This window comes from Martes martes (genome assembly GCF_963455335.1).
Source record: "Martes martes genome assembly, chromosome: 4".
Classification (NCBI taxonomy): Eukaryota; Metazoa; Chordata; class Mammalia; order Carnivora; family Mustelidae; genus Martes; species Martes martes.
In genome coordinates, this window is record NC_137891.1 from 114,370,105 (window position 1) to 114,514,283 (window position 144,179).

At 38.1% G+C, this 144,179-nt stretch overlaps 2 protein-coding genes across 2 annotated transcripts in view; both read right to left on the bottom strand.

Moving 5' to 3' along the window:
* The window catches only part of EPHX4 (epoxide hydrolase 4), a gene marked incomplete at its 5' end in the record, with an annotated part of 48,171 nt that extends 40,630 nt beyond the window's left edge, over positions 1–7,541 (bottom strand). The window contains 2 exons of the mRNA XM_080802182.1: positions 4,997–5,082; positions 7,311–7,541. Of these exons, the coding sequence (XP_080658308.1) occupies positions 4,997–5,082; positions 7,311–7,541 (317 nt within the window). The remainder of the gene's footprint in view (positions 1–4,996; positions 5,083–7,310) is intronic.
* A 24,934-nt stretch (positions 7,542–32,475) lies between these two features.
* On the bottom strand, positions 32,476–95,109 carry BRDT (bromodomain testis associated; the record flags this gene model as incomplete). Its single annotated transcript, XM_080799912.1, has 17 exons — positions 32,476–32,544; positions 41,112–41,286; positions 41,890–42,095; positions 58,698–58,798; positions 65,411–65,582; positions 68,736–68,794; positions 76,973–77,110; positions 77,236–77,349; positions 77,433–77,725; positions 77,804–77,973; positions 78,778–78,966; positions 81,707–81,835; positions 85,792–86,145; positions 86,677–86,849; positions 92,142–92,256; positions 93,624–93,761; positions 94,921–95,109. The coding sequence occupies 17 exons, from the start codon at positions 95,107–95,109 to the stop codon at positions 32,476–32,478; spliced, it is 2,784 nt and encodes a 927-aa protein (XP_080656038.1).
* Positions 95,110–144,179: the final 49,070 nt, after the last annotated feature.

Genomic DNA, 144,179 nt, shown 5'->3' on the forward strand with positions numbered 1-144,179 from the left:
TAGCAAAGAGCAGGGCGGGGATTCACACCCAGGTATTCTGTCCTGAGTCCCAGGTACACTGCCCCTGCAGCAGGAAGTCCCCTGTAGCGATCCAATGGCTGTATTGTCTTTGACTTTGTTCCTATGATGTCTTCTGTGTGCAACAACGTTCTTCGCCATTTCCCTGCTCCCCATAATCCCTGCCCTTCCCCTTCACTGAACTCCTCACTCTGAGCATCTCCACTTCCAGGAGAACCCACAGGCCCCCACCTTTCTCGGTGGGTTGGGTGGGACCCTTCTTACTCTCCCATTTGCACATACACTCTTCAGGGGACTGGGCATGAGCTTTACAATGATCTGCTGCGTCTGGTGCTTCCACTCAATCGGGAGCTCCTTCAACTGTCTGGTAAAATATTTAGACTGTGTAGGTGCTCAGTAAAAATGTGTTGCATAAGTGAAACAAACAAATGGAAGGACTGAGTCTTGACAGTGCTAGAAGGACCAGCTGCTCAATAAAATTCTGCCCCAGTTCAAATCATGAGGCAAAGATGACTAAAGTTCCCAAGTTCCTGTTGGGGAATTTATAGTCAACGTCTGTGAAATTTGACTCAAAGGAATGTGTAGAATCCTGCAATATTTTACATTTAAAATTGCATTAGAGATTATACAAACATAATACATGCATATTTCATTCTCTTATTAATAATTTAAATTGGCTTACAAATAAATTCAACTATTGCTGTCATCCATAGAGGAGCCAAACAATATCTTCAGCATTTCTAAGAAATAGGGCAGCTGCTATTTTAATAAATTGCAAAAACAATCTTAAATGTAACCTTCCCAGAATTCACAAAACATATTTCATTCACCCTTTAAGCTGAAAAAGAAATCACCCCAGAGATAGACGGATGGGCATTTCATTCATATGATAGTAAACAAAATTGAGCCCCTTGACTCAGAAATGAAACATATTATAAAATCAGTAACTCAGGGGCACCTGGCTGGCTCAGTCCACAGAGCCAGAGCATGTGAGGCTTGATCTCAGGGTCACGGGTTCAAACCCCACACTGGGCAAGGAGCCTACTTAAAAAAAAATCAGTAATTCCTAAAAATATTACAAAGAAACACAGCTAGCTATTTTCATCCACATTTTTTTTTTCTGGTACCTTCAGGTATTAGCAGATGATACTTCTAAAAAAGCAGCCCCCTTCCTAGTGATTACTCTTGACATAAGAGGACTTCTGGTTTACCAGGATAGCCACATTCAGATGTAGAATATCCTTTTCCCCTTCACAACAGAGAAAAGGCCATAGTCATCAGCCTCTGGGCTCAGCTGTGTGTACCAAGAGCCCTCCCTTGCCTCAGCACTTGAGTAATGACGAATGCACTCCATACAGCTGGTGATGAAGACAACTCAAAGAAACTGCCTGCATCAGCTCCAAATATTTTTAAAAGCGATGCAAATTGAGGTGGAGAGAGAGTGGGAGAAGAACCATCTCCTGACAAACAACTTTATTTTGGGATAATTTAGCTAACAGTCTCCAAGATGCAGATCCTGTTTGATGTTTCCTTTAGATTTTAAGAAAGAAGACCCAGAATTTTTATTGTTTTCATGTAACATCTTACATTAAATGTCATCAATTCTCAACAGCTATTCTTAGGTAATGATGATAAATGCAGAAAATATTTTGCATGTGTACAGTGCTTTTCTGTTTAAAATCATTTTTACACACATCGCCAATTTATGAATATTTTGTTTTCACTGTATCAGATATTCTGACCTACTTGATCTACAAATAAGCTTATAGTTTCATATGTATTTAGGCAAAACTTGACTAATAGAGGAATAATATTTATACTTATTATGCAATTTAAGCTGATTTGAAATGTCAGAGTTTCTTGCTTTGTTTTTGGCTTTTAAAGAAGATAGAAACGCAAGAGAAGGGGCTTTTGAAAAAAGAGAGGAAGACCAAGAGAGAGACTTGAAGTGGTTTAATCAAAACAGTTTTTTTCTTAATTTATTTAACCTTTTTCTGAATGGAGCATCTGAATGGAATCGACTAGACTCCTAGTAGGTAATAGTGGCAGTTTGACCAGAAGGAAATACAAAGTTCAACACAGAGGTCTTCGTTTATGGTATGACATAGTCTAGCAGAGGTTTCTGATTATCAGCAATCCCCACGTAGTTGCTTTTAGACTTTCCCTAAACAACCGGGTAGCTTTCAGATTAAGGGGCAGCAAAGCTTAGTAAATTCAATATGCTGTTTGAGTAACTGAGCTATGGGGGTTCATTGTTTTTTGTTTTGTTTTTAAAGTCATAGCAAGGGAGTTCCCGGAGTAACACATCCAAGACTTGACTTTGCCAGAGCAAATTGGACTGATGTCCAGGGACCAGTGCTGGGCCTCTCCCAGGCTGTCCTGTCCACTGAAGATTAGAAGACACGTACAAGAACCACCAGGCATTTCTATTTTGCAAGGGAGCTCTTATGAAGAGTAAATAATGGGACAGTGCTGTGAAAAATGTACAAAAGTATCATTCTGAAATATGAGAGACAGCATCAACTGTCCTCTATCAAAAGGATATCATTGCTACTTGCTGTTTCTGCGCAACAATTACCAAGTTGCTGAAGAAGTTGTAGATTTATTTATGTTTATTTTCATTGTAACAACCTCACGTGTAAAGAAAGTGAAGTTTCCGGAGAGAAAAGAGCATGGATGAGTACTGGGGTTGGTATGAGGTGGAGAGACAGAAGAGCTTTTAAGTCTTTTCTTTCTACGAAGTTAAATATCAACCGCCCCCCCAACAGATCACGAATTTTATTTAGAACAATGATCCAAAATGTTAGAGGGAGGTGTTCTTGCGTGGTTAGCTAACTTTTAACACCCTCTTGAATGTTTCTATAAGGCGTGAAATTTGAGGGGTGAAAATCTCTGCCTGATGTCCGATGATTATCATTCCTACATCTTGAAGACCCAGGAGAGGTCGGCTCTGATGGTCAAAGATAGGATATGCCTTATGCTCTGACCCTGCTGATTTCAGAAGGCTAGCTGTGAGGTTTAAATGAGAGGTAAGTAAAATACTTAGAAGAGTGCTTGGCACATAGTAAACAGTCCGTAAATGTTAACTAGCAGCAGCAGCTGCAGTCAGGAAATTATTTTTGCACAGGTCTGGGACGATGGCCTATCTCCAAATGTCTTCATTACTCTTGCTCTTCAAACTAGAATTCCACTATTACGTATACTTCACCTCCTTTAGAGTTTTAAAGATTTTGTATCACCTAAAGTCCTGAGTTAAAATGCAGCTAGCTCTCAAACAAGTATGATCTCAGCGCACTTTAGTTAATAGTTTCTTAGGGAGAGGGGCCCTATTAATAAATGCCTGGCGGATGCTAGCCCTGCCCCGTGGCTCTCTGCACTGGGCAAACGGGAATGAAGGAAGAAAATGAACATTTGCTGAGTATTCACTGGGGCTCTGTGAAAGGCCTTCTGCATATTTTGACTCTCTTTATCTTCCCAACAACTCGGTAAGATTATTGCAGATGATTGTGCGGGATCCTGCAGAGTAAGTGATTAAGCCAGAATTCACCGCCTATGTTACTTTATGCAGATTTGACTAATGCTTCCGACTTAAATTTTATTGTGAGCCAATCATGTCAAGCACGCCACTAACCGAGTCGACATACATACACTGAATTGCACTGGGCTGTTTACCACCTAATTAAGTTGTCTCCAGATGGAAGCACAGATAAAAGTTTAACATGAAAGCGACTTATGTTTATTCATGTAGGCGAATACAGAGGGGAGAAAAATCTTCATGAGGGGGAAAATCTCAGAAAAAAAATATCTATAGGCTTTTTGCTCTGGAAAAATGATGAGGTACATGGAGTTTTGCCACACTCCATTCTTTTCTTCAATACCTAATACTTCCTCATGCACTAGTGTTCTCAGTGTATTTATTAATGAAGTCTCTTTCACCGATAATGTATTAATTAAAGTGTATTAGGGTCAGATCTCTGAGAGCTAGATGCATTTTAAATCAGGACTTTGGATAAGACAAAATCTTTAAAACTGTGAAGGAGGTGCACAATACGTAATGGTGAAATTCTAGGTGTTAAGAGTGCTAATAAGGGAAAAATTTGGTGACAGGGCATCAATCCAGACCTTTCAAAAGATATAACATATTCTGCCTTTCAGTCGGCTCAGAGGATATGGTTATTTTTCGTCCATTTCTTCGCATTTAGCTTGTGAATTATCTTGAGATCATAGCCCTGTTGTCAAAAGGCCTGGTTGTCTTTTTACCACCATATGTAGCATCTTTTAAAGAGATATTCATATTTTTAAAGTTTAATCATATGTTGCCATCATCTGTACTTATTTGGCTCTGGGACGTTCAAAGGAGAACAGAACATTTTCTTCTAGGTAACTAGCAACTGTATATTTTTGGTTATAGGCTTCTTCCTAATGCGAAATATTTAGGTCCTTAATTTATCCTGCATTCATGAGTTTGTTGTTACATGCATAGGAAATAGTTCGTCTTCAGTTTCTAAGAGTCCTCTTCTTTCTCCATCTTCCCCTCACCTGAGGCTTCTTGTAGACCTTCCAGATAACAGGCACTCTATACCTTTGATTTCTTTTCAATCTCCTTTCCCTGCCCAACGTGGCATATGGTCCACAGTAGACACTATGAAAACTGTTTAGTAACTAGTTCAGAAATTTGAAACACTAAAAAATACTTCTTTTAATTTTTCACCAAAGAGAGAGAGAGAAGAAGGGAGGAAGGAAGAAAGAAAGGAACGGTGGGAGGGAGGCAGGGAGGAAGGAAGAAACAAAATTAGGCTGGTACCATGCACATTTCATGAGAATAGAAGGAAAACCATCCCTGTTATTCAGGAGCATTCAGGAAGGATAACTGGGTAAGAGACCATAAAGTAAGGTCGATTAAAAGTCATAACAAGAAAATGACACTGTGATTAGCCAAGGCCTTAATGCAAAAGAAAAAGTTGGTTGGTAAGTTTACCAGAATTCTGGAAATCCATGAAGCAGCAGCATAAGTGGTTTGCCTCTTTCACCAGCAGCAACATAATGAAATCTTAACCCCGAATCCTGTAGTACAAAATAGAGGGCATGGGATTTTAGTGATATTTTGCCAAAAGTAGTGCATTCAGTATTTTCATTTCATTAGAAAAAAAGCTCACTTGCATTATTTTTAATATCAAGAAATAAAGTAAATATCATTCAATTTCAAAAAGAAAAAACCTCCATGATTTGTTAGTAGAGTAAATTAAATTTACTTTTGTTGACATTTCCTTTATAGTACTTTCCCTTCTTGTTCTATTTACAAGGTCAATTTCTATGTTACAAGCTTCTGGAACAATGTCACAATTTGTGACTTTCATCTTACTGATGTGTCACATTTCATCTCATTCAAATTCCACAGGACATGTAAATAATTCTGATCTGAATTTATATTCCTGCCATGTTTACCTCCTAGTCATGTACTTTTCTCAGCTTGCCCGTCAAGAGCTCTGCCATCAGTTATATAATTCACACCTCCTTTCCTTATTTTTAGTTCTCTCCTTCCCACATTATTATTTTAAGTTGAGAGTTGCATGTACAGCTCCCTTTGCTTCCTGCTCCTCATGTCACGTCAATGTATTTCTAACAGCAGAACTCTGAGTGCCCAAGACTTCTCTCTGCATGTGGGAGACAAGGCTGCCCAAGGAAAATAAAAGGCATGGGGGTGAGACAGGAATATAGCAAATACAAAGCAAACTGAAAAGAAGAAAATTGGGAGGGGGGGAGCAAGAAAGGAAAACAAAAATTCAGAAAAAAGTGAAGAAAGAAACCAAGAACCAAGAGATGAGCACAGAGACTGAGTTTTATATCAGGTAACCCAAGCAAGAGGGTTTCCAGATGTAAGAAAATCTTAAAAGGTTAATTCAACCCCATCATTTTTACAGATTTGGAAACTAAAGTCCAAAGATATTCATATGGGTCATAAAGGTGCTTGGGAGCAGGGCTGTGACCAGAACCCCATTCTGTCCCACCTTACAGGACAATGTTCTTTCCACTCCATGGTTCTGTCTCTGGGGAAACTCTTTAGGTGGCCAGACTAGGAGGAAAAGCAGTATGAGGAATTCCAGAGGAGTCTTTTTCACTGCTTCCCCACCCCAGGTTGGACCAAGATAACAAAATTGACTTTGCCCTCAACTGCAGAATGCCTTTCTAGAAGTTTAGTAACTTCTTTTTTTGGTGATGAGTCTTGTCCACTTGACTGGATTTAGTGAACAAATATTTTGTTACACTTCCTATGTACTAGGCACTGTTCTAAGTTTTTGTTTATTTGGGGTTTTGTTTGTTTGTTTTACAGATATCAATTCATTTCATCCTCACACCTACCCCAGGCTGATAAGGGTAAGAAAAATGTGCCCTTCGTCTTTTGAACTCTAGCCGCTGGACAGTGTAACTCCTAATAGGACTCCCCTCCTGTGAGGCTAGTTTGACAGGCCTGTGAGTCAGACTGCAGGGGGCATCCAGAAGGGCCTTATCGCTTCACCACCTGGAGCCTCAGGAAATGGAATATCCATGGGCTGCCGGGAGGCTTGGGACAAGCATGAACAGTTCCAGTCTGAATGCATGGTTGACATTTACTTTTTACTCCATTCTTTTGGTCTCTGACTTCGTAAGTCAGCTTCCTTGCTCACAAACATACATCATTTATTTATCGTTTCATGCTGGTCAGGTCATCTGTGAATGCTTCCTTCTGCTACTCTAAATAACGTCCTATTTCCTTATTCTATTTACTCTTTCAATCTCTAATATTTGGGCAAGGACAGCCTCATGAGACAGTAGGGCACGACCAGGAACAATTCCCTACAGCTGATCTGAGCTCTAAAGGGCAAAAAGGTGACAGGAGAGACAGCCTTCCCTTACAGAACGCAGAATTATTCTGGGTTGTTGTGGTGGACCAAGAGGGGACAGTATTATATATAGGACCTGATGAGAAAACCCCCTTATAACCTATTCTCATTCTCTCAGTCTCTCTCTGTCTCTGTCTGTCTCTCTGTCTCTCTGTGTCTCTCTCTCTCTCTCTCTCACACACACACACACACACACACACACACACACACGGTCTCGACCCCTCTCCCGCCACACCTCGCCCCCCCTTGCCTTGCCTCCCCCTGGCATCTTCCCTGTCCCCGCTGCACGCTCTTTCGAGCCCCGGGAACACTAGGGGACGCTGGGCGTCATGGAAGGAGCAGCCCAGCGCGCTCTGCTCTCACGGCCGTCACGTTCCCTCCCGATACCGCCGGGCCCGCGCCGGCCTTCACCTTGATCCGCACGTAGCAGTGGGTACCCAAAGAGGGGTCGTTCAAACACGCGGGAGGGTGTTCCCGGGCGACCCTCCGGAAGGTCTGCGCGGGTCCCTTGCCGATGCTCCACAAAAGTTTGAGCAGGTAGACGGAGGCGCAGAGCCCGCAGTAGCAGTAGACCAGGGACCAGAAGAGCAGGGACCGGATCGTGACCGTCAGGCGGAGCAGGCAATCCCGCAGCCTCGCCATCGGGCAGGGCCGGCGGCGGGGCCCGCTGCCCCTCGGGGACGCGGGAGCAGCCGCGCTCGCTCGGGCTCCGGAGCGAAACAGTCAGCGCCGCGCGCGCCAGGCCCGCCAGCCAGTCCGCGGGAGCCGGCTCCGCGCGCGCCTCCCCGCGGGCCCCCGGGGCGGCTGCGCTCGGCCGGAGTCCCGTGGCCCAGCCGCGGGCTCCCGCACTCGCGGTGCGCGCTCCGGGGCCGCTGCGCCCAGGCCGGGAGCGCCGCCAGGCAGACCCCTGCGCTGCGGGTTCCGCCCCGGACTGGGCGAGGCTGGGGACCGGCCTTCCTCCGCGGAGTGAGATCCCAGTTCTGAACTGCTCGACTTCGGGGAAGATGAAGAGGAGACTTTCCCAGATCATCCTGGGAACCGCAGAAGGCAGCGCCGCTCGTACTTGGACCAGTGTTCAAGCCCTCTCCCTGCCCAGTTAACCGTTGGAATTTCATTAGGCCTTTTTTCTGGATCATAGAATTATGGGGCGCGGGGAATAGAGGCAGTGAACGATTCTCACACTGCATGACAGATATTATTACTTTACTCATTCCTAACATTCCTCTGACGATGTTGATATTGCCCAGGAAGGTTCAGAGTGGCTATCCGCCCAGCCAGGCCTCTCTGGTTCTAAAGGCAAGCCTCTGGAAAGCCCTGGTCTGTTTTCTATCCCTGTGAGTTTTTCCTTTGCAAGACTCTTACATAAATGCAATCATATAATAGGTAACCTTTTATTTGTGGCTTCTTTTCATTTAGCGAAATGCATCTGAGATTCAGCTATGCTGTTACGTATATTGTTTCTTTTTTATTGCTTGTTAGTTTTCAATGAATGGATGTGGCATATTGTTTATTCATTCCTGAGTTAAAGGGTATTTGAGTTTCCCCCAGTTTTTTGTTATGAATAAAGCCACTATAAACACTCGTGGGAAGTTTTTGTGTGAACGTTAAGTTTTCCTTTCACTTGAGTCAGTACTTAGAAGTGGGATTGTTTGGCCTGGTGGTAGTGTGCATTTCACTTTATGAGAAACTGCCAAACTGACTTCCAAAATGGCTGTACAATTTGAATTCATACCAGCTAGGTGTGAGAGTTACGGTCAGGTTAGATTCTTGCAAGAACTTGGTATTGTCAAGAAAAATTTTTTAATTTTGGCAATTCCAAGAGGTGTGCAGTATCTCGTTGAGATTTTAATTTACATTTCCCTAGTGACTAATAATGTGTGGGCATCTTTATGTACTTGAATGCCATCAAATATATTCTTCTTTGGCAAAGTGTCTGTTAAAAACTTTTACACATTTTTAAAAAATTGTGTTGTTTTCCTACTATTTAAATATTTTATTTATTAATTTGAGAGAGAGCAAGAGAGAGCACAAGCAGGGTGAAGGGCAGAGGGAGAAGCCTCTGGGAGATATCCCAATGTGGGGTTTGAACTCATAACTCCTAGATCAAGAGTTACATGCTCTACCCACTGAACCAGGTGGTCCCCAAGTGTTTCTTAATTTTGATGATATGGATGGTACTTTTGGTCTTTAATATAAGAAATCTTTGCATAACTCCAGGTCAGCAGGATTTTTTCCCCCTGTTTTCTTCTAGACGTTTTATGTTTTTATTTTTTATATCTAGGTCTACCGGCCATTTTTCTTCAACTTACTCCAAGTTTTATTTTATTTATTATTTTGAAAATTTTAATTCCAGTATAGTTAACATACAGTTTTATATTAGTTTCGGCTGTACAATATAGTGATTCAACAATTCTGTACATTACTCAGTGCTCATGACAACCGGTGTACTCTTAATCCCTATCACCTATTTCACCCATCCCCCACCCACCTCCCCTCTGGTAACCATTAGTTTGTTCTCTACGGCTAAGAGTCTCTTTTTTTATTTGTTCATTTGTTTTTTGTTTTTGTTTTTAAGATTTTATTTATTTATTTGACAGAGAGAGAGATCACAAGTAGGCAGAGAGGCAGGCAAAGAGAGAGGGGGAAGCAGGCTCCCTGCTGAGCAGAAAGCCTGATTCGGGGCTCAATCCCAGGACCCCGAGATCATGACCTGAGCTGAAGGCAGAGGCTTAACCCACTGAGCCACCCGGGCACCCCTATTTGTTCATTTGTTTTGTTTCTTAAATTCCACATGTGAGTGGAATCATACAGTATCTGTCTGTCTCTGACTAAATTATTTGCTTAGCATTATACCCTCTAGATCCATCCCTGTTGTTGCAAATGCTAAAATTTCATTCTATTTTATGGCTGAGTAATATTTTGTGCGTGTGTGTGTGTGTGTGTATCACATCTTTATCCATTCATCTATGGAAGGACATTTGGACTGTTTCCATAATTTGGCTATTGTAAATAATGTTGCAATAAGCATAGGGGTGCATATATCTTTTTGAATTAGTGTTTTTTTATTCTCTGGGTAAATACTTGGTAATGGAATTACTGGATCATATGGAAATTCTTTTTTTAATTTTTTTAGGAACAAAGTCTATGATCCATTTTAAGTTAATTTTTGTATAGGGTACAAAGTATGGGCTAACATTTATGTTTTGCCTGTGGACATATAATTGTTTTGGCACCGTTTGTTGAAAGCAATATTCTTTCTTTCTTGAATTGCCTTTGTAGCTTTGCTGAAAATCACTTGACATGTGGGACTATTTCTAAGCCTCTAGTCTGTTTCATTGATCTGTATGACTACATTTTCTTCAACACAACACTTGTCATGACTTTGGAAAGTAGTATACTACATCTAGAATTCAGATAGTATGAATCCTTAAACTTTGTTCTTCCTTTTTTTTTTTTTTCAAATTTATTTATTTGACGGACAGAGATCACAAGTAGGCAGAGAGGCAGACAGAGAGAAGGGGAAGCAGGTTCCCCACCGAGCAGAGAGCCTGATGTGGGGCTCGATTCCAGGACCCTAGGATCATGACCTGAGCCGAAGGCAGAGGCTTTAACCCACTGAGCCACCCAGGTGCCCCTAAACTTTGTTCTTCTTTATAAAAATTGTTTTAGCTATTCTCCTTACTTGCATTTTCAAAAAAAATTACCATTAGTTTGTCATCTTAGGCAAAAATTAATCATTTTGGAGAAAACTGATGTTTTAACAATATTGTGTTCAACCCATGAACATGATATATCACTCCATTTATTTAGCTCTTCTTTAATTACTTTCATTAGTTTTTTATTGCTTAAAACATACAAATATTGCATATATTTTATAAAATTTAGGCTTAAGTATTTCTTTTTTATATGTTATTATAGATACTACTTTTTAAAATTTCCAGTTGCTTATTACTGGTACAAAGAAACATGATTTTTGTTTTTTTGTCTTGGATACTGAGACATTGATAAGCTCACTAATTATTTCTAGTAGCTTTTTGAAAGAGTCTTTGGGATTTTTTATATGGATAAAACTATGTCATCTGTGAATAGAGACAGTTTTATTCTTCCTTCCTACATATTTTCCTTTTATATTTTTAATCTTTTTTAAAATTTATTTTATTTTATTTTATTTTATAAACATATAATGTATTTTTAGCCCCAGGGGTACAGGTCTGTGAGTTGGCAGGTTTACATACTTCACAGCACTCACCATAGCACATACCCTCCCCAATGTCCATAACCCCACTTCTCTCTCCTGACCCCCTTCCCCCCAGCAACCCTCAGTTTGTTTTGTGAGATTAAGAGTCTCTGATGGTTTGTCTCCCTCCTGATCCCATCTTGTTTCATTTATTCTTTTCCTACCCCCTAAACCCCCCACGTTGCTTCTCCACTTCCTCATATCAGGGAGATCATATGATAGTTGTCTTTCTCTGATTGACTTATTTCGCTAAGCATAATACACTCTAGTTCCATCCACATCATCGCAAATGGCAAGATTTCATGTCTTTTGATGGCTGCATAATATTCCATTGTATATATATACAAACTCTTCTTTATCCATTCATCTGTTGATGGACATCTAGGGTCTTTCCATAGTTTGGCTATTGTGGACATTGCTGCTATAAACTTTCGGGTGCATGTGCCCCTTCAGATCACTCCATTTGTATCTTTAGGGTAAATACCCAGTAGTGCAATTGCTGGGTCATAGGGTAGCTCTATTTTCAACTTTTTGAGGAACCTCCATGCTGTTTTCCAGAGTGGTTGCACCAGCTTGCATTCCCACCAACAGTGTAGGAGGGTTCCCCTTTCTCCACATCCTCACCAGCATCTGTCATTTCCTGACTTGTTAATTTTAGCCATTCTGACTGGTGTGAGGTGGTATCTCATTGTGGTTTTGATTTGTATTTCCCTGATGCCGAGTGAAATGGAGCACTTTTTCATGTGTCTTTTGGTTATCTGGATGTCTTCTTTGCAGAAATGTCTGTTCGTGTCCTCTGCCCATTTCTTGATTGGATTATTTGTTCTTTGGGTGTTGAGTTTGCTAAGCTCTTTATAGATTTTGGATACTAGCCCTTTATTTGATATGTCATTTGCAAATATCTTCTCCCATTCTGTCAGTTGTCTTTTGGTTATGTTAACTGTTTCCTTTGCTGTGCAAAAGCTTTTGATCTTGATGAAATCCCAATAGTTCATTTTTGCCCTTGCTTCTGTTGCCTTTGGCGATGTTCCTAGGAAGAAGTTGCTGCGGTTGAGGTCAAAGAGGTTGCTGCCTGCATTCTCCTCAAGGATTTTGATAGATTCCTTTCTCACATTGAGGTCCTTCATCCATTTTGAGTCTATTTTCGTGTGTGGTGTAAGGAAATAGTCCAATTTCATTTTTCTGCATGTGGCTGTCCAATTTTCCCAGCACCATTTGTTGAAGAGGCTGTCTTTTTTCCATTGGATATTCTTTCCTGCTTTGTCGAAGATTAGTTGACCATAGAGTTGAGGCTCTGTTTCTGGGCTCTCTATTCTGTTCCATTGATCTATATGTCTGTTTTTGGGCCAGTACCATACTGTCTTGATGATGACAGCTTTGTAATAGAGCTTGAAGTCTGGAATTGTGATGCCACCGACTTTGGCTTTCTTTTTCAATATTCCTTTGGCTATTCAAGGTCTTTTCTGGTTCCATATAAATTTTAGAATTATTTGTTCTATTTCTTTAAAAAAAAATGGATGGGATTTTGATAGGGATTGCATTGAACGTGTAGATTGCTTTAGGTAGAATAGACATTTTCACAATATTTGTTCTTCCAATCCAGGAGCACAGAACATTTTTCCATTTCTTTGTGTCTTCCTCAATTTCTTTAATGAGTACTTTATAGTTTTCTGAGTATAGATTCTTTGCCTCTTTGGTTAGATTTATTCCTAGGTATCTTATGGTTTTGGGTGCAATTGTAAATGGGATGGACTCCTTAATTTCTCTTTTTTCTGTCTTGTTGGTGGTGTAGAGAAATGTAACTGATTTCTGTGCATTGATTATATATCCTGACACTTTACTGAATTCCTGTACAAGTCCTAGCAGTTTTGGAGTGGAGTCTTTTGGGTTTTCCACATATAGTATCATATCATCTGCAAAGAGTGATAGTTTGACTTCTTCTTTGCCTATTTGGATGCCTTTAATTTCTTTTTGTTGCCTGATTGCTGAGTCTAGGACTTCTAATACTATGTTGAATAACAGTGGTGATAATGGACATCCCTGCCATGTTCCTGACCTTAGCGGAAAAAGCTTTCAGTTTTTCTCCATTGAGAATGATATTTGCGGTGGGTTTTTCATAGATGGCTTTGATAATATTGAGGTATGTGCCCTCTATCCCTATACTTTGAAGAGTTTTGATCAGGAAGTTTTGCTGTACTTTGTCAAATGCTTTTTCAGCATCTATTGAGAATATCATAGTTCTTATTCTTTCTTTTATTAATGTATTGTATCACATTGATTGATTTGCGGATGTTGAACCAAACTTGCAGCCCTGGAATAAATCCCATTTGGTCGTGGTGAATAATCCTTTTAATGAACTGTTGGATCCTATTGGTGAGAATTTTCACATCTGTGTTCATCAAGGATATTGGTCTGTAATTCTCTTTTTTGATGGGATCCTTGTCTGGTTTTGGGATCAAGGTGATGCTGGCCTCATAAAATGAGTTTGGAAGTTTTCCTTCCGTTCTATTTTTTGGAACAGTTTCAGGGCAATAGGAATTAATTCTTCTTTGAATGTTTGGTAGAATTCCCCTGGGAAGCCATCTGGCCCTGGGCTTTTGTTTTTTTGGAGATTTTTGATGGCTTTTTCAATCTCCTTACTGGTTATGGGTCGTTCAGGTTTTCTGTTTCTTCCTGGTTCAGTTGTGGTAGTTTATATGTCTCTAGGAATGCACCCATTTCTTCAAGATTCTCAAATTTGTTGACATAGAGTTGCTCATAGTATGTTCTTGTAATTGTTTGTATTTCTTTGGTGTTGGTTGTGATATCTCCTCTTTCATTCATGATTTTAGTAATTTGGGTCCTTTCTCTTTTCTTTTTGATAAGTCCGGCCAGGGGTTTATCAATCTTATTAATTCTTTCAAAGAGCCAGCTCCTAGTTTTGTTGATTTGTTCTATTGTTTTTTTGGTTTCTATTTCATTGATTTCTGCTCTGATCTTTATGATTTCTCTTCTCCTGCTGGGTTTAGGCTTTCTTTGTTGTTCTTTCTCCAGCTCCTTTAGGTATAGGGTTAGGTTGTGTATTTGAGACCTTTCTTGTTTCTTGAGAAAGGCTTGTATCGCTGTATATTTTCCTCTCAGGACTGCCTTTGCTGTGTCCCACAGATTTTGAACCACTGTGTTTTCATTATCATTTGTTTCCATTAATTTTTTCAATGCTTCTTTAATTTCCTGGTTGACCCATTCATTCTTTAGAAGGATGCTGTTTAGTCTCTATGTATTTGGGTTCTTTCCAAATTTCCTCTTGTGATTTAGTTCTAGCTTCAGAGCATTGTGGTCTGAAAATATGGAGGGAATGATCCCAATCTTTTGATACCAGTTGAGACCTGATTTATGACCCAGGATGTGATCTATTCTGGAGAATGTTCCATGTGCACTAGAGAAGAATGTGTATTCTGTTGCTTTGGGATGGCATGTTCTGAAAATATCTGTGATGTCCATCTGGTCCAGTGTGTCATTTAAGGCCTTTATTTCCTTGTTGATCTTTTGCTTGGATGATCTGTCCATTTCAGTGAGGGGAGTGTTAAAGTCCCCTGCTATTATTGTATTACTGTCAATGTATTTCTTTGATTTGTTATTAATTGGTTTATATAGTTGGCTGCTCCCATGTTAGGGGCATAGATATTTAAGACTGTTAGGTCTTCTTGTTGGACAGACCCTTTGAGTATGATATAGTGTCCTTCCTCATCTCTTATTATAGTCTTTGGCTTAAAATCTAATTGATCTGATAGAAGGATTGCCACCCCAGCTTTCTTCTGATGTCCATTAGCATGGTACATTGTTTTCCACCCCCTCACTTTAAATCTGAAGGTGTCTTCGGGTCTAAAATGAGTTTCTTGTAGGCAGCATATTGATGGGTTTTGTTTTTTTATCCATTCGGATACCCTTTGTCTTTTGATTGGGGCATTTAGCCCATTTACATTCAGGGTAACTATTGAGAGCTATGAATTTAGTGCCATTGTATTGCCTGTAAGGTGACTGTTCCTGTATATTGTCTCTGTTCCTTTCTGATTACTATTTTTAGGCTCTCTCTTTGCTTAGAGGACCCCTTTCAATATTTCCTGTAGAGCTGGTTTGGTGTTTGCAAATTCTTTCAGCTTTTGTTTGTCCTGGAAGCTTTTTTTTTTTTTTTTAAGATTTTATTTATTTGACAGATGGAGATCACAAATAGGCAGAGAAGCAGGCAGAGAGAGAGGAGGAAGCAGGCTCCCCGCTGAGCAGAGAGCCCGATGCGGGGCTCGATCCCAGGACCCTGGGATCATGACCTGAGCAGAAGGCAGGGGCTTTAACCCACTGAGCCACCCAGGTGCCCTGTCCTGGAAGCTTTTTATCTCTCCTTCTATTTTCAATGATAGCCTAGCTGGATATTGTATTCTTGGCTGCATGTTTTTCTCGTTTAGTGCTCTGAATATATCATGCCAGTTCTTTCTGGCCTGCCAGGTCTCTATTGTATGTTACAGACTTCTTGTCCCGGGCTGCTTTCAGGATTTTCTCTTTGTCGCTAAGACTTGTAAATTTTACTATTAGGTGATGGGGTGTGGACCTATTCTTATTGATTTTGAGGGGGGTTCTTTGCACCGCCTGGATTTTTATGCTTGTTCCCTTTGCCACATTAGAGAAATTCTCTACAATAATTCTCTCCAATATACCTTTTGCTCCCCTCTCTCTTTCTTCTTCTTCTGGAATCCCAATTATTCTAATGTTGTTTCATCTTATGGTGTCACTTATCTCTCGAATTCTCCCCTCGTGGTCCAGTATTTGTTTGTCTCTCTTTTGCTCAGCTTCTTTATTCTCTGTCATTTGGTCTTCTATATCACTAGTTCTTTCTTCTGCTTCATTTATCCTAGCAGTAAGAGCCTCCATTTTTTATTGCACCTCATTAATAGCTTTTTAAATTTCAACTTGGTTAGATTTTAGTTCTTTTATTTCTCCAGAAAGAGCTTTTATCTCTCCGGAGAGGTTTTCTCTAATATCTTCCATGCCTTTTTTGCACCCAGCTAGAACCTTGAGAATCATCATTCTGAACTCTAGATCTCACATATTACCAATGTCCATATTGATTAGGTCCCTAGCCTTTGGTACTGCCTCTTGTTCTTTTTTTTTTTGTGGTGAGTTTTTCCGCCTTGTCATTTTGTCCAGATAAGAATATATGAAGGAACAAATAAAATACTAAAAGGGTGGCAAAGACCCCAGGAAAATGTGCTTTAACCAAATCAGAAGAGACCCCAAATCATGGAGGGGAGAAAGGGGATAAAAAGAAGTTCAGAAAAAAAAAATTAAAAAAAGAAAACAAATAAAGAAAAACATAAAAAAGAAAAAAATATATATATATATTAGACTGGTGACTAGGACAGGGTCACCCACTTAATTTGGGGAGTATTTTGGTCTCTTAGAAGAAACTACCTCCCAAAATTTTAAAGAACGAAAAACACATATAAGGGTAAACACAATGAAGGGATGGAATATGCCTATAAAGATGAAAAAAAATTTTTTTTAATTTCTGAAAAAGGGAGTAGATAAAGTAAGTTGGTTGGGAAAATAAAGAAAAAGAAAGTGGAGAGAATTTGCTCTGGCTGGAGACTAGAACAAACCCAGAGCTAGATTTAGGGTATATTTTGATCTATTAGAAGAAGTTGTACCCCAAATTTTTTAGAAGAAAAAACCCTATGTGTATATAAAAAATAAAGTTAGATACAATGAAGGATAAAATATGACTATAATAAAGAAGGTTGAAAAAAGATTTTTTTTTTAAGGATTTCATTTATTTATTTGACAGACAGAGATCACAAGTAGGCAGAGAGGCAGGCAGAGAGAGGGGGGAAGCAGGCTCCCCGCTGAGCAGAGAGACCAATGCGGGGCTCAATCTCAGGACCCTGAGATCATGACCTGAGCCAAAGGCAGAGGCTTAACCCACTGAGCCACCCAGGTGCCCCAAGATTTTTTTTTTTTTAATGAAAGCTATTGTTAATATAAACTAGTTAAAAAATGTTTAAAGAGGAAAGGATAAAAGTTAAAAAAAATTAGCAGAAGAAGAAAAAAATAAAATTTAAAAAAAATTAACTGCAAGACTAAAGAATCATGGGGAGAAAGCCATGAATTCCATGCTTTGCTTTCTCCACCTCTGGAATTCCACTGTTCTCCTTGGTAAGTGAACTTGGTCTTGGCTGGATTTCTTGTTGACCTTCTGGGGGAGGGGCCTGTTGTAGTGATTCTCAAGTGTCTTTGTCCAAGGCGGAATTGCATCACCTTTACCAGGGGCCAGGCTAAGTAATCCGCTCGGGTTCACTTTCGGGAGCTTTTGTTCTCTGAATGCTTTCCGTAGAGTTCCGGAGGTCAGGAATGAAAATGGCGGCCTCCCAATCTCTGGCCCAAAGGAGCCAAGACCTCAGGGCCCCACTCCTCAGTGCACCCTCAGAGAAAAGCCCTCATTCACTCCTATCTCCCTGGCCTCCGGCCGTGCTCTGAGCTCACCCAGCCTGTGACAGGTTCAAGGTAACCCCGAGTTGAGAGCTTACTCCTCAGCTCTGTCTCTGTAGCCAGCTTCCCTGCTCTAATGCCTGCAAGCTCTGTGACACTCAGACACCCCCAATCCTTGTGTGACCCTGTGGGACCTTGGGCCACGCTGACCCCGCGTGGGTTTCACCCCGGTTTAGCCTCTGGAGCAATGTCTCTCAGTGAAGCAGACTTTTAAAAGTCCTGATTTTGTGCCCCATTGTTCCGCCGCTTGCTGGGAGCTGGCCCCTCCCCCGCAGTCTATCTTCCCGTCGCTTTGGATTCACTTCTCTGCAGGTCCTATCTTTCAGAAAGTGGTCGATTTTCTGTTTCTAGAATTGTTGCTCTTTTTTTTTTTTTTAAGATTTTATTTATTTATTTGTCAGAGAGAGAGAGAGAGAGAGAGTGAGCACAGGCAGACAGAGTGGCAGAGGGAGAAGCAGGCTCCCTGCGGAGCAAGGAGCCCGATGTGGGACTCGATCCCAGGACGCTGGGATCATGACCTGAGCCGAAGGCAGCCACTTAACCAACTGAGCCACCCAGGCGTCCCAAGAATTGTTGCTCTTCTTCTCTTTAATCTCCTGTTGGATTTGTAGGTGTTTGCAATGGTTTGATAAGCTATCTGGCTGATCTCCTGCTACCTGATGTCATCTCAGCCTGCTACTTCTCCGCCATCTTGACTCTGGCCTTTTCCTTTTATTTCTTTTTCTTGCTGTATTGCACTGGCTAGGACCTCCAGTACAATAATGAATAGGAGTAGTGAGAATGGACATCTTTACCTTATTCCTGATCTTCAGGGGAAGGCATTCAGTTTTTCAACATTAAGCATAATATTAGCTAAATATGCCATTTATCATGTTGAGGAAGTTATTTTCTATTTCTAGTTTCTGAGATTTTTTTTTTCATTAATTGAGGTTGAATTTTATCAAAGGTCATTTGTTTTTCTTGAGATAATCAGTTTTTCCTCTTTAACTTTTTAAGATAGCTAATTACATATAAACTGTTCAAATTTTTTATTTAAATTCAATTTAATTAACATATAGTGTATTATTATTTAGAGGTAGAATTTAGTGATTCATCAGTTGGATATAATACCCAGTGTTCATTACATCAAGTGTCCTCCTTAATGTCCACCACCCAGTTACCCCATTCCCCCACCAACCTCCCCTCCGGCAACCTTCGATTTGTTTCCTATATTTAAGAGTCTCTACATATGAAGTTTTTTGGATGTTGAACCAACATTCCATTCCCAGATTAAACCCTACTTGGTCATGAAGTACTATATATATATATTTTAAAGATTTTATTTTATTTATTTGACACAGAGAGAGATCACAAGTAGGCAGAGAGGCAGGCAGATAGAGAGGGGGAAGCAGGCTCCCCGCTGAGCAGAGAGCCCAATGCGGGGCTCCATCCCAGGACCCTGAGATCATGACCTGAGCTGCGGGGCAGAGGCTTTAACCCACTAAGCCACCCAGGTGCCCCATGAAGTACTATATTTTTTTTATATATTGCTGAAATCAAATTGTTAATATTTGGTTGATGATTTTTGCATCTGTATTTATCTTCTTATATATTTTGGAGGAATTTATATAAAATTGATATTATTTCTTCCTTAAATGTTTGGTAGAATTCTTAAAAAAAAAAAAAGAGCCATTTAGGTCTCAAGTTGTTTTTTTAATTCTTTTTTTTTTTTTTTTTTTTTTGAGGTTTTAAAATATAATTCAGTCAGGGAACCTGGGTGGCTCAGCAGGTTAAATGGCTGCCTTTAGCTCAGGTGATGATCCCATCGTCCTGGGATCAAGTCAGTATTGGGCTCCTTGCTCAGCGGGAAGCCTCTTTTCCCTCTGCCTGCCTCTCCCCCTGCTTGTGCATACTCTCGTTCTCTCTCTGACAAGTAATAAATAAAATATTTAAAAAAAAGATGTAATATAATTCAATCTATTTACAAATTATAGGACTATTCAGGTGATCTTTTGCCAGTTTGTTGTGTCTCTTAAGAATTTTATGCATTTCATTTAAGTCATTGAATTTATAGCTTAATTTCCAAATATTTTGGACAATCTTACAGGTACATTTTTGTTGTTAGTTTCTAGCTTAAATATGGTATGTTCCAAGAGTTTACCTTTAAAATTACCTGTTCTTTTAAATTTATCAAGATTTGCTCGGTGTCTCTGAATATGATCTATTTTGGTGAATGTTCCAACTGCATTTGAAAAGTTGTTATCTGGAGTGCAGTATAAATATTAATTAATAAACTTGTTGGCAATGCTGTTCAGGATTGTTAGGAACCTTACTGATTTTCTGTCTACTTGTTCTATCAACTGCTGAGAGAAGAATGTTAAAATCTGTAATGATGGATTTCTCTTTCTTTGTCTTTCTTTCTGTCTTTCTTTCAGATCTATCAATGCTATTTTTGCTTGAGACACTTATATTTTGGGGCATTTATAAATAAGATAAAATGAATTTGATATTAACTCCAGTTACACCATTCTCAGTGTTCTTCATTCATTATGTAGGTACACGTCTCTGTCTGGTGTCATATTTCTTTTACCAGAGAACTTCCTTTAAGCTTCTTTTAGAATAGGTCTGCTGACAATAAATTCTTTCCAGCTTTTGTTTGTTTTGCTACATGCTCATCTTTAAGTCTTCATTTATGCTTAGTGATAAGTAATACAGAGATGGTCTCTCTCCATGCTTTTGCTATTCTGATAGCAGTAGACTGCTTTCATTACTGAATGCTTATTACCCTGGAGGTAGGAAGGGCAGGGGGTAGAGGGGCATTCTCTGGTGTCCTGATTCAGCCTCGCAGACAGGGACTAAGGATATCAGGATATTGGGGTATCTTGGATATCAGGGTGGGATCTTCCCAATGATCTTTTCCTGTACCCAGTGACAGGGACTCTCCAATGGTCTGGATCCATGATGTATTTCCTGCCCCTGTCCTAGATTAGAGGATTTATTTCTGATTCCTCTGCCCACCCACTCTCCCCTCCACCCACCAGGTGCAATAGGTCTTCATCAGTGCCCTAGATGGGTGACCGGGTTTGCTCTAACTCAACCAGAAAGCTTCGGGCTTATATTCCTTAAGGAAGACAGGGAAGAAGGATCTGGAGAAGCCTTTGTGCTTTTCCTATATCTGGTGCTATTCTCTTCCAGGCCTGCATCAGGAGGCTAGCTTTCTCAGAACCCCATCTTCTTGTAAGTCCTAATGAGCTCTGCAGAGAAGAAGAATCTGCACATTGCTGCAAATTGCTCTTGTGCTGTCAGGGGTTCCATATTCTCAACTAGTCCATAGCCAGTCTTTAGGAATTTGTTACTTTTAGATAATTTTGTTTGTTTGTTTTTGTTGCTGGATTATATAGCATTTGGAGACATCTGCCTCAGGTAAGCCAGTACTTATGTCCTGTCTCTCCTTTGATGCATTCATCTTTCTTTAAATTTCAGGTTTTGGTTACCCTGCAATCTCAGCCCTCAGATTAAGAAATGTTGTGAATTTAAAGACTTTCTGGCTTTTGTGTTTGTTGTAGTGGTGGGAGAAATGCTTTCCCAGCTTTCTAAATCCCAAGTGGAAGCCCAAATTTCCTGATTTTTAAAAACTGGATGTAATTAACATATATCATTGTATTAGTTTTAGGTGTATGACATAATGATTTGATATATGTATATATATTGTGGAATGATTACCAAAATAAATTTTGTGCATTTAAAAAAATTTTTGAGTATTCCCATTTTCAAATTGAAATTTTAAATGAGATGATCGGAAATTTATACGCAGGCATAAGAAATAGAGAAACTGTGTACACTTTAAACAGTGTCCATCACACTTTATAATTTTGTTATATATGTAGCTTTGTGTACCCACCACCAAAGTCAAGTATACAGAACAGTTCCATAACCACAGGGATGTCTTATGTAGTCCTTTTATAACCACAGTCACATCTTGTCCCTCACCTCTGGTACCACTAATTTGTTCTTCATTTCCAAAATTTTGTCACTTCAAAAATGTTATATAAATGAGACCATAAAATAGGTAACGTTTTGGACTTAGTTTTTTTCACACAGCATAATTCCCTAGAAATTCAAGTTATTGCAAGTATCAACAGTTCATTCATTTTTGCTCACTAGTATTTCAAATTATGTATATGCTACAATTTGTTAACCATTCACCTATTGAATGACATCTAGGTTGTTTCCAGTTTTTGGCTAGTAAAAATAAAGTTGCTATGAACAATTGTGTACAGGTTTTTGTGTAATCGTTAAGTTTTCATTTATCTGGGATAAATGTCCAGTAGTACAATTACTGGGTCATATGGCTTCATTTTTTTTATTTTTTATTTTAATTTCTTAAAAGATTTTATTTCCTTATTTGAGAGAGAGCAAGAGCAAGTGAAAGAGTGGAGGGGGAGTAGCAGAGGCAGAGGGAGAAGCAGACTCCTTGCTAAGCAAGGAGCCCGATGCAAGGCTTGATCCCAGGACCCCAGGATCATGACCTAAGCCGAAGGCAGACTTTTTTTTTTTTTTTTTTCCGAAGGCAGACATGTAATCAACTGAGCCACCCAGGCACGCCTGGGTCATATGGCTTTGTATGTTTTGTTTATAAGAAGTGACAGCTGATTTCTTATGTGGCTATATACCATTTCACATTCTCACAGGAAATGTATGAATGATCCAGTTTCTCTGCACCCTTGCCAGCATTTTGTGGAGTCACTATTTTTTACTTTAAACCTTCCTGATAGGTGTGTACTGATATCTCATTGTGGTTTAAATTTATGTTACTGATGGCTACTAGCAATAGTGAACATGTTTGTATATGTGTGTCTGCCATATGTATATCCTCTTTGGTATTCATATTTTTGCCAATTCTAACTAAATTGTTTGTTTCTTTGACTGTTGAGTTTTGAGAGTTTTTAATATAGTCTCATATGCTCTTTCTTGTCAGATATGTGGTTGGCAAGTATTTTCCTAATCTGTAGCTTACCTTTTCGCAGAGCAAAAGTCTTAATTTTAATGAGGTCCAACTTAACAGTCTTTTCATTTTTGGATCAAACTCTTGGTATCAAGTCTAAAGCCTTTCTGCCTAATCACACAACCTAAAGATTTTTCTCTTTTTTTCTAAAAGTTTTATAGTTTTGTATGTTACTTCTAAACCCATGACCCTTTAAAAAAATAAATAAATAAACCCATGACCTATTTTGAGTTAATTTTTGGATAAGATGTAAGATTTGAGGTTTTTTTTGTTTTGTTTTGTTTTTTGTTTTTTGTTTTTTGTTTTGCTTATGGATGCTCTAGCACCATTTGTCAAACAGGCTGTCCTTTCTCCACCGAACTGCACCTTTGTCAAAAATCACATCAGCTATTTGTGGGGGTCTTTCTCTGAGTTCTTTATTCTGGGGTCTACTGCTTCACGAATACATTTTCTTGATTATTGTAGCTTTACAGTAAGTCTTATTGCCATACAGAATGATTCTTCTCACTTTGTTTTTTGTCAGTATTGTTTATTCTAACGCCTTTGCCATTCAGTCTAAGTTTTAGAATAAGCCTGTTTGTGAAAATTTTTGCTGGGATTTTGATAGGATGTGCATTAAACCAGATCAGTTTGAGGAGAACTGAATCTTTCCTATGTTGAGTCCTCCAATCTATGCATGCAATATGCCTATGTCAGTCTTTCTTCTCTACCTCTTCCATAGGCATTTTATAATTTTCAGCATATAGATCCTGTACATATGAACATCTGTTCAACATATACCTAAGTATTTCATATTCTTTGAAATGATTATATATGTAATCTTCTAAGTTGCCATAGGCTCATTAGTAATAGAGATCAGAAAAGAGATCAGGTTGATTTTTGTATGTTGATACTGTATCCTCTGACCTTGCCTAAATCATTTATTAGTTGTAAGGGTTGGTTTTTTTTTTTATTTTTTTGTAGATTCCTTGGGATTTTCTATGTAGAAAATCATGTGCAAAAATTCAGCAGCTATTCCTTAAAGCTAAATTGATTCAGAAACTGCTTAAAAATTAGTTTTTAAAAAAAAAAGGCCATACCTTATGGTGAAATCCAGTTGTCATTTATTTATTTATTTATTTACTTACTTAATATTTTATTAATTTATTTGATAGAACACGTGCGAGAGAGCACAAGTGGGGTGAATGGCAGAGGGAGAGAGAAAAGAGTTTCCTCATTGATCTGGGAGCCCCATTCAGGACTCCATCCCAGGATTGTGGGATCATGATCTGAGTGGAAGACAGATACTTAACTGACTGAGCCACCCAGGCGCCCAATTTTATTTTTTTTTTTTAGAGAGGGAGAGAGATAGAGAGGTGGGGGAAGAGTGGGGAGAGAATCTAAAGCAGGCTCTGCGCCCAGAACAGAGCCCAACCCAGGGCTTGATCTCACAATCCTGAGATCATGACCTGATTTAAAATCAAGAGTCAGACACTTAACCCACTGAGCCACACAGGGGCGTTGGGTGGAATTTCTAGTATTATGTTGAGTGAGAATGGTGAGAGTGGATATCCTTACCATGTTCCTAAATGTAGGATGCTCCATATCAAATTGAAGTAATTTCCCTGAAAAACTTACTGAGGTGTTTTATTTTTTAATCATGAATGTGAGTTGAATTTTGAATTACACTGATTAATTTTCAAATGTTGAAACAGCTTTGGATACTTGGAATAAATCACTTAGTCATAGTATATAACTAATTTCATACACTGTGGGATTTAGTTTGCTACTATTTGTTGAAGATTTTTGTGTCTAAATTCATTAGAAGATACTGGCCTGCAGTTTTTGTTTTTTTTTTATTTCTTTGGTTCTAGTTATCAGGGTAATACTGGCCTTATAAAATGAGTTGGGAAGTGTTCCTTCTTCCTACTGATAAAATTTGTCCTGTTGTAGGGTGGCTGGCCAGCTCAGTCAGTAGAGCATATAACTCTTGATCTTGAGGTTGCAAGTTCAAGCCCCACATTGGGTGTAGAGATTACTTGAAAATAAAATCTTTTTAAAAATGTTCTGTTGACAAAAATTATAGGATAGACCAATTTCTGGAACACAAAATAGATTTTCTGGAAGAGACTGTCTTAAATTAGTGTTAATCCTTTGAATGTTTGGTATTATCCTTCAGTGAAATCATATGGGCTTGGGTTTCTTTTTCAGGAGCTTCTAAATTATGAATTATAATTTTTTATTAACATATAAGGTATTATTTGTTTCAGGGGTACAGGTCTGTGATTCATCAGTCTTACACAATTCACAGCGCTCACCGAAGCACATACCCTCCCCAGTATCCATCACCCAGTCACCCCATCCCTCACACCCCCACCCCCCCTCCAGCAACCTTGTTTCCTGAAATTAGAGTCTTTTATGGTTGTCTCCCTTGAATTACAATTTATAATTTAAATTATTTAAATTTATAAATAAAACTTAAAAGCAAAAAAACAAAGACAAAAAAACTCAATGACTACGTTTCCTCCCTCAACCACCAGATTTTTGTTTCATCGATTTTCTCTTTTTGAATTTGATTAATCTCTGCTCTTGTCCTGTTTTGGATGTGCTTTTTTAGGTTGTTTAGTTACGAACTAAGATTACTGATTTGACTTTTTGTTGTTTCTAATGCAAGCACTTGACACTTCCGAATTTCTCTTTCAGTACTCTTTTAGCAGCATTCCACACATTTCAGTATGTTGTATGTTGATAAGTCATTCGTTTCTGTGTTTAATTTTCTTATATGATTTCCTATTGATCCATCAATTATTAAGTATATTAATTTTGTTTAGTGATTTTCCTATTGTCTATTATTGATTTATGATCTGATACTATTAATGACTAAAAACATACTCTATATAATTTCAATTATTTTAAATTAGTTTCATGACCCAGATATATGGTATTTTGGTGAATGTTCCATAGGTGCTTAAAAAAAAAAAGAAAAAAGTGCATTCTATTGTTAGTTATAAACTGGTAGTATCTACTTACACTCCCTTATGAGTTCCCATTGATCCTCTTCAATAATGGATAATGCTAGAGACATCATTTGTGCTAATTTGTTGGGTAAAAATTGGTATTTTCTATGGCCTCATATTTTCATCTGTCCCACAAGGTTGAGCATCGTTTTATATTTATTAGCTATATGAATTTCCTCTTAAGTGAAATGCCTGTGTATGGTGGAGAATTACCAATATTCATGTGCTGCTCTGAATTTTTCCAGACCTGCAGTCAGGCGTATGAAAAAGTGGGTTCTGGCCAGAGGGATATGAGTGCAAGAAGTTTAAGTCTCTCCCAAGTCTGGCCCTTAATGGCATCCAGTGTCATCCTATCTTCTGTGCTCCATCAGTTTTAGAGACTATGTGTTCCAGGTGGCATAATTACTAGAAGGAATAGGGCCTCTCAAATTACCATACTACCAAATGGAATACCCCTTATACATTTCCTTTAGGGGAGAATATTTTGTGCTAAACTTTCATTTATTTCATCCTCATTTTAATAATTTTATAATATATTTTAATTATTAATACTAATAAATTATTAGTCTTATAATAATTTAATAATTCTGGGTACAGAATTCCAATCTGATAATTTTATTTAATCAAAGACTAGTGGATAAACATAAGCTCAGTACAATTACCTCAGATCACTCTTCATATTGTATACATACAAGCCAATGAATGTAATCTGAAAGAAATCTGCAACCAGCAGTGAAATGTATAGCTTTTCCTTCCCTCGCAAAAGAAAAATTTAACCACATTTAGAATTTCATCAACACATGCTCTCCTGTGACAAACAAGTCAGACATAGAGAATACAAAAAACTAGATGCTAACATTATGAACATTTTTTTGTTAAAAAAAAAGCAGCAGCAGCCATACATTGTTATTGACAACTATGCCCAAAAAGGCATTATCAAGAGATATTATGCTGCAGAAAAAAGCTATATATACATACACAGTAAGAAAATAAACTTCACCATTAACACATGCATGTTTAATACTGGAGGAATCATAGCCCTCCAAAATTTCTCCACATTTCAAGCCAACGGTTATTTTTCTGTCAAAATTTTGAAGATTTAATTCCACTCTTTCTGGTGGTCACTGCTGCTGGTTAACTCTTTTAAATTTATTTGGTGATAAAACTCCATTTCTCTGACTGCAAAATCTTCTTTGCTTATGGTATTGTTCAGGCCACTGAAAAATGTCTTAGGTATGGATTTCTTTTTATCTTACTTAATAAGTTGTACTTAAGTTGTACTCATTTTACATAATTTTAAGAAAACCACAATCATGGTCTCCTCTTTGTTGTTTCCAAGGACTATGATTAGATTTCATCTCATCCTGTAGGTCAGGGATTGACACACTTCGTAAGAGATCACAGAGTAGATATTTTAGGCTTTGAGGGCCACACAGACTGTTATACCTACTGAACTCTGCCATTATAGCACCTAAACAGCCATAGACAGTATATAAGAACACACGTCTGTCTTCCAATAAATAATTTAAAAACAAGCAAGCTGGATTTGACCTGTGGGGTATATTCTGCAAATCCCTGCTCTCAATCTCTTTTCCTTCTCCTTGTCTGTGCAATGTCCTGGTAGTTATTTGTAGATGTTATATAGCTCATTGATTTTCTCTTTACCTGTGTTTGTTTTAATCCATTGAGTTTTTTAGTGTAACACTTTCCCTCCTGAAGTCTCACTTTTTCCAAATCTGCTCATTTTCCTCCAAAAGTCTTATTTAAACACTTTACAAATAGCTAGTCTACTTCAGTCCTGTGAAGAGGGTGATAAAAGAGTAACTTCTATGTGTTGTTCATTGTTTATGCTAATCTCACTCACTGCAGCTTTTTTCCTATCATTCATCTTTGCTAGCTGATTTCTTGACCTTAATTTGTGGTGATCCTGCTTATGCCTCTAGCCAACCTGGGGCCACTTCAGCCTCTTGAAGACCTTCTTCAACACTGGTCCATGGCACAATTAGCATAACACTGGTCCTAGCATCTGAGCTCAAGAAAGCCCCAACATCTGTTGCTTACTGCTCTCCTCCCAACTAAATGTGTGTGCATGTGTGTGGAGGGGGCATGGGAGAGATGTTCCCGAGAGAGCTGCTTCTGCCTGCAAGCATGGCAATGCCTCAAAAAATGGGTCCCATGCAGGTTTTACTTGTGATACTAGAAACAAAATTGACAGGTCTCTAAATTTAATTCTAATCTAATCCCAATCAAAATTCTAATGTTTAATTTCACTCAATTTTTAAATATTGAATAAAGTGATCATGAATTTCTCACAGAATGACAACTACTGCAATTCAGAGGAGCAGTAAGTAAATTGTAGCAGCATGACTGAGAGTTCATTTATTAAAAAAAAATCTGGTTCCCTATCTCTTACTGTATATAAAAATGTCTTGAATCCATCTGGAATCTTAGTGTAAAAATTAATTATCTGGATCTTAAGTGCAAAATAAAGACTGCTTTATCATCTTGACATGGGGGATACAATCCAAAACAAGGTAGAACAGCCAGATACTATAAAGGAAAATCCAGACATACGACTACATAAAATTCAAAATTTTAATGGAGAAAAGGCAATAAATCTCAAAAGACAAACAGTAGATTGTGAAAAAATGTTTCCAAACCATCTAAAAAAGGGGTTTTGTACAAACTTATAAACCAAAAGAATTTCTAAAGGATATTGGTTCTTAGGCAAGTCACATGGCTAACAGATAAAAGATCAACCCCACTTGAAGTCCGGTAGATAAAAAGCAAAAAAACTGATTATAATCTTTTCATTTAGATTAACAAAGAAAATGAAGGCAGTAATATCCAATGCTGGTGAGGATAATGGGAAAGTGGTACTTTCAGACTCCTAGGAATGTGACCTGCTCTAATGTTTTTTGGAAAAGTCATTTGGTACCTCCTATTAAAATAAAAACTACTCCTTTTGACTGTAACTTCTGACCCAGCAACCCCATTTGAGGAGCTCTACTCTTTAGAAATAGCACAATTATGTAAGGCTATATACACGGCATATTTACTGCAGTATTGTTCAGTAGAGAAAGACTGGAATTAACTGAATCAACAGGGGATTATATAAATCATGATATATGTCTGTTCTAAGGAATGATGTTTAGCCTTTTAAAAAAGAACGAATCATGTAATGAGCACTGGGTATTACATAAAACTGATGAATCACTGACCTCTACCTCTGAAACCAATAATACATTATATATTAGTTAACTGAACTTAAATTTTAAAAAATGCAAAAAAAAAAGAAAAAAATGAGTGAATCCATCTATATCCATCTAAAGACCTAGACAGTGCTCCTGATGCATTAAGAAAAACTCAATTGCCAAGTAACATGTATAAAGGATCATGTTTTTGTAAAAACAACCCCTTCAAAGTCCTGACACGTCAATATTTGGATGAGCATGAAGAGATGCAAAATAGGGGCACCTGGATGGCTCAGTTGGTTAAGAGTCTGCCTTCAGATCAGGTCGTGACCCCAGGGTCCTGGGATGGAGCCCTGCATCAGGCTCCAATGCTAACCGGGGAGCCTGCTTCTCCCTCTGTCTGTCTCTCATGAATAAGTAAATAAAATCCTTTAAAAAGGAGACTGAAAACTATACAAGTTTTGATCTCTCAATAGTTGGGATAGGAAGGAGAGAAACTATTTCCTACTACCTCTACCTTGGTAGATAAGCTTTCTGGGCAGCATTACAGCTAACTTGAGTTTATGCTCATGAATTTGAAGTGAGGCTGGTTATCATGGTTGCACGTGTTTCTGTAACCACAAACAGCTTCATGGGTGCAGAGCAGGCAGGCAGATTTAATAAGGATTTGAGTTTTGCCAAGTGAATACAACAAAGAAAGGAACAATGGGATTGAGGGTCTATGTAAGGGAGTGGTTATGAATAATAAGGCACAACAAACCTGCGTAAGGAAAGAAGTAAAACCATGAAGGGAGAGGTACTGTGAAAAGTACTAGGATTGATGGACTGTAAGGTCACAGTGAAGTCTAATGATTGTTGGAGTCAAAGCCGTATCTGGAGAAAGCTAGAAAAAGATAGGAAGTAGTAAGAGCTTGCCTGAAATCGAGACTAAGGAAAAATTTAAATTATTGGCAATGACAAAGGAATGGCTAAAGTTGATTAGCTATTAAGATCATTAGCAGAGTTCAAGGGACTGAGGTGTCAATTAGAAACAGTGAGAGACTAAAATCTTTGGGGAATAAGGAGTGAACCAGGGATGGTAAATGACTAAGGGTGGTATAGTCTTATGATCATGAAAAACCCTAAGCTGGGGGTTTTTAGGGAAGAAGGTAGGGGGTAGAGGAGAGGATAGTCTGCAAGTGGCACCCCAAAGGTTAAGAAAAACACTAGTGAGAAGAAACAGGCACTAAATGAGAGCCCTACAGCAGAGAGCCCAGGTTCCATTAGAGTAGTGGTTCTCAAATTTTAAGTGTGTGTTAGAATCACCTGGAAGGAGTATTCGACTAAAAAGACTGCTGAACCCTATACCAGAGTTTCTGATTAAGTAATTCTGAAGTTTGAGAATTTGCATTTCTAAACATTCTCAGAGGATGCTGATGAAGCTGCTCCAGGGACCACACTTCCAGAACAACTCAAGTACAAAGAAAAAGGGAGGGGGGAAACAAACAGTAAGTTTGGTCATATAGGGAATGTTTCTGATGACTGATCAAGAAATCAAGAAAACACTATGAAAAAGTTTTAGAAGTTGGAGAGAAGTGAGAGATGTGGACAGAAAAGGGGTCCTCATAAAACCAGGCTTGAGTTGAAGGCCAGTAAGTTACATGCAGTATTTCATGCATAAAATTAACAGAAGTAAACTCCATAAGAAGTTCTGAAAAGCCAAAAAACAAAACAAAACAAAAAAACATCCCTTGATATAGGAATTAAGCATAATATAAGGAACAAAAGCATATTATAGGAAGGATGAGTTATATAAACAGATATTTTCTCTGCTAAACTGACTTCAACCAACCTATGAAAAGTCTGTTGACTGAGCGAAGGTTAAAGTGTTAAGCTGGTTAAACAAAACAGCGATAACCATAACACAGCTCTCTATCAGGGCTCCTCCAATGTTACTAGGAAAACCTTAAGTAAGTCGTTATTCTTTAATATAAGAAGATATTAATAAAACTGAATTTTCTTTTTTCAGATGTAGCCAAAGCTCATTGGTTCATCAGTTTTATTAGTTGTTTAAAGGCAGCTATTGAAAGATTTAATGTATATTCGACAGAAGTAAATCCTTACTATTTTCATTCTCTCTTCAAAATGCAAAATTTCCCACAGATCTTAAAGTATTACATAATATTAAAAACAACCAGAAAACACTGAAATGTCTTAAGTGAAAAACACAAACACCCTGTAATTCCATCACCTAGAGCTAACCACTATGTACATCTGATGTATCATCCTAAAATATATATATATACACATATATATGTATATATATGCTAGAATATACAGAGATAGATCTAATCTATGATGATCTTTTAGAAAAATAACAATGCAAACTACTTAGTATATGCATACTAATTCCTTGCTTAAAAACATCTACAGGCGAAGGGTACCTGGGTGGCTCAGTCTATTATCATCTGCCTTCAGGTCAGGTCATGCTCCCAGGGTCCTGGGATCGAGCCCCATATAGGGCTTCCTGCTCAGTGGGGAGCCTACTTCTCCCTCTGTCTCACCCCCTGGCTTGTGTTCTCTCTCTCTCTCTCAAATAAATAAATAAAATCTTTTTAAAAAAATTAGCTATACTTGAATGGGTATGATTACCACTTTAATTCTAGCTATATTTCATGAAGGTGTCACCACCATTTTAGCCACAAGTGATGATATTTTTTAAATGGCTGTAGTTTAGATATTTCAAAAAATTATACCGATTATAAAAACAAATGGGCTATAGTTTAGATATTTCAAAAAATTATACTGATTATAAAAACAAATGAAGTCAAGGAAACTTTTTCTCTTTCTCTCTATAATACACACATTCTGAATTTTTACTTTAGATGGTATCATAATGGGGCCTGAATCATGTTACACTTCAAGAGTCTAAAACGTTAAAATATATGAAGTGGATACACATGATTTATACATAATTGCAACTGGCGAATGATGAAACAAAAATAATTTACACATTTAAAGACTACATAGTTAAGTAAAAATGTAAACATTCATTGATATCACATATGCATATAAGAATTGTATAAGTTCCTATAGAAACTTACATCATAATATTGCTATTATTTTGCTCAAATTTAACATTATCCAAACCATAGGTAACATTCTCTTTAGACCAAATTTCAATATAACTTTCACATAAATCAGCAGAGAATTTTATGTAGCCTGATGGTCAAAAAAACCAAATATTATTTGTTAGAGGTCCTAAATATTTTAAGGCAGAGAGACATTTGTTTTAAAAGTTAAAAACTCAACAGGGGCTGTTTTTATTACACTTTTATATATTTTTCATTTTTAAACAAGAAGGAGCTATTTCTTTTAGATCTTCACTGCTTACAAAGGGCCTATAATACATAGCAGACAATTATCTATAACATGAGTAACATCTGGGAATTTATTCAATTTTTAGGGATCCAAAATATAATTCCCTGAAAATTATACCATTTAGAAAATGAACATATAGCTATTAAAAATATATGTGAAAACTGTTTAATCATTTTAGAGCAGTCAAAATACAATATAAGATTGGTATCTTGTGTTTGAAATCAATCATTTTACCATATGCATTTTCATCTTTTGTATCATTCATTTTAAGTTGATGGTTAAATAAGTTTTAATCAAAGTTGTTTTCAAACATTGTCATAATGTCACTTTGAAGAGTCATATCAATGGTACCAGCCATCTGTAGAAAGAAGGAAGAAAATTCATTATTACTTTAAAAAAACTTATGCCTTTGTTAGAACTATATAAAAATGATTACACAACATTTAGAACAGATTATACAACATGAACACTATTTAACATAATGAGTTTATGTAATTTTCTATTTCTGTTCAAATACTGACTTTTGTTAAACTCTTGTTCATGTGATAAATAAAACTTACAAGAACACTAAGAACAAGTTTAACTTCTCCATATAAGAGATAAAACTCTCAGTGTTGACAGAATATTAACAAGGACATGAACTGAGATTATATTGTTTCATTTATCTCTACAACCAACATAGCGCTAGACACATAAAATTATTTTCTGAATGGACCAGTATCTCGAACTATTTGAGAAAAATATAATATGTAACATTAAACTACAGGCTTTCCTGGATTCTGCCACTTACTGTGTAACCTAGAGCAAATTATTTAACCAAGTTTATTTAATATATAGATATTTATGAAAATCAAACCAAAATGCATATATAACACTCAGTACAATGGTGTTCATTAAATGTTAAAAAGCTTCATTAAAAATAAGCTAAAGTAAACAAAAGTCTAAGACAAAGGAAATAGGGGTGCCTGGGTGGTTCAGTTGGTTAAGCATCTGCCTTTGGCTCAGGTCATGATCTCAGGGTCCTGGGATTGAGCCCCATGTCGGGCACCCTGCTCAGTGAGGTGTCTGCTTCTCCCTTTCTGCCCTTCTTGCTCCCCTGCTCGCTCTCTCTTATTCTCTCAGATAAATAAATAAAATCTAAAATAAATAAATGAGGCAAAGGAAATAAATGTTTCTTATATTCTCAAGCCTTCTCTCAAAGGTTCATGTGATGGCATCCAAAATGACACCAACTATGAAATTTTAAAAAATGTTTTTTGGGGCACCTGAGTGGTGCACAGTTGGTTAAGCATCTGACTCTTGGTTTAGCCTCAGGTCATGATCTCAGGGTTATGAGACTGAGCCCTGCTTTGGGTTCCATGCTGAGTATGGAGTTGGCTTGGAATTCTCTCTCCATCTCCCTCTCTGCCCACTCCCCCCCACCCAATTAAGCAAGTAAATCTTTAAAAAAAATGTTTGCTTCTTGGGGCACCTGGGTGGCTCAGTCAGTTAAGCCTCTGTTTTTGGCTCAGGTCATGACCTCAGGGTCTTAGGATCCAGCCCCGTATCAGGCTCTCTGCTCAGCGGAGAGTCTGCCTCTCCTTCTCTGATCTTTCTTGCTCTCACTCTCAAATAAACAAATAAAATCTCTTAAAAAAAGATGTTTTTTGTTTTTTCATCAGTAAATATAACAGCCTAGAGTGTAGGTAAATGTGTCAGTCTGCAACTAACTGGTTGACTTCCTGGATGAGAAATACTCCCATTGGCTATGTGGGAGATGATTTGAAATTATGGCTTATATACCAAAGGGTTATTAAAAAGTTACATGTGACTCTTATAAACTATAAATATTGCTTTTAAAATGTCACAGAAACAAAAGGATAAACTATTAAATCATAACCCAGGCTACTTTGCTAATGCCAACTCCTAGGATGCCATATGTCTGTCCTAGAGAGTTCCCCAAAGATCTATTTTAACCCTCCAATATGAGAGTTGGATACATTGTCCTCATCTAAATATTATGTGATATTCCTGTTAAGTAACCAGACATACTGCAAAATTATAAAAATATGTAATGAAACTTGTTTTTACTTTAAAAGTACTTTATTTCAGACTATCTTCCATCTTGACTAAATCTGCAGTGTGAAATAATTACTGATATGGAACTATTATTCTCTATACCAGCTAACCTCTGATACCATGATTTACCTAACTAACACTCTGCAGCTATCATCATAACCTAACATATACACCTCAACCATTCAGATTTAAAATCAAACACTTGGTCAAGGGAACTGGGATGAGGTGAATTCATGAACTCTGCTAGGTGTCAAGTTACTTTATCTTTTTTCGAGTACATATCTGTAAATTAGCAGCAACATAAGAGTTTGGGTTGTCAAAAATAATAGTAGGTAGATCCAAGATCCTGATTGTTAGTTATCAAATCTGTCAGATGTGGTGTTAGTTACACTTCAGCGGCTTCCAGATCTAGACAAGTTCCAGAAAAGTGCTTAGGATATTAGAAATTATATTAGGTTACTTCACTGGGTTGTTAGGTAGCAAGTAAGTTGCCAAGAAATCACATATGGGTACCTGAAGTTCAGCCCTTATGAGAACCAACAGGAAAAATTCATAAGTCATTAGAGAAAACAGTCCTAGCTAAGTACTAATGAAAAATTATGTGCTCCTAAAAAAAACCACAAAAAAGTTAAATGTTTAAGTTAAGTTACTGAAACCTTAAATTCATTTAAATTAAACAAAATTTAAAATTTAGTTTTTAAATGGGATTGGCCACATTTCAAGTGCTCAAGAGCCGTATGTGGCTAGCTGCTATTATATTTAATTTCACAGATAAAGAATATTTCATAGTGTAAAGTTCTGTAAGACCACATTGTTGTAAACACCACATGTTTCAACACTGCCAAATCCAGTTTATTTCTACCTTAGTATTATAGAATAAGAAGCTGACAAAACTTTTGTACATTATTCCTTAGTAAATTCATTTGTATTATAATCAACATATAGCCAAAGTCAATGGCTTTTTTCTTCTCAAACTACGTTCCTGAATGTCCTATGAATACCTGCATCTTTCCCAGGATCACAAAAATATCCAGCACCCAACAAGTTAAAACTCAACATCTGGCATCAATGATTACCATATAAAGAAGCAGAAAAACATTTCCATAAAGAGACCAATCAATCAACTGAAACCAACCTGGAGCTGACACTCAAAATTATTCAGAAGCCCACTGAAATAGGTTATGATAATTGCATTTCGTTTGTTCAAAACTTAATAAAAATACAAAAATATTTTTAAAAGACTCAAATTCAACTTCCAGAGATGACACTTACAAGGTCTTAGATGAAAAATACACTGGATAGAATTAATAGCAGATAGACATTTAAGATTAGTGAACTGAAGCAAAATGAAATGCAGAAAGAAATTGTTTTATTTAGTTATTTGAGAGAGAAAGCAAGCATGAGTGAGAAGAGGGAGGGGGAGAAGGAGAGAGAGAATCCCAAGCAGACTCCTTGCCCACTGCAGAGCCCAACACAGGGCTTAATCCTACAACCCGTGAGATCATGACCTGAGCAGAAATCATGAGCTGGACACCTAACCAACTGAGTCACCCAGGAAACCCGAAGGAAAAGAAAAAAACTGGTTTAAATTAAAAGAGCATCAGTGTGGGACAACTTCAAGTGGCCTAGTAAGTGCTCAAAGGAGGAAAAGAGGAAAAAGAAAAAAATATGAAGAAATAATGGCCAAAATTTTCCAAGCTTGATGGACACTATAAACACACATTTCTAATAAGCCCAATAAAGTATAAAAGCAATAGAAAAAAACCCCAGTGATGAATAAAACTGTTAAAAGCAGCCAGAGGAAAGGCATGTTATACAAAGATACCAAATTTCTCACTGGAAACAAAGCAAGCAAGAAGCTAGTGAAGGAACATCTGTAAAGTACTGAAAGAAAAAACATTAACAATCTAGAATTCTATATCCAGCAAAAAAAAATTTTTTTTAAATAAAGGCAAATTTAAAACACAAAAGCCTGCACACGTGTGTTTATAGCAGCTCACTGTAATTGCTGTAAGCTATAAGCAACCAAGATGTCTATCAACAGGTGAATGGATAAACAGTCATACAGCCACATACTGGGAGTATTTATTCAGCCAAAAAGAAATGAACTATCAAACTACAAAAAGACATAGAGGACCTTAAATGCATATTATTAAAGTGAAAGAAACCAGTTTGAAACAGCTATATATTGTATGATTCCAACTATATGACATTCTGGAAAAGGCAAAACTATGGAGATAATAAACAGATGAGTGGTTGGAAGGGATGAGTAGGAGATATACAGGGGACTTTTAAAAAAGGGTAATTATTCTGATGGTACTGTAATGATTGATCTATGTCATTACATATTTGTCAAACCCATAAAAAGCAAAACACAAAGAGTGAACCCTAAAGTAAGCTATGGATTTTTCTTGATAGAAACTAAGGTTGACAGTGATGTGTCAATGTAGTGCAATACTGGTTCACGGATCGTGGGATGCTGATAGTGTGGAAGGTTATGTGTTGATAGGGGCAGGGGAGGAATATGTGGGAACTGTATTTTGGGCTCAATTTTGCTTTGAATCTAAAATGTTCTAAAAGATAAAGTTTATTATTGATATAAAAGGGCCAAATAGAGGTATTTTCAGATATACAAAACTTGAAAGAATTTATCATCAACTAACCCACACCACTAGAAATGTTAAGTCCTTTAGGAGAAAGGAAAATTAATACAGTTTGGAAATCTGGATCTAAATGAATGAATAGCACTGGAAATGATTAACTACATAGGTAAGTATACAATTTCAATTTATTTAAAACTTCTTTAAAAAGATTTTATTTGGGGGCGCCTGGGTGGCTCAGTGGGTTAAAGCCTCTGCCTTCAGCTCAGGTCATGATCCCAGGGTCCTGGGATTGAGCCCCTCATTGGGCTCCTTGCTCATCGGGGAGCCTGCTTCCTCCTCTCTCTCTCTGCCTACTTGTGATCTCTGTCTGTCAAATAAATAAACAAAATCTTAAAAAAAAAAAAGATTTTATTTATTTGGGGGGGGTGAGAGCACAGTAGGGGGGAAGGGCAGAGGAAGAGAGAGCAGCCAGCAGACTCCCCACTGAGTAGGGTGCTTAATGCAGGGCTCAATCCCAAGACCCTACGATCATGACCTGAAGGCAGATGCTTAACCAACTGAGCCACCCAGGTATCCCTAAAATTTTTAAAAAGATAATATGACGTGATTATCTGTTTTTTGAGTGTTGAGTTTGAGGAGTTCTTTATAGATCTTGGATCTATATATAGATCTTGAATATCAGCCCTTTGTCTGTAATGTCATCTTCTCCCATTCCGTGGGTTGCTTCTTTGTTTTGTTGACTGTTTCCTTTGCTGTGTAGAAGCTCTTGATCTTGATGAAGTCCCAAGAGTTCATTTTCACTTTTGTTTCTTTGCTTTTGGAGACATGTCTTGAAAGAAGTTGCTGTGGCCAATGTCGAAGAGGTTACTGCCAATGTTCTCCTCTAGGATTTTGATAGATTCCTGCCTCACGTTGAGGTGTTTTATCCATTTCAAGTTTATCTTTGTGTATGGTGTAAGAGCATGGTCTAGCTTCATTCTTCTATACATAGCTGTCCAATTTTCCCAGCACCATTTATTGAAGAGACTGTCTTTTTACCACTCTATATTTTTTCCTGCTTTGTCAAAGATTATTTGACCATAGAGTTGTGGGTCTGTATCTGGGCTCTCTACTCTGTTCCACTGGTTTATGTTTTTGTGTCAGTACCATGCTGTCTTGGTGATCACAGCTTTGTAGTAAAGCATGAAATCAGGCAACATGATGCCCCCAGTTTTGTTTTTTTTAACATGAACATGAACAGACACTTCTCCAAAGAAGACACACAAATGGCTAACAGACACATGAAAAAATGTTCATCATCACTAGCCATCAGGAGATTCAAATCAAAACCACATTGAGATACCACCTTATACCAGTTAGAATGGCCAAAATCAACAAGACAGTTAACAACAAGTGTTAGAGAGAATATGGAGACAGGGGAACCCTCTTACACTGTTGGTGGGAATGCAAGTTGGTGCAGCCACTTTGGAAAACAGTGTGGAGATTCCTTAAGAAATTAAAAACAGAGATTCCCTATGACCCTTCAATTGCACTACTGGGTATTTACCCCAAAGATACAGATGTAATGAGAAGAAGGGCCATCTGTACCCCAATGTTCATAGCACTAGTGGCCACGGTCGCCAAGCTGTGGAAAGAGCCAAGATGCCCTTCAAGAGACAAGTGGATAAAAAAGATGTGGATACTATGGAGTATTATGCCTCTGTCAGAAAGGATGAATACCCAACTTCTGTATAAACATTGATGGGACTGAAGGAGATTATGCTGACTGAAGTAAGTCGAGCAGAAAAAGTCAATTATCGTATGGTTTCACTTACTTGTGGAGCATAAGGAATAACGTGGAGGACATTGGGAGAAGAAGAGAAGAAGGGTGTTGGGAGAAATCTGAGAGGGAGATGAACCATGAGAAACTGTGGACTCTGAGAAACAAGCTGAGGGTTTTGGAGGGGAGGGGAATGGGTGGTTGGGTGAGCCTGGTGGTGGGTATTAAGGAGGGCACGTATTGCATGGAGCACTGGGTGTGATGCACAAACAATGAATCTTGGAACAGTGAAAAAATAAAGTTAAAAAAAAAAGATAATTTGACTAATTAAACATTAGCATATAATCTGGGAGAGGAGAAATGGAAGTACATCACTGTAAGGTTATTCTACCAAATGTGAAGCGGTATAGAATTACTCATAGGAACACTGTGTTAAGCTAAAGTATATACTAAAAACTCTAGAGCAACTATCAAGTAACAGAATGTTACTGATAATAAGCCAAGGAAACAAATAACACAGAACCATAAAAACATGATTAGAAGAATGTAGGGGAAAAAAGAGCTAACAAGAACAGACAAACAAAAGAAATAACAAGATGTTGCACTCAAACTTAACCTTATCAATAATCATATTGAATGTGGTCTATCTAAACACTTGTATAAAAGGCAGAGATTGGATTAAAAAAAAAAGCAAGACCTCACTACATGTTGCCTACATGAAATTCACTTTTTTAAAAAAAGATTTCATTTATTCATTTGACAGATGGAGATCACAAGTAGGCAGAGAAGCAGGCAGAGAGAGAGAAGGAAGCAGGCTCCCCGCTGAGCAGAGAGCCCTATGCGGGGCTCCATCCTAGAACTCTGGGATCATGACTTGAGCCGAAGGCAGAGGCTTTAACCCACTGAGCCACCCAGGTGCCCCTGAAATTCACTTTAAATATTAAAATACAAGGGTGCCTGGTTAAGCCTCTGCCTTCTGCTCAGGTCATGATCTCAGGATCCTGGGATCAAGCCTGCATCAGGCTCTCTGCCTACTTGTGGTCTGTCTCTGTCTCTCTCTCTCTCTCTCTGTCAAATAAATAAATAAATAAATCTTTAAAACACAGGTTAAAAGTAAAAGGACAAAAACATTTTTTACGCCATACCAACATAAGTCATACAAAAGGTGAAGTGGATATGTTTCCAGGTAAATTTCTGAGTAAATAGTATCATCAAGAATCAAGATCATTTCGTAATGAAAAGGGGATTAATTAATCAAGAGGACATAAAAATCCTAAATGTTCAGGTATCTAACAACACAGCTTCAAAATACATGACATAAAACGGAGTTACAAGGATAAAAAGACAATTCTACAACTATTTAATCATAGATGGCAATGCCCCCTTTCAGTACTTGCTAGAGTAAGCCAGCAGAACATCGGCAAGAATATAGGCAGGAGTCTTGAACAACACTATCAACCAACTTAGCCTGTTTAATACTTTACTCAACAGCAGAATTCACTTTCTCCTCATGTGCACAGAGAATATTCACCAAGGTAGACCATAATGTGGACCATTAAAAAAGTCTTAATGAATTTAAGATGTTATATATTCTCGGACTACAGTGGAACTGAAATCACTAACAAAAATTACTAGCCAGAAAATTTCCAAATATTTGGAAACTATATACTTCTAAATAATCCATGGATGAAATAAGGAATTAATTCTAGTTTTTAAACATTATTTCCTGTTTATTAAGACTCTTAAACATGTCAGGTTTTTTTTTTTTTCTTTCCAATTTTATTAAGGTATAACTGACTTAAGGGCACCTGGGTAGCTCAGTTGGTTAAGTGTCTGCCTTTGGCTCAGGTCATGATCCCAGATCGAGCCCCACATTGGGCTCCCTGCTCAACTGGAAGCCTACTTCTTTCTCTGCCCCTCTTCCCAACTCGTGCTCTTTCTCTCTGTCTGAACTAAATAAATAAAATTTTAAAAAAGAGATATAACTGACTTATAATGCAAGTCAACTTCTTCTAGTGTTCAACTAGAACACTGACCTGGGATATATGGCATAACTTTTGGCCACAATTCATCAATAGTTTATGGATTTTTCAAGAATTAATAACAGTAAGTGATAAACCACTCTATCTCTATGCCAGGAATGTTCCTATGTGTTTATTACTACAGGTAAATTCATTCTGTCTTCACAACAGGTATTATTCCCACTTTACAGACAAGGAAATTGAGGCACAGAGAGGTTAAATAAACTGCCAAAGCCCACAAATCTAGGAAATGGCAGAACTAGTAGTTGAACCTACATAGTCTAGTAGCTCCATGACCATACTCTATGATTACACTCTGACTATAAAATTTTTATTTTAGGCTCTGATTTTAGAACTTGATCCTCACTAAAGATGTAAATTCACTGTCTTTGAGAACCACTCTGAATTTGTCTTTGAATCTGTAGAAGATACTGCTCTGTTAAATCATTCCTTAGTTAGATTTAGTAAACTAATATTTACTTACTGCTTCTCTCCTCCTTCGTTCCTGCTCTTTCTCCCTTGCTAAATTACGGTCTTTGAGGAGCCAGAGTTTGTATTTATCTTGAGCTTCTGAAGACTGCTGATGTTCTTTCTGTTCTTCTCCAAGGTACTGGTTTTGCGTCTTATTTGAAAAAGATTCTTGAGTGAAGCCGAGGTCCCTTAAAGAAAAAGTATAGCTCAAAGTAGGTTTCAAGCTCCTTAAAAGTCTTCATTACAAAAGATATATTAATTAAATTATAAATATAAAGTAGTGTTTTAGATCCCCTTTTCATATGTTATGATGTCATTTTTAAGTTTGACTTTTGATGTCAAATTTTGCAAAGGCAATCTATATTAACAAAGAGAAAGTTATGGAAACTAGCTAAGGTGTACTACTATGTTCTTTCACACAGAATGGAAAAAGATATTTCTGAAAAATAATATCATTATGATTTAGCTATATTAGTATCTTGTTATTAATAGCTTAATCACTTGATAATTTCTATCCTCCTCAAAGTAGATACTACTTGTCAGTTAAAAAAATCAATAAAATTGTACTTTCTGCAATTCTAATTTGCTTTGTGTTCTACCAAATAGATAAATCATGATCACTTGACAAAAGAGATATATTTAAAATTACATGTCTACCGTAAGGGATGGAGACTGCTACACATAGTCAATGCAAGCAGACATGAATGAATATTTAATAAATAAAAGGAAATAGATAAATGAAAAAAAAAAAGACTATCTCCCAGCCTCCTTTAATACAGTAAATTACAGACCTCTGATTTTCTTGAAATATTTTTGTTTCCTTTGTATTCTGTTCCAGATGTTTCCGTATTAGTTCCTGTGTTCGAGCTTTTACTTCTTTTTCTATTGCTGCTTTTCTAAACTGGTTGAAGAGCTCATCTGAGGATTTCAGTACACCGGATGTTTTGACTGGTTTGCCTAAACTTTTCCAAGAGTCTGCATTCTTGATCTTTATATCCTAAAACAAATATTTGATTTAGTTTGTGTCTACAGATGTCAACCACATTATGGAAGGAAAACAGTATTCTTTGATATAGTAATAGATCAAATTAAGATTCCAAAGGTCTTCATGTAATTTTATCAAATTATAAAAAATACTGAAAATGCATCAGATAAGCTAAACTCATTAATCTAAGACAAAATTAAAATAGCATGCTTACCAATTATTTCAATTTAATGTACATACACAGTTGACTGTTGAACAACATGAGGATTTGCGGTGCTGACACTTACATAGTCAAAAGTCCATGTATAACTTCTGACTCCCTGAAAAAACTACTAATAGCCTCCTGTTGACTGGAGGCCTTAACCAATAACATCAGCAGTCAATTAACACATATTTTCTATATTATAAGTATTAATATACTGTATTCTTACAATAAATTAAGCTAGAGAAGAGAAAATGTTACTGAGAAAATCGTAGTGAAGAGAAAATATATTTACAGTACTATACTGTATTGGAAAAGCTAGCTTATTATAAGTGGACCCAACAGTTTAAACGAGAATCTACAAGGAATATAAAACTAAGTAAACACTAAGTCAGTCATGTGAAAAAAAGATATTTATGGTCCCATACAAAAATAAACCAAATATACAAATTATTAATAAGACACAAAGAAAGATGATGCCATAAGAGTGGCACGGTATTTGCTGGGAACCCTCTGACATACTTTTTTCTTTCCTTTCTTAAAAAATTAACTGGCTGTGACCATTGTTCTTAAATGAGTTCTATCATGATCTAGATCCATGCAACCCAAGAAAAGTGTAGTTTAAAATTTTCCAGTACAGGGGTGCCTGCATGGCTTGGTTGGTTGAGTGTCCAGCTCTTGATTTCAGCTCAGGTCATGATCTCAGGGTTGTGGGAGTGAGTCCTGAGCTGGGCTCCATGCTCAGCAGGGAGTCTGCTTGAGGGAGTCTCTCTACCTGTGCCCTACACCCCCTGCTCATGTGCACACTGCTCTCTCTCAAATAAATAGATAAATCTAAAAAAATAAAATAAAATTAACAAAAAATAAAAATTTCCAGTACAGGGATTATATCTGGAAGAAGGCAGAGTAGGAGAATCCTAAACTTACCTTGCCCCATGGATACAAATAGATAACACACATATCGGTGTAAATAACCCAGAAAATGACCCAAGACTGGCAGAACAAATTCTACATAGCTAAATATAGAGAAGAGGCAGGGTAGAAAGGGCCAAGAGGTGGTGGGAAGCTAAACAGACCCACTGCACTTCCTGTGGGACTGTCTATGGGAGGGAGGGATACTGAGCATGGGCATGAGGATGAAACAGACACCCAACGCACCAGGAAGATGAACCACCATAATATTTGGCTTTCGAACCAGAGAAGCAGAATCTCCTAAGTTCTTACAATCAGCAGGTCTTTAACACTTGAAACATTAAAACTCAGAGGGCTCTGTGGGAGAACTGGGAGGGTAGAGTCTAAGTCCTTAAAGAGAGCACAACAAACAGCACTGTGGAGATCAGCAATAGAAGCACCAATATGAAAACATCTGGGGTGTGTGCATATATATATATATATATAAAAGAGGGAGATTTGTTTACTTATCTCAGAGTGTACAGAGGACAGGAGTTATAGGGGCAGAAATCAATGATAGACTTCTCCAGGAACAAAGGAGTTGGTCGGTACCATTTGCCTCCCCTCACCCCCAGCTTAGGCACTTGGAACCAGCATGATCACAACACTCTCCACATAACTTGCTAACACCACTTGCTCTGCTCCCATGCTTCTGCAAACCTGGACCCTAAAACCCAGCTTACCTTGATCCCAGTCCAGTGAACTGAGGTGGCTCTTGCTGGCACCATGCCCTACCCTGCATTCTCCTGTGTACCTATACCCTCCAATATGCCCTTAAGACCATCCAGAGTGATGCCACAAGCCTGGCAGTGTGCAAGCAGCCCTGACAGAGACTAGTAACACTCCAAAGTGACCACTACTCTGGGGAGAGGGGAAGATAAACATATACAGCAGTCCAACTGCAGCCCCAGCCACGGGCTGGGGCCAGACATCTAATTTAGTTAGCTGCAGGACCCAACCACCAATGAAAGCTCGTCAGGACAAAACAGAGGGAAAGCACTCAGCCGTTCTATGCTATTGCCTCTGTGGCAAATGCCTGGTCTGACTCAACTTAAACCCAAAGCAACTGAAGACTGGCTCACTAACAAAACTGGAACCGAATCTTGCCTACAACAGGCAATGGGCCATTGCACATAAGTAGGCTGAAGGCAAAAGTGGCTTAGCCACAACAGTAGGGCACACGTGACATACACAGAAGACATGTCTGAAGTGCCGGGTTCTGTTAAACAGGGGACACTGCACTGCAGGAAGGGTACTACATGACCTCTTTTTCAAAAGCCCACTATTTTCAAGTGTAGATGTAACTGACTTTTGTAACACAAAGAAATAGACACAGAGAATTAGACAAAATGAGAAGAGGAATATGTCCCAAATGAAAGAACAGGACAAAGTCATAGCCAGAGACCTAAAATGAAACAGATAAATAGTATGACTAGAAGAGAATTTTAAGTGTTGGTCATAAAGATACTCACTGGATTTCAGACAAGAGTGAAAGACCTCAGTGAAACCATTAAAAAAGAGATGGAAAACACACACACACACACACACACACACACACACACACACACGAACAAACCAGAGAACAGGAACTCAGGAAGTGAAATTAAAAATAACCAGATGGAATAAATAGTAGGCTAGGGGAAGCACAAGAACAGATCAGCAACCTGGAGGGTACAGTAATGGAAAACAATCAAGCTGAAAAGGAGAGAAACTAGTAGTAGTAGTAGTAGTAGTAGTAATAAAAGATGAAACAAGACTTAAGGAACTCAGCAACACCATCAAGCATAATAAAATTCACATTATAGGAATCCCAGAAAGAAGAGAGACAGAAAAGGGGAGAGAAAATTTATTTGAAGAAATAATAACTGTAAACTTCCCAAATCTGGGAAAGGAACCAGAAATCCAGATCCAGGAGGCATAGAGAAGCCCCTAGCAAAATCGATCCAAGGAGGTCCACACCAAGACACATAGTAATTATTTTATTTTTGAGAAGATTTTATTTATTAATTATTTATTATTTTCAGAAACTGAGAGAGAGAGAGAGTGTGACAGAGTGAGAGAGGGAACACAAGCAGGGGGAGTGGGAGAGGGAGAAGCAGGCTTCCTGTGGAGCAGGGAGCCTGACACCAGGCTTGATCCCAGGACCCTGGGATCACAACCTGAGCTGAAGGCAGATGCTTAAGGACTGAGCCATTCAGACACCCCGACACATAGTCATTAAAATTGCAAACTATAGTTTTAAAAGCTTCAGAAGAAAAGAAAACATTTAAGGGAAAGCACCATAAGGCTATCAGCTAATTTTTCAGCAGAAACTGTATAGTCAAGAAAAAAGTGGCATGATATATTCAACATGCTGAAAGAAAAAAAGAATCTGTAATCAAGAATACTCTATCAAGAAAGCCTATCATTCAATAAAGGAGATAGAGAGTTTCCCAAAGAAAAGTTAAAAGAATTCATTACCACTAAACCAGCCCTGTGAGAAATATTAAAGAGGACTCTCTGAGTGGAAGAAAGACCGTAATTAGGAGTAAGAAAAATAGGAAGCAAAAAAGCAGTAAAATTAAGTATAGTTACAAAAATTAGTCAAGGGATTCACAAAATAAAAGAATGTAAGGTGTGATACCATATACCTAAAACTTGGTGGGGGTAGGGTGGACAGTAGTAAGGAATAGGTCCAACCTAAAGGACCATCAAGTTAATATAGACTGCTATATGCATAAGTTATTACATACATACATACATACATACATACATACAAACCTAATAGTAACCAAAAATTAAAAACCAGTAATAGATATGCAAAAAAAAAGAGAAGAGAAGAGAATCCAAGTCTATCACTAAATAAAGCCAACAAACTGTGTGAGAAGAGAACAGGAAAAAATCAGGAACAGGGAAGACCTACAAAAATAACCATAAAACAATCAACAAAATGGCAGTAAGTCCATACCTATCAATAATTACTTTGAACGGAAATGGACTAAACACTCCAATCAAAAGACAAACGGTGATGGAATGGATAAAGGAGAAAGGCTCACCAATATGCTGTCTCCAAGAGACTCATTTCATACTAACGACACATGCAGATTCAAAGTGAATGGATGGAAAAACATTTACCATGTGAATGGAAGAGAAAGGATAACCTTGAGAGCAATACTTGTATTGGACAAAACAGACTTTATTCTTTTTAATTTAATTTTTTTAAACTTAGTGTGGTGTATTTACTTCAATAGATTCCTATACAGAAGTGGTTCTCAAAATGTGATCCATGGATCTTTGAAGGTCCTCAGACATTTGTAGGGAGTTCACAAGATCAAAACTCTTTCCATAATAATACTGAAACATTATTCACACCGTTTTCCCTATGTTGACATTTGCCCCCAAGGTACAAAAGTAATGGTTGGTAAAACTGTTGGTCAGGGGCACCTGGGTGGCTCAGTGGGTTAAAGCCTCTGCTTTTAGGCTCAGGTCATGATCTCAGGTCCTGGGACCAAGCCCTGCATCAGACTCTCTGCTCCGTGGGAAGCCTGCTTCCTCCTCTCTCTCTCTGCCTGCCTCTCTGCCTACTTGTGATCTCTCTGTCAAATAAATAAATAAAATCTAAAAAAAAAAAAAAAAAACACCCATTGGTCATGAAAACATAGCAATTAGTGACCTCAAACTATATAGTCATTAGTCATTGTATTCTTTACTGCCACACTTTTCAGTGTGAAAAAAATCCATTGTACTAAAGAACATTCCTGTTAAAGCTACAATTATTTCATTAAATGTCTACCCTGTAATGCCCCTCTTTTTTAGTTTTTAATTTTTTTTTAAATTAACGTATAATGTATTCTTTGTTTCAGGGGTACAGGTCTGTGATTCATAAGTCCTTCATAATACACAGCACTCACCAACAGATACCGCTCCCTCAACATATATCATTCAGCCACCCCAACCCTCCCACCCCCCTCCACTCCAGCAGCCTTCAGTTTGTTTCCTGAGACCAAGCATCTCTTACAGGTTTGTCTCCTTCTCTGGTTTCGTCTTATTTCATTTTTCCTCTTTTCTCCTCTCTTCCCGTATGCTCCTCTGTCTTGTTTCTCAAATTTCAAATATCAGTGATATCCTATGATAACAGTCTTTCTCTGATTGAATTATTTTGCTTATTTAGCATAATACCGTCTCATTCCAACCATGTTGTTGCAATTGGTAAGATTTCATTTTTTGATGGCTATGTAATATTCCTCGGTGTGTGTGTGTGTGTTTACCACATCTTCTTCATCTATTTATCTGTTGATGGATCTACATTCTGTCCATAGTTTGGCTATTGTGGACATTGCTGCTATAAACATTCGGGGGCATGTGCCCCTTTGGATCACTACATTTGTATTTTTAGGGTAGAAATACCCCATAGAATGATTGCTGGGTTGTAGGGTAGTTCTATTTTCAAAAATTTGAGGAACCTCCATACTGTTTTCCAGAGTGGCTGTACCAGCTTGCATACCCATCAACAGTGTAGGAGGGTTCCCCTTTCTCTGCATCCTCGCCAACATCTGTCATTTCCTGACTGGTTAATTTTAGCCATTCTGACTGGTGTGAGGTGGTATTTCATTGTGGTTTTGATTTGTATTTCCCTGATGCCAAGGGGTGTTGAGCACTTTTTTATGTGTCTGTTGGCCATGTGGATGTCTTCTTTGCAGAAATGTCTGTTCATGTCCTCTGCCCATTTTTTGATTAGATTATTTGTTCTTTGGGTGTTGAGTTTGAGAAGTGCTTCACAGATTTTTGATACTAGCCCTTTATTTGATATGTCATTTGCAAATATCTTCTCCCATTCTGTCAGTTGTCTTTTGGTTTTGTTGACTGCTTCCTTTGCTGTGCATAAGCTTTTGATCTTGATGAAGTCCCAATAGTTCATTTTCATTTTTGCTTCCCTTGCCTTTAGAGATGTGTCTAGCAAGCAATTGCTATAGCTGAAGTCCAAGAGGTTCCTGCCTGTGTTCGCCTCTAGGATTTGGATTCCTGTCTCACACTGAGGTCTTTCATCCATTTTGAGTCTATTTTTGTGTATGGTGTCAGGAAATGGTCCAGCTTCATTCTTCTGCATGTGGCTGTCTAATTTTCCCAACACCATTTGTTGAAGAGACAGTCTTTTTTCCATTGGATATTCTTTCCTGCTTTGTCTAAGATGAGTTGATTATGGAGTTGAGGGTCCTTTTCTGAGTTCCCTATTCTGTTCCACTGATGAATGTGTCTGTTTTGGGCCAGCACCATACTGTCTTAATGATTACAGCTTTGTAATAGAGCTTGAAGTCTGGAATTGTGATGCCACCAGCTTTGGTTTTCTTTTTCAATGTTCCTTTAGCTATTCAGGGTCTTTTCTGGTTCCATACAAATTTTAGGATTATTTGCCCCAGTTCTATGAAGAAAGTTAATGGTATTTTGACAGGGATTGTTTTGAATGAATAGATTGCTCTAGGTAGCATACACATTTTTTGTGTATGTGATTTTTAAAATATTTTTTATTATAATCTTGTTTTATGTTCATTTAGCCAACATATTATTCATCATTAGTACATGTTGAACAGCACTAGTGATAGTGGAGATCCCTGCCATGTTCTTGACCTTAGGGAAAAAGCAGTCAGTTTTTCCTCACTGACAATGATATTCGCTGAAAGTTTCTCATAGACGGCTTTTATGATATTGAGGTATGTACCCTCTATCCTTACAATGTGAAGAGTTTTAATCAAGAAAGGATGTGTTGTACTTTGTCAAATGTTTTTTCTCCATCTCCTGAGAGTATCATATAGCTCTTATCCTTTCTTTTATTAAGTAGTATATCACATTGATTGATTTGCAGTTATTGAACCAACCTTGCAGCCCAGGAATAAATCCCAGTTGGTCATGGTGAATAATCCTTTTAATGTGCTGTTGGATCCTACTGGCTAGTATTTTGGTAAGAATTTTGGCAATCATGTTCATCAGGGATATTGGTCTATAATTTTCCTTTTTGGTGAGGTCTTTGTCTGGTTCTGGGATCAAGGTAATGCTGGCCTCAGAGAATGAGTCTGAAAGTTTTCCTTCCATTTCTGTTTTTTGGAACAGTTTCATAAGAATATGCATTAATTCTTCTTTACGTATTGGTAGAGGGGTGCCTGGGTGGCTCAGTCATTGAGCATCTGCCTTCAGGTTGGGTCATGATCCCAGGGTCCTGGGATTAGCCCCACGTCAGGCTCCCAACTCCGTGGGAACTCTGCTTCTCCCTCACCCATTTCTCCTATTTGTGTTCCCTCTCTCAATGTCTCTCTCGCTCTCTGTCAAATAAATAAATAAAATCTTAAAAACAAACAAACATGATTTTAAGATTTTATTTATTTATTTGACAGACAGAGATCACAAGTAGGCAGAGAGGCAGGCAGAGAGAGAGGAGGAAGCAGGATCCCTGCTGAGCAGAGAGCCCGATGCGGGGTTCAATCCCAGGATCCTGGGATCACGACCTGAGCTGAGGGCAGAGGCTTTAACCCACTGAGCCAGCCAGGTGCCCCACAAACATGATTTTAATTTCCCCTGGGAAGCCATCTGGCCCTGGGCTCTTGTTTGTTGGGAGATTTTTGATTACTGCTTCAATTTCCTTCCTGGTTATGGGTGGATAAAACAGACTTTAAAACAAAGACTGAAACAAGAGACGTAACAAGAAGATATAACAGTTGTACCTATCTATGCACCCAAGATAGGAGCACCCAAATACATAAAGCGGCTAATAACAAACATAAAGGAAGTAATTAATAGCAATATAATATAGTAGGGGACTTTAACACCTGACTTACATTGATGATATATTATCAAGATGGAAAATCAAGAGGAAACAGTGGCTTTGAATGACACATTGGATCAGATGGAGCCAAAAGATACAGTCAGAACATGCTATCCTAAACCAGCAGAATACCCATTCTTTTCAAGTGGAAACACAGCACTCTCCAGTATGGATCACATGTTAGGCCACAGAATAAATCTCAACAAATTCAAAAAGATCAAAGTTATGTCACACATCTTTCCTAACCACAACATTATGAAACTAGCAGTCAACCACAAGAATAAATCTGGAAAGAACACAAATATATGGAGGTTAAATATCACGCTACTAAACAATGAATTTTTCAACCAAGAGATCAAAGAGGAAACCAAAACATGTGTAGGGACAAATGAAAATAAAAACACAATGGTCCAAAATCTTTGGGATGCTAAGAGGGAAGTTTTTAACAATACTGGCCTACTTCAAGATGCACAAGGAATCTCAAATTGACAACCTAACCTTACACCTAAAGAAGCTAGAAGAATAACTACAAACAAAGCCTAAAGTCAGCAGAAGGAAGGAAATGATAAAGATTGAAGCAGAAATTAGTGAGATAGAAACTTTTCCCCTAAGATTAGGAAAAAGACAAGGATGTCCATTCTCATCATTTTTATTCAACATAGTTGGAAAGTCCTAGTTTTAACAACCAGACAAGAAAGGGTGTCTGGGTGGCTCCGTTGGTTAAGCAACTGCCTTCAGCTCAGGTCATGATCCTGGAGTCCCAGGATCAAGTCCTGCATCGGGCTCCCTGCTCAGATGGAAGTCTACTTCACCCTTTGACCCTCCCCATTCTCATGCTATCTCTCTCTCTCATTTTCTCTTTCAAATAAATAAATAAAATCTTAAATAAAAAAAACAATCAGACAAAAAGAAATGAAAGGCATTGACATTGGTAAGGAAGTAAAACTTTCACTATTTGCAGATGACATGATACTATATTTAGAAAACCCCAAGTACTTCACCAAAAAAACTACTAGAACTGATAAATGAATTCAGTAAAGTCACAGAGTACAATAAAATCAGTATACAAAAAAAAATCTATATGCAGAATTCCATCGCATTTCTATACATTAATAATGCAGTAGCAGAAAGAGAAACTTAAGAAAACAATCCCATTTACAATTGCCCAAAAATAGTAGACATTTTAGGAATAACTTAACCAAGGAGGTGAAAGACCTCTACTCTGAGAAGGATAAAATACTGATAAAAGAAACTGAAGATGACACAAACAAATAGAAGGTATTTCATGCTCATGGATTGGAAGGACAAATATTATTAAAATGTCCACACTACCCAAGACAATCTATAGATTTAATGCAATCAATATCAAATATAAATACAATTTTTCACAAAGCTAGAACAAATAATCCTAAAATTTGTATGGAACCATGGAGGCCTAGGTGGCTTAGTCAGTTAAGTATCTGACTTTAGCTCAGGTCATGATCCTGGAATCCCAGGATCAAGCCCCACATTGAGCTCCCTGCTCAGCAGGAATTCAGCTTCTCCCTCCACCCTTCACCCCACTCATGTTCTCTCTCATCCTCTCAAATAAATGAATAAAATATTTATTTAAAAAATCTGTATGGAAACAGAAAGACCTCAAATACCCAAAGCAATCTTGGAAAAGAAGAATGAAACTGGGAGTATCACAATCCCAGGTTTCAAGATATGCTATTAAGCTACAGCAATCAAACCAGTATGGTACTGGCACAAAACAGACACATCAATCAATGGAACAGAATACAGAACAGAGAAAGAAACCAATGATTAATCTTTGACAAAGATTTACAATCACATTTCATAAAATGTATAGTTGAAAAAGTAGATATGCACAAACTATTATTCCAAACATACTTAGGTTTTCCAAAAACTGAACTATCAGTTTTAAATTTTAAATTAATTAAAATATAAGGCTTAAATCTCAGTTCCTCAGTTGCACTAGCCACATTTCAAGGGCTCAATAACCGTATGTGGTTAGTGGCTACCACAGTGGACACTAGACAATGCAAGTCTAGAAGGCCCTTCTAAGAGTTAAACTGCCACATTCTCCAGTACGGATCATGTGTTATACCACAAAACAAGTCTGAATAAATGTAAGGAGACTGAAATTATATCAAGCATTATTGCTGACCACAATAATATGAAACTAGAAATCAATTACAAGAATAAAACTGGAAAATTCACAAATATAGAGATTAAACAACATGCTACTACTGAACAACCAGTGGCTCAAGGAAGAAACTTAAAAAATAATAACTATCTTGAAACAAATGAAAATGAAATACTACTAGCAAAATGTATGGGATATAGCAAAAGCCGTTCAATAGGGAAGTTTACAGTGATAAAATCATGAAACAAGAAAGATCTCACATAACCTAACTTTGTACCTCAAGGAACTAGAAAAAGAAGAACAAAGCCCAAAGTTAGTAAAAGGAAGGAAATAACAAAGATCAGGGCAGAAATAGTTTTAAAACACAAGAAAAGATCAATTAAACTAAAAGCTGATTTTTTGAAAAGACAAAAAAAAAGTAGACGACTTCAGTTAGATTCACCAAGAGAAAGAGGATTCAAATAATCAGAATCAAATGAAAACTATTATAACTGATACCACAGAAATACAAACCTAAGAGGCTAAATGAACCATTATAAGTCAATGAAATGAACCTGGAAGAAATGGATAAATTTCCAAAAACATACATATCTTTCAAGACTGAATGGTAATGAAACAGAAAGTTTGAACAGACTGATTTCTAGTGAGGACAAAAAGTCAGTAATCAAAAGCCTCTAAACAAAAATCCAAGAACAGATGGCTACACATTTAAAGAATACCAGTCCTTCTCAAACTCTTCTCCTCCAAAATAGGAGGGGGACTCTTCCAAATTCATTTTATTTTATTATTTTTTCTTCTTTTTCAAAGATTGTATTTATTTATTTGATAGACAGAGATCACAGGTGGGCAGAGAGGCAGGCAGAGAGAGAGGAGGAAGCAGGCTCCCTGCTGAGCAGGGACCCCCCCCCCCCCAATGTGGGGCTTGATCCCAGGACCCTGAGATCATGACCTGAGCCGAAGGCAGAGGCTTTAATCCACTGAGCAACCCAGACGCCCCCCCCCCAAATTCATTTTATAGCCAGGATTACCATGATACCAAAACCAGGTAAGGACACAAGAAAATTATATAGACCAATATCCTTGATGAACACAGATAAAAAAGTCCTCAAAAAAAATTAGCAAACCCAATTCAACAATACATTAAAGGGATCATATACCACAATCAAGTAGGATTTACTCCAGCAATGCAAGGATGGTTCAACATCCACCAATCAGTATGATATACCACAATAACAAAATGAAGAAGAATCATATGATTACCTCAACTGATACAGAAAAAGCATATGACAAAATTTATTTATGTGAAAGGCGGTGGAGGGAAAGATGGAGAGAGAAACCCAAGCAGACTCCAAGCCAAGCACAGAGGCCAATGTGGGGGCTCGATCCCATGACCCTGAGATCACAACCTGAGCTAAACCCAGGGGTCAGATGTTCAACCGACTATGCCACCCAGGTGCACCAACAGCTGTTGGGGTGATAAAAAGTCCCAACAAAGTGGGCACAGAGGTAAGGTGTCTCACACAATAAAAGCTATATATGACAAGAACCACAGCTAATAACATACTCAACAGTGAAAAGAAGAAAGATTTCCTCTAAGATCAAGAACAAAATAAGGATGCCCACTCTTGCCAATTCTATTGGACATAGTATTATAAGTCTAGCAAGAGCAATTTGGCAGGAAAAATAAAATAAAGGCACTCAAATCATAAGTAAAACAGTACTTGCAGATTACATGATAGTATACAGAACCCTATAGGCTCAACAATAAAACCCTATTAGAAGTATTAAATTCAGTAGATTTGCTAGTAACAAAATCATTATACAAAAATTCATGCTGTTTTCATACACTGATGACAAACTATTAATATACAACAAAGGGGTGAGGAGTATAGAATGAGCAAAGGATAGTCTCTTCAATAAATGGTGCTGGGAAACTGGACAGTTGTATGCTCTGTACAGCAAAGGAAACCAACAAAAAGGTCAGCTACTGGAGAAAATATTTGCAAATCATGTATGTGATAATAGGTTAATATCCAAAATACATAAAGAACTCATACAACTCAATAACAAAATACTCAAACAATCCATTTAAAAAGCAGGCAAGATCTGAACATTTTTCCAAAGAAAATATACAAATGGACAACAGGTCCATGAAAAGGTGGTAAACATCACTAGCCACCAGAAAAATGCATATCAACACCACAATGAGGTATCATTTCACACCTGTTAGAATGGCTATCATCAAGAATATAAGAGATAACAAGTACTGGTGAGGATGTAGAGAAAAGGGAATCCTTGCATACTGTTGATGGGAATATAAACCAGTACGGCTACTACTGAAAACAGTACAGAAGTTCCTCAAAAAATTAAATTAAAAATAACCATAAAAAGGAAGGAAATCTTGCCATTTGTAACAACATGGGTTGATTTGGGGGGCATTATGCTAAGTGAAATAAAACAGAAAAATAAATAATGTATGATTCCACTTATATGTGGAATCTAAACAAACAAAAAAAATGAAACCAAACTCAGAACAGATTCGTGGCTGCCAGAGGAGTGTGGTGAGGAGTGGGGAAATTGGGTGAAGGGGTCAAAAGGTACAAACTTCAGTGATGCCTGGGTAGCTCAGTGGATTAGGCCTCTGCCCTCAGCTTAGGTCATGATCTCAGGGTCCTGGGATTGAGCCCCGCATCGGGCTCTCTGCTCGGTGGGGAGCCGGTTTCCTTTCTCTCTGCCTGCCTCTCTGCCTACTTGTGATCTCTCTCTCTCTCTGTGTCAAATAAATAAATAAAATCTTAAAAAAAAAAAAAGGTACAAACTTCCAACTATAAAATAAGTAAGTTCAGTAGATGTAATATATAGCATGGTGACTAATAGTTAATAACACTAGATTATATTTGAAAATTGTTAAGAGAATAGACCTTAAAAGTCTTCATCGCAAGAAAAACAATTTGTAACTGTGTGACACTAGACTTACTGTGGTGATCATTTCCACATTACAAATATTGAATTATTATATACAAATAATGAATCACTATGCTATACATCTGAAAACTAACACTTCATGTTTATTATATCTCAATTTTAAAAAAAAGAGTTAACCTGCCTACTGTGTAAGGAAAGAAGAGGATTATATAATACCTAAACATCCTCTGTTGAAATTTATTTTTTTATAATTTTCTCCATAGTAAGTATGCTTCATTGCTCTTTTCATATTTTTCCATGAAATACTAGGGAGAAATTTGTCAAGGGTCCCAGATAAAGCATAAGGAAATGTGTGACTAGATATACTCATGGGACTTTAACTTCTGTCCCAAAGAAATAAAAGGAGTCAGACATCACCAGTGGTTACCTAGATGTCCTTCGGAAGTGTTTGCCATATGCTGCCAATAAAATCTATTCTGTTCTTACTCATGGAACAGGCTAAATACCAGTTGCAGAATTCTTATGACTACTCGGTCATTTAAAGCATCTCATCTTCAGGGGCACCTGCATGGCTCAGTGGGTTAAAGCCTCTGCTTTAGGCTCAGGTCATGATCCCAGGGTCCTGGAATCAAGCCCCGCATTGGGCTCTCTGCTCAGCAGGGAGCCTGCTTCTCCCTCTCTCTCTGCCTGCCTCTCTGCCTACTTGTGATCTCTGTCTGTCAAATAAATAAATTAAAATCTTAAAAAAAAAATGAAGCATCTCATCTTCAGATAGAGGTTTGAGGCAACCATGGTAAAACCTGGCATTATATTAAACAGGGAATAAAGGAAGGATGAAAATTGGTTTCTAGCTTTGTGCCTAAAATTTTTACTAAATTCCAATGAAGTTTTGGCTGGTACTAAAGCAGTAAACTTCATATGTGAGTTTGGAGTACACGACAGTTTTTCAGGTATCACAAAGAACAGGAAGACTAGAAAGGTGGAGATGAGAATGGCAAGTATTCCTCATCAAAGTAGGAATATAATTATAAAATGAATATCGGGGAGAAATGAATAGTTCAGTTGCAATGATTTACAAGGCATCTAGTTAGGAATGAAAAGCTAGCTGGGGTATCACAAAGGTGTTTAATGTTCATTCTGTAGTCGAAGTTAGAAACCAGTGGTGTTTTCATACAGATGAGTAAAATCAGAGGAACACATCAAGAGGAACATAATCCTTAAAGTAGAATGGATTAGAATAAGGAGGGTCTCAAGTCAGACCAGTTATAAATGTTAAAAAGAGCTCAGATGAAAGGTGGTAAATACTAGTTTGTGAGGTGGAAATAGAAAAGGAGACATACTGGAAGTGAAACTCAAAAGAATATAGCAACTCCTTGGCTGCAGGACACTGAGAAGTCATCAAAAATGTTTAAAAAGTATAGGAGGTCAGGATTAGAAATACATATTTGAGTTATCTGCAGAGAGACTAAAACTGAAATCACCATAGTGGATGTTCAATCAGATAAAGAAATAGAACATCCTGGTTTCTTACCCTATGAAGACTTTGGGAAGGATGCAACAATTTTAGAGGTCACTGGTTCCTCTGATAGGGAAACAACAGGGACAGAAGAGCAGCTAGATGCTAGGCAAGACTAAGGCACTGGTTGTCACTTGGGGGTGATTCCCCTCAGCCCAGGAAAGACACATGGCAATGTAAGTAGATGCTTTAGGTTGTCCCATGGGGGTGGGGGAAAGGGTGCTACTAGCATCCAGTGGGGGAGAAGTTAAGGTTCCAGCATTTTACAATGCACAGCCCTGCCTCTGAACAGACTTATCCAAGCCCAAAATGTTAACAGTATTAAACGAGAGAAACCCTGGTTTAAAATGTAAACAGGTAGTAGGAAAATACAACAAAAAAGGAATAATAGAGACCACAGAGATGGCAGGAGACCTCCATAAGAAATCTGCTGAATACAAGAGAATTAAGAACAGAGATGAGTTAGTGTTGGTAATAAGAGAGATCTTTTCCTGAGGCTGAAGTAAGAGAAGAATGGCAAAGCCAGGGTTTGAGTAAAAAGACCAGAGGTTCAATGTTTGTTGAAATTTGTTTTAGTTCCAGCTCTTATTTGAGCAAGATGCTTGAACCACCTGAGCTGTAGTTTAGGTACACAAACTAATACTAAAAAATCTCTTCTAGCACTGATACTCTATAACTTCTCTCCTAAATAGGAGGTAACACTGAGCAATGGTGGGGAATATCAAGAATGGAAACAGTTTGCTCTGAAGAGAACAAGCCACATAATCCTACTCCTTCTTAAGCTTTCATTTCAACAGTTCAGTTTCTGCTACATGCTAGGCATTAGAAATAAAGTAGACATGTCACTTTTACCTATGGCACAAACTGCAACAGTATGACACATACATTACATGTTTTGCTGCTTATTTTGCCCTTTTGGAAATTTCCTTATTGTTTTCAAACTTTATTTTGGGTCAGTCAAAATTATAAACAATTATGTTATGTTAGAAACAAAGATTATAGTTAAGCCAAATATTTAAGAGATTCTGTGGTACTATTCTTTCCATTGTAAAGGGGATGGGCAACACTTCTGTTATTAAAACAAAGACGAGTAAAACAAAAAATTAACTTTGGATATCAGAAGAGGCACTTTTTAAAAAAAATAGATTTTATTTATTTGAGAGAGAAGAGTGCATGCAAGAGCACAGCTGAGGAGCAGAAGCAGAGGGAGCAGACTCCTCGCTGAGCAGGGAGCCCAATGCAGGGCTCGATATCACAACCCCGGGATCATGACCTGAGCTGAAAGCAGATGCTTAACCAACCGAGCCACCCACATGCCCCAGGAAAGGCACTTTTAAAAATGATTCTAATGAATAACAGAACACCCAAATTCAACATAATCTTTGATGATAATAATTATTAGCACAAAATTATCTAAGAAAATTAGAAATACTAAGAAAACACAAGGACTAAATCAGTATGCTCCATATGGTGAAATGTTAGATATTCCTAAGTGTGGGCAAACACTTAGAAATAATAAAAATTGTCCTCTGATGTCCTTGCAAGGAAAAAATAAAGGAAAGAAAGAAAGAGATGAAAAATGGAAGAGAGGAAGGGAGGGAAGGAAAAGAGGATATATAAACATTTCCTTCATAGTAAGTTTTTGAGAATGACTCAAATGCCTAGAAGAACACCTGATATATCTAAAGCGTCCCAAATGTCTACAATATTTGTTGAAAGAATGATTGATGTGTAGTTTGAGAGTAAGTGCACAAAAGATTCCATTAGGAAATCCCCCATAACAGATTCTAAAAGACAGCTTTATGACATGCTTTAACATTAGGATAGCTAGCACACACCAGCATTACAGAACTTACATTAAACACAAGTGTGAGAACTTATGGTAGAAGGGAGACGGAAGGTGTTGTTCACAAGTAAATTTTTAAAAAAATACACCAAAAAATACTTTTTTTTAATTAAATAGGCCTAGAGATCCAAAATCTCATTCAAGTTAAGTCTGAAAATACCCCTTGTGCCACCTCCATGTTTAGTTTTTAATCCCTTCAAGATCTGTGGGGGAAAAATAACATCACTCTTACCTTCTGCATGGATACCTGACATTCAGATTCTAACACCGCTGTGTCATTATCACCACACTGATGCATCACAGTTAGACCGTTCAAACGCTGTTCAGAATCACCTAGATGCACACATTTTTAGAACAGTATAATCAAGAAACTTCATCTTGTTTGTCCATAATTTGACTTTCTCTCCCTTCCTGACCCCACCCCCAGGTCAGAAAACTATGAAAACAAAATGATTAATTTTTTATGTGGTTTTAACTTTGGAATATTCTTAGTTGATGAACTGTTATACTGTAAAATAAACATTTTTCACTTGAAATTTATGTCCTCTTGTTTTGTCTACATTAAGGATAACTGACACTGTGGCTCGCCCACCAAAATCTGTTCCACCTGTCTCCATGGTACAGCAGTCTTCTAGTGTGCAAACTGACCTCAGCTCCAGAGATAGGTTTTCATTAGGCTACCCCAACACCAGTGAGTCATTTAGGAAAGAGCAGGCCTAAGCCAATGCAGGGCTCATAGGGAAAGATACTTCTTGGTGAAATTGAAAACAAAACACAAAGAATGGAAGAACTAAGACACTAAATATCTAGAATAGCTAGTGAGAAGAGTATAAAATGTAAAAGGTTGGCTTGATTCAGGCGAAGAGGACAAACTATGAAATCCTATTAGCTGTTAAACTTTCATACAAATATTTCATTTATTATTGGTAAAGATAACTATAGAAAACGAGCTTAGGCCTTGGTCAAACCATGCCTAAATGACCTACTTTTGGACTAGTGATTGTATATGCTAACAAAATAACTTCTATCATTCAAGCCATCCTGAACTGACTTTTCTGTCATATGCAACCATGAACATTCTGATGCATGAACTTACTTGGGTCATTTCTCTTTTAGTTCTCCCTAATACTTTTCTAAAGGCCCTAACAAGAAGCAAAAGGACAAAGTAGACAAATGAAAACTACGCCGCTATCTTTGTTAACTGATTCAAGTTCACAGAAATCTAGGCACTTACATATTGTAGGAACTTACATTTAAGCTTCTACTACTCATCAATCCCTTGACTGATTCTCTGGCCAAATCCTACTAGTTGAAGTTGAGGCTTGAAGAAGAGAGGAACATCAAGGGATAGGAGTGAGCACAGAAGGGTGAGAAAAAGGTTACAATGGAGGCATGAATGACAGAACAAAGATTAAATTTGTAAGTCCCTACATAGCCCAATATGCCTATATTTTCTCAGTTCAACAAGGAATGGAAAAAATAGGAAGTTAAGCTTTAAGTTTACAACTACATACCTTTTGTGCTTAAGGCGAGATATTATTTAAGATTATTGTAAGAAGTAAAAAGAGCATGTATGTCAACAGAAGTAAGTTCTAACCGACTCTCAGTTGGCTGAGGTAAGTGGTGGCAGCGCTATTACCAAGAGTTAAAGAGGAATAGCATGGCTGCCACCTGGTCACAGGCTCTGTGCCTACTCCACGCACACATGGCAAAATGTCCAGGCCTACTGAGACAGAGCAGTGCATTGTCTTTTTAATTACTATTTTCCAGAAATGTGCTGGATAGGAGGGTAACAACTGCACTCTGCAAGACAGAGTTGCTAACCTTCATGAATACAGAACTGGCTGCCTTCACAAAGAACTAGAAGGATCCTGGCGTCCTTCACTGCATGATGAAAAAACTGGACCTCAACCTTGATGGACAGCTAGATTTCCAGGAATTTCTTCATCTTACTGGTGGCACAGCCACAGCCTGCCATGACTCCTTTACAAGGTCTACCCGTTGGTGGAAGTGAAGCTGAGGGGCTCTTGAGCCTGGCTGCCAGACCACTCCTTTCCTTCAGAGCAGCCTCCTAGTCATCTCCTCCTCCTCACACCCTACACATACCCTGAGCCCAGTGTCCACTGTGGCATGCAGGCCAGTCCTGTTGGTAGATAAAAAAGCAACAGTGTTTTACTCTAAAGCAAAAAAAAAAAAAAAAAAAAAAAAAAAATTAAAGAGGAAAGAGTAAAATGTGGGGATTAAAATAGGGAAATTCAGTTTTGGCATGCTATGTTTGACATGCCTATGTGATGTTTAAGAAAAGAGGTTCATTAGAGTTGTATAAATATGTATGAGGCCGGGATGCTTGATTTGTAAAAATGAGACTAGAAGTCACAGACACCAAGATCACTCAGGCAGCATGTATAGCTCACTGCCTCCCAACCTTTTACAGGTTATAACAAGTAGAAAATAATCAATGTACGGCAGACCTGGGTAAATGGGAAGGCTGTTCCAAGACTACTGCTATAAGTTGAGGGGATCACTACGAGCTTAGTAAACCTAGGCTTTGGAACATGGCTGAAATACTCTGAAATAAATAAGATAAAGGCTAATGATGTAACTCAGAGTATTATCAGCATTTAAAAACGGGTGGATACCTGCAAGGAACACTCAAAGAGATGGGATGATGAAGAAAACAGTGTCACAGAAGCCTGCCAAGTATGTCAAGAGTCCAATTCTCTGAAAAACATTCTTATGGGGATGACCCTTTGGTACTGCAAAACACCACAAAACTTCTCTTTCATCAGACTTAAGTTTTTCAACCTGCACCAGTATGTAGCCCATATTCTCTGAGCCATTGAAGCTTATACTTTGTTTTTAAAATCTAGCATATATTTATCTTTTGCAGACCTGCTTATTCTACCCTTGTAATTTTTTTCAACCTTTCACTTTTCTTTCTTCCCATTACTTCATTTTTTTTTCCTACTACTGCAAAAACCCAACTGGTCTCTTCTTTCTCTGGGCCTTATGGCCCATTCTTCCAACTGGCCTATATAATATTGGCAGATTAATTACCTTGAAGCACACCCTTTGCTCAAAACAAACAAACAAACAAACAAAAACCTTCAGTGCTCCCCAAAGACTATACCGTTACCATTAAGTCCAAAGTCTGTAGATATCAAGGTTCCTTATGATCTGAATCTGGTCTACCTTTCCAAATTCATTCCCCCATATTCCTATTCATCCAACCAAAGCTTTAATCACATCCAATTATTGATTGCCTAAATACCTTCATGCATGTTGTTTCCTCCATCCAAAATGCCTTTCAGTCCTAGATATACATAGATAAGTCTTACTTCTTCCTCCAATATCCAGCTCAAATGATACTTAATCTGTAAAATACACATCTGCCAAAGAGATCAGGTAATTTCGCCTTCCTCACCTCTTTAAATTTTAATTTCTTTTAGGGAACATTATTTTTACTTCGTATACCAGTTGTTTATTTCTCCTACTTGATGGCAAACTCTTTGATTTACCTTTTCATTTGCCATACTCATAATCATATGACAGTATAAATATTTGTTTTTAAAGAATTCTTAATATCATTGAGGGAAGATTTAAAAGCTGGAAATGAATTTGGAAAATGGGTAAGTTATAAGGATAAGGCTAGTAATCCTTTGTAACTTAAAACTTCAACTTATTGTAAGGAAAAAAATATGGGCATTTTCCAGTTCATGCAGAGATGATGGCAGTCGTTTTGAAAAAACTGATTACACTTGATTCAATTTCTTAAAGCTTTTATGTACTAACATTTTGCCAAACTTTTTTATTAAGAAAGTGTAAGTGAAAAAAAATTTATTGTTTAAAGATTTAACTAAAAATTTATTTCCATCAAGATTAAACTCCAGGGGCACCTGGGTGGCTCAGTGGGTTAAGCCTCTGCCTTCGGCTCAGGTCATGATCCCAGGGTCCTGGGATCGAGCCCCGCATCGGGCTCTCTGCTCAGCGGGGAGCCTGCTTTCTCCTCTCTCTCTGCCTGCTTCTCTGCCTACTTGTGGTCTCTGTCTGTCAAATAAATAAATAAATAAATAAATAAATCTAAAAAAAAAAAAAAAGATTAAACTCCAGAAAAGTAAGCTTCTATATACATGTTAGCTTATACACATTTGCAGTTTCCCTTGGGCATAGTGCCACCTACAGTTGGCAAATGCAAACCACTCGGTTCTGAAAAATTTGGTAAATGCAATAGAACAGCCACTCTGGCATCATCCAAGCATTCCTCTTATACAATATTCACACAAATTCCTTTTACTCACAATCACACATAAATCAAAATTTAAGTAATACAGTAAACTTGCCCCAACTGAAGGCTTAAATATTGAAAGCCTGACTTTTCACAGATAGGATGTTCTAGGATGTTTTCTTAAAATAGGAACAAAAGATCATCTTGACTGCATTCTTTGTTTTCTACTGTCTAGTTCTTCTTCAGGGCTACCCCTACCAATCTTCTATGAATTTACTCTAATGAAAACAACACCTTTCTCTACCCTAGCTCTCTCTGATCAACCTTTAAAAATGTCCAAATCTCTGATTCAAAAACTCAAACATAATGAAAAAGTCTCCCCCTCTTACCAAAAACCCCCCATCATCCCCACACACAAAAAACCCACAAAATAAAACCCCCCAAAACAAAAACAAAAACTATCTTCCTGTTAAAGCCACAGCTATCTTCTCCACCAACAAACTTCCTGAAAGAGTCGTTTACATTCAAATTCCATTACTTCTCAACTTACAAAAATCTGGCTTCTAACCCAATCATAATGACCACTAAAAAACCTTTTGCAAAAGCAAAAAATCTCACACTGCTAATTTTAATCCTCTCTCCTCACTCTTCATCTTACTTTAATGCACTCCAATATACTCTTGTGGTACTTTTATACCTTTGTGATTTGATGACATCATCTTTTTTTTTTTTTTTTAAGATTTTATTTATTTATTTGACAGAGAGAGAGCACAAGTAAGCAGAGCAGCAGGCAGAGGGAAAGAGAGAAGCAGGCTCTCTGCTAAGCAGGGAGCCCGATGCAGGGCTTGATCCCAGGACCCTGGAATCATGACCTGAGCCGAAGGCAGCCGCTCAACCAACTGAGCCACCCAGGCGCCCCTATGACATCATCTTTTTAACTTAACTTTTTCCATTTTTACTGTGGAAGGTTTGTTTCCTAGAATTTTGCCCTTGACCTTTCTCTTCCTGCTCTATACATCTTCCTAGGTGTTTTCATTCATTGTCTGTTCAAGCAGCTTCTATACACTAGTGATTCCTAAATTACAGTTCTCATTATACCACGTTAGTTCTAGAAATCTATTTATAGTTGCATATTTCCAGTTAGATACTCCAGTACCTCAAACATGTCCAAAGTGAGCACTGCCACTTAATGGCAGTCCAACTACTGGAGGCCTTGGTGAGACATTCATTCTAACAAAGCCTATCAACTGCACCACAAAAATATTTTTCTAATTCATCCACATCCTTTCCATACTTACTGCCTTAGTTACGGTCCTCATAATTTCCTTCCTAGACTATAGCACTCAGCTTCTTTACTTGATCCCAACTACACCAGAGCATCTTCATCTTAATCTGCCCCTTCGTAGTTAAGCAGCAATCACTTCCTAATATAAAATCTAATTTTGTTATGCTCCTGTTTGAAGTTACTTGTATACAAAATAAAAAACTCAAATGGAACACCTGTATTCAAGGTAATTATTGACCTAAAATTACAACATCTTCAGTTATCCTCCTGCATAATTTGAAAACCTTTTTCCAAAAGGGACAGATGTAAATATTTCATACTCTGGATCTTCATTTATTTTTATTCTTGGGATGCCCTCCAGTGTTACTTTGGGAAGAGCTAAAACTTGAGTTAAATACAATATGGAATACTCAAACACAGAACAGTAGGGAACTATCACTGGAAGCAATAAAGGAGGACCAAAACTTCTCTGTTCCTCCTAATCTGTGCTATAGTAAAACAATGTAGAAATTTCTTCTGCTTTGGAGAAACCCCTGTCATTGGAAGGCCAAATACAAACCAGTAAGCAGCCTAGACAGAAGGAGAAATGGATAAGGAATATTCACACCTGTCTCTGGGCTAGACCTGAATAGTACTGCAAGATTCAGGTACTCCTAGGCTTAGCTCATCAGTATCAGAGAATTATCCTTTGTGCCATACAGCAGCAGGAGAATCAGGATGAGATAGGCAATACCTTCACTTCTGACAAGACTAATAGACAGGATATTTAGTCAAATGAACCAAACAATATAAAAATTTAGCCAGATTTGGAAGATGTTTTGGTAAATGGGAACCACTGCCAGGCAAGTATTTCTAGCCCATGTTTCCTTAGCTGTAAACTATTTCTCATGTATATAACTTAATTTCTCTACCTATAAAATCTCTACCTTTTCCATATTCCGTCCTACCTTTCCAACACAAATAGGCATGGAAATCTGCAGAACTTAGGAGTATGGACTCTGGCAGAGACAGGTTTTCATATATGGTCTATGCCAATGTATATATCCTACCTGAATATAAGTTGAGTGTGAACTGCACATATAAATTTTCTTATTCAAAGGTAATGGATGGGAAGTAGAGGGTGACAAACCATGAGAAACTCTTAACTATAGGAAACAAACTGAGGGTTGCTGGAGGGAAGGTGGGTGGGGGGGATGGGGTAATTGGGTAATGGATATTAAGGAGGGCACATGATGTGATGAGCACTGGGTGTTATATGCAACTGATGAACTATCTCAAACTAATGATATGTTGGCCAATTGAATTTAAATACAATTTTTTAAAAAACCAAATGTATTGAGTACCTTTAGGTATAAAGCAGATAATTTCTAACAATGTGCTTCAGTGATTATTTCTAACCTGGAATTTATTAGTTATTTACCAGTTAGTTTTTTACCTGAGGGAGGCAGATTTTGTAAAGGTGAAATGTTTTTCACACTCTGTAAATTTTCTACTTCTTGATGATTAAATGCTAACTGGTGGTGATTTGGTGGTGTTTCACATGAGTATGAAGTCTGACAAACAAGCGTAGTTTTTGCAGATGCTTTATCTTGCGCAGAAGATTGTATCTGTTAAGACAAAAGATAAATAAAATTGTCTTTCAGAGTTTTAACTACACAACAGGTTTAACTAAAAAAAAAAAAATAGAAACACAAGAGGAGAAACAATTCTAGCTTCAAAAAATGGTGTTACTTAAGTCATACAAACTTATAAAGTGTTAATTATCCCATTCTTATAGACGAGTAAACCAAGGTCTGGAAAGATTAAATGACTTGGCCATCCTATAGTTCTAAGTAGAGTTAGTCGAAGCTTATAATCTTAGTTAGTAATACATACAAACTTAAGCATTTATTAAATAGTGCTGCTTGGGGCGCCTGGGTGGCTCAGTGAGTTAAAGCCTCTGCCTTCAGCTCAGGTCATGATCCCAGGGTCCTGGGATCGAGCCCCGCATCGGGCTCTCTGCTCAGTGGGGAGCCTGCTTCCTCTTCTCTGTCTGCCTCTCTGCCTACTTGTGACCTCTGTCTGTCAAATAAATAAATAAAATCTTAAAAAAAAAAATAAATAAATACTGCTGCTTATTTTCCAATGTCTTCCTGTGAGCTATGGAAAATAAAAACTGAGCTTTTAAACCAAATCTAGAGACTAATCCACTTTCTTTTACTCCCTTTTTGTTACTGAATTATAGACGTAATGGGAAGGGTGGGTAAAAATCACAAGATAGTTGACCTGTAAGACTATCAACAAATTCTGATCAATTTACTAGGTAAAAATTGTAGTGTTATAACAGCTAACATTTTTTAAATGCTTATAATATATGAGGCAACAGGCTAAACCCTTTATATAGCTCTTCAATTCTCACAATAATCTCATGAGTTTGGTATAACTATCCTCCCCATTTACAGTTTGCAATAGGACTTAGGTATAATACAAGCAACTTACCAAGAATCTTAACATCTGTTCAGTTGCAAGCTAAGTTATAGTACCAAAGCCCAGGTACTTTACCTAGCTTTAAGTTGTAGATAATACAGAGACTAAGAGTCTTTCTCTTAGTTACAGTGAATGAGTAGATAAGGCGAGTGTATGAATACCTATCCATGCTAGCATGAATAACACTAATGCCATAAGAATGTTTATCCCAACCATAATACAGACCCAAGCCCAAAACTTAAAAGTCAAATGCTGAGGTTTAACTAAGCAAAACAAAACAAAACAAAAAAACACTTTTTGAGACACACAAATATATGCATTTATTCATATTCCTTTAAAAAATCCTTTTATTATCAAAGGGCTTTTTATCCCTCAGTGAGGGACACCAAAAAAATTCTGGCCACAAACAGATTATTATGCAGCATTCTATATGCTACATATGGAGAATGCTTTCAAAATTCATTGATATAATTTTGATTCCTCTAATACCTATGGCAATAGACTGTTTTTTGTTCCTACTCAAAAGCCTTCAAGAACTCACTCTTGCCTACCATATTAGTTACGACTTCACCTAAGTATTCAAAGCCCTCCCTGTTGTATTTCCCAAGCCAACTAATCTCTTACAAATACCCTATGTTGCCATATTTCCCTGAACACCTCTTGTGCTTTTTTGCCTCTCTTCATGCTACTACCTCTGTTTAAAAAAATAAGTCCTCATGAAAAGAAGAGCCATCTGTACCCCAATGTTCATAGCAGCAATGGTCACAATCGCCAAACTGTGTAAAGAGCCCAGATGCCCTTCAACAGATGAATGGATAAAGAAGATATGGTCCATATATATAATGGAATATTATGGCTCCATCAGAAAATGGTTTTATTTTTGATTATGTTAACATTTAGTGACGGTAAAATTATTAGAGTTCAGATGTTAATAGACTAAATATATATATATAGATAAGTATATATAAAAGTATATCCCCTGTTGAATTTCATTGGCTAACATTTTATACATTTGTATAGAATTTTAAGTGATTTTAAGAAATATCAAAAGTATGTGGACATACACATAAACACATGTGTGAACATAGGCATGCACGTGTGTGTTATATGGACAGAAGGTGTACCCTAGTGTGTTCATCCTATTTCTCAAAACAAAGCTTGGGTATAAATCTCAGCTCCTGAAAGACACTTCTTAGCAATCCTTTTTTTCTTATCAGTACAGCATTTGTTCTGCCACTATGACCTTGGCACATTTATCAGATATTGTTTCTTACACAGTATACCATCCACCCATCAAGCACTTGCTAAATAAAACTAGATTAAAAGAAAAATAAAGTCCTTATTTTGTGTCAATGTATTAACCATTTCTTCCTTTTCCCTGTAGTTTAAAACCCATTGTAAGCGCTCCCTCCTTCAGGCAGTATGTATGTTCCTCTTTACTTTCTCAATAAATTATGAATAGAGATTATAGCACTAATCATGCAACCCCTTAACCATGTGATTTTATTTCTTCTCACAACTGAGGGCTCCCTCAAGACAGGTATTTATGTTGTACATTCCTAACCTAGTTACGTGAGGTTAAATAATTTATAATATAATAAAGGTATATATCTGTAATTCTATACTTGAGAAGGGTACAGAGGATTAAAAATTTAATGAAAATGATAACCTGAATTAGTAACAGATAAAATTACTTTCTATCCTTTTCAAAGCACGTCATTTACTAATCATAGATGTAATAAAAATTAATAGCTGTTAATTAAAAGCTTTATCTTAAACCCTAACTACCATTTTCCTACTACCCTTAGAAATTCCACCTTACTGTACACACCCTATATCCTACTGTGTGCATATAGGAAAAGCAAGGCCTTCCCTCTGTATTTAGACTCTCAAGATTAATTCTAAACTTCTATAATTTGTTCTACTAATCTGTCTGATTTATAGAAGAGTTATACCTTATTAGAAAAAGGTAGCCAACTAGTTCCTGTATTAATTTTCTTTACGATGAAATTTTTTTTTAAGATTTTATTTATTCATTTGAGAGAGTGAGCAAGAGAGCACAAGCAGGGAGAGGAGCAGAGGGAGAGGGAGAAGCAGACTCCCTGAAGAGCAGGGGGAGAGGGGCTTGATCCTGGGACTCTGGGATCATGACCTGATATGAAGGCAGATGCCCACCCAACTGAGCCACCCAGGTGCCCGAATTCAAAACAAATTTTAAAGAATTTACTACTACACCAGTGAGTCACAGCATACATTTTAAAATTCTAAGGTAAAAAATGGAAGAATTAACTTACCTTTACTTGTTCTTTAGGAGAATCGTTCTGTTTTACTCCAGTAAATTTAGGAAACATTTCTGCAAATGTATATAAAGAAATACTACAATATTTACCAGCTTAAAAACTTACCATTTAAATTATAAATGATTTTCATATTAGAAATAAAATGGCCATTTCAAGAAAATATCTTTAATACCAACCTCTTAAATCAAGAAATTCTTACAGTTAACCAGGTTTTTGACCTTTGAACCAGTCAAAATTCTAAAGTAATACTTGCTTTTTGAAAGGGATATTTTCTTTTCCACATAATGGAATAAATATCCACTCACAAATTTCAATTTGGATTATTTAGGCAAAAAGAACAGCATAGTAAAGAGTTTGAATAATAGTTTAAAAAGGAACAAGTTATAACACAGATAAGGTTTTAAACAAGTAGGTTGAATTATAGTAAAACCTTTTTATCAAGCAGCCATAAATATAGCCATAAGGGACTTAATTAAATAATTAAGAATTTACTATAAGAGAAGGGTATGTCACTAATCTGAGTCTTTTATGAAAAGTGAAGCTATTTGATTTCATGGCAAAGTCTGCTCTGCTAAGAGCACTCTAGGAAAGACCCTAAATGATCCTTTATTTACTCTGTAGCTATTTGGCAGCCTCAATTATGTAGCAACAAATGGTTTTTATACTACCTTCTTTACCTTTAGAAATACCTTTACGGCGGACATTGGTGGGAGGATAGATACAAATGAGATCTCTAAATCGGTGCTCATAGGTTCCTCTTTATCTTACAATTGGTTCTGGTGCTTTCCTCCCCAATCATAAGCCTAGGTCAATGTGGTAAAGCACCAAACCGGCAGTTAATGCCTTGATCCACCTTTCCAGGTAAGTATCCATGAGCCACCTAAGCATTATTTGCCTTGGGCTCCAGGGCACCACAGCTGGTTAACATCAAATCTTATTCAAACTTAAAACATTCTAATTTTAATAATTACCTTCTGTCTCCTGAAATGCCATCAGTTTCCACTGGATGTGTTACTGTTCTTTCCTCTCCTAAAATGTTTGATGCTGGACATTGTTAAAACTGCTAAATGCCACTCAATTAAGTGCTTTAATTTAAAGAATTCAAGTATTTGAAATGACGAGAACCATCTTAATGTCACTCCTCTAAGTATTATTTAAGTGTTGGGGGTTAGGTGGAAGGGAAGAATACAGAGAGCAAAGACTGAGGCTATAGATCCAAGGAGCTTTCACATTTAGAGGATAAATTATGGTTTCGGCTTCGAACAAAAAAAAAGACTTCATTAATATGGTCATATACTATATGCACATCTACACATCTTAACTATTCAAATATGCAGCTAAACTACATTATTCTATGATTTACATAAACTCTTAAGTATAAACTTAAAGTAAAATATGACATACCACATTAGTGTTCTACTAAAAAATTCAAGGGCATTATTTAGTTTTTTGATATATAAAAATAAAGCTCAGAATTTTAAAAAATAGCATCTCCAAGTCTGAAGACACTAGCAAAAGGCATGAAAGAATTTTTAAATGGAAAAACCAGAATGGTAACTATAGACTTATTGTAGTTATTATTTTGCAATGTATACAAATACTGAATACTACGTTAAACACCTGAAACTAATAATAAACTATCGTATGTCAATTATACTGCAATAAAAAAGTCAAAACCACTCAATATAGTATGTTTCATAAAAGTCTTACAGACTATGGATAGATGAATAATGATAGACTAAACTCAGCATTTTGGTTCTCATTCTACTCTTACATACTTGACTTTTCAGGAGTGTAGTGAAGTAAAACTGTTTATTTCTGCTTATTTATGAGTTCCTGGACTTTGCAATTAAAAGAACAACATACACATTTTCACTACCAAGCTTAAGACATCATTTCAATTAGTGAAGAAGCCCCAGGTCTTGAAAATATTAATGAAATTGAGCAGTATAGTGGTAACACATACACTGTCAACTAATTCTCCAGGGAACTGTGATGAAATGCATACCTACCTTAAGAAGATTGAATCAGATAATAAATGTGAACTACTAAACGAACACATATCATGCATGTTATGTAATATGTTCTATTTTCACATCTTTCCTTAAACCTCAATATAAAACTTGGATTGGAAAATTTTCATTTTAAACTTAAGGGGAAAAAATTTAATCATTTAGTTTAAAAAAAAAAAGAGCTGCTGGGGCGCCTGGGTGGCTCAGTGGGTTAAAGCCTGTGCTTTCGGTTCAGGTCATGATCCCAGGGTCCTGAGATCGAGCCCCGCATCAGGCTCTCTGCTCAGCAGGAGACCTGCTTCTCTTCCTCTCTCTCTTCCTCTCTCTCTGCCTGCCTCTCTGCCTACTTGTGATCTCTGTCTGTCAAATAAATAAATAAAATCTTAAAAAAAAAAAAGAGCTGGAATCAAACATTTGCTTCAAGAATTGGTTTAATACCCATTACCTATCAAAGCACTGAGATAAATGCTTGAGATAGCAAATATTATCAGCAAGATAGTATGGGCTAAAAAATTTAATACATTGAATATGAATATAATACCATAGTGTAAAACCAGAATGTTATATACCATATAAGCAGAAAAAATTACTGAAAATTTTTAAATTAGAAAAATAAATCACACTTCTGTTACATAGTACAGGGTTTAGATAGGTAATTGGAAGTCACTCCTGGGTTCCGCTACCGTATTTTATTTTATTTTTATTTTTTAAGAATAATTTTTTTAAATATTTTATTTATTTATTTGAGAGAGAATGAGTGAGAGAGAGCATGAGAGAGGAGAAGTTCAGAGGGAGAAGCAGACTCCCCAAGGAGCTGGGAGCCTGATGCGGGACTCGATCCTGGAAGTCCAGGATCATGACCCGAGCCGAAGGCAGTCGATCAACCAACTGAGCCACCCAGGCGCCCCCGCTACCGTATTTTTTAAGAAAGAATGTCCAGAGACGTTAAATGATTTGCCCAAACTTATCACCAAAGATGTGTTCTATTGATTAAAAAAAAAAATCAAGCAATTTGTTTTTGAACTAAAAAATTTTGATTCCTTTAAAGACCACTTGGCAATTTTCATTGAAGAGTTCGGTACTTATTTTAATATAGAAGAACCACCCAATTGTTTTTTTAAAGATTTTATTTATTTGAGAGAGAGCGAGAAGAGAGAGAGAGAGAGAGACCATGAGTTGGGGGGCGCGGAGAAGGGAGTGGAGGGAGAGAGAGCAGCACACTCCCCGCGGGGCTCGATTCCAGGACCCTGGGATCATGACCAGAACCGAAGGCACAACACTTAAACGAGTGAGCTACCCAGGTGCTCCAGAACAACCCAATTATAAACTGCTGTTCCTTTTACCAAAGTCATTATAATTAGAGTTAAGAAGTGGAAACAAAAGGAAAAAAACATAGACCTCTGGTTCTCAAATGTGGCAGCACATTAAGTCACCTGAGATACTTTTAACATCACATATACCTGGCCCCATTCTCTATTCATTTCAGGTTTGGACACTATTTTTAAAAAGTTTTACAGGTGATTCTAATGTACTGAGAAAACACTATTCTAGACTGTTTATTCAGGAAGATCCACTTTTAACAGAAAATATTTAAATGCACAAGAAAAATATCATCACTAATTTGGAAGACTCAAAGGCTCAAGTATGGACCTCAATATATATATAAGTTTTCAATCAAGACTGGGTCTTTGAATTTTTCTGGTGCTTTTGATTTGAAAACACTTTAACTGATGAGAAAAGTCATAAAGTTTTAAAAATTTCATAATAAACTCTGATCATTTTTCTTAAACGGCAATTATTCCCAAACTGTCATTTCATACTTCCTACATTCACTAAACCATCCCCCTCCTAAAGAGGTAAAATAAAATCCAGATTTGAAGCAAGTCCTTTTTTTCCTTTTTCCTTTGCATGAAAAAAAAGTCATATCCTTGTCACTTCTACAGAAAACCTAGGTTGTAGAAAACTAAAAAGAGAAGTTGTTTTATTCCTGTTTGTAAGTCACCCATGACTAAGTAAGCTTTAAAAAAAAAAAACAAACTGTTAGAGAACTTCATAGATTTCATTCTCTGAAAATGCCTGAAGCCAACGAGAGCAAAAAGTCTAACAAAGGAAGTAACAAATTCACTTTGTCTAACAAGATAAAGAATTGATGGTGTAACCACTGAGTTTCCTTTGTGTGTAAGTAGTCAACAATTGAAATTATAAACATTCCTGAGAAATATTCTATACTAATTGAGTATTTGAGCTTACACTTAGTTCCTAAAGTTATTTCCCACAAGATTTCTATAAAAAGCACTACCACTTATGAGCTGTTCCCATTTGTTTCTCAGTAATAGTCACCACAAGATTGAATCCATTAATTATTATATTCATCCCTATTATAACACTCAAGATAGCCAAAGTTGTTGAACATTAGAAAACTCTCCACAGGTTATGCGTACACACTAGCAGAGGCCAGCTAACATAGGATATAAGCATCTGGAATTCATTTTATTATCAAACCTCATAAACACCTTTGATCTGACATTTGATATTTTGATGGTTATGAGAAATAATTTAGGAAGGTTTTATATTTACACCAATGTTTAATAAATGTTCTTGACTAATCTGCACATGACAATTTCCATATACTGTTGCTAGTCAAGAAAATAATTTAAATTATAAAACCAAATTACAACATATCTGCAATCAAGTACTGCTTCTACCCCACAGACAGCTCATTTATATTTTTCAAAGATTTGGGGATTTCATTCCAACTCTATTCTTGGAATGGATTTAGTATCTTGCTTGAAATGTTAAAGAAATTTTAAATCAAACTTTCCTTGGAAATCTAAGCTCTGCCATTTAATTAATCCTATTTAATAAAGGAGAATTGAGTCCATATTTTTCAAAAGTATATAAAATAAGGTTTGAGAATACAGCGAAGATAACCATTTAAATAATGCAGAATAGGATGCCTGGGTGGCTCAGTGGGTTAAGCCTCTGCCTTTGGCTCCAGTCATGATCTCAGGGTCCTGGGATTGAGTCCCACATCAGGCTCTCTGCTTGGAGGGGAGCCTGCTTCCTCCTCTCTCTCTCTGCCTGCCTCTCTGCCTACTTGTGAACTCTGTAAATAAATAAATAAATAAAATCTTTCAATAAATAAATAAAAATAATGTAGAATAAACAACTGTAACACAATTTATAACACTGAAGTGTTTTTCACAGATGTTACCTTTCAAACATTTTGCACACCCATTTCACACATCTGAACAGAATGCTACTGGAGTAAAGACAGACCAACTCATAATAGAGGATAAATGAAGAAAAATGAGTCAATAATATTGGGGAATTAAGAAAAGTTAACGTAGAGCTCTGTCCTTGATAACCAAAATCAAAAAAGATTATGACTTGGTTAAGAAAACCGCATACAGTCAAGCTGCTATAAAAATTCCAAAAGGTAGGTATTAAAAAACAGAATAAGAAAAAATTGCTAAAGATCAATAATCTTCTATCAGGAAAGAATTTCTCACAAAAGCTTTCAGAAAAAATTCCTCTATTAATATTTTGAAGAAATGAACTTATATTCTTATCACCTATCTTGAATAATCAAAAGCCTTATTAACCAGAATTATGGTAATAAAGATATTCTAAGTTTCAGTTCTGGGCAAATCATAATAAACTCTAAAGCTACAAAATCTTCTGCATATTTTCAGTTAATTTTTACTTATATAACAGATTTTTTGCAAATATTCCTAATTTTCACAAATTGTATTTTCTCAGTAATTCCATTTCCCTCCACCCTGAGACTTACACATAATTTTTACTTACATGACAGACTTTTTGCTAATATTCTTAATTTTCACAAATTGTATTTTCTCGGTAAGTAATTCCATTTCCCTCCACCCTGAGACCTATACATACTTGGGATTTGTCACCTGCTCCTTGAGACTGTCATGTACATAATTAAGAATGGTAGATGCTTTACTTATTTTTACTTCAGTATTGCTATTGATATAGTCTGCAAATTATTTTTCATAATTTACAGTCCTTTTATTTAGAGTTTGTTGTTCAAATAAAAAATGTTCTTAGGGGGCACCTGGGTGGCTCAGTGGGTTAAAGCATCCGCCTTCGGCTCAGGTCATGATCCCAGGGTCCTGGGATCGAGCCCCGCATCGGGCTCTCTGCTCAGCAAGGAGCCTGCTTCCTCCTCTCTCTCTGCCTGCCTCCCTGCCTACTTGTGATCTCTGTCAAATAAATAAATAAAATCTTTTTTTAAAAAGTTCTTAGATTACACACTAAAAATTAAGAGTCTTACAGTATTTCAATGCATACAATTAAAATTAATACTTAGGACAAAGGTTCTATTGCTTCACTTACTAATTTACTTTGCTAAACAAGACAAAAAACAACAAAAAAACAAAACAGAAATTAATGTTCATTTAAGGTAGGCACCATGTTTGCAATTTATAATTGCGCACTGTACATATAGTGTTTCTTGAATCAAGTACATAGCTTCAACATTTATAAAACAAAAATTTCAAAGAGAAATGATAACTCATACCATTATGTTAGAAGACAAACTGACCTTAGTGTCACAAACCTATATATTATCCATAATGTAAGCTGAAATTTAAGAATGCTTGCTTTGATTTTAATAGTGTTTTCAAAAACAGTCCATTATTGAAAAAGATGACATTAAAAAAGAACATCAGTCATAAAATAAAATTTCAACAAAAAGGTGTTAAAAAAAACTATAATTCTGAGGCCAAGAATATTCCACTAGAAAGTTAGGAAAACATACATATTACACCACTTTAAGCACACATAGTGGATGATGAACATCTTTCCTTTAAGCAATGTAGTAGAAGACTATCAGGAATTGATCATTCAAATTAAAATTAAGGTATTTTTGAATACCTTTACTGAAGCACTCTGTATATAGTACTTTTCCACTAATGCTCAAGGCATTTATTGATCAGTAGCCAATATATAATTGGATAACTCAGTTTTATCCTACAAATGAAAGACAAAGTGCTTTAACTTATTAAGCCACAAATGCTTTATTAGATGAAATTACAAATGCTAATTACAATTTAAAATACTTTTCCAGCATTGTTTTATGCTTTAAAGTCAAATATAAGGAAATAATGTATAATCAGAGCCCAAAAATAATTTCAAAATTTACTATGACAAATTCCAACAAAAGTAAAATTTTTTATTCTAACAAAAACGTTTACTCACTATATACTTTAGAAATGTAAAAACAAAACGCAGCAATCAGCACACATAAATGCAAACTAAAATGAAACAGAATGTACTGCAAGCCAGCAGACCCTTACTACCAGACTGAAGTAAGAGGGACATTCTTACAAATGGTTAAGAATCCCTGATGTGACACTATCGTGTGGAGGATATTTTTTTTAAAGGAGAACTAAATCTCATGATAAAAAAAAAAAAAACAAACAAAAAACCAAACTCATTTAAAATAAAGCAAAATTTTAGGCACAAAAGTGCCCTATATTCTGAATGTACCTTTTGGTGGACAATAATGGGATGCCCCTGCCAAGTCAGTATCCTTGGGGCAGTGATTACTTCTCAACTACACAACCATCAATGAAAGAGCACAAAGAAAACATGACTGAATTAAGCTTGATACAGATGATGATAAACTACCAGGGTAATATGATACTTTAGCATAACTGAAAATCTCAATTTGAGTACATTTTTGTGAAAACACAAAAGTGAGTAAAATTCTGCTTTAAACATTTTCTGGGATGACAATTCAAAGTGCTTATTCAATTTAGAATATACTGTCACAAACAGGACATACTTTGCAACATTAAAGTGATCTGATATATCATGCAGAGTAAAGTGAAAGATGTCCTCAAATAAGCCTTTATTTTATAAAAAGAAGTGAAGATCGGAATTTTATTATTTGTTATTTTCTCGAATTAAGATGTGGTATTATATGTTAAGAAACTATCTCCCACCTTTAGTAAATTTCTTTTCAACATTACAAACCTGTTAAGTCTTATACAAATAATATGAAGTTTCCATTTTACACAGTATCTCTTTTAAAGAAAATAGTAAGAATGTCAACATGCAATTAAATAATAAGTGTGGCATCCAAACCATAGGATCTGGGTAAATGACAAACATTTCTTAAAAATATAAGTCTCAATAATACAAGAAACGAATGTTCCCACAAACAGAGGTACACTTAAGGGGACAGCTAACCTGATTCGGAATCACTGCTGTCCGAGGAGCTTGAATCACTGCTGCTTTCAGTCTCCGATGAGCTGCTAGTGCTGCTGCTGCTGCTTTCACTCAATCGGGAACCACTTCCAACAGCTGTGGATGACTGGGTTTTCTCAGCTACAAAACAGGGAAACACATTACAATGCCAGCAGAATCAAATAATCACACGAACACTTAAAAAAAAAAAAAGAAAGAAACCTGCTCCCTTTTTAAAAACAAATACATAAAAAACTGCCACCTACGTTTTGCTTGACATTTTCTTGAATTTAACTGATTGTTGACATCTAGTAACCGCTTTTCCAACTCCTGTTTTTTCTGTGAATGTAATTCTTCTTTGGACTTTGTTATTTTCTTACCTACGTGATTTAAGAGGGAAAAAAAAGTCTTACCAAAAACTAACACAAATACCAGACTGCTTTCTACTGATAGAAATACATACCCTGAGGTTTTATCGGTCTTTTTCTTCTTAGACATGCGGCAACGTACTTTTCCAGTTCTCTCAGTGTTGATGCTTTCAGTGTTTCAAAGTCTATCTCTATCTCATCAGGATTGGAATTTCTCAGAGAAGGCTCTCTTGATTGTATTATATGAACTACTCGCCCAAGTTTATCTCCAGGGAGTTTGTTTATATCCAAGCTTAACTGCCTTTTCTCATCATAGTTCATAGGCTTAGCATTATCTTCATCTTCAGGTTTCAGAGCAAACACCTGTTGTTTCCTCTTCTTTGGCTGACTAAACAAAAATTAAATTTAGTCAAATTTATGTTAAATAATACTACTATATGAATAAGGCATTATAAAAGATACTTACTTGCTTTTGGACTTCTCCTTTAATTTCACTTGCTTAAACTTTTTTCTTGGATTTTCATCTCTGTTATTAGCCTTTTCTTTCTTCTTTTCCCTTTTAGACTTACTCTTTTTCTTTAGCTTACGGAAAGGTACTTGGGAGAGAACCTGTAGCTGTTGATGAACAGCTTTCAGCTAATAAAGAAAAAAATTCTTTCAACATTCATGGCTCTAAACACATTAGGAAAAAAATGAAGGCACTCAAAAGTCAACCCTATCCTTTTGAAATTCATTTCATATTACATTTCCTTCAAGTTCTAATTTCATTCCACAAATTCATTATTTTTTTTTAAAGATTTTATTTACTTATTTGACAGACAGATCACAAGTAGGCAGAGAGGCAGACAGAGAGAGGAGGAAGCAGGCCCCCCGCTGAGCAGAGAGCCCCATGCAGGGCTTGATCCCAGGACCCTGGGATCATGACCTGAGCTGAAGGCAGAGGCTTTAACCCACTGAGCCACCCAGGTGCCCCACAAATTCATTATTTTGAAGGGCATACTTTAAATCAGAAAAACTATTCCGTGCTCAACCCATAAACTAAGATATTCAACTAAAAACAGAACACGAAAATTAACATTTCCAGGTAATCTCAACTTTGTTTTCTTTCAGGCTTGAGCTAGGAGTAGATTAACATTGTATCACAAAAGGTAGCAATATTGAACAAAAACTCATCCATAAAATATCTTGGATTATGTCATATAAATTATTTCAATGAGTATAAATTCCTTGTGGTTAGAAAGGTAACAGAATTCTAAGATACATAGATCTTTGTGTAAGAAAGACTACCAAACATTACAAACATGGCAGGAAGTAAATAAAGTCATGGCTCCTAAGTGTTCTAAATGTAACAGCTTTTAATCTACAAAAAAGATTTTTAAATAGATCTGCAACAACAGCTCATAAAAATACAAAAACTTTCTCATCAATACAATCAACTACCTGCTCCTGAAGCTTTGCAAGACGCTGAACTCGTTCATCTTCAGAATCCCCAGAAGAGTTACCTTCAGAGGAAGCTTCACTACTGCTTTCTCTACCAAGGATTTTTGTGGTGTCTGTTCTTATGTAGCAGACAGGCATACTCTCCACAGGTTCATCTGGGATTTTTGCAAAATGCATTTCAAAAACATCCTAAAATAAAAAATTAGACTATATAAAGATTTTCTGTATTTCCAACTTAATACAGCAGTAACACCCTTCAGCAAATGTCATACTTTGATGATAATTCTATTTTTCCTTCGAGTAATCATTGCATAGTATATACATCAAATCATTCTATTATATACTTTAAATGTATACAGTGTTATATGTCCATTTTATCTCTGTAAAACTGGGTGGGGAGGGCGGTTAACCAAAGAAGTAACATAAGACTCATGCTTCCTTGCCTGCCAACCTTAAAACTTCTCTCCTCTCCAGTGGCTTTCTTATACACTAACAATGAAAATACAGAAAGGGAAATTAGAGAATCGATTCCATTTACTATAGCACCAAGAAACATAAGATACCTGGGAATAAACCTAACCCAAGAGGTAAAGGATCTGTACTCGAGGAACTACAGAACACTCATGAAAGAAATTGAAGAAGACACAAAAAGATGGAAGACCATTCCACGCTCTTGGATGGGAAGAATAAACATTGTTAAAATGTCTATACTGCCTAGAGCAATCTATACTTTCAATGCCATTCCGATTAAAATTCCACCGGTATTTTTCAAAGAGCTGGAGCAAATAATAATCCTAAAATTTGTATGGAATCAGAAGAGACCCCGAATTGCTAAGGAAATATTAAAAAACAAAAATAAAACTGGCGGCATCATGTTACCTGATTTCAAGCTTTACTACAAAGCTGTGATCACCAAGACAGCATGGTAGTGGCATAAAAACAGACACATAGACCAGTGGAACAGAGTAGAGAGCCCAGATATGGACCCTCAAGTCTATGGTCAAATAATCCTCGACAAAGCAGGAAAAAATATCCAGTGGAAAAAAGACAGTCTCTTCAATAAATGGTGCTGGGAAAACTGGACAGCTATATGTAGAAGAATGAAACTCAACCATTCTCTTACACCGTACACAAAGATAAACTCGAAATGGATAAAAGACCTCAATGTGAGACAGGAATCCATCAGAATCATAGAGGAGAACATAGGCAGTAACCTCTTCAACATCAGCCACAGCAACTTCTTTCGAGATATGTCTCCAAAGGCAAAGGAAACAAAAGTGAAAATGAACTTTTGGGACTTCCTCAAGATCAAAAGCTTCTGCACAGCAAAGGAAACAGTCAACAAAACAAAGAGGTAACCCATGGAATGGGAGAAGATATTTGCAAATGACAGTACAGACAAAAGGTTGATATTCAGGATCTATAAAGAACTTCTCAAACTCAACACACACAAAAATGATAATCATATCAAAAAATGGGCAGAAGATATGAAGACACTTCTCCAATGAAGACATACAAATGGCTATCAGACACATGAAAAAATGTTCATCATCACTAGCCATTAGGGAGATTCAAATTAAAACCACATTGAGATACCACCTTACACCAGTTAGAATGGCCAAAATTAGCAAGACAGGAAACAACATGTGTTGGAGAAGATGTGGAGAAAGGGGAACCTTCTTACACTGTTGGTGGGAATGCAAGTTGGTACAGCCTCTTTGGAGAACATTGTGGAGACTCCTCAAGAAATTAAAAATAGAGCTTCCCTATGACCCTGAAATTGCACTACTGGGTATTTACCCCAAAGATACAGATGTAGTGAAAAGAAGGGCCATCTGTACCCCAATGTTTATAGCAGCAATGGCGACGGTCGCCAAACTGTGGAAAGAATTAAGATGCCCTTCAACGGATGAATGGATAAGGAAGATGTGGTCCATATACACTATGGAGTATTATGCCTGCATCAGAAAGGATGAATACCCAACTTTCTTATCAACATGGATGGGACTGGAAGAGATTATATTGAGTGAAATAAGTCAAGCAGAGAGTCAATTATCATATGGTTTCACTTATTTGTGGAGCATAACAAATAACATGGAGGACATGGGGAGATGGAGAGAAGGGAGTTGAGGGAAACTGGAAGGGGAGGTGAACCATGAGAGACTATGGACTCTGAAAAACAACCTGAGGGTTTTGAAGGGTTGGGGGAGCCAGGTGGTGGGTATTAAGGAGGGCACGTATTGCATGGAGCACTGGGTGTGGTGCAAAAACTGAATACTGTTACGCTGAAAAGAAATAAAAAAAAACAAAAACAAAAAAACCTTTTCTCCTCTCTTCCATGTAAGATAGACCTGTTAAGCTGTATAGAGGACCTTCTTTCAAGGAGCTCCTGCCCTATGGTTGATGCATCATTCCACTACCTCCCACTTCACTACATTCCACTCAAAAGTCCCAGAGCTTTACCTTCAGGGGAATATGGGTTCTAGCCAATCCTATCTCAAGCTATCTACCATCCCCTCTTCACTAATATTTCTCCCATATCCTCTATGTATAATGCAGCCTCCTTAAAAGATCTGTTACTAATGGGTACTATACCTCAAAAAACAACCCCATTTTAAGAGTTGATTTACTTAATAAATTGTGCTTTATATTTGGGAAGTGGGGCATTCTTTATTGAGTTACGGTTCTCTAAAATTTCTAAACTAGGGGCACCTGGGTGGCTCATTCAGTTAAAGTGTCTGCCCTCAGCTCAGGTCATGATCTCAGGGTCCTGGGATCAAGCCCTGCATCAAGGTGGGTCTGCTTCTCCCTCTCCTTCTGTGATCTCTCTCACTTTTGCTCTCTCAAGTAAGTAAAATCTTTTAAAGAAATAAAATTTCCAAACTATGTTCAGAGAAAACTCACTTTCAGAGCACACCTATCAACTTACCTGGAGCATTCTTGCCATTGTAACTACTTCATGATCTGGAGGATTGTATTTGTAGCAATTCATGAACATTAATCTAACATCTGCAGCAAATTCATACGCGTCTTTATATTCTTGGTTGTCCATTTTCCCCTAAATCAAGGAAAAACTACAGGATTCACAAACAACACAGTCCAATAATCATTTGAGTATTTACATTAATTATATTACGAAATAGTTGAAACATACAGAAGAACACAGGTAATACCCAAAACAGACACCCACCCTCCAAATTCGACAAATGTTAAAATCCTGTTGTATTTCTTTTGTATTTTTTGACCTTGAGGATATCCAATGAATTCTGACAAGTAGAGGTAAGGAAGATTGATATTCCAAGTATGAAAAAAAAAAAGAAAAGAAAAGAAGAGGAACATAATCACAAAAGCAGGAAAATAGCACATTTCCAGACAATCTTGGACAAATATGATCCTAGGAAAGCAATGAAAAGATAAATTCCTCAAACGAACCTTGAACATTTAAATGAAAGATTTTTATTAAAAATTCCCTCAAAACGAAAAGACACTTAAAAATGAACAAAATTGGTAAAAGGAAAGAAATACTAACATCAGAGCGGAAATGAAGAGACTAAAAAAACAGAAAAGACAAATGAAAGCAAGAGCCAATCCTTCGAAAAAATAAGACAAAATTGATAAACCTTTACTCAGACACATCAAAAAAAGAGGACTCAGAAATGAAAGAGAAGAAACAACCAATCCATAGAAATACAAAGGATAAGAGACTATTACCAAAAAAAATTTTTTTTTTAATTTATTTATTTGTTAGAGAGAGAGAGCGAGCACAGGCAGACAGAGTGGCAGGCAGAGGCAGAGGGAGAAGCAGGCTCCCTGCCAAGCAAGGAGCCCGATGTGGGACTCGATCCCAGGACGCTGGGATCATGACCTGAGCCGAAGGCAGCCGCTTAACCAACTGAGCCACCCAGGCGTCCCAAAAATTTTTAAGTTAAAAAAAAATAGGAAAACAAATTAAGATAACCTAGAAGAAATGGATAAATTCCCAGAAACACACAATCTTCCGAGACTAAGTCATGATGAAATAGAAAATCTGAACAGAGCAATTACTCGTAATGGAATTGAATCAGTAATCAAAAACTCCCAAGAAACAGAAGTTGGGACCACATGGCTTCACAAGGGAATCCTACCAAACATTTAAAGAGTTAATACCTAACTTCCTCAAACTATTCAAAAAAATATAAATGGAACAAAAAGTTCCAAATTCCTTCTATGAGGCCAGCATTGCCCTGATAACAAAAAAATAAAGACACTACTAAAAAAAAAAAAAATTACAGGCCAATACCCATGATGAACATAGATGCAAAAATCCTCAACAAAATATTTGCAAAATTCTTTCATCATAAACAAGTGGGATTTATCCCAGGAATGCCAGGATGATTCAATATCTACAAATCAATCAATGGGATATAATACATGAATAAAATGAAGGGTAAAAGCCATACAGTCATCTCAATAAATGTAGAAAAAATATGACAAAACTCAAATCTGTTCATGATAAAACTCTCAACAGTGTGGGTTTAAATCAAACATACCTCAATATAATAAAGGCCATATATGAAAAACCAAAGCTAATATAATATTCAATGGCTAAAAACTGAAAGCTTTTCTTCTAAGACCAAGAACAGGGATGTCCACTATCATCACTTTTATTCAACGTAGTACTAAAAATCCTAGCCGCAGCAATCAGACAAGAAAAATAAGTAAAAGGCACCCAAAGTGGTAGGGAAAAGTAAAACTGTCACTATTTATAGATGAGATGATACTGTATATAGAAAAACTTGAAAACTCTACCAAACAGCTATTAGAATAAATGAATTCAGTAAAGTTGCGGGATATGAAATTAATATACAGAAATATGCTGCATCTACATACTAATAACAAAGTAGCAGAAAGAATAATTAAGAAAAACAATCCTGTTTATAATTACATCAAAAAGCAAAAACACAAACAAACCTACGAATGAATCTAATCAAAGGGTACAAGACCTGTACTCTGAAAATTATAAGACACTCATGAAAGAAAGTGAAGACATAAATGGAAAGATAAATCATTATTATGAACTGGAAGAATAGCTAAAATGTCCATACCTCCAAAGCAATCTACAGATTTAATTCAATCCCTATGAAAATGCCAATAGAAGTACTCACAGACCTAGAACAAATAATCCTAAAAATTTTAAGGAACCACAAAGAGCATGAATTGCCAAAGTAACCTTAAGAACATAACTAGACCTGGGGATAATACATTATATGTTTATAAAAAATTTAAAAATTTTCAAAAAAGAACATAACTAGAGGTATTGCAATCCCAGTTTCAAGATATATTACAAATCTACAGTAATCAAAACAGTGAGGTACTGGCACAAAACCAGACCCACACATCAGCAGAACAGGACAGAAAGAAATAAACCAACACTTACTTATATCGTCAATTAACCTCTGACAAAGGAGGCAAGAATATAGAATGGAGAACAGACAGTCTCTTCAAATGCTGCTGCAAAAACTAGAGTTAAGTGCAGAAGAATGAAAACTGAACCACCTTCCTACACTATACATAAAAATAAATTCAAAATGGATTAATGACCTAAATAAAACATAAAAACCATAAAACTAGAAGAAAATACAAGTAGTAATCTCTTGAACATGGGTAACATTTTTAGTTTTAGTAACATTTTTCTGGATGTCTACCCTCAGGCCAGGGAAACAAAAGCAAAAATAAAGTCTATCAGACAAGAAAGCTTTTACCCAGTGAAGAATATCATAAAACAAAAAGGCAACCAACTGAATAGGAGAAGAGATATGTGAATTATGTATCTGATATGGGGTTAATAGCCAAGATATATAAATAATTCATTTAAGAAAACAAAAACACTAATTCAAAAAAACATATATATGCACCTCTGTTTATTGCAGTATTATTTGCAATAGCTAAGGTATTGAAGCAACCTCAGAGTCCATCAATAGATGAATGGATAAAGAAGATCTCACACACACACACACACACACACACACACACACACACACACACGGAATATTACTCAGCCATAAAAAATGATAAGATCTTGTCATCTGCAACAACATGAATTGACCCAGAGGATATTTATGCTAAGTGAAATAAGACAGAGGAAGACAAATACCATTATCATCACACTTGTATGTAGAATCTAAAAAAACAAAACAACACACATATATACAGAAACAGTCTCAAAAGTACTGAGAACAAACTGATGATTGCAAGGTGGAGACGGGGATGAATGAAATAGGCAAAGGGGATTAAGATGTACAAACTTCTACTCACAAAATAAGCCATGGGGATGAATAGTATAGAATAGGGAATATAATCAACAATATTGTAATAACATTGTTATGGCGATGGATGGTAACTACACTTTCATGGTGCGTACTAAATAAAGTATAGAACTGTCAAATCATTGTGCTGTACACCTTAATCATATAAAATTGTATGTCAACTATACCTCAATTAAAAATTAAGGGGTGCCTGGCTGATTCAGTTGGTAAAGCATGTGACTCTTCATCTTGGGGTCATGAGTTTGAGCCCCATGCTGGGGGTAGAGTTTACTTAAAAATCAAATTTAAAAAAATAGTAATTTAAAAAACCTGATGAAGGCAGTAGACATCCTCCCCAAAAATGTAGAGAGGGATTGGAAACTATATCAATGCCTTATTCCCCTCCCCAAAATTACATCAGAATCATGCAATTATTAAAAATATAACCTTGAATATATAATGAGAAAATGTCTACAACATAGTATGTGAAAATTCAGGGTACAGAGTTATATTACATACTGCAACTCAAACATTGTGGCAAAGAACAATAGAAGAAAACAGAAGAAAAAGATGTTTAAAAATTTTCCCATGATTCATTCCAGGTGACATGACCTACTAATGATTTTAATTTTCTTCTTTATCTTTTCCTGAATTAAAACAACTTTTTACACTGAACAAGAGTACTTTTATAATGAAGAAAAGAAGTTTCTTCTATTAAGACAACATTTACCTTAATAGTTCCAAGATCCATTGGATTTTTCACAATATCATAGTAGTTATGGAGTCCCAAAGCATTAACATCAACAGGGTTATAAAAGGGCCATGCATAGGACAAGTGTTTCTTTGCAAGCATTTCTTTAAGAATCTCACTACAGTGCCTTAACTGTTCGGTCACTTTAACATCCTTTACAACTTTACACTGTTGCTGAGAATCTGGCAAAACAGTCTTCAGCACATTCTCTTTTATAGGTGGCATTTTCAATGATTTCTTTTCTGCAAGTGTTGGGGAAGATTCGCCACTTGCTTTAACTACTGAAGCTGTAGGAGTTGTGGTATCTGCTTTCCTCTTCACACCCCTGGAAACCTGGAACAGTTCAACAACAACAAAAACTACAATTAAGGGGGCATTCAGAGCAAGTTTTCAAACTTAAGAGCATCAAGTCTTCCCTATATTAAAATATTAGTAAAGCTTAATTTCTCTTTTATAAGTAAATAGTTCAAGTATTTTCTTCCTAATATTCAAAGAATTGTGTTGTGTAAACCTAAATGAAAGATACATGGAAAAGTAAGTCATAGTTATACAAAAACAAGTTTCTGAATACCTGAAATCAGCTATGGTATACAATTTTAAATTATCAACCCAAAAGAAGTTATATAACACACAGAATGGATAGGTGGGCAACTGATAGTAACACTAAAAATATAGTAAACCAGTACAAATTCTACAAGAAATCTCTAAAATTTGGTTCACATCCTAGGTCTCCTGTTATAAAATGTACACAGACAAAAAGACTGACTACAGTAAGCTGAAGACAGATTTTCACATCAACTTAAAAAAAGGTCTAGTCATCACAACTCCTTACATGGAAACATTTTAAAGCTACAGTGAACTTACTTGGGCCACTGTTTGTAAGGTCGAGTTGAGTGGAGTACCTTGTGCCATGTTTGAAGGAGAAACTGATGTCTCAGGAAATACAGAGGGAATCACTTGTGGCTTAAATACTAGTTCTAGTGCTGTGGGGGATTGTTTTTCTTTAACAGAAGGAACAGTCACGTTATGTTGAATGCCTAGTAAAGTGTGAACAAGAGTCAATACGTGAGTAAAACATAAACTATTTTTCTTTGTATTCTATTTTAATTCATGTAGTTCAGCTTTTTAGCAATATAAACACAATACACTCCCAATTCCCCTTTGAAGCCCTCCCACACACACTTGCTAACACCTGTCAGAGCAATTTAGATGTAATATTGGAGACCTCAAATCTACAATGCTTTCTAAGGACCCGCATGATCTCTCTACCTACACGCACTCCCCCCTCCCAACCTCACTTCCTATCACTGCCCCCTTCACTTAATGCACTTCAGCCTACTGGTCTGCCACAAAGCCTCAAATCTGGTAAGCATAAGCAGACTATTCTCTCTGCTGGGAAGGAGATAGCCTCATGGCTCACTCCAAATTCCCTTTATGTCTTTACTGAAATGTTATCTTCTCAGGCCATCCTATGTAAAAGAACTCTCTTCTGAACCCCACTACTTTCTTGTTCTCTTATTCTTACTTTTTCCCTGCCATTATCACATTTGACGTACAACATATAGGTATCCCTGACTCTTCGAATTCTTAACAAACACAGGAACCAAAAAGGTTAGAATATATTTTAAGACGGGACTTGTACTCCTCAATCTCTTAGTTCTCATTATCCACAAACTAAAACTTAGGAACCAAATAAACTGAGATAACCTTGTATCTTTTGATATCCCAACTGTGGCTCTTTGAACTCAGGAGCTAAACAGCTAAGTATAATGAGGAATACTTATATTTACTTAATTTTATCAAATTTGTGAACTAGAACAAAAAGCTCTGTGAGGGGAAGGGAACTTTGTTTCAATCTCTACAATATATCTTGGGCATAATACAGTACCTGGAACTTAAAAGGACCCCATGAACATATATTGCATGCCACTATGTATCAGGCCACCTTTCTAGGTGCTAGGGCACAACAATGAACAAGATAAACACAGTTTCTGTCCTTGGTAAGCACATTCTCTAGTGTAAGAAACAGGAAAAAAATCAAATTGATTACAAGTGATGTCGAGTGCCAAAATGGAAATAAATGGGGTGCTGACTAAATTAAGACAGAGACTTACTATAAAGAAGATAAGCCAGGGAGGCCTCTCTGAAGAGGTACCAATTAAGATTTTACTGTGAATTTAAGAAGTAGCCAGTCAGAGAATGGGATGGCAGTAAAAATGTATTTCAAGACAATCAGTAGGGAAAACTTCAGTGACTGAGGAGAAAGCTGCTCAAGATGAGAACGGAGAATTGGGCAAATACCAGATCACAAAGGGCCAAAGAAATTCAGACTTTATTTTAACATGAGAAACTAAAGACAGGCTTTATGCAGGCTAATGATGTATTCTAGTTTATTTTTAAAATACCGCCTTTGTTATTGTGTAGACAATAGACCACAAAGAAGAATCAGGATCACAGGGAATAAGACATGGTAGCTCAGCGGGGAGCCTGCTTCCTCCCCTCTCACTCTCTCTGCCTGCCTCTCTGCCTACTTGTGATCTGTCTGTCAAATAAATAAATAAAATCTTAAAAAAAAAAAAACAAATTAAAACCACAATGAGATACCACCTCCCACCAGGCAGAATGGCTAAAATTAACGTCAGGAAATGAGAGATGTTGGCGAGGATGTGTAAAAAGGGGAACCCTCCTACACTGTTGGTGGAAATGCAAGCTGGCACAGCCACTCTGGAAAAACAGTATGGAGGTTCCTCAAAAAGTTGAAAATAGAGCTACCCTATGACTCAGCAATTGCACTACTGGGTATTTACCCCAAAGATACAAATGTGGTAATTCAAAGGGGCACCTACACCCCAATGTTGATAGCAGCAATGTCCACAATAGCCAAACTATGGAAAGAGCCCAGATGTCCATCAATAGATGAATGGCTAGAGAGTATGTGGAATACGTATGCTATGGAATATACTCAGTCATCCAAAAAAAAAAAAAAAATGAAATCTTGCAATTTGCAACAGCATGGTTGGAACTAGAGGGTATTATGCTAAGCAAAATAAGTCAATCAGAGAAAGACAATTATCATATGATCTCCACTCCTATGTGGAATTTGAGAATGCAGAGGATCATAGAGGAAGAGAGGAAAAAACAAAACAAGACAAAATCGGAGAGGGAGACAAACCATAAGAGACTCTTATTCATAGGAAACAAATTTAGGGTTGCTAGAGGAGTAGGGGTGGGTGGGGTAACTGTGTGATGGACACTGGGGAGGGCATGTGATATAATGGAGCACTGGGTATTCTATAAGACTGATCAATCACTGAACTCTACCTCTGAAACTAATAATATACTGTATGCTAATTAATTGAATTTAAATTTTAAAAGGGTGAACATAGTAATTACAACCATTATGATAAATATTTATCTATTCACCAGTGCCTGCCTTGACCAAATAAAATTTGATTTGGTGAGAAAAAAATTCCAAACTGTAATAAGGTAACAAATATTCTATTTTTGGATTTATGAATAATAAAATGTATATTCTTTAATCAATGAAAAAAAAAAGAAAAGAAATAATAGCCTTCTAACACAAATACTGACAGAGGTCAAGTAAAGTGAGAATAGAAAAATATTACCTAAATTTTGCCACATCAAGAACTGTAAGAGATCCCAACTGACAAGAACTTTTTAAGTAGTGTGATAAGAATCTTCTTGGTGACACAGTGAGGCTAGAACCTACATGAAGTGAATTTCATGAATATATAAGAGAAAAACAAAAAAATGGGACAGTAGTGGGAAAATGACAAGTAAAAGATGAACTTTAAAAATAAGATACTAGAGCACATTTATAGAGTAATGAGACTAACTCTACAAAGGAGAGATTAATGATGTACAAAACAAAGAGGAAAACCAAAAGAATAAAATCCTTGATAAGATGAAGAGGAAAGAGGAAAGATCCAGGTCTTGAAGGCATGGCTCAAAGTGACAGAAGAGTAAAGGATCCTGTTATAGACCTTCGCTCTAGCTGATCCCTCTGCCGGGAAGTTTCTTCTTTGTTCAAATCTTAAGTTCTCAATGAGGCCCACTCAGAACCCCTGCTTGTTTGCCTCTCTTTCTCTACTAGAATGTAAACTCCAAGATGGCAAACGTTTCTGTTTCATTCATTGATATATTCCAAGAACTAGAACTGTGTTGTAGCACCTCAAAGTTACTCAACTAATTTCATCAATCAATAAATCAACACCAATTCAATTTAATGTACTAAATTTAAAGTTTTTCTTTGCCATTATTTAGACTAGCTCCTGTCATATGACAGTTTCCCTACCACTGTGCATAAAAATGCCATGACTCTGGCAGCAGAATATTCCCAGAAAGTTATTTGGAAACCTAGATCTTTACTCCAAAGCCAAATCCTATCAATTCTTCAAGGCCAAACTCAAGTTCTATCACCACTAAAGCCTTCCGCAGCTTTACCAGCATGAATCTACTTCTTACTTTCTTGAACCATAGCATGTACTATGGGTAATATCATCTGACATTTATTATAATCTTATTGTTTTTAACAAGTTTTATTTATTTATTTTTTAAAGATCTATCCATTCATTTTAGAGAGAGAAAGAGCAAGAAAGCAGGGGGTGGAGACAGGGAACACTGAGGCAGACTCTCCGCTGAGCACAAAGTTTGGCACGGGCTCAATCCCAGGACTCTGAGAGCATGACCCGAGCCCAAATTAAAAGTCAGCCACTCAACCAAATGAGCCACCCAGCAGCCCCTTAAGTTTTATTTCTAACTATAATGTAAACTGAACTTGAGAGTTAGAGTGGTTACACATCTTTGTAACCCTATAATATATGCATTATAAGTGCCAAACATCCAAATATACATATTGACAGGAAAAGTCAAAGAATTTTTGTCTGAGGGAAACTTAAGCTCTTAGCAGTAATTTGAGCATCTGAAACAAGCAGCTACAACTTAAAGATTAAGAATATATTAAAGTGTTTCTTTTTTTAAGGGAAGCATTCTAAAGTAATTTTTACCTTGCTAGAGATACTATTTTAAGTGGGCAATAATTATCACTTTGCTTTAACAATTTAAATAGCAAACTGATCTATATATTATCTACCTTGAAAGGGCTTATTTTAATCTTCTTTCAGAACACTAGGCTTTATATTGTCAGACCTAAGATCAAGCTTTTCCAAAGGTGAGAATCAAATAAGAACTCTAATAAGACAGTGAATATCTCACAGGACTGAGTAAAGCTTTAAGTCATGACCCATCTTAAAGATCTACCAACAAGGAAAAAAAGCATACATTATTACCGATATAAACCACCTTTGTAGTGGTGTAAGTCTCTTATATTCCAGCCACTTAACAATTTTATAAACAACAATGTTTACTTTATAAACATTTACAACCACAAAAGTGAAATATTTTCCTAACATTATACATGAGGAAACTAACATGGAATGATTAAGGAACTTATTTAAAATGTACACCATCAGCGATCCAAAAATAAACCAACATTTCATCTATGACAACTTTGGTTAACCTCCACAATAAATCCATTTGATTACTTAAGATTAGTTTTTTAACTCTGTATTTAAATACTATAATTATTAGCTGTAAAATGTTCCTTTCTAAAGTTTTTTTTTTGTTTTTTTTTTAATTAAGAAAAAATTAGAAAAAAGGAGAATATTCAGACCCAACAGTAACATTCCATTCTTAGCTATGGGATCTTTTCATACAAGAAAACATTGACAATTTTGGCTATCTTATTCTTATAGCACAGATACAAGAGCCACTAAAAATACTAATAAATTTACTGGATGCCTATTATGTGAATGGCACTATGCTATAGGAAATCTCAGGCTCCAAGGCCATAATCAACACAATATTCCCTAATCTTGCATGATACATCTTTGCTTTCAAAGTCTGCCTTACTGTTTAAATAGACATTTTATACCAATACAATAGGATTTAGAAGGACTTTTTTTTCTTTTAAAGATTCATGTATTTTGAGAGAGAAAGAGAGAAAGCACACATACATACAGGGCAGGGGGCAGAGGAAGAGGGAAAGACAGTCCCAAGCAGATTCCACGCAGAGCCTGGTGCAGGGCTCAATTCCATGACCCAAAGATCACCACCTGACCCAAAACCAAGAATAAGATCCTTAACTGATTGTGCCACACAGGTGCCCCAGGGTATGGAAGGACTTCTGAACATCTATCCCCTTTAAGGGATTTATTATTTAGTTCTAGTCATATATTTACACACACACACACACTTATATATAATGCAAAAGAGAGAAAGTAAGAAAACATAAACCTCTTCTGTCTTACCTTTCTTTATTCTTTCCTTACCACCCACAACTTGTTCTTCTTGTGGCATCTGAGATAATTTCTGCCTAAACAACTTCTCTAGAGCTTGTGCCATAAGAACAATGTCATCTCCAGGCTAGAAAATATATAAACATAAGGTTACACAATACGGTCACTATACCAAATTTCAACAATTCAGGCTACCTTAGAGAAGGCAGTGACACAGTACTCTCGGATATTATTAAACATTATTTACTGCTTCTAAATTAACTGCAGAAAATGGTGTATCAGTTCATATTTTAAATTCTAACATTCTACCCTTTTAACTTCTAAAAATAACCGAGGTAGCCTTTCTGAGTACTACAGTGTTACAATCCAACCAATCCTACCAATACAAAAGGGTTTTAGAAATTAAAATTTCTACCTCACAAGTAAGTTAAAACAAAACATGTTCATGGCTGTGGAAAGTCCATGATTTGACTTGATGTGATGCAGTTTTCAATTAACTAAGTGATAAAATGACACTGCAGAGCTAATTCAGTTTTTAAATCTTTTTTTTTCCCAATTTTTAAATCTTAACTATCCACATAGAAGTCTTTGGCTTGCTTTATTTGCTACTGATTAAAAAAAAAAACTAAGTAGATTACAAAGCAAAAGCCTAAAGCAGAGAACACTTACTTTGAAGTTAGGCACTTAAGGAAAATTACTGAACTTTGTTTTAAAATATTAAATGTAAAAGGACAATTGGAATTGTTACTTTTTAAAAAATCATATTGGCTAAGAGTCTTAAATTTAAGATGGCACTGAGAGTTTGGGAACCAAAATTTCTATTACATTGTAGCATTACCAGTGACTTTGAATAAATGGGATTTAAGTTTTAAAATTTTTAGATACAGAACAGCTTAAAAAGAATGCAGTACTCTGGGAAACAGGGATATTCTATGGGGAAAAAAATGAATACACAAATCCAGTTTTATAGGATGAAAGCTAAAGTGGAGACTAAGGTCAAATGTCCACATATATTATCAGACAAGTCAATTCATTAACACAAATGCAAACACTACTACTGGTATGTAACAGAGAATGTGTCTCATCTTTAAGTTAACTTGTCATGAAGTTTAGATGTATGTAATTTGTCTGCATTCATACCATGAACATTTAACCAAGATTAATATATAATAAAGTTTACCATTTATAATTAAAATGGCAAAAGTATGGTATAGAACATCTTGAGATGATACTTACAGAAACAAACTATCATTGGTATTTCATTTTTTAAAACATAACAAACCATTACAGTTATTCAGGCAAAATTATGGGAAATAGTCTAAATAAATAGATATAATGAAAATTATGAAATCCAGTAAAAAATAAACATTATCCTTAAAAAGTCTGTAAAATACCCCAAATCAAGACCTGAAATCTGAAATCAGCACACATTCTATACACATCTTCTATAAGAGCAAAGAATTACCAAGTATAACATAAACTTATACAACATACCTTGTTGTATAAATAACAATTTGAGAACATTATGTTGAAGTCTGCTATACATTCTGAAGCCTTCACATAATATTTATGTTCTAAGCGCTTCTTAATTGTATTTAAATCCATTGGGGTCTTTATAATGGTGTAATAATCCTAGTTTTTAATAAGAAATTCTAAATGTTAGTAGTAAGAACAAATTCACTACAACTACTGGTACACAAGTAGATTGTTATACACTTGCAACTAGGTTACCTTTAAAAATCCATAATTTAGAAACTGAAAATTTTATACTGAGAAAGCTAACTGCCATGGCATTTTTTTTTCCAGAGAAAAAAATAACAAAGAATCACAAAAACAAGAATGTAAGAGTAAAACTATCCTGGAAAATAAAAAGTGAAGGGCATGAAGAAAAACCTAGAATTTATGTAGCCTGATAGATCCAGAGTATAATCCCAGTGCCATGGTTTACTATGCAACAAACTACCTAACTATTCTGTTATCAGATGGCTGAAAATACCAAAGAGAAGGCTTAAAGTTGAATTCTGTATATGATGTACCTAAGTCTACCAAGAAGTAAGTGTCAAGAAAAACTTCACGAAGAAGCTGATATTCATGACAACCTTGCACCAAAAGGACAAGTGAGGGGTGCCTGGATGGTTCAGTTGGTTGGGCATCTGACTCTTGGTTTTGGCTCAGGTCATGACCTTGGGGTCATGGGATGGAGCCCCATATCAGACTCCAGGCTCAGGACAGAGCCTGCTGGAGCCTCTCCCTCTTCTCCTGCTCACATACACACATTCTCTCTAAAGTAAATAGATAAAACTTAAAAAAAAAAAAAAAAAGTCAGGTAACACATTCTCTAACAAGAAAACATGTACTATAATTTACCAAACTGTTAAAATAAGAATTTCAAAGCTCTGAAAAATGAGCTTTGTTGTTTAGGAAAAATACTCACTGGAAAACTCTTCAGTGGTACAGAATAAATCAAAGGTCTTCACTAAATTAAATATATTTTATAACATTAAAGACTAGTTTATGGGGCACCTGGGTGGCTCAGTGGGTTAAAGCCTCTGCCTTCGGCTCAGGTCATGATCCCAGGGTCCTGGGATCGAGCCCCGCACTGGGCTCTCTGCTCAGCAGGGAGCCTGCTTCGCCCTCTCTCTCTGCCTGCCTCTATGCCTACTTGTGATCTCTTTCTCTGTCAAATAAATAAATAAATAATTTTTTTAAAAAAGACTAGTTTATTTCTTTCTTTCAGAGATTCACACTGTTTTTCTCTTTTATAAGTAACATAATCATAAGATATACTTACTGGCAACTTTAATTTCACAGCATCCACAGGCTGCTGAAAAGGCCAGGAAAAACTATGCTTCCATAAAGCCTTCAAGACAACTTTTTGTAGATACTGAAGTTGATTTGTCAATCGCCCATTTTTTTTAGTATTTATATATTCTGGTGGTGGAGGGTTAACTAGAGCTGTTTGTCGACTTGACAGAGACATTGTCAATGGGATCAAATCCTGATATTACAATGTTGCCTATAAATACATGTCCTTAAACACAAAAGCAAAACTGAGTTACCTTCAAAGAACATTTAAAATTGTTTCCATAGGAACTAAAAAGTGTTAAAGAGTAATATTATGTTTTACATCACATTATGATTAAGACAACAAAAAAGCCAAGTGATAAATACATTTGTAAACAAATACGAACCTCTTTCTGTACTAAGAGTTGTTTCATTATGTATGCCTTAGCTCTGGATGATTTAAGGTATTTCAAACTTTCATAGTATTTCTTCTGGCTTTCTAAAATACAAATTGAGGTCTTAGCAGGAAAAGTCTGTAAGTTTCTGGTAAAAAAGAAATAACAGGAAATGTTAAACATAACTGTGGTATGTATGTATGTATGTACCCTAAAATTAATTCAATGAAAGAAGAAAAGCAAAATAGAGGATTTTTCTGTATAATTTAAATAAAGGGATTTATTTGTTTACTTAAGGAGGCTTTACCCAAAATGTAGGGCTTGAACTCCCGACCCCGAGATCTAGAGTCACATGCTCTACTGACTGAGCCAGCCAGGCACCCCTAAAGTGATTTACTTTAAAACCTAATACTAGAAACATGACACATATTAAAATGTTACTATTAAGTACATACTACTACATCTAAAATAAAAAAAAAACTTTGTATTTTGGAAAGATGGTATCTAACATTCCTAAACAGCATTAAAGGACAAAAGAGCAAAGTTACTACACCAAGTATCTCAGCAAAATGAAAAGAGCAATTATTAAACAAATTGTCCATTTTTTAAAAGATTTTATTTATTTATTTGACAGACAGAGATCACAAGTAGGCAGAGAGGCAGGCAGAGAGAGAGGGCGAAGCAGGTTCCCTGCTGAGCAGAGAGCCCAATGGAGCTTGATCCCAGGACCCTGGGATCACGACCTGAGCCGAAGGGAGAGGTTTTAACCCATTGAGCCACCCAGGCGCCCCCAAATTGTCCATTTTTTTAAGAACAGTATTATATTTACTCAGTGTGATTTTTGTTTCCATTAAAGCAGCATTAGTTCTCAACTGCACATTAGCCAGTTTTGAATCTTTCTTTAAAAATTATGGTAGGGCTGGGGCGCCTGGGTGGCTCAGTGGGTTGAGCCTCTGCCTTCGGCTCAGGTCATGGTCTCGGGGTCCTGGGATCGAGCCCCGCATCGGGCTCTCTGCTTGGCGGGGAGCCTGCTTCCCCCTCTCTCTCTGCCTGCCTTTCTGCTTATTTCTGATCTCTGTCTGTCAAAAAAATAAATAAAATCTTAAAAAAAATAAAAGATAAAAAAATAAAAATAAAAAATTATGGTAGGGGCACATGGGTGGCTCAGTCGGTTAAGTGGCTACCTTGGCTCAGGTCATGATCTCAGGATCATGGGATCAAGCCCCGCATTGGGGGAGGTGTCTCTGCTCAGTGGGGAGTCTGCTTCTCCCATTCCCTCATTCTCTCTCTCTCTCACTCTTACTCTCTCTCAAATAAATAAATAAAATCTTTTTTTTTAAATTATGGTAAAATACATAAAATTTACCATCATAACCTTTTTCTTTTCAGTAGGCTGAATACCCAACATGGAGCCCAACTCCAGGCTTGAACTCACAAGCCTGAGATCAAGACCTGAGCTGAGACAGAGTCAGACACAATCAGCAGAGCCACCCAGGTGTCCCTATCATCCTAACCATATTTAAGTGTGTCGTTCAATAGTGTTAAGTATAATCATTTTTGAGCAACTAATCTATGACTTTTTCATCTTGCAAAACTGAAACTTTATACCTGTTAAGTAACTCCTCATTCTTAGGGTACCTGGGTGGCTCAGTGGGTTAAGCCTCTGCCTTTGGCTCAGGTCATGATCTCAGGGTCCCAGGATCGAGCCCTGCATCAGTCTTTCTGCTCAGCAAGAAGCCTACTCCTCCCCCCACCCCCGCGCCTACTTGTGATCTCTGTCAAATAAATAAATAAAATCCTAAAAGAAACAAAAAACCGCCTCCTCCAAGCTCCTGGCAACCACCATTCTATCCCATTTCTATGAATTTAACTATTCTGGGTATAATAGTAGGATCATACAGTTATTTGTCTTTTTGTGCCTGGTTTATCATAGCATAATGTCCTCAAGATTAATTTATATTGTAGCATATGTCAGAATTTCCTTCATTTTATAATGTTTAATATTTCACTATACATATATACCATACTTTGTGTAACCATCCATTCATCAATGGACACTTGGTTAACTTCCACCTCTCTCACTATTGTGAATAGTGCTATAAACATGGATGTATAAATATCTCTTCAAGACCTACCTACAACTCTTATAGATATACCCCAGAAATGCAGAACTGAGAATTGTGGATTATATGGTAATTTTTTTTTTTTTTTTAAGGAATCCCAGTACTGTTTGCCATAGCACCTGCAACATTTTACATTCCCACCAACAGTGTTCCAGTTTCACCACATCTTCACAACTTTTTTTGTTGTTTAACAGCAAGCACACTAATGGGTGTGAGGTACTGTGGATCATTTAAAAAATACCAAGCCCAGGCCCCAATTCTTGGTGATAAGGCTTACAAATCTTCTTTTTAAATTCTCCTGGTGCTTGTGCTATGTAGCCAGGAATAAGAACCACACTAAAATGAATTAACTTGGGAGGTGATTATCAATCTTATAATTTATTGTACTTCCTTACCCTCTTCTCATGTTACACAAACATGAACTAGAACCCTTAACGTCATCAAGAACAAAGGAGATACTCTAGTGTTGCCAACTAAAACTGGTTCTGTTGTGTAGTCTATCTTGAGTGTCCTAATCACTATACCCTCCCTCCTTCACAAAGATAACCACTATGATGAGTTCTACCCCTTTAAATTGTGCCTGTTTTTGACCTTTACATAAATAGTTTTTACTATGTATTACACTGTTTTTACTATGTAATACACTGTATCTGGCCTTGTATCAGTAAATTATGCTTGTGAGATTTAACTATGTTTTATTTGTTCATCTTCATTGCTGTATTTTATTCTATGATTGAATTATATCACAATCTATCCATTCCTCTTGGGACTTTTGGGTTATTTCCAGTGTTTGACCAATAACACTGCCATGAACATGCTTGTAGTGAATATGTGCATGCACTATGTTGAATATAAACCCAGAAGTGAAACTGTTGGATCATATAGCTTATATGTGCGTTCAACTTTAGTAGATACCAGTTTTCCAAAATACATCAATTTATATGCACAACAGAGCTTGGAGAATCCTACTTACTCCACGTCCTTGTCAATATTTGGTATTATCAGTGTGTTCCATTTCAGCCATTCTGGTGAATGTAAAATGGGATCTCATGATTTTATTTGTATTTCACTGAGGATTCATGATATGAAACACCTTTTTAATGTCTATTGGTCGCATGAGTATCTTCTTTGCCAATCACCTGTTGAATGGTCCTACCCATTTTTCTATTGTGTTGTCTGCTATTACCTTATTTCTAACTCTTCATATTAGTCTGAATACAAAACCTTTGTTGTGTGTTTCAAGTATCTTCTCCATGCTTTTCCTTCACAACCTCCTTTTAAGTAGGCATTCCTTCCCCTCCTCCACAATGCTAATCCATCTGCTATTACTCTGCTTCACCACTACCATGTTTGTCTACTTATTTACTGTCTCCCAACCCTCCCTCCCCCAGTTCCCAGAATGTAAACTCAATGTCAGCAGGGACCTTGTGGGTACTGATCTATGACAGATTGAGGTCTTGTCTGACTAATGCCTAGGACAGAGCCTACATAGGCTGAATTAAAGTGTTCAGATTCAGTTTTATGTTAGAGATCCAGCAGATGTGACTTTTTTATATTAGGGAGAAACAGGGAGAGAAATCAAGAATGTTTTACTTGTAGGGACACCTGGGTGGCTCAGTTGATTAAGTGTCTGCCTTCAGCTCAGATCATAATTCCAGGGTCCTGGGATGGAGTCACACATCAGGCTCCTTGCTCAGCAGGGAGCCTGCCTCTGATTCTGCCTATGGTTCTGCCTGCTTGTGCTCTCTCTCTCTGACAAATAAATAAGATCTTTTAAAAAAGAATGTTTTGGGGCACCTGGGTGGCTCAGTTGGTTAAGCGGCTGCCTTCGGCTCAGGTCATGATCCCAGCGTCCTAGGATCGAGTCCCACATCGGGCTCCTTGCTTAGCAGAGAGCCTGCTTCTCCCTCTGCCTCTGCCTGCCATTCTGTCTGCCTGTGCTCGCTCTCTCGCTCCTCTCTCTCTCTGACAAATAAATAAATAAATAAAATCTTTAAAAAATAAATAAATAAAAAAGAATGTTTTACTTTTAAATTAGGTCCCAGTGCTCAGGAATTTGCCTTAAAAGAAATGAATGAATGACTTAATGAATGTCTATCAATTTAAAAAATGCATTTCTAAACCTCATCAAAACCTCAATTCCACTATATCCTTTTTGCAGAGGATCTCAGCTTACAAGAGAAATCATTTAAAAATTAACTTCCAGGGCGCCTGGGTGGCTCAGTGGGTTAAGCCGCTGCCTTCGGCTCAGGTCATGATCTCAGGGTCCTGGGATCGAGTCCCGCATCGGGCTCTCTGCTCGGCAGGGAGCCTGCTTCCCTCTCTCTCCGCCTGCCTCTCTGTCTACTTGTGATCTCTGTCTGTCAAATAAATAAATAAAATCTTTAAAAAAAAAAAAAAATAAAAAATAAAAAAAAAAAAATAAAAAAATAAAAAAAAAAAATAAAAATTAACTTCCATTAGCTTATTTCCTATTCTATATTTAAGTGCCCCCTTTCTTTTCCATGAAGATCTTTCCCCTTTTCCAGAATCTTATTATTTTATTGGTTATTCATTTATTTCCATTATTATAGGTTTTTTATTAGGTATAGGAAGGCTTTCCTCTAAAGATTATACAATCCATAATTATATTTCCTGCTCTTAAGACCACATTTTCTACACTTAATTTTTTTGTAATTAATTTATGCAAGTATCTCTATCCACAGATATGCTCTAGTCAGTGTCAAGTTTTTTCCTTAAAAACACCTTTCCACAAAAAAACCTGCACACAGATATTTATAGCAGCTTTATTCAAACATTGCCAACACTTGGAAACAACCAAGATGTCTTTCAGTAGGGGGATGGATAAACTGGAACAACACCGAGATAATGGAATATTATTCAGCGCTAAAAAGAAATCAACCATCAAGCCATGAAAAGACATGGAGGAATCTTAAATGCATACTAGGCAAAAGAAGCCAATCTGAAAAGTCTACATACCATACAATTCCAACCATATGACATTCTGGAAAAGGCAAAACTATAAGGCGACCGTAAAAAGGTCAATGGTTGCCAAGAGGCGGGGAGAGGGAATAAAAAGATGGAGCACAGAGGATTTTTTAGGGGAGTGAAAAGATTGTGTTATATCATAATGATGGATACATACCGTTAATATTTACCCAAACCCTTAGTATGTACAACACCAAGAATGAACCCTAATGCAAACTAAGGTCTTTGGGTGATAATGAGGTATCACTTTAGGTTCATCTGCTATAACAAATGTACCTCTCTGGTGGGAGCTGTTGATGATGGGGGATGGGTAGCATGTATGGGAGTCGGTAGGTATATGGGAAATCTGTATCTTTCTACCGATTTTGCAGTGAACCTAAAACTGCTCTAAAAAAATAAGTACTTAGGGGTGCCTGGCTGGTGTAGGTGACATCTGACTCTTGGTTTCTTCTCAGGTCATAAGATAGAGCCCTGTGTCAGGTTCTATGCTCAGCACAGAGGTCTGCTTAAGATTCTTCCTCCTTCTGCCCCACTATACACTCCACCTTAAATAAATAAATAGATAAAGACTTAAAGAAAACACCTTTCCTGCTACATGCTTATTAACATAAAAAACAACCAACCAACGACTGGGTGCAAAAAAATTTTTTAAAGGTCAAATACATCCATCTGGTTTCTCTAACTCCCTTCTGAAACTGCTTTTCCAAAGATCACGAACACTCTGAAATATTCCAAAGCCCTCACTGTCTTCCTCAATTATCTTCCCAGACTTCTCTGTAGTATTTAAAATGGCTAACAACTCTTAAAATTGTTCTCCTCCTTTATACACCATATATCCTTAGCTATTCATATAACTTCCTCATATGCCCCTTATATTTCAACCCCACTTGTCCTTATTTTCTTGCTTTGGTACTTTGATCAAACACCTGCACAAAATGAGTCAAATCCCAAAATTAGATTTTTGTAGCACCTGTAAGATAATACTAACTAGTAAAAACTTAAAACAGTACGTATTGGGAAGTGCTTGGTTGGCTCAGTTAGTGGAGTGTGTGACTCGTGACAGGTGTTGTTGAATTCAAGCCTCAAGTTGGGTCAAGATTATTTAAAAATAAAATAGAAAGGGATGCTTGGGTGGCTCAGTCCGTTAAGGGTCTGCCTTTGGCTCAGGTCATGATCTCGGGGTCCTGGGATCGAGCCCTGCATCAGGCTCTCTGCCTAGCAGAGTCTGCCTCTCCCTCTGCCCCACCCCCTGCTTATGCTCACACCCTTTCTTTCTCTCAAATAATAAATTTTAAAAATCTAAGAAAATAAATAAATAAAAGGGAGCCCGGGTGCCTCAGTCAGTTCAGCATCTGATTCTTGATTTAGGCTCTGGTCATGATCTCGAGGCCCTAGACAGGCTCTGTGCTCAGCACAGAGTCTGCTTGCTCCTGTTCCTCCTGTTCCCACCCCATGCATGCATGCTCTCACTCTCTTGTTCTCTCAAATACATAAAACCTTTGAAAAAAAATAAAGTAAAATGGCACGTATTGGGGTGAAAGACTATGTCTCCTGATTAGACAAAATGCAATATACACAGAACCCATAAAGGCTTTTGGCCAAAAATATGTAACAAGTGGTTAGATTTAACTTTCATATAACAGAAAATTAAAGGGCTAGTGCTGCACTGTCCAATATGACAAGCTATAGCCACAGAGAACTATTTAAGTTTAAACTAACCAAAATTACTAAAATCAAAAACTCATCCATATTTCAGACGCTCAATAGCTATTATCTGTCTATTGGCTACTGCATGGAACACTGCCATCACTGCAGAAAAGTTCTGTGGGACAGTGCTAGGAAAAATGAAACAAAAGCATAAGAAAACAGACAAAGGTAGAATATATAATGTCCTAGAAGACAAATGACCTAAAACAAGTAAAAAAAAAAAAAAAAGATAAAACAAGACAAATGGCCTATCTTTTATAAAAAGATTGTCAAAGAAAATGTGGAATAACTGCTCTGAATTAAGATATAACTGAACTCAATTTATCATCCTAGATCAAATCTGGGTTTGAGATCAGCTATTAAAGACGTTTTTGGACAACCAGGGAAATTTAGGGAATTGTTCACCTTGACAGGTGTAAGAATACATTATGATAGGTCTGAGAACAGTACGGTAGTTATGCAAGAAAAAGATGTTTAAATGGATGCTCAAAAACTTGGATGTCAATAGTGACACCTATAAAACAGGTTTCAAATGGTTTAGGAGAAAAACCTATATACAAAAAAGCAAACATGGCAAAATTCTGACAATTGTTGGTAGATATATAGGTCTTCTTTGTATCTTTTTCTGTATGTTAAGAATTTTAAGCAACAAACTTACGGCACATTGTTGTTGAGGGCTGTAGATAGATTTAACCATGAATAAGAGCAAAAATGGAAAAAGTTAATTTTTTAACTTTTTAACAATGATAATTATCATTGGGCAAAAAAAAAAAAGTTAATATTTGATAATCTGGTAATGATATCAGGAGTTTGCCCTGCATTCTTTGGCTAGAGGCCCTGGCTGCTAGTGCAAGGTGAAGCTCTCTAGTTCAGCAAGAGGACTAGGAACTGTCCCCTTTAAAGATTCATTTATTTATTTGACAGACAGAGATCACAAGTAGGCAGAGAGGCAGGCAGAGAAAGAGGAGGAAGCAGGCTCCCCACTGAGCAGAGAGCCCAATGCGGGGCTCGACCCCAGGACTCTGGGATCATGACCTGAGCCGAAGGCAGAGGCCCCAACCCACTGAGCTATCCAGGTGCCCCGAATTGTCCCCTTTATAAAATATTCTGTGTAATTACCCCAGTCTTTCTGTTCAATGAAATTTTCTGTTTCTTATTTAAAAAAATTTTTACAAAGCAGTTCATGTGGCTTTTTATACTTGGCAAATTTCTACGTTAGTTGCCACTATTTTACTTTCTCTAAAGCCTTTCTTCCATTAATCTTAACTCTTGTTCTTATTTATTAGAAAATGTTAATAGAAAACCGAAAATGCCAGCATAGTTCAGCAACACACCCCTCAAAAGATTTTCACCTTATTTGACATAATGGTGGGTCATAATCAGCTGAAAGGTGCCAGACTTTGTCATTTATTTAAGTGGAGTGGTTACTTCATTGACTTACACTCCATGATTAAACTATGGAGTTACAAGTATACAGACAAATATACATAACTTGTAGCCTATCCTGTCTCTATGAAAGTCAACTGTTTTCAATGTTTATGGTTGAGTTGTCATTTTATTGTTACTTTTGCTTTCATGTACTTTTTGCCCATGGATACATTTCTACAAAGAAATATAGCATGGGCAGATGAAATAAATCTAATGTCAGTAAGAATTCAATATTATATAACAACCACCACTTACAACTGCTCAAAAACAATATACCATAAATTAGGAAAAGTTCTGGTTTACCTTGAATAAAATAATCACATAATTAGCATCACCATGTCATCCTTCTATGATTCCATGAGCAAATTGACTAAAAACCAAATGTGTTTTGCCCACTCAATAGTTCATTATAAAATAATATTTTGACTTCTGGACAAATTCTTAAAGATGAACTATTATTTACAGATGATAAAAATTAAGTATATTTGAATTTTAATATCCATGTAGTATGAATGGTATACAATAAAGTTTCCTTTCTCATTCTTTTCTTTTTTTTAAGATTTTATTTATTTTTTAGAGAGACATGCAAGGGAAAAGGAGACAGAGAGAGAATCTTAAGTATGCTCCATGTCCAGCTTGGAGCCTGACATGTGGCTGGATCCCATGGCCCTGAGAGCATGACCTGAGGTGAAACCAAGAGTGGAATGCTTAACTGACTGAGCCACCCAGGCACCCCTCCTTTTCCATTCTTTTCCCCTAGCCAACTAGGACCCCTCTTCTTTGTTAGCAATTTCTTGTGTATCTTTTAGTGTTTTTTACACTTAATTCATATGAGAAATTGTCCCAGGGCTCTATTTTTAATGGCTGCCTAGTATGTCATCATATGAATGTGGACATACAGATATTAAATACAATGTTGCTAAGAATATCCTCATAAACACATCATTGCATATAGCCAATACCTATTGTGCGCACGTGCACGCATGTGTGTGTTACATATATATATATATATATATATACATACATATATATATATATATATGGGAAGGCAGGCCTATTGGATATATTTCTCTTAACAATTTCTGGGACAAAAAAAAAACACACACACACAACAATTTCTGGGACAATGCTTTTAAATGTCACTACATGTGTAATTGCTGTCCGTAGGTTATTCTAATTTACAGCCCTACCAACAGTGTACAAGAGTAAAAATTCAAACGTCTAAGAAAGAAAAAGTCTTTGAAATGGCTGTGAATATTCCAGTCATCCCTGACAAATACTTATAAACCAAAGGTTTCCTAAAATGTATACAACAAGCAAAAACACTTTATCTTTAATTCAATGCACACAAAGATGTATCAGGAAGTCTGATCTCTTTGGCAAAATCTCACCCTTCCAAAAACACCAGGACCAACCCATTTCTAGAGTTTGCAAAAAAAAAAAAAAGCTTACATAATTCCTTAAGTATTATTAACTCATTGGTGCAAGTATTAAATTGTGTTGCCCCATATTCTTACTGAGGTGTCAAGGAAACTTGAGCTGATTAAGAACCAAAAATGTAAATTAACATATCTTGAGCCTAGAAGTCCCTTTTAGATAGAGGTGAATTTAGATAGAGTTGAATTTTGAGGTTTTGAATGAAGATTGTTTAAAAATATTTTCCATGAGGGCATCTGGGTGGCTCAGTGGGTTAAGCCGCTGCCTTCGGCTCAGGTCATGATCTCAGGGTCCTGGGATTGAGTCCCGCATTGGGCTCTCTGCTCGGCAGGGAGCCTGCTTCCCTCTCTCTCTCTCTCTCTCTCTGCCTGCCTCTCTGTCTACTTGTGATCTCTGTCTGTCAAATAAATAAAATCTTAAAAAAAATATTTTCCATGATTTCAATAAATGGAAGAGAAAAAGTTATTCTGCTATATGGTGGCACTCTGGCTTAACTTTAGTAGATATCACACATGCAGGGAATACAAAGAGTTTGGATTCTGGGGGCACCTGCGCAGCTCAGTTGGTTAAGCATCTGACTTAGGCTCTGACTTTGGCTCAGGTCGTGATCTCAGCGTCCTGGGACCAAGCCTTCCACCAGGCTCCCTGCTCAGTAGGGAGCCTGCTTTTCCCTTTGCCCCTAGCCCCCCCAATAAATAAATAAAACCTTTAAATAAAAAAAAAAAGTATGCATTCTGAACACCAGATAGTTCTAGTGCTCAGAAATGTCAAAAAAGCAATCTACAGGATGTGAGCTCAAATACTGACTCCAAATCCTGCATCATCAAATAAGCTATTTCCATCCAATTCAAGGGAGAAAATGGTTTCTTCAAAATAAAATCAGGCCTCACTTAAAGTCAAACAGATAATTTTTGGAAAATGTATATTCTTCACAGTGATTCAAACTTCTCGTCTACTCCTCCCTTCAGTCTAAGAATGGGACGCCCTTACTGTGTAGAACTCTTCTCCTAGGTATTCTAGATAAGGAGATAACAAAGTCCTTCATATATCCTGCCTATATTGTCAACATTTCATACTAGCTTACCCTCCATATACACTTTCTCAAGGCTCCTTAAAAATTCTCTTGATCCTATTGTCTCCTTGTAGCCTCAATCTTCTCTCTTCTGTACCTCACACGGAGCATGCCAAAAAATGACATTGTCTTTACATCCCATCTCACGCTCAACTTTTCCCCTGCCATTCCTCTGAAAGTCCCCTTACACTAAGGCTAATACTTACCATACTTAGCTGTTAAATGGATCCTTTTGAGTCTTATCTCACTTGACCTCTCAGCAACATCTATCATTAGACAATCAAGACTCTTGAAACTCTTCTCTGGTTTCCAGGATACCGCTTTTTTCCCCAGATTCTATTTGTTCATTTATTACATACTTATAAAGCACCTACAATGGTGCCAAGCACTGAACTAGGAATTGGGGGGTACAGTCTCTTTATATAGACTAATAGGTAATTACAAACAGGATGCATATAGTTACTGCTTTGACAGAGATAGGAACGGGGTGCTAAAGGGAAGAGAATCAGATTGGAAATCCAGAAGATAGTGCCGTCATAATCTCATCTTCTGCTAATCCATTAATCTCTCAGGGTTCTTTCCTTGCTTTTTTCTTTAAGTCCATCAAAGACTCCCTGACTATGGAGTATAAATTTACATTTTCTGGGGGCGACTGGGTGGCTCAGTGGGTTAAGCCTCTGCCGTCAGCTCAGGTCATGATCCCAGCGTACTGGGATCGAGCCCCACATCCGGCTCTCTGCTCCGCGGGGAGCCTGCTTCCTCCTCTCTCTCTGCCTGCCTCTCTGCCTACTTGTGACCTCTGTCTGTCAAATAAATAAAATCTTTTCTTTAAAAAATTTACATTTTCTGAATACTTAGGGTATTCCTATTTTCTCACCCCCAAACCACTTTTTTTTGTAGTTCAATCACTTGTTACTCCCGCCGCAACTGATAGAACAGTGACGTTTTGATTTTTGTTTAGTAATTTACAGTCACACTGTTCAACCCACTTCTGTTCACGATACACACATATATAAACCCGTAGCTACTATTCCAATTTCCAACACTGTGCCAGCCACACTCAAAAATTTGCAGTTCTTCACTATCCCACCCTACTTTGTGCTTACACATGTCCGTTCTTTTGAAAATTTTCTCTTGGTTACCAGGGCTCCTCCCATCACTCTTCAGACTAACTTCTATTTGTCTTTCTAGATGCAGCTCAGTTATCGCCTCCACCCCAGAGGCCTCCCTCACCCCCTTACCCACCTAGGTCCTTTCCATGGGTCCCAAAGCACCATGCAGAAACTTCATCTGAATTTTTTTTTTTTTTTAAGATTTTATTCACCTATTTGACAGAGATCGCGAGTAGGCAGAGAGGCAAGCAGAGAGAGAGAGAGAAGAGGAAGCAGGCTCCCCGCCGAGCAGAGAGCCCGATGCGGGGCTCGATCCCAGGACCCCAGGATCATGACCTGAGCGGAAGGCAGAGGCCTTAACCCACTAAGCCATCCCGTCACCCCAAAACTCATCTGAATTCTTAACGTAAACCAGTAGCTTGAGTCCAGGCCCAGGTTCTGCAGCACCCAGCAGAAGGTTAGGCATGTTCCAAGAGCTTAACAATGTTAGCTAAAGAAAGAAAGAAAGAAATCAAGGGTGGGAATGTCCCTGTCCCAAATCAGGATACCAAGAAAAAAACAAAAATGCCAGCTACAGCTAAAGCCCCGTACTTTCTCTTGCATTCCCCAAACATACCGTACATACACATCCACCAATCCTAGGACCAAGAGAACCACAAAGACCATGAGCGTTTTCCCAGATGGGGAGTAGGCAGTTGTATCACTGGAACCTCACGTCCTGCCCCACTCTCCTTGCAAAAAACTCCAAGCATTTAAGAGAAAAGAGCAAAAATTTCAAAAGCGTTCGCTGGGGCAACAAGCTTGCAGTTTTCAGCCAAGGGAAAGGAACGGGCACCTCACCTGGGCAGCAAGGCACGCACGGGGATGGCCTCCCCAACTGCCTCGCCGGTCGCACGGTGTTGATGGGGGAGGGGAGAAGAGGGAAAAAACGGTTCCTTCCCGCTCAGGTCGCACGGAGGGCCCGGATCCCACACGGTAGTCCACGCAGAGGCTGTGCCGCGTTGGGTGAAAAGGGCCTTATCTGATCGTCCCCGCCAGCTTGCACCAGATGAAGCAGTGCGAGGCAGCAGTTGTTCACCGACCGTCGCAGCCAGCTCTCGTCCTAACGGCGGCAGCCGCTAGCGGGCAGCAACAGGCGCCTTTATGGGAGACCCGCGGCGGGCAGCCCGCCCATTGGCCTGAGCGTGTCACGTGGCCATGCCGAGAGCCGGCCACCAGCGAGCGGCGTGCGGTCTCGGCTCCCCCTCCAAGGCTTGGGCGGGCTGGAGGGTCTTCCACCGGGGGAGTTCCCTGTTGTTGAGCCTTTGCGGAACTCCAGGTACGGTGCGGAGAGCTTGGGGTTTAGCCGTGGGAGTGCCACCCACAAGGAGTTTACCATTAAAACGATGAAATGAATTAGCCTTATGTTGTTTGGGGGGTTCGTAAGTTTGGGCTTGCACCATTCTCATCGTTTTCTCCAGTTCGCCCCAAAGCTCCCATCTCTTGATGTAGTGAATGCTCAGTGTTAGAAAGCAGCTGAGGTTGGACCCCACTTGGTTTAAAATGGCACTTAACAGCGTTTTCACAGCTGCGTGGAGAGTGATTTAGGATTTTGAGAGTCTTGGCGACTGCCTCCTTATTAGTGGGTGTGTATTAGAAGAATGTATTTAGCACTAAAGTCGCCTTTTGGATCCAATTGCAAACAATGTTTCTAAAAAGTCATTCCTAGATGGATGAATGGGTGGAAGGGTAGGTGGGGGTGGGGACAAAAACAGCTGACGAACTGCTTTGGTAAACCCATTAAAAACCAATCTATCGGGGCGCCTGGGTGGCTCAGTGGGTTAAAGCCTGTGCCTTCGGCTCAGGTCATGATCCCAGAATCCTGGGATCGAGCCCCGCATCGGGCTCTCTCCTCAGCGGGGAGCCTGCTTCGCGTCTCTCTATCTGCCTGCCTCTCTGCCTACTTGTGATCTCTATCTATCAAATAAATGAATAAAATCTTAAAAAAAAAAATCTATCTCCAGTTTCTTGAAGCGCAGATCTGGGGGCCATGAACAGCTTGGCATGTCTTAATGTTGTCGCTTTTATGTGAGAGTCGGAGTGCTCACCAAAAAGCAGTGCTGCTACAGGTCGTACAAATAAATGGAGCAGCAGGCAGGTTTACATTGGAAAGACTCTCCTTACTCAAAACCCAGAAAATGGCTTAGTTTGTTAGAGGAAGGACTAGAAGGCCTTTACTTCCGGGAAACCGAATAATCAAGGACTGTATGGAAGAGTCAATGCCATAGTGTACAGGTTGGTTAGATTTGATGTTTGTGTTCTTGTTTTTGTTTAAAATCTTATTAGGCAGGAAAAAGAAAGGAACTAGGGTGTGATCTAGTTACAGACATAGGGTGTGACGCTCACACTGTGAAAGGCTTAAGGGAAGTCAAAGAAAATAAAACCCAGGAATGACTCAGTGCAAATCTTGTTCAGCTGTCAACTTTTTGGCTCTCCTTGTCCTGAGAACCAATGTTAGGGAGAAGTGCATACTCCACAGAGAAGCCCTGGTGATCTTTTGGAAAGCTAAATCTCATCATGTTAACACCCTTAAAACCTTTCAATTACTTTCCGTTGTTCTTAAGATAAAGATCAAACCCCTTAAGTTGAGCTACAAGGTTCTAGTTGGATTATCTACATTCGGCTCCAACCACCCCTCCAATAGTGCCCACATCTCCCGCCACACTGACCTTTTACCTCTTCTGATTACCCTGTCATACTACCCCTCCGCTCCCCTCCCTTCCCCTCTCTGCCCTTCAGGGCTCCTATAACCACCTCTCCTCTCTACTCCCTTCTCACACACAAAGTCTCACCTTTTCAAAGTCTTTCCCTCAAGGAGGCCTCCACTAAATTGGTCTTCCCTATTCTACACTCTCGTTACAACATAATTACATAACACCTATTACAACTGCAATTATATAGCCAGGCACATATTTAATGTCTATTTTCCCCACTACACTATAAGAACCGTGAATGGGAAGGAAGTATCAAAAACCTTTAAAGTATATTGTCATTGAGTACATTATCCTTTGATCCTGCCAGGTTTTAAAGACTGGCAAATCAAATTTGAATTAAGGGCATGGGTGGGTAGGGAGGATGAGAGTGACAAAAATAGATTTGAGCTTTTAAAGAAATAAAATGGTTGCAAAATGGAGAATATGGAGAATGGGTTTATTTGGAAAGTAGACCCCTGAAGATTTGCTGTTAGATTGAATGTAAAGATGATAAGGTGTTTCTGGGTTGAGTATTTGCAGGAAGGCACCATTTACTGGAAAGGGAATTAGAGGGGAGCAAGTTTGAGGGAGGGGGAAGATCATGAATTCAGTTTTGAACATAATGAATTCAGGGTGCCTTTAAAATATGTGGATAGCGATTTTGAATAGGGAGTTTATTATACAGCTCAAAATTCAGTCTAAGCTGAAGATGGGAGAGGAGGGCAGGAAGGAAGTTAGAAGAGGGGAATCGGTCTGAAATAATTCTTACGGAGAACAGGAGGAAAATCTGGGGAAATGTCTTAATAAGACATTTGAAAAAGTTAAGATTGGTGAGTGTTCGTGAAGTGAAGAAGTAAGATAGTTGCTTTTCCCTGGCATTGAGATTTGCCAGGGGTTTGTGAAAGAGAGACAATAGAGAAAAGTAGCTTCTAAAATATTGGGGGAAAAGTGGCTGAAGACCAGTACAGTAAGACTAAGATATCACAAACACTATTCTGTGACACATAAAAATAGTTGTAATTATTATTTGTTTGGGTTTTTTTTTAGAAAAGCACCAAAGAATTCCATTTCAGTTTTAAACTGAAATTAATTAATTGATTTAATCAATATATCACCTGAACATAGATGAAAGACATTTTAAAGCTTCCATCCTTCATTCTAGCATCAGATCCAACAAGAGGAAACTTAACTTTCTGGTCTCCTATGAATTTGCAAGTGTCCCCAGAACTCAGCATCAGATCCAACAAGAGGAAACTTAACTTTCTGGTCTCCTGTGAATTTGCAAGTGTCCCCAGAATTTGCAAGTTAAAGATTTAAGTTTACCAATGGTTTTGTATAGGAATTTGGAGGCAATTTAATACATATAGACATAGAGGATAATTTATTACTAAAAAATATTTATGGGGCACCTGGGTGACTCAGTCTGTTGAGCGTCAGACTCAATTTCAGCATAGATTGTGGTCTTAGGGTCATGAGATCCAGCCCTGTGTTGGCTTCAGTGCTCAGTGGGGAGCCTGCTTCTCTCCTTCTCCCTCTTCTTCTTCTGTCCCTCCCCCACTCCCATTCATGCAGGTGCACACTCTCTTGCAAATAAAATAAATAAATAAATAAATCTTTTAAAAATATATATTTGTTGCCTCCATGTTGCTAAATCCAAATGTCAGCTCTTGCTAGTTCTTTAATGTTGGAATTCTCCAATGCTCAGTCCTTGGACCTTCTCCCTATTGAAACTCCTAAGGATGTTTGAGCACATATAGTTTCAAATCTGCTCTTGGCTCCCAAATTTACATGTCTATCCTAAGCCTTTTTCTTGAATTTCAGATTCACACACCCAGGTGCCTCCTGGATACCTCCATCTGGAAGTCTAATGAGCATCTTAAACTTGGTGTCAGTGTCCAAAACTGAGTTCCTGATAATGCCCTTCAAATTGCTCTGCCCACAGTCTTCCCCATCTCAGTAAATAACAACTCCATCCTTACAATTACTCTGGCTAAAAATTTCAGTCATCCCCTGTTTCACAGTTTATAGCCAATCAAGTGTAAAAGAATTTGATTCATCAGCAAATCTTTGTGTCTACATTTTCTTTCTTTTTTTTTTTTTTTAAGATTTTTATTTATTAAAGAGAGAAAGAACAAGCAGGTAGGAGGGGCAGAGGGTGAGAGAGAGAGAGAGAAGCAAACTCCCTGCTGAGCAGGGAGCCCAACTTGGGGCTCTTTCTCAGGATCCGTAGATCATGACCTAAGCCAAAAGCAGACACTTAACTGACTGAGCCACCCAGGCATCTCTGTGGGTACAGTCTCAAAACCTATCCAGAATCTGAACTAGTCCAAGTCAATATATATGTTTCATCGACTTTGTTGCAATAGGCTGATCTCCAGTGCTTCTGCATCTCCCTTTGGCCTCCTTCAATCCAATCTCAACATAGCCCTTGAATGATCTTGGGAATCAATTCACGTCTTCCAGTCCTCAGAACTTTTCAGTGGCTTCCTATTTCCCTCATAGTGAAAACCAAAGTCCTTCAGTGATCTTCAAGGCTCTATATCATCTACCTATTCATTGACAAAACATGAAAGAAGGCTTTGGATGAAATAACATACTTCAAGGGGAAGTATGACTCATGGTCCCAGTCTTGCTTCCTCCCTATTCAATTTCATGGTTTAAGAATTTGACCTTTTACTTACTTGCCTTAGATTTCAATATTTTCATTAGCAGATACGCCACTTTTTAAAAAAGTAAAATGAGTTTTTAAATTTTTTTTTTGAGATTTTATTTATTGACAGACAGTGAGAGAGGGAACACAGGACACAGGAAAGGGGAGTGGGAGAGGGAGAAGCAGGCTTCTAGCTAAGCAGGGAGCCTGATGCCAGGCTTGATCCCAGGACTCTGGGATCATGACCTGAACCCAAGGCAGACGCTTAACGACTGAGACATCCAGGCGTCCCTTAAATTGTTTTAACAATATTTGTTATTTAACAATAACAAAATTTATTTTAACAATAAAATGTATAATGTTTATCACTAGGTATAAGCTCATAATTTCCTTTATCAAATTTATTTATTTAAGAAATAACATTAAATATAGTTAAATATATTTTCTTCATATGTAACTTAAATGTGTAGAAGATTTAAATTTGGATGTGAATGAATACATTTGGCAAATAAGGAATTACCTTACTATAATAATTTCAAATAAAGGTTACAAATAATTTGGGGGAGGTGGGCGTAAACATGGGCCCCATCTGTGAGGAAAGAAGGCATAAATTTTATATAGTGCTACCATAAAACATGAGTTTAGTTAATCAACTCAAGATTTATCAACTTAAGATTCTGTCCCATTAACCCTGTCAATCAAGATTTTTTAAGAAATAACACTGGAAAACACTGAAAGTTGATTTTGCATCTAGAATGCTGAAACTATATGCCATAAAGAGTTTCTTTCGGCATAAGAAATATAAATCAGGTATAGTCGGAAGTTTCGGAGAAAGGGCTATAACCTCATCTGGAAGTCCTCAAAGTTCCTACCCCTCTTGAGTAACGCGGATGCCTGTCTGGCCCTAACTGCATTTTCGGGCTCTTTATGAGAAGAAGACCCATTATGAAGGAGAGTCCATTTGCCCAAGTCCAGGTTACTAAAGGGCTGAAGAGGGCTATTCATGAGTCACACACTCCAAAATAAAAATGGAGGATCAAATCCCAATGGGGGTTCCAATTTCTCTTCCAGAAGAGAATCAGGAACTTATGGATTCCCACAATCCTTCACCTCCACTAGAATTAGTAACCCATTAACCTTTTATCACCTTACACTATCCCTTACCTACTGTCCCCTCTTCCCTTCTTATCCAGCTTTCATACTACAGTCAGTCATGAGAATCCCTTCTTGCAATCACCTTCAACACCTCTATCTCCTCTTCCTTCTTATTTCATGCTTTGCAAAATTACAACTTTCATTAAATCCTTATTAAACTTAAAAAAAATCCTTATTAAACTTTAAATTTAATCCATTAGGTCTACATCTACCCTTTGCCCTGTAGCTCATTGTGACTAAAGGAAGAGGCACAACTGTGTTGTCAAGTTGGCCTTTAAATAAAAGAGCAACTAGCACTGCCATCCCCCCCAATACTCCCTAACCACTTTCCCTGCTACAGTTCTCTCCACAGCACATATAACCATCCAATACATTATAGAATGGTTTGCTTTTTTAATCTCTCTCCCTCTCCCTAGAGTGGAAGCTCAGAGAAGGGATTTTTGTCTATTTTCTTCACTGCCTTATCCTCGCTACATAGTTGAGTATCTGGCATAGCGCAGGTGTTCATTTAATCGGTCTAATAATGAATAAATGACTTATGCCTAAAGACCCACTTCACCAAAGGGGACAAATATGTAAAGGGATATATATTTCTCTGTTGAAAAATCCACTGTCCAAAGTAAAAAGTAAAAGATGGCACCTTGGCTTGTGCTTGAAAGAGGCCTGAAGTGATGTGGCTCTCTATTGAGGGCAGGAGGCTCTCTTGTCCTGGAGGGGATTAAAGAGTTCCTAATTTTTTTTTAAAGATTTTATTTACTTATTTGGCAGAGAGAGAGATATCTCAAGTAGGCAGAGAGGCAGGCAGAGAGAGAGGGGGAAGCAGGCTCCCTGCTGACAGAAAGTCTGGGTCTTGATCCCAGGATCCGGAGATCAGGACCTGAGCTGAAGGCAGAGGCTTAACCCACTGAGCCACCCAGGTGCCCCAAGGAGTTCCTAAATATTTGCTGGGGTTGTCCAGCATTTGAAGCAGGTTACCAGCCCTCAAATATCGTTGAAATTATAAAAACTCTATGGATCGAAATCCCTATTAATTGGTGGATATTGGCACATGTATTTTTTATTGTACTGGAGAAGCAAAGAGACCAAAGGAAAAATCTATATGTGAAATGACCTCATCTTTTGGCTGCTTTTAACAGTTATAATCCATGTCAGGAAACTGAATATGCCTTCAGTGATCCAGCAGATTGTTCCCACATCTGAACTCTGATCAGAACTAAAATAAGTGGTTAAAAGGGGGAAATTCCCTCTGACAGAATCATAGAAAGTGCAATAAAAATAAAATTAGAGCAATTTAAAACAAATTCAAAGGAAAACAAACCTGTTTGCTAAAATTCTTTTGTTGCCTATTCCTTGCTTATTCATTGTTTCTAAGGAGGCTTTGTGTTAATTTTAGTGAATTTAACCCCTTGTCCTGACCTAATATATTGTAAGGATGCATTCCTATTGGAGCATTCCACATTGTGACTCAGCCACTTCCTAAATTTTTATTGACACATAGGTAATTTTTACAGTGTATACAGAGGGTCCTCAGAAACAAATAAGCAACAGAAGTATTTTATTTTTTAAACAAACGGGAACACAAATCATGAAAGAGGAAGAGATTCTTACTCATTTTTGTTTGTTTTCCTTTGAATTTGTTTTACTGTACTTTGAGAGATGATTATTGATGTATAAGTAAATTTTTACATGTTTTTAGTGGTTTTTAAAAAAAGGATTTTGACTATGTTTAAAATGGTAAAATTAGGGGCGCCTGGGTGGCTCAGTAGGTTAAGTGTCTGCCTTTGGCTCAGGTCATGATCCCAGGGTCCTGGGATCCAGCCTCACATAGGGCTCCCTGCTCAGCGGGAGACCCTGCTTCTCCTTCTCCCTCTGCCTGTCGCTCCCCCTGCTTGTGCTCTCCCTCCCTCTCTCTCTGTGATAAATCAATAAAATCTTTTAAAAATGGTAAAATCATTTGATTTTAAAAATTGTATATATTTTAAAAATTTGTATTTCCCTAGAAATGCTGAGGTTTGCAGTAAAGTCAGAATCAATAATGCTTATGCTCTTTTTTTTTTTTTTAAGATTTTATTTATTTGTTTGACAGGCAGAGATCACAAGTAGGCAGAGAGACAGGCAGAGAGAGAGGAGGAAGCAGGCTCGCTGCTGAGCAGAGAGCCCGATGTGGGGCTCGATCCCAGAACCCTGGGATCATGATCTGAGCCAAAGGCAGAGGCTTTAACCCACTGAGCCACCCAGGTGCCCCATGCTCTTTTTTTTTAAAATAGGATTTTTATTTGTAAGTAATCTCTATGCTCAACATGAGACTTGGACTCACAATCCAGAGATCAAGTATTGCATGCTCTGCTGACTAAGCCAGCCAAACACCCCAAGAATACTTATATTTCTTTTTTTTTTTTTTAAGATTTTATTTATTTGACAGACAGAGACCACAAGTAGGCAGAGAGGCAGGCAGGGACCGGGGAGTAGGGGGGTTGGGATGGGGGACAGGCTCCTTGCTGAGCAGAGAGCCTGCTTGGCGGGGGTGGGCATCCCAGGACCCCAAGATCATGACCCAAGCTGAAGCCTGAGGCCTAACCCACTGAGCCACCCAGGCACCCCGAGAATACTTATATTTCTTAAAAAAAATTTTTTTGAGTATAGTTGACACACAATGTTACATTAGTTTCAGGTGTCCAACATAATGATTCAACTCCTCTCTACACCTTATGCTGTCTTCACAAGTATGGCTATCATCTGTCATCACACAACACTACTGCAGTATCAATGCTTGTATTTCTTGATCCTAAGTTTTGCCAGAGAGTGAAGCAGTCAAAAATTGTAAGTGATGAGAGAATGTGTTATAACTCATTTCTTAGGCTAATAGAATAAACAAATCATTTCTTGAAAATACAATAAGGTACAGAAAGGTAATTAATGCTACTTATTTGAAAAACATATATACCTTTCAGTCTATTGTAATCAATGTCGTCGCAGTCTCTTTTATGAAAGTAAGTCTCCAATACAATCATTATTGAAAAGGAACAGTTTTGTTATTTTTTCACTGTAATCTATTTAACAAATACGTGATTATAGAATCTAATTGGTGTATGTACTTTCTTATACTTTCGAATGGCATTCAAGGAACTTATTAGTTCAGTTTTTTTTTTAAAAATCTTAGAATCCCAGATGAGAAGTTTCAGCTTTAGGGTTTAGGATTGTGTCCCTGGGCTATGCCCACGCCAAAGTGGCTGTCCTAAGAATGTAGGGAGCCTCTAACCAGACCCTACAGGGCACTCTGCACAAAAACTGAGGTCAGTAGCATGAAGGGCTCTGGGTTCTAAAGCAGCTGGAACAGGGTTTTATAACCTTTATAATCCAATATTAGGTCCTTTTTAGGCTAACAACAACAACAATAAAAATCAGGGAAAGGGAAACTGGAAATGGGGTAGCCCAAATGGGAAGGTAAAAAAGAGAAGGGCAAAGGACCAGAGTTACAAGTGGGGAAAGCAGGTCAACAAGTTCAGGCAATAGGGAAAAAAAGAGCAATGTGATCAGAGAAAGAAAACTCCCCTTGAGGCCCTGAAGATCATGCAGTTTTGAGTGAGGACCAGGTCGGAGGTGAATGGATGAAAAGCAGTAGAAATGAAAGTCTCTGGAGTTTAGGAGAAATGGAGAAGAAAAGTGTTCTCAGGAAGGAAGGGCCATCTCTGCTCTCTTTCTAGCTGTATTCATTTATTTCTTTCTATCCATGGTTTCTCTGTCTCTGGTTTCTTCCTTTAGTTCATTAAATAGACAAAAACCCTTAAAGAAAGTAGCTGATGGCATAAAGTCTAGTCTTTTCTCTGGCAACCATCAGTTCTCTGTATTTATGGATCTATTCCTCCTTTTTTGTTTGTTTCATTTCTTAAATTCCATGTATAAGCAAAATCATATGTTACTGGTCTTTTTCAGTCTGACTTACTTTACTTAGCGTAATACCCTCTATGTCTATCCCTGTTGTTGCAAATGGCTGGATCTCATTTTTTTGTGTGGCGGAGTGATAACCCACTCTGTGTGTGTGTATGTTTGTGTGTATCCCATCTTCTTTATTCATTTATCAGTGGACACTTGGTTTAGTTCCATATCTTGGCTATTATAAATAATGCTGTAGTACACAGAGGGATGCATGTATCTTTTCAAATTAAAATTATTCATTTTCTTTGGGTAAATACCCAGTAGTATGATTACTGAATTATAGGGTAGTTCTTTTTTTTAATTTTTTGAGGGACCTCCATACTGTTTTCCACAGCGTCTGCACTAGTTTGCATTCCCACCAACAGTGCACGTAGTTGCTTCTTGTCCTATCCTTGCAAACACTTGTTATTTCATGTCTTTTAGATACTAGCAATTCTGGCAGGAGTGACGTTGAAATCCCATTGTGGTTTTAATTAGCATTTCCCTGATGATTAGTGAAGTTAAGCATCTTTTCATGTGTTTGTTGGACATCTGTACATCTTCTTTGGAAAAATGTCTGTTTGGATCCCCTGCCCATTCTTTAATGGAATAATTTGGCTTTTTGGTGTTAAATTGCCTAAGGTCTTTATATATTTTGAATATTAACCCCTTATCATATATATCATTTAAAAGTATCTTCTACCTTTAGGTTGGTTGCCTTTCTGTTTTATTGATGGTTTCTTTGGCTGGGTGAAAGCTTTTTATATGGGTGTAGTCCCAGGAGCTTATTTTTGCTTTTGTTTCCCTTAAGAGACATAGCTAGAAAAGCTTTGTGAAGGTGGTGTCCAAAAGAGATTACAGCCTTTGTTTTTTTCTATAGTTCTATAGTTTCAGGACTCAGGTTTAAAGATCCAGTTCAGTTTATTTTGGTATTTGGTTTTAATGACAATTCTAACTGATAAAGATATCTCACCAAGATACAAAGATCCAAATGGAAATACACTGTAGTCTGCACTTTGTAGGTCTTGATACTAATTTTTAATTCAATACACCAATTTTTCAGTTATTGTTAAGACCTGGCTAGGAAAAGTCTTTCTTTCCTAATGTCAGCCAATGTTTTTGTGAACTGGGTGATTTTACATTTTTAATATCTTTAACAAATAGGTTCAAAACCCACTGAAATTTTTAAACAAATCATAAATTATATCTCCAAGTCTTTTTACAATGCAGATGAGACTTTAGAGGTAACAGTTCCATCATTTTGGGGGACAAAATTACCAAATGGTAGAAATAATTTTGCACATCCACTTTCAAAATGCTTTTCTCACAGCATGTGTTCTTAAAAGGCAGATGTTTTCCTCTTCATTTTTTAACTACTTGTAATAACTAATCCAATTGTTTTTACCTGAAAAACTCATAATATGTCAGTTTTGTCATTTTTTTTGTTTCTGTTTGTGTTAATATTATTTTCAACATGTGTCCTATTTGCAGGGAACTTTTAAAGTCAAACTAAATAACATGTGATATTTCTGACACCAACAACCAAGTTTCCAACAACAATTGCGTTTCTGGTAATTTAATCCAGTTCTGACACTATCAGGAATTAGCACAGACCCAACAGGTTAAGGGCTCAGTTCCATGCCAATACTTCACATGCCATTCACAAGTGGGGTGCCTGGGCCACCCACAGTTCTGCCCATGGAGTTCCCATGACCCCCTCAGATGTATAATTTGCTAGAATGCCTCACAGAACTCAGAAAAACATTTCTCTTACATTTAGAGGTTTATTATAAAGGATACAATTCAAGAACAGCCAAATGGAAGAGATGCAGAGTAAGATATAGGGTGGGGACAGGGGAAGCTGGCAGCCACCCTCCTAACACCTCGGTGTGTTTACCCACAAGCGAGTTCTCTATACCTTCCTGTTTAAGAGTCATGGAATTTAAACTCTAGTCCCCTTCCCCTTCCTGGAGGTTGGGGATGTGGCTGGAAGTTCCACCCTTCTAATCAATGTTTTTGGTCTTTCTGGTGATCAGCTTACATTTTGAGGCTACCTAGGGGCCTCCCCCTGAACCACCTTGTTAGCATAAACTCAGGTGTGGTCAAAGGGGTCTGTTGTGAATAACAAAAGATACTCCTTTGCTTCTATCAGGAAATCCCAAGGGTTTTAGGAGCTCTGTGCCGGGGTTGGAGGAAAAAACTAAATTATATATATTTTATACCACATAATACTGTAGATGGCTCTTAACCAGGACCATGAAAATTGCAACCACGGTGCTTAAAATGAATAATTGAGTAGGGGGGCTTCTATTAGCTCCCACTTACGTTCAAGATATCTCACTGTGCCAGAGTTTCTAATTGCAAAGAACGGAATCTATCCTAGCTAATTTAAGCAGGAGAAAAGCAGGATACTAGGAAGATCGCAGAATTGTTGAAAAGTCTGAAGAAACAGACTCAAAGCTAAACTTGAGGAATACTCCAAACCTGCTACAGAACTAGCCTGAAATGAAAACTACTACTATCGGCTGCCCCCTAAACTACTGGAGCTGCTCCCGCTATCTTTCCCTATGACCTGTCTGCATCAGGAACTTGACCTTGAAGTCCCTGCTGCCCCCCACCCCAAGTTGGATGCTTCCGCCATCAACCTTGCCATCAAGGACAGACACTCCTTTCAGGGCCCCATTTCCTTCCTTACTCCTGAATCAACGAATCAAAGTCTGATAGTATCACTAATTGGCAGAGCCACTGCACCTGCTATGGATTTGGGCAAGTCAAATGGCCTCATAATGTGGGAATTTCTACCCATATGGAAGGGCTAATGCAAATATGCTAGGCATCCATGAATATGATAAATGTTACTGCATTCCTTAGTCTAAGTACCTGTATATTAAATATTATTATAGTTTACTTTCTTATTTTGCTTGATTAAAAAGCAGATGTGAAGCAGGGGCTGGAAGCCCAGCTAGCTCCAGCACTGAAGAAGTTCTTCAGGCATGTGGAGTGTCTCTGTTGGGGCTACGGGCCTCTCTGGCACCTTGGAGCCCCAGCTGCCACAGCATAGGGATACCGGGGTTGAGGCCAGAACAAGCTATACAAGTAAGAAGGTCCTTGCTGATGCTAAAACTCTTGTAGAAATATTGAGAGGTCATGGTGATGTAGGAGGATCTTTTACTGGGTAATCCATGGATCTAAACGCGTGAGGAGAAGTGAGGAAGTATTAAGAAGCAATCTAAGAACTTAATAAAGTTGAAGACATTAACTAAAATGCACACAAGTAATGTGTAAGGAAAAAGGCAAATCAGGGAATTGCACTAAGAAAACTAAGGAGTGTGTATGTTGCTGGAGAAACTAACATTTACTTTGACACTTGAAATAAGCGAGTACCAAGAATAAAAGTTGAGGTTGCAAATAGCTAGCAAAAGAAATGATCCTTGTATAATAGTGCTGTTAAAAAGCAGCATTTCTAGACTGGCATGGTATGTTAAAACTGAGCCAAATGCTTCCTTGATGGATCCTTGAAACACCTCAACACAAAGGGCTTGGAAGCAAAGCAGAATAAAATACAAGCATGTGATCAAAAAGTGGAAATGGCAGCAGTAATTTGAAAACCTGATGAGCAACAGGTTACAAGGAAAAAGGTGTTCTTTCTTTCTTAAATTTTTTTTTAAGATTTAATTTATTTATTTGACAAAGAGAACGAACACAAGCAGAGGGAGCACAAGCAGAGGGAGAGGGAGAAGCAGGATCCCCACCCAGCAAGGAGCCTGATCCAGACTTGAGCTGAAGGCAGCCGCTTAACCGACTGAGCCACCCAGGCGCCCCAGAAGATTTTCAATTGGAGCAAAAAAACAAATGCTTGAGAGACATCCTTCAGACAACTCCAGAATCAGTTTTGAGCCTCAGGAAAGATGATACATGTCACTAATGACCCACAGCAGTCTGAGCTGAAGAGCTTCTACATTTCTGAGCTGCTTCTACCTGGTTCCAGAATGTCACCAGGGGTGGCCTACGTAACAGACTGAGTAACAGAAAAGCATGATCCCAATCAATGCTTCAACTTTTGTTTTTATACTATGTTGATGATCTCTTAATCTCTCAATAGGAGTTTAAGCATTAGACCTCACTTATTTTATTTATTTATTTTTAGGTTTTATTTATTTATTTGAGAGAGAGACAGAGACAGAGAAATAGTGAGAGAGAACATGAGCAGGGAGGAGAGGGAGAAGCAAGCTCCCCGCTGACCAGGAAGCCCGACTTAGGACTCCATCCCAGAACCCTGGTATCATGACCTGAGTCCAAGGCAGATGCTTAATGTACTGAGCCATCCAGGCACCCCTAGACCTCACTTATTTTATATAGTGCTCTGACACTAACATTTTGTAAGGCAAAGGTAGCACCAAATGCATAGTTAATGGTCATGGGCCATATTCCTATTTAAACATAACTGAGAAGCAGAAATTTAAGACATTGTTAATAGTGAACATATAAAAAATTATAAGAAGCCGAGGTACCATCGCTTCTCGGCCTTTTGGCTAAGATCAAGTGTAGAAGCCTAGGTACCCACACTTCTGCCCAACAAACTAGAATTTGGGGGTTTCCATGGAACCCAACCCCATCAGTATAATTCCCTAGAATGACTTCCAAAACACAGAAAAAAACACTTTATTGATGCTTACCAGTTTATTATAAAGGATACAATTCAGAAACACCCAAAAGGCATAGGGTAAGATTTTTGTGGGAGAGGGGAGTACATGTCCACAGACTTTGCATGCTCTCTCAGAGCATACCCCCCTCCCACCCCATCATTGTGTTTACCAACCTGGAAGCTCCTGGAAGCTAGCATTTATGGGCTTTTATCTAGGTTTCATTACCTAGGCCTAACTGATTAAATCATCGACCATTGGTGATTAAATTCAATCTCCTGGCTTCTCTCCCCTCCCTGGAGATCAGGGAGGTGGGGCTAAAATTTCTAACCCTTTGGTTACCTGGTTGGGTTTTCTGATGGCTATCCCCCATCCTGGAGCTATCTAGGAGCCCCCACTTTGAATCATTTCATGGCCACAGAGAAGATACCATTCTGGAGATTCCAAGGGTTTTAGGAACTTTACACCAGGAAGTGGACCAAAGGCCAAATATTTAATCTTTATTATACCACAATCTCATTTTAAACATACAAAATTTGGGGGCGCTTGGGTGGCTCTGTCAGTTGACCTCTTGGTTTCAGCTCAGGCCATGATCTCAGAGTTGTGGGATTGAGCCCCATGTTGGGCTCCATGCTCAGCAATGAGTCGGCTTGTAGATTCTTTCTCCCTCCGCCTTACCTCGACCCTCATTCTCTCTCTTTCGTCTCTCTAAAATAAATAAATCTTTAAAAAATAAAATATAGGGGCGCCTGGGTGGCTCAGTGGGTTAAGGCCTCTGCCTTCGGCTCAGGTCATGGTCCTGGGGTCCTGGGATGGAGCCCCGCATCGGGCTCTCTGCTCAGCAGGGAGCCTGCTTCCCCCTATTCCTCTGCCTGCCTCTCTGTCTACTTGTGATCTGTTTCTCTCTCTGTCAAATAAATAAATAAAATCTTAAAAAAAAATAAAATAAAATATAAAATTTTCCATGGTTTTGTAAATGAAAGTTTTTACTCTAAATTTTATCCTTCCTGTTAGATGTGAAAGTTAACATATGGCTTATATAACAAAAAAGTTTAGATGTGACTTGACTGTCTACCTTCCTATTGATTCACACAGAATGATGGCGTGCCTGGGCGGCTCAGTCAGTTAAGCGTCTGCCTTAGGCCTGGGTCATGTTCCCAGAGTCCTGGGATCAAGCCCTGCCTGGAGCAACCTGCTCCCCTGCTCATCAGGAAATCTGCTTCTCCCTCACCTGCTGCCCCTCCCCCACCACTTCTTCTCTGTTTGTCTCTCTGTCTCTCAAATAAATAAATAAAATCTTAAGTAAATAAATAAGAGCAGAATGATGATGATTAACACACCCACTGCCACTTTTCTTGGAGAATCCAAATAAAGCATCATAAGTCCAATCAAATTAAATTATCCCTGCATTTGTCTCCTGGTAAAATAAATAAGTACATACATGCATAAAATAAAGGCAGAATGATGAATGAAATTCTAGAACAGGAAGAAAGATGAAAAACAATCAGAAAAGTACTTGCTTCTTTTTGGTAGGGGTGGGAAATGAGCAGGAAGGGGCATGAAGAAAACTTGGGTAATGTTAATGTTCTATATTTTGATGGAGTTCAGTGTGACACAGGCATATCACTTGTCAAAACTCTATGAATGTTTGTTTAAGATATGAACATTTTATTGTATATAAATGTTACATCAAAAGAAATTAAAACTCTAAAAAATATTTGACACTAGTCAACTACACAAATTGAAGTATTTAGGAGAAAGTGTACTGATTTCTCAAATTTACTTGGAAATGCATCAGAAAACTAGATGATTTATGGATCAATAGAGGAGTGGATAAGTATGTGATAAAACAGGTGTACAGAAATGTTAATGTGAATGGTAGATAGTGATATACTGGTACTCAGATTTATTTCATCTTTGTATTTGAAAAATTTCATAATAAAGGATTGGAAAAAATAGACACACATACACACACACACATATATAGCATACATTTTGGGGATATAACATAACTATAATAAGTAAATTATTATATTATTTTCATGGATCTACTCTTGGGCTTCCTCTGCTCATTGCATCACATTGTTTTAAAAGAGAGAGAAGCAGACTCTACATTGCGCTTAGAGCCCAACACCAGGGTTGACCCTAAAACCCTGAGACCATAACCTGAACTGAAACTGAGTCATAGATTTAACTGAGTCACCCAGGCACCCCTGCAACCCATTTTTAAAACCCAACAGAAGGTAGAAAGGAAGGGTTCCTGACTGGCTCAGTCAGTAGAGCATTCAACTCTTGATCTTAGGGTTTTAAGTTCCAGCCTCACACGGGTGTAGAGATTACCTAAAAAATAAACTAAAAAAAAAAAAAAAAAACCCCAAAAAACCTAGAAAAGAGGGGGAAATGTCCATGGGTTTAAATTTTTGCTTTTTTAAAGATTTTTTTCTAATGTGTTGATTTGACAGGGAGAGATCACAAGTAGGCAGAGAATCAGGCAGAGGGTGAGGAAGCAGGCTCCCCGCTGAGCAGAGAGCCTGAAGAGGGGCTCGATCCCAGGACCCTGAGATCATGACTTGAGCCAAAGGCAGAGGCTTAACCCACTGAGCCACCCAGGTGCCCCAATTTTTGCTTTTTAAAAAAAGTTTTTTACAAGATAGCAAACTTAAACTGTGTGAAAAAGTATTTAAAAGATTACCAAATTCAGGAGTAGGCTTTTATTTTACACAAATTAGAAAATCTTTCTCTTGCTTTGTGCTGATTATATGAATGTGGGGGGGATAATTTTCTCTCTACCTTTCTGGGTTCTTAGCTGAGATCCCCGTAATAAAAGATTGACAAATAAAAACAAACAAGTTAATTAGCATGCATGCCTCATGTATTCATGGAAGACACCCACGGGAAAATGAGTAACTCTCCGAAGTGGCTTCAAATTTAGATGTAAATATCATCTTAATAAGGAAAGGGGAGAGGGAAATGTAGGCCTTTTAGGGAAGAATAACTGATTTTTAGGAAAGATGAATGAGCCCTTGGAAGAATAGATGTGAGTATGATAGCTTGTGACAAAATTTGTCGGGGTTTGGTGTTGGCTTCTGGTCTCCTTTCCTGTGATAAAAGCCAGTTCTCCCTGGTTGATGAAACTCCTGGGGAGGGGATTTATGACATTGAGTTCCTTTTAGAGGATCTGTCTTTGGGTAGATATAGGAAGGTCACGGAAAACTTCTCCCTGAATTTGCTGTTTTTCAAGTGCATACAAGTCAAAACAATCCATACCAAAGGAACATATTTTAGGGTGGCATGTTCTGCTACCGTTCATAGGATAAAGGGATAAACCTGAAAGAAGAGTGTTAAGTAAGTTTAAATACAGTCTACTCACTTATATACTAAATATATATTAAAATCAGCACTTATGAAAATAATAATCACATTAACAGATTAAAAGAGGAAAACAACACAGTCTAACCAATAGGTGCCAAAAAAAAAAAAACCCCACCCCATTTGATATAATCCAACATCCATTCGTATGTCAAATCTTAGTAAGTAAGGAATAGAAGGTGTTATAGGCTGAATAGGGTAACACCCCCACCCTGCAAAATTCATATGTTGATGTCCTAACCCTCAGTACCTCAGAATGTGACTATATTTAGACACAGGGCCTTTAAAGAGGTGATTAAGTTAAAATGAGTCCGGAGGGAATCTAAATTGGTACAACCCAGTTTAGAAAAGAGTTTGCATTGGGGTGCCTGGGTGGCTCAGTTGGTTGAGCGACTGTCTTCGGCTCAGGTCATGATCCTGGACTTCCACGATCGAGTCCCGCATCGGGCTCCCAGCTCCTTGGGGAGTCTGCTTCTCCCTCTGACCTTCTCCTCTCTCATGCTCTCTCTCATTCATTCTCTCTCAAATAAATAAAATCTTAAAAAAAAAAAAAAAAGAAAAGAGTTTGCATTATTTTCTGAAATTTAAAATTCACATACTTCACAACCCAGCAATCGCACTCCTAGGTAGATCCCCAAAAGAAATTGCAGCACATCTGCACCAAGAAATGTGTAGAGAATGTTCATAACAGCACAGTTAACAATAGCAAACACCTGGGAATAACAAATTGCTGACAGGAGTATGAATGAATAAACTGGAATATACATAATAAAATACAATAGATAAAATTAAGCGGAAAAAAAAAACACATCCCAAAAGTTTACAACACGATACTCTTTGAGAAAAATCCTAACTCAAAAGCACTTTGAGGGAATATCTATCATCTACCTGTAAAAACAACAAACAAGCAAAAAAACATAAAAAAGAAAAGTAAGGAAATTATGGAGACAAGATTGAAGAGCATGAGTCCCCCCGGAGGGGTGAGGTGGGGGAATAGGAAGGGAGGCATGCACAGATAGAACAACGTTAGGTGGGAGGTTTTGTGGTTGGGCTGGGTTCATGGATGTTTGCCTTATTAAAACTAACTAAATAATAAAAGATGATCGATGATGAGGGTGTGTCATGAAACAAAGAGAACTCTCAATCCAATTCTATCACGTGACTTTTTTTTTTTATTTAAAAAAAACATTTTATTACACACGAATGTTTCTGAAACAACAATGATCATGGGAAGCCCCAAAATGAATTACTTTCATTATCTGGAATTGTGTTCCCTTTCATAAGGATACCTTGAAAGGCAGAAACCGGGGAAATGTCTGGGTCCATGAGACACCTTTAAATACTTTCATTTTCCTGCATAGGCCACGTTTAAACTATTCCAGTGGGCATAATATAAAAATATTAAAATTACATCTTAAATCTTCCCATTTTTTACTAATAAGTCCAGTAATAAAGTAAATAGTTTAGGTTTAGGCAGACTATATTTATGTAGTAAAATAATGATTTAAATATGAAGAAAAGAAGACACATTCCTTCTTCCATGAAATAATCGCCCATAATGTATGGTGTCCCCTTCCCATGCTTTTCCCTCTGGATTTAGTGTGTGCTCACATGCACACGCATGTGTGTGTGTATAAGACAGGGTAGGGGGGGCAGAGAGAGTTTTAGGGTTGGGCTCCTGTTCTACCTCATGTCTCCACAGTGGATAGGCACTGTCACTGCTGTCCCCTTGGACGTTCTCAGTGATAGCATTCAAAGCCCCATCTATTGAACAACTGAGCCATTTCCAATTATTTGACTCTCATCATTAAAGAAATAAGTATGTCTGTGCCATAAATCTCTGTTCTTTATGTCTGATTCCTATAAGCACCATCTCTGGAACACACTTTAACCACAATTTTGGAGGACAGGCTGCAGGCTTCTCTATCTATGCTCTCTTTATTCAGCGGCAGCCTTCCTTGGGAAAGGAGGGACCTGGAGTCTATAGGTGAGACCTGAAACCATGAGGAGGACAAGCCAGCAGTGAGTCCATCAGTAGTGGGAGTGACCACAGAATAGGGAAGTGCTTTCCACACCCCCCTCATGTGCCCTCCCCCACAAGTATCCCTGCTTTGTGTCCTGGAACACACATCACCCAGGCCCTGTCCGGTGATACGCTCCAGCCACTCCACTCATGCTCCATAACTCAGGTTCTAATTTGATCAACCAAACCCTGCTCCAGGCCAGCAGAGGAGTGCAGACCAGGCCACTCCTATCAGGTTGCTCCCTGTCTATCCTGGCTGGACCACATCCTCTCAGGGAAGAACCTCCAAGGATGGCGCAGGTCAGTGAGTTACAGACTTGTGTTCATCCAGATGTAGTTTTAGTGGCAAGAGCAAAAACCACTTGAACCTGTGTGAACAAGAGAGGCCCTTACAAAGCACATTGGCTGCTCATGGAAGCTGCAGGATGGAGAGAGCCTCTACAAAGGGTTCTGGCACTGGATATAGTTTGTCCACAGCCCTCAGGCTCCTCTAGCCATGACCCTCTAGCCATGACTGCCTGCCCCAACTTTGGTATCCCTCAAATTCTGCTTGTGTGAGAGAGGATGCTGTGTGCTTCCAGTTCAAGACACCATGTGAGAAGAAGAGGGAGATCCCTTTCCTCCCACAATGTTGGGTAAGGGGCGTCCACTTGATCGGAAGCTGCTGGAGAAGCCATGGTAGTAATCCCTGTCTTCTCTGCCACAAGATGGAGCTAACCAGGCACAGGAGGTACATCTTCAGAGAGAGGACATCTGGGGCTCTCCCTGGTGCCTGGGAGCTCATGGGGAGCCCAGAGGAAAGGCAGTTGTGTTGGTGACAAATGTACCCATGTATCAGTTCTTCCACTTGTTGATTCTGGCATCATCTTTAAGAAATAGATGCTAAATCTAAGGTCAGGAAGATTTCTTCTTAGGCTTTCTTCTCTGAGGTTTATAGTGTTAGCTCTTAAATTTAGGTCTATGACCCATTTGGCATTCATTTTGAGTCTCATGTGAGAGGAGGGTCCACCTTCATTCAGTCATTTATAATTTTATGTATGAATTATTTTCATCAAGAAGGGAAAGACTGGGGAGGAGTCAGGATGCAGAAGAGTATCAGGCTGAGATGACATCAGGCAGCAGGAGCCCAGCTAGACAGTCTATCAAACCACTCCAAACACCTTAAGCTGTGATCCGTGGCACAGCTATGCCACCGCTCCCCGAGCAGGGTCCCCACAAGTGGCAGATCTGGGGAGACCCCCCTGGAAGAGTGGCAGGGATCCACTGGATCTGGAAACTCTAGGCGGGGCTGTATGCCAGAGACAGAGATGCTTGGTGACAGGCCAGGTGAGCTCGGAGCACGGCCGGAGGCCAGGGAGACAGGAGGGATCAAGCGCTTTTCTCCAAGGGTGCACCAAGGAGTTGGGGGCCTAACCTCTAAGCTCCTCCGAGACGGAGACTGGGAAGCTGCCATTTTCATTCCCATCCTCTGGAACTCTACGGAAAACTCTTTTTTTTTTTTTTTTAAAGATTTTTATTTATTTGTCAGAGCACAACCAGGGAGAGCCACAGGCAGAGGTAGAAGCAGGCTTCCCACTGAGCAGGGAGCCCAATGCGGGGCTCCATCCCAGGACCCTGGAATCATGACCTGAGCAGAAGCCAGATGCTTAACCATCTGAGCCACCCAGGAGTCTCTGCACTTGACATTCTTTAAAGAAACAAAAATAATGAAAGTGCAATTTATCTTGCTATCCAAGGCTCTTCAGTTTTTCATCTACTTTTCCAGTTTTCTCATTCATTCATTTTTTTTTGAATTTTATGTTTTCAAGGACCAGGGAGCAGCTCATAAATAAGACAGAAATGTCCCCCATTTATAGAATTCACATTAAACAACTACTGCATTAAACATCTAGTGCTCTCTCAAAGTCCTTACTCTCTTCATGTTTAAGATATTTGCCATGAATATTGTCCCCCCTTGCCCCCATCAGACTCAGAGCAGGACCTATGTCTCATTCATTTTTGCATCTCCTGCAGTACCTAACAGTCTTGAACTTGGTGTGAGTTCAGTATTGTTTAACTAATGAAGATGATGGAAGAGTAGAGAAGTGAAAAGAAAAGGAAGTGGACATAATTGGCCTTGATCCTTTTCCTTTGCTGGTAAGGATAAGATCTGGCTCTCTGCTGGGGTGCCTGGGTGGCTCAATCATTTAAGTGTCTGCCTTCAGCTCAGGTCATAATTCCAGGGTCCTGGGACCAAGTCCGTACCCACCCCCAAGTCAGGCTCAGCAGGGTGCCTGGTTCCCCCCACTCCCCCTGCTTATTCTCTCTCTCTGTTAAATGAAAGAAATTGAAGAAGACACAAAAAGATGGAAGAGCATTCCATGCTCACGGATCGGAAGAATAAACATTGTTAAAATGTCTATACTGCCTAGAACAATCTATACTTTCAGTGCCATCCAGATCAAAATTCTACCAGCATTTTTCAAAGAGCTGGAACGAACAATCCTAAAATTTATATGGAACCAGAAGAGACCCCGAATTGCTAAGGAAATGTTGAAAAAGAAAAACAAAACAGGAGGCATCATGTTACCTGATTTCAAGCTTTACTACAAAGCTGTGTTCACCAAGCCAGCATGGTACTGGCACAAAAACAGACACATAGACCAGTGGAACAGAGTAGAGAGCCCAGATATGGACCCTCAACTCTATGGTCAAATAATCCTCGACAAAACAGGAAAAAATATCCAGTGGAAAAAAAGGTCTCTTCAATAAATGGTGCTGGGAAAATTGGACAGCTATGTGTAGAAGGATGAAACTCAACCATTCTCTTACACCATACACAAAGATGAACTCGGAATGACTGAAAGACCTCAATGTGAGGCAGGAATCTATCAAAATCCTAGAGGAGAACATTGGCAGTAACCTCTTCAACATCGGCCACAGCAACTTCTTTCAAGACATGTTTCCAAAGGCAAAGGAAATAAAAGCGAAAATGAACTTTTGGGACTTCATCAAGATCAAAAGCTTCTGCACAGCAAAGGAAACAGTCAACAAAACAAAGAGGCAACCCACGGCATGGGAGAAGGTATTCGCAAATGACACTACACACAAAGGGCTGATAGTCAAGATCTATAAAGAACTTCTCAAACTCAACACACACAGAACAGATAATCACTTCAGACAGTTAACAACAAGTGTTGGAGAGGATGTGGCGACAGGGGAACCCTCTTACACTGTTTGTGGGAATGCAAGTTGGTGCAGCCACTTTGGAAAACAGTGTGGAGATTCCTTAAGAAATTAAAAGTAGAGCTACCCTATGACCCTGAAATTGCACTGCTGGGTATTTACCCCAAAGATACAGATGTAGTGAAAAGAAGAGCCATCTGTATCCCAAGGTTCATAGCAGCAATGGCCACGGTCGCCAAACTGTGGAAAGAGCCAAGATGCCCCTCAACAGACGAATGGATAAGAAGATATGGTCCATATATACAATGGAGTATTATGCCTCCATCAGAAAGGATGAATACCCAACTTTTTTATCAACATGGATGGGACTGGAAGAGATTATGCTGAGTGAAGTAAGTCAAGCAGAGACAGTCAATTATCCTATGGTTTCACTTACTTGTGGAGCATAAGGAATAACATGGAGGACATTGGGAGATGGAGAGGAGAAGTGAGTTGGGGGAAATCGGAGGAGAAGATGAACCACGAGACACTGTGGACTCTGAGAAACAAACTGAGGGTTTTGGAGGGGAGGGGGGTGGGGGGTAAGGGGGTGGGTGGTGGGTATTATGGAGGGCACGTATTGCATGGTGTACTGGGTGTGGTGCATAAACAATGAATTTTGGAACACTGAAAAAAAATTAAAAATAAATTAATTAACAAATGAACAGATAAACAAGATTTGGCTCTCTGCTCGGTTTCTGCTCCTGCCTCTCTTGGGTGTGACTTCCTTCCACAATGGGGAGGACAGAGGCGTGACTAGCTCATGGGAGCCTGCCTTCTTTGCCGCACCAGGTGGCCTTCTGTCTTGGTCCATGGGAAAACCCAGATATTCCCTTCTCTTTCAGAGTTGGATCTCTCTAGCAATCTTAGTAAGATTGGAAGATTGACTGGAAACTTACATTAAAAATTTCTTTTGTTTAGGCACCTGGGTAGCTCAGTAGGTTAAAGCCTCTGCCTTCGGCTCAGGTCATGATCCCGGGGTTGTGGGATTGAGCCCCACTCTTTGCTCCGCAGGGATCCTGCTTCCTCCTCTCTCTCTGCCTGCCTCTCTGCCTACTTCTGATCTCTGTCTGTCAAATGAATAAATAAAATCTTTAAAAAAATATTTCTTTTGGTTTGAAAATTGCTAAGAGGGGATTTTAGAAGTTTTCACCACCAGAAAAAAAAATTATAACTATGTGAGGTGATGGATGCTAATTAAATTTACTGTGATAATCATTTTGCCATATATTTAACTGTATAGATCTAAAAATATATTACAAAAAATATATATATCAGATCATTATGTTGTATACTTCAAACTTATACAGTGTTGTATGTCCACTACATCTCAATAAAGCTAAAAAAAAACTTTCTAGAACAAAAGTGACAGGTATACTTTATTAAGTATGAAGAAGATGACCCATCTCCATATTCCCAGATAGTGTAGTTCCATCTTTCATTTGCCAGCACTATCCAGGTAGGAGTTGTATCTGACCAAAACAAGACCGGGGTGTCTTTTAAAGAGAAAGAAACAGCCCAAAACATATCAGTTTATATCCTTCCCTTCCCCTCCCCTGTGATTTCTCATGGACATGGCCCTGTGCTCCCCTCCACCTCTTGTGAGAGTGTGAATTCTCGACATTAGTCTCTGTGAGTCTCCTATTCAGATTTGCAGGGAAAGGATTTCTCATCCCTGCCCAGTGTTAGGCCCACCTTACTAATGCCTCTAATCACTGATGGGTAATTCCCCAAGGCCTGGCAGAGCTGGCCAGCAAGCTGTCTGGGACTTTAACTCGACTCTGATTCTGACGTCTATCTTGGTGACAGCATCAGATTCCACAGGTTACAGGCTCAGTCCTACAAGACTCTCCCCCACCCTCAGCACCCCCCCCCTTCAGATGCTAGTCACAACCTCAAGTTGTTTTCTGTGCTTCTGACAGACCAGCAGTAAATCAGAGGATCCCACAAACCCGTCTTGGGTGTGACTAATTTGCTAGAGTGGCTCACAGAACTCAGGGAAACAGTTTACTTATATTTCCTGGTTTATTATAAAAGAATTGGGATAAAGGATATAGTTGAACACCCAGATGGAAAAGATGCACAGGGCAAGGTACGTGGGAAGGGGTGGTGAGCTTCCATACCCTGTCCAGGCATGCCACTCCCCCAGCACCTCATGTGTTCACCAGTCTGGAAGTTCCCTGAACCCCATACTTTGGGGATTTTTTTTTCTTTATTTATTTTTAATGTAGGCTCCATGCCCAGCATGGAACCCAACACAGGGATTGAACTCATAACCCTGAGATTGAGACCTGAGTTGAGATTAAGAGTTGGATGCTGAACCAATTGAGCCACCCACGTGCCCCTACTTTGGAGATTTTTATGGAGGCTTCATCCGTAGGCATGACTGATCATTAACTCCATTTTCGGCCCTTCTCTAAGACAACGGAGGGTGGGCAGAAAGTTCCACGCTTCTAATCATGTCTCGTCTTTCCAGTGTCCAGCTGTCATCCAGGAGCACACCCAGAGTCACCTCCTTGGAACAAAAGACACTCCTATCACCCAGGAAATTACAAGGATTTCAGGAGCCCTGTGTCAGGAACCAGGGTCAAAGACCAGATATTAAAACAAAAGATGCTCCTAGTTTTCTTATCACTTGGGAAATTAAAAGGGTATCAGGGGCTCTGTGCCAGGAACCAGTGGCAGGAACCAATGTATATTTTCCATTATGCTACATCTAATTACTTCTTTCCACCTTCCACTTAGCTCCTAGGTCTGTGTCCTTCTAACCACCACACTGGACATGTTCTCCATGGTCCCATGAGGCTCCATTCCAACCTTGGTTTGTAATTTTAAGAATTCCATAAGCTCGCTGTCATTTTCTTGGTGGTGATTGCAAAAGCAATGGACTGACACTCAACAGCCTTAGTTCTAGGTCCAGATCTGTCACTAACCAGTAGGGTCCAATGCAGGGCTTGATGTGGGGCTCGATCCCAGGAGCTGGAGATAACAACCTGAGCCAAAGGCAGATGCCCGACCATCTGAGCCACCCAGGTGCCCCTAACCAGTAGGGTCTTGATCTGATTTTCCTCTTTTGTAAAATAACAGTGACAGATTCAATTATTTCCAGTTTTCTTGTCTTTCTTATTGAGATGTGATTGACACCTCAATATAGCATAATATAACATCACATTATTTTAGTTTCAGGTGTATAATATAGTGATTCAATATTTGCATATAGATCTTCTTCACCTTAGGATGGGATGATATCCAAATAAACCCATCCTAATTTAAAAATATTGTAAGTCAAAATGTGTTGAATACACCTAACCTGGTAAACATCATAGCTTAGCTTAGCCCACCTTACATGTGCTCGGAACACTTACATCGGCCTATTGTTGGGCAATATCATCTAACACAAAACCTTTTTTATAATGTAAGTGTTAAATATCTTATGTAACTGATTCACTACTGTATTGAAAGTGAAGACCAGGATGGTTGTATGGGTACAGTATAGTTGTAGGTGTCTTGGTTGTGAACCCTCATGATCATGTGGCTGACTGAGAGCTGTGACCCTGCCCAGCATCATGAGAGACCATTGTACTACGTAACACTAGCCTGGGAAAGGATCACAATTCAAATTTCGAAGTGTGTTTCCTACATATCTCTTTTACACCATTGAAAAATCATAATCGAACCATCATTCATAGGTCGGTGACCAAGTTTGTGTATTGTGAAATGGTCCCCATAATAAGTCTAGTTAACATCCATCACCATACATAGATAAAGAATTTTCTTTTCTTGTGATGAATTCCTTCCAGTTCTAAAATTCTGTTGAGACTTTAATCCCAGGTGTAGCTTCTTGACTTTCTTGGATTTTGTCCTAACCCCAGGCTACCTCTCCTAGATCCCGCCCCTCCCCTATTTTCCCTCCCTCAGTTCCTGCGTGACACGTGTCCCTTTCTCCCATAAACTGTAGCCTTGGCACAAACTCCCCTTTGGCATTTATATGCTGCTTTGCGTTGTCCTTTATGTGCATGTGTTTTACCTCCTCAGATATTTTGTAAGTGCTTTTAAGGTTAGAGTCCTGTCTTGTCATCCAAACTGAACTTGCCAGATGACCTGCCAGTAGTGGACAGTCAGTAAATATTTATTTTCTGCATTGAAGAAAGTCTTTAGAATTTATGCACCATTGTTACCAAAGCTTTTTTTTTTTTTTTTTTTTTTTTTTTTTAAGACAATCCTGAGTAAAAATGGCTTTGGCTTTCCTGACTTATTTCAGCGTAAAGATGCTATGCATTCTTCCTCTATAACCCATCCCCTGTGAGTTCCCTTAAAAGAGCTGTTTAAAAAAAAAAAAAGCTGTTTTTATAAACGTTTTGAGAAATTTATGTTCTTATGGGAACCATTTCTCCCCAGGCATTCCATTAAACTTGCCTGTCAGGTTATTTGGTATTTTATTTTGTTTGTCAGAGGGTTACTCGGGATGGTTAGGTCATTCCACTACTCAAAACCCTCCAGTGCCTTCCCATCGAACTCAAGGGATCCCAGTGCCAAGTGTGAATTCCTAACCACGGCCTGTACCAACTTGGGGACCACCTCTCTGGACTTTCACCTACCACCCCCTTGCTCTCTGCCCCACTGGCCTCCTTGCTGTTTTTCAATCACATCAAACCTATTCCACCTTCAGGATTTTGCACCTTCTGTTCCTTCAGACTGAAAGACTCTTGCCCCCACCCCCCAATTTCAGCATGGTTTCCTCTTTCATCTCCTTTAGGTTTCTTATTGAGAGACTTTTCTTGATAACCCTATCTGAAGTAAAACAGGTACTGCCTTGCCAGTCACTCTCCATTCTCCCTACTTTGCTTTATTTCTTTTTTTTATATTTTATTTTTTAAAATTTATTTATTTATTATTATTATTTTTTAATAAACATATAATATATTTTTATCCCCAGGGGTACAGGTCTGTGAATCGCCAGGTTTACACATTTCACAGCACTCATCATAGCACATACCCTCCCCAACGTCCATATCCCCACCACCCTCTCCCGTCCCCCCTCCCCCCAGCAACCCTCAGTTTGTTTTGTCAGATTAAAAGTCACTTATGGTTTGTCTCCCTCCCGATCCCATCTTGGTTCATTTATTCTTCTCCTACCCCCCTAACCCCCCATGTTGCATCTCCACTTCCTCATATCAGGGAGATCATGTGATAATTGTCTTTCTCTGATTGACTTATTTCACTAAGCATGATACCCTCTAGTTCCATCCACGTCATCGCAAATGGCAAAATTTCGTTTCTTTTGATGGCTGCATAGTATTCCATTGTATATATATACCACCTCTTCTTTATCCATTCATCTGTTGATGGACATCTAGGGCCTTTCCATAGTTTGGCTATTGTGGATACTGCTGCTATAAACATTCGGGTACATGTGCCCCTTCAGATCACTCCATTTGTATCTTTAGGGTAAATACCCAGTAGTGCGATTGCTGGGTCATAGGGTAGCTCTATTTTCAACTTTTTGAGGAACCTCCATGCTGTTTTCCAGAGTGGTTGCACCAGCTTGCATTCCCACCAACAGTGTAGGAGGGTTCCCCTCTCTCCACATCCTCGCCAGCATCTGTCATTTCCCGACTTGTTAATTTTAGCCATTCTGACTGGTGTGAGGTGGTATCTCATTGTGGTTTTGATTTGTATTTCCCTGATGCCGAGTGATGTGGAGCACTTTTTCATGTGTCTGTTGGCCATCTGGATGTCTTCTTTGCAGAAATGTCTGTTCATGGCCTCTGCCCATTTCTTGATTGGATTATTTGTTCTTTGGGTGTTGAGTTTGCTAAGTTCTTTATAGATTTTGGACACTAGCCCTTTATCTGATATGTCGTTTGCAAATATCTTCTCCCATTCTGTCAGTTGTCTTTTGGTTTTGTTAGCTGTTTCCTTTGCTGTGCAAAAGCTTTTGATCTTGATGAAATCCCAATAGTTCATTTTTACCCTTGCTTCCCTTGCCTTTGGCGATGTTCCTAGGAAGATGTTGCTGCGGCTGAAGTTGAAGAGGTTGCTGCCTGTGTTCTCCTCAAGGATTTTGATGGATTCCTTTCTCACATTGAGGTCCTTCATCCATTTTGAGTCTATTTTCGTGTGAGGTGTAAGGAAATGGTCCAATTTCATTTTTCTGCATGTGGCTGTCCAATTTTCCCAGCACCATTTGTTGAAGAGGCTGTCTTTTTTCCATTGGACATTCTTTCCTGCTTTGTCGAAGATTCGTTGACCATAGAGTAGAGGGTCTATTTCTGGGCTCTCTATTCTGTTCCATTGCTCTATATGTCTGTTTTTGTGCCAGTACCATGCTGTCTTGATGATGACAGCTTTGTAATAGAGCTTGAAGTCCGGAATTGTGATGCCACCAACTTTGGCTTTCTTTTTCAATATTCCTTTGGCTATTCGAGGTCTTTTCTGGTTCCATATAAATTTTAGGATTATTTGTTCCATTTCTTTGAAAAAATGGGTGGGATTTTGATAGGGATTGCATTAAATGTGTAGATTGCTTTAGGTAGAATAGACATTTTCACAATATTTGTTCTTCCAATCCATGAACATGGAACATTTTTCCATTTCTTTGTGTCCTCCTCAATTTCTTTCATGAGTAATTTATAGTTTTGTGAGTATAGATTCTTAGCTTCTTTGGTTAGGTTTATTCCTAGGTATCTTATAGTTTTGGGTGCTGCTTTATTTCTTTTCACAGAACTCATTATCAATTAACAATGTTTTATACATATCCACTGATTGTCTCTGCCACTATGATAAAAGCACCATTACAAGCAGGAACTTTGGTTGGTTGCCTTCTGTAGCCCTGGGAAAGTAGCACCTGATAACTATTCTCACGGTAAATGACTATATGCTGAGGGGGGGGGAAGATATGACATGAAAAAATGTAATGTTGGACAGGTCATAAATTTTAGTTCAAGTAAATTAGTTATGTCATTCTATATCTGATTACTGTTTTTTTTCTGCTGCCTCAGTGATGTAACATTGATAGAATCGGTAAACGTTGATGAAAAATTTGATACATTGGTTCCAAGTTTCTAAAAATATAAACAAGTTTCGTTCCACTACTGTAATCTTAGTATTAGGAACAAAATTAAAATAATTTCTTTATTTGGCCACTAGGTGGCAGAATATACACACATACTTTGCAAATGGAGGCATTTTTTCAGGTTCACCTTTTGGGAGCAGTAATATTAATCCCTTACGGAGGTAAATAATTTCACAAACAATATCTCACGGTGCCCCTGTGAAGTAGGGACAACAGGTATTTTTTCTGTTTATTTTTAATCTGTTTTCTTTTTTGAGCAGGGAAACTGGGGCTTGAGTTTAAGGGATCTGTCGGTGCTTGAACTAGAACCTGTGTCCTGGGGTCTTGGAATCCAGGCCTCTTCTCACAGTTTCACTCAAACTGGGGAAGGTGACCTTCCTGGAAATTTGCTCTTTGCTCTAAACTTGCCCTGGTGAAACAGTCTGAAAATGCAAATCCTTTTTGTATTTTGTTTACTTTTGAAAGTAAACAAGCCATAAAATCTTGCCAACCTTCACTTTTTACTTGGGGTAGATCCTGAAATGCATCTTTTATGGATCTTCCCAAACTTAAAAAATGTTTAGGGGGGAAAACAGCTTAAGTTACGAAGCTTCCATACTATGTCAGCAGACAGTCTCAGTGACTATCAGGGTGCCTGGTCACATGACTACTTGTGCCTGACTCTTGGAAGTGTCTGCCTCTTAAATGGTTGAGTGCTTTCAGGTGTGTTTTATGTGAAGCGCTGGCATGTGCGATCCGCATTAGTATTAATGAGAACCGCACGTGCACCGAGCCCTGGCTGGATCTGGAAGAGCACTGGGGTGGAAGAGCAGAAACCGTGACTTAAATCCATCAAGTAATCGCTCTGAGGTTTTCTAAGTTTATAGTAAACAACCTATTGGTGTATTTTTTGCTTAGATTTTTATTGGCAGAAATGTGATTGAACACGGATGCCTGGCTGGCTCAGTTGGTGGAGCCTGCGACTCTTGGTCTTGGGGTTGTGAGTTCTAGCCCCATGTTGGTTTCAGAGATGGCTTAAAAAAATCTAATAAAATCTTTGGGGCACCAGGTGGCTCTGTCAATTAAGCATAGGACTCTTGATCTCAACTCAGGTCTTGATTTCAGGGTTGTGAGTTCAAGCCCTGCATTGGGCTATGGACCAGGTATGGAGCCTATTTCAAAATAAAATAAAATCTAAAGAAAAGAAAAGAAAAGAACGTTATATAACAAAGTTCACTTCATTAATTTTACCTTGCTGCAGTGTAGTCTGGCATATTAGAGACAACTTGGGCTTGGTGGCTCCATTCTGGGATGTGGTCCTCATTTACCTACTTGCTGGTTGTGTGACCTTCGGCAAGTGATTTGTCCCCTCTGAACTTCACTGTCCTCTGTGAAAAATAAGTGTCATAATACGTGCCTCATGGGGTTGGTACACAGGTGAAATGAGATGATTATGAAAAGGTTTATAAACTAAAATCCCTGTATGTAAGGTATATGTAGGGAAATTGTGATTATCCCAGAGGCAGGGGGAAAGCAGGATTTGTTTTTTTAAATTGGAGGTCGTGGGCTTTTCATTACTAGCTGTTGACTTGGGTTACTTTATTCAGATCGCCAGACCTTCATTTTTCTGCTGGGGGAAAAAAAAATGAACCAGCAACTCATGTATTGAGCGCTTTCTCAGGGCCCAGCACTTTTCTGCGTTCCTTATGTAATAACTAACTTAATTTGTACATCTACTTCTGAAGCGGATTTGTTAAAAATGGAATGATAAAATCTTGGCATCTTAAAGCTAAAGGAGGCTTTATTTTTTTTAAATATTTTATTTATTTGTCAGAGAGATAGAGATCAAGCACAAGCAGGGGGAGCAGCCGGCAGAAGGGGAAGCAGACACTCCGCTGAGCACAGAGCCCACATGGGATTCCATCCCAGGACCCTGAGATCATGACCCAATCCACAGGCAGACGCTTAACTGACTGAGCCACCAGGCACCCCAAGTAGGCTTTAAATAATACGGTCCAACCCCTTATTTTACACAGGAAGAAAATAAACTGAGAGGTGAGATGAAATACCCCAGCTCACATGACTAGTTGTGGAGAGAACTGAGACTAGGAAATAGCCAGTAGCTGGCTGGCTTCTAGCATGGCATTGTCTCAATTCCTATGTCAGTTTGAAGAAGTGTAAAACAGGGGGTTGCTCTTTTAGTCCACTTGGAGGCATAAGTGAGAATCACGTGAAACCCTGAAATTGTGGTACAAAGCAGTTAGAAGAGAACAAAGATGGGAGAGAATAATGTAGGTAGAGGTGACATCAGAAGGGCTTCCTGGAGGAGGAGAGATTTCAACTGGGCTAGAAAAACAAGCAAGAGGAGGAGTCAAAATGGCGGAGAAGTAGCAGGCTGAGATGACATTAGGTAGCAGGAGATCACCTAGACAGCTTATCTAACCATTGTGAACACCTACAAATCCAACGGGAAATCGAAGAGAAGAAGAGCAACAATTCTAGAAACAGAAAATCGACCACTTTCTGAAAGGTAGGACCTGCGGAGAAGTGAATCCAAAGCGAAGGGAAGATAGACCGCAGGGGGAGGGGCCGGCTCCCGGCAAGCGGCCGAGCAACGGAGCACAAAATCGGGACTTTTAAAAGTCTGCTCCACGGAGGGACTTCGCTCCAGAGGCTAAACCAGGGGGGAAACCCAGGTGGGGTCAGCATAACCCCAGGTCCCGCGGGGTCACAGAAAGACCAGGGGCGTCTGAGTGCCGCAGAGCTCGCAGGTATTAGAGTGGGGAAGCCAGCTACAGTCACAAAGCCGAGGAGTGAGCTCTCAGCCCGGGGTTACCTTGTGCCGGTTGCAGGCTGGGTGGGCTTGGAGCACAGCCGGAGGCCAGGGAGATGGAAGCTACCGGGCGCATTTCTCCAAGTGCCAGCAATTGACTGCTTTCCTACCGGCGCGACCGAAGGCCAGGGAGGCGGGGTGGTTGGGCTTTTCTCTGAGGGCGCACTGAGGAGCAGAACCCCAAGCTCCGGGCCGAGAGATTGGGAGGCCGCCATCTTCATTCCCGTCCTCTGGAACTCTAGGGAAAGCACTCAGGGAACAAAAGCTCCTGAAAGCAAACCCGAGCGGATTACTTAGCCCGGCCCCTGGCAAGGGCGGTGCAATTCCGCCTGTGGCAAAGACACTTGAGAATCACCACAACAGGCCCCTCCCCCAGAAGGTCAACAAGAAACCCAGCCAAGACCAACTTCGCTCACCAAGAACAGCGGAATTCCACAGCAGGAGAAAGCAAATCCTATCTGGACAAAATGACAAGGTGAAAAAACTCACCACAAAAAAAAGAACAAGAGGCAGTACCGAAGGCTGGAGACCTAATCAATACGGACATTGGTAACATGACAGATCTAGAGTTCAGAATGATGATTCTCAAGGTTCTAGCCGGGCTCGAAAAAGGCATAGAAGATATTAGAGAAACCCTCTCCGGAGAGATAAAAGCCCTTTCTGGAGAAATAAAAGAACTAAAATCTAACCAAGTTGAAATCAAAAAAGCTATTAATGAGGTGCAATCAAAAATGGAAGCTCTCACTGCTAGGATAAATGAGGCAGAAGAAAGAACTAGTGACATAGAAGACCAAATGACAGAGAATAAAGAAGCTGAGTAAAAGAGGAACAAACAAATACTGGACCACAAGGAGAGAATTCGAGAGATAAGCGACACCATAAGATGACACAACATTAGAATAATTGGGATTCCAGAAGAAGAAGAAAGAGAGAGGGGAGCAGAAGGTATATTAGAGACAATTATTGGAGAGAATTTCCCTAATATGGCAAAGGGAACAAACATCAAAATCCAGGAGATGCTAAGAACGCCCCTCAAAATCAATAAAAATAGGTCCACACCTCGTCACCTGATAGTAAAATTTACAAGTCTTAGCGACAAAGAGAAAATCCTAAAAGCAGCCCGGGAAAAGAAGTCTGTAACATACAAGGGTAAAAACATTAGATTGGCAGCGGACCTATCCACAGAGACCTGGCAGGCCAGAAAGAACTGGCATGATATATTCAGAGCACTAAACGAGAAAAACATCAGCCAAAAATACTATATCCGGCTAGGCTATCATTGAAAATAGAAGGAGAGATAAAGAGCTTCCAGGACAAACAAAAGATGAAAGAATTTGCAAACACCAAACCAGCTCTACAGGAAATATTGAAAGGGGTCCTCTAAGCGAAGAGAGACCCTAAAAGTAGTAGATCAGAAAGAAACAGAGACAATATACAGTAACAGTCACCTTACAGGCAATACAATGGCACTAGATTCATATCTCTCAATAGTTACCCTGAATGTTAATGGGCTAAATGCCCCAATCAAAAGACACAGGGTATCCGAATGGATAAAAAAACAAAACCCATCAATATGCTGCCTACAAGAAACTCATTTTAGACCCAAAGACACCTCCAGATTTAAAGTGAGGGGGTGGAAAACAATGTACCATGCTAATGGACATCAGAAGAAAGCTGGGGTGGCAATCCTTCTATCAGATCAATTAGATTTTAAACCAAAGACTATAATAAGAGATGAGGAAGGACACTATATCATACTCAAAGGGTCTGTCCAACAAGAAGACCTAACAATCTTAAATATCTATGCCCCTAACATGGGAGCAGCCAACTATATAAACCAATTAATAACAAAATCAAAGAAATACATCGACAGTAATACAATAATAGCAGGGGACTTTAACACTCCCCTCACTGAAATGGACAGATCATCTAAGCAAAAGATCAACAAGGAAATAAAGGCCTTAAATGACACACTGGACCAGATGGACATCACAGATATATTCAGAACATTCCATCCCAAAGCAACAGAATATACATTCTTCTCCAGTGCACATGGAACATTCTCCAGAATAGACCACATCCTGGGTCATAAATCAGGTCTCAACAGGTATCAAAAGATTGGGATCATTCCCTGCATATTTACAGACCACAATGCTCTGAAGCTAGAACTCAATCACAAGAGGAAATTTGGAAAGAACGCAAATACATGGAGACTAAACAGCATCCTTCTAAAAAATGAATGGGTCAACCAGGAAATTAAAGAAGAATTGAAAAAATTCATGGAAACAAGTGATAATGAAAACACAACAGTTCAAAATCTGTGGGACACAACAAAGGCAGTCCTGAGAGGAAAATATATAGCGGTACAAGCCTTTCTCAAGAAACAAGAAAGGTGGGGCACCTGGGTGGCTCAGTGGGTTAAAGCCGCTGCCTTCGGCTCAGGTCATGATCCCAGCGTCCTGGGATTGAGCCCCACATCGGGCTCTCTGCTCAGCAGGGAGCCTGCTTCCTCCCTTCTCTCTCTGCCTGCCTCTATGCCTACTTGTGATCTGTCTGTCAAATAAATAATAAAATAAAATCTTAAAAAAAAAAAAAAGAAACAAGAAAGGTCTCAAATACACAACCTAACCCTACACCTAAAGGAGCTGGAGAAAGAACAACAAAGAAAGCCTAAACCCAGCAGGAGAAGAGAAATCATAAAGATCAGAGCAGAAATCAATGAAATAGAAACTAAAAAAACAATAGAACAAATCAACAAAACTAGGAGCTGGTTCTTTGAAAGAATTAATAAGATTGACAAACCCCTGGCCAGACTTATCAAAAAGAAAAGAGAAAGGACGCAAATAAATAAAATCATGAATGAAAGAGGAGAGATCACAACCAAAGAAATACAAACAATTATAAGAACATACTACGAGCAACTCTACGCCAACAAATTTGACAATCTGGAAGAAATGGATGCATTTCTAGAGACGTATAAACTACCACAACTGAACCAGGAAGAAATAGATAACCTGAACAGACCCATAACCAGTAAGGAGATTGAAACAGTCATCAAAAATCTCCAAACAAACAAAAGTCCAGGACCAGATGGCTTCCCAGGGGAATTCTACCAAACATTTAAAGATTATTTATTTTTTTTATTTGACAGAGAGAGAAATCACAAGTAGGCAGAGAGGCAGGCAGATAGGAAGGGAGAAGCAGGCTCTCTGCTCAGCAGGGGCTGTGGGGCTCGATCCCAGGACCCTGGGATCATAACCCGAGCCGAAGGCAGAGGCTTAACCCACTGAGCCACCCAGGTGCCCCTCTACCAAACATTTAAAGAAGAATTAATTCTTATTCTCCTGAAATCAGTCACATTTCTTTACACTAACAACAAGACAGAAGAAAGAGAAATTGAGGAATCAGTCCCATTTACAATCGCAC